This window comes from Manihot esculenta, chromosome 18, assembly GCF_001659605.2.
Source record: "Manihot esculenta cultivar AM560-2 chromosome 18, M.esculenta_v8, whole genome shotgun sequence".
In the NCBI taxonomy this organism is placed as follows: Eukaryota; Viridiplantae; Streptophyta; class Magnoliopsida; order Malpighiales; family Euphorbiaceae; genus Manihot; species Manihot esculenta.
The window spans coordinates 9,005,155-9,149,333 of record NC_035178.2 but is presented as its reverse complement, the minus strand read 5'-3'; the positions used below and the strand labels follow the sequence as shown (position 1 = coordinate 9,149,333).

The window sequence follows — 144,179 nt, the reverse complement described above, 5'->3', positions numbered from 1 at the left end:
GACCGGATCTAATTTTTACTGCTGACGTTCTATAGAGACCCATGATAGTTTTTCAGAAAAAAAATTTCGAGACGCACGATTTTCAAAAGTTTGATGATAACTGCAGAGCTGTCACAAAATTCGATATGAAAATTTTAGATTAATTTTATATTTTAATTATTTTTTTAGATATTTTAAGTATTTTCATAATTTTACATATTAAAATTTTATTTTTTTATTATAAATAGCATCTCTTAGCTATTAAAAACTCACATTTCAATTTGTGAGTAATTTCAATAAGATTTTTAGTTTTCTAACTTATTTTTTTTATTTCATTTTAGTCAAATGATATTAATTAAAATTCTTGACGGAGTCTAAATAACCATTTATCAACTATCTTCTAGATGCCAAATTCGTGGCGAGGATGATAATGTTGCTACCAGTTATTTTCTAACCCATAAAAAGTTAACATCTAAGCAGGCTCGGTGGCAAATTTTCTTCAAATAGTTTAATTTTATGATATAATACAAATTAGATTCTACTAGAACACCTTGATTTGAGTGTCATTGAGCCAAACGATCATCGTTATATATATAAAATTAAAAAGCTTAAGTAAGCCGTTATTTTCTTCAAATTAATCGTCCGTCACTCATTGTCTTTGGATTATAAGGACAATAATGTGAAAAGATTATTAAGAAAATCGATAATCAGACAATTTTTAGTTCATAATTGAAATGTGATATTTAGAAAATCATACATAAGGCAAAAAATTGCTTAAGCAAGCAAATATAAACGCCATGTAGGTCTCCATTAAACCTAAACATCCTTGTCTTACGAGGGTTGAATTTTATTATAATAATATTTCCATTTCTTTTTATAAATATATATATCATAAACGCCAGCGTGTCATAATTGATCCAGTCAGATACACATAGGACATGATTTGGTCCACGGTACTTGTCATCTCAATATATGCTATTATCATATTAAACCCATTTTAAAACTTTAATTAACTTGCAAGGAAATTACTGAAATTGGAAGTTGAATTTTATATAAAGATATAACCTTCTTTTCTAAAAAATAACTTATAAATAGAAAGTATTTTTAAATTATTTTCAAAATTAATTATTTTTTATTATTTTATTATAATATTAAAAAATAAGGTTATTAATAATAGATTGACTTATTAAAAATTCAGTGATGTTAATAAAAGTATCTTCCTTTAATTTAAAAAATATTTTTTTTATACTTTAAAAATTAAAAAAATAAATATTTTCTGCAAAAAAAACTTATGCTAAAAACAAAATTTAATATCCACCCATACAAAATAATATCCACCCATACAAAATCCATTATCCTTAAAGTATGATGATTTGAAATTCAGATAAAAATAGAATTTTTAGTATAAGTAAGTTTAACTTGAATGGTTAACGTGTTTTTTTTTTTATTTTTTTTTATTTTCTAGTGATGCATAATCACCCTTCTGGTGTCACCGGTCGCTATCATATAGAGTCACACGTATGAGCATATCTGTCTGTCACCATCGTCAGACAACCATTTAATTTCTTTCCGACATTCGTGCTGATAGAGTCGTGGTATAGCAGAGCCTGCTCTCCTATTCCTCATCACGTTAGATGAGCTGAGTTCCTTTCTAGTGAGTCCAGATTTCAATCAGTCTGACTTGCTCGATTGTGGATTAAGTTGCATGCTAATGGACGTGGTGAGCTCTCATAGATCTTGCATGCTAATGGACGTGGTGAGCTCTCATAGATCTCGAGTTCGACTCTCCTATAAGAGTTCGACCGTGATTTGGATATCAGTAATTTGATGGCCATCAAAATTTATAATTTTAAAATAAAACATTTATATATTTTTTATTTTATTTTATTAATCTTAGATTATTAATTTATATTATACTAAAAATTCAAGCATATAGAATTCCTACTCACATCTTTTCTTTTTTACTTTATTTTTATTTGGACTTCCACTTGGTTTTTGCTCTAATAATTCTTCCATGGCACTTAGCCAAATTATTCTAACATCCTTTTATTTATTTATTTATTTTCCTCTAAATTTGCAAATGACAAGTGAATAAGTGCAATTTCAAGAATCTTTTTCACAGCGCTGATTCCAAACCCTTTTTCTTTTCTTTTTCAAATTGTTGTCTTATTCATATACTTCACTTTCCCATCCATCTCTGATCACGATTGCTTTCTATCCAATGACTGTGACGATTCCTCTTTTTCTTTTATTTTACAGAATATTATTAACAGTTTTTTTCTACAAAATAATTTTTTAATTCAATTTTATAAAATATAAATACATTTTGAGTAATTTTAAATAAAAACGAACTAAATAAATTTAAAAAAATTTAAAAAAATTAATATTAATTTATCCATTTTATTTTCAAATTTAATAATCTTTATATATATTTGTAAAGAAAAAGAGATGAATTTATATTTATGAAAAATATATATAAATTGAAGAAGCCACTGATTATGCACATTCACTTAGATATTTAAATGAATAAACAAAGAGAAGAAATCCACTTTGACAAAGGTTGAGACAGAATTTAAAGATTCTTGCCATCAAGATAAGTACAACACTTTGTAACTCCTTACTTTAGTATAAGATTCAGGTTTAATTTCTCTTCTCTTCTCTTCTTTTCCTTTATGCCTTGAAATAACTATTTTCTAATTGAGAATACCCTTTAGATTGGCAACTATCTATCAGATTGTCAAGGATTTTTTTGGAAGAATTACTACGATTAAATAATACGAAGAAAAAGAAGAATAATTTAATTTTTTACTATATTTTTAACATCAGACGAAAAGACTAGTTTGTTAATAGAAAAAAATATAATGATATTTTAATAAATTTCTAAAAATACAGGGACCAGATCTTCCAAATAAAAATGAATTAATAAATTTTTTAAAATTTTTAAAAATTTAATAATAATTATTTTTTATAGGAAAATAAATAGATTTCAATTATTTTATATGAAAAAAAATCCTAAGAAATAATAAAAAAAGATATTATCTAAATTAAAGAGAGGGTGAAGGTTATCTTGAGAATAATCAATAGTACGTAAATTTGTAGTTTTGTGGATAAATTAGGTCTTATTTGACTTGCATGTTAAGAAATCCAGAATTTCTTTTTTCTGCGTACATAAAATAAAGAGAAGAGAATAAACAACAATTGGAATCAATTATGATTCGTTGTCTACTGATTGAAAGAAAATTCCATTATTATTTATTTTTTAATTTTTATTTCATTTCATTTGTTTTATAAAAATATTAATTTATATATTTTTTTTAATTACAAATTATTATTTATTTTAATCAAACGTTACAAATATCTCACCGTCAACATCTCTAAACTTCGACCTCTCTTCCTGTTAATATAACTTTGACAATTCGTCAGCAAATAATTGAATTTCTCATGCCCTCCGATTTTTGCTCGAAGAAGTTTTTTTTTTTTCTCATTGAAGTCCTCTATGCATTATTGAATTTTATCACTTGTCACATCCAATAGTTGAAATTTTGTCAGAACATCCTCTGCTTCATTATTTTGTTGAAATTTTTCATCAATTGTCTGAATTTGAATTGTCACCTTTGTATCTCAGCTTCATTGCGATATCCATCCATGATTCGGGTTTGTCCGAAAATTTCATAACAACATCATATACTATTCTGTCAATATTTCTTTGGTCGATTTGATCTTCTATTGATTTATAAAATCAATCTAGAAATTCAAGAAATTCAAGAAATTAATTAAATTCCTCTCTAGTAAATTTTTTGAGTTAGTTTAAAAGTAAAAACTTTTGTAATTTTGAGTTAAATTAAATTATACCAAAAAAATATTTAAATTCAAACAATAAAAAATAATTAAATTAAGTACATCTAAGAAATATTATTGAATTTGGCATTTAATCTAAAACAAAAGAAGTCCAAGTCGGCGGCGTGTCAATGGATGACCACGCGCCATGCCCCTTCCGGGGAGAGTAGACGCATAGGTCCAACACGCGGAAGGAAATTTTGACTTGGCGATTAGTGATTGAGATATGATGTTACCTTTGGGACCACTTTTTGACTTTCTAATTACTATGATTTATGATCCTAATTATTATGCATTTTAGTTAATTAATTTTAAAATAAATTAATTTAATTTAATTAATTTTTTAATTTAAATGGAATATTATCGGCTGAAATGTGATAATTTGAGATTTAAAAAATAGGGTTTATAAAGTAAGTTTAGTCTGATAGAAGGGTGTTCTTTCCTTTTTATTTTTTTCTCTTCCTGTCAGTGATGTGCAACGGCCTTATTTTTATTGGGCCACCTGTCTCTGTCATACTGATACGGACGTACGAGAGTATCATATTTCTATCCCATGCGTAACGTTCATTTAATTTTTCTCTGGCATGCATGCTAGGGGATCCACCAGGCGGATGGACTGGCCACATTCCTCCTTTTAGACTGGGCTGGAAGAGGAGATTAAGGCTGAGCTTAGAAGAGGTCTGATCGTTGGGCCGGAAAAGACAGACCGACCTGATTGAGAAATCTACATAGGGTTCGATCTTGAAACTAAGCGGACTGGATTTGACTCACACGGAAGACTTTAGAAGCCTTCACGTCATGAGCTGTCATCGTGGGCTTGATCTTAGTTCGGAGTAGTGAAATTCAGCGGTCATAAAAATATAATAATATGTGAGTGAGTGTTTGTGAAGACAAAAGATGTGATTGGATAATGTTTTGTGATGTATGAAGACAATTAAGAAACAATAATTGCAGAGTATGGGGGTAGCTGCCATAATAGAAACTCAAGTGGGAAATTGTTTGTTTGCTTGGAAGAACATGAAATGTTCCTAAAACAGCTCGAGGGAGAGAGTCGTAATGATTTTGATGGTTTCTAGCTTTTAATCGAGTCAACTTTGAATCTTACAATGCAACTTGTAAAAGCTATGTGCTTAACCTAACCTTCTCGTGCACGGTGTTTGTTTGTCTCCTTTCCTCACATGCCACATTTCTCTCTCTCCCTTTTTAAGGAAAGTGTAAATAAAATAGTGTAATTTCTCATTCACAGTTTAAAATTTATTATTTAATTTATGTTAAAATAAAAAAAATAATTTTTAAATTATATAAAAAATATTGTTATGATAAATAAAATATAATTATTAATTAATTTTAAAAAAATAAAAAATATTCTATAATTTTATTATTTTTTTATGTCAATATGATTTTTGTGTGTCCCTATTTGTTAAGATACCATAAAATATTAGATATGGTATATCATAATATGATTTTCTGTGTGTCGCTATTTTGTTAATAGTATGATATTATAAAATATTATTTTAATATAAATTAAATTATAAATTTTTTTCAAGTGAAAAATCGATAAAATTATAAGATATTTTTTATATTTTTTTTTAATATTATATCATAAGTTAATATTTTTTAATAATAAAAAAAGTTAAATAAAATTGATATAATATAATAATCGCTTAAAATAAGTCTCATTATAAAATAGGGCCGTATAGCAAGAGTCTTGTTAAGGCTATACACAGTTTCACTCATGTAGAAAGAAAAATATGGACCCTATAACACTAGATTTTTCATTAAAAATCGCTTTATGAATAGATCAAGTTTTCACATAAAAGTATTGTTAATATGTATAATTTAGCAGAATCCCGTTATACCTATAATCATGAAATTCTCTATTAATTAATTAGTGCCAATCAAAATTTTAAAAATAGTATAAAATCTAATGATCATAGAAATTCTTTAGTCTGAATTTACTGACTTGAGTGTTAGAGTGATTACTATACGCACAAACTATCTTATATTTTATTTTTGATAGAATTGATTAATTACAGCATAATTTTATTTTAAAAATTAATATTTAAAATTATAAAAATTAAATAATATATAATTAAAATTAAAGAACTATAAAGATTTAAGCAGTTAACTTTTTTTCATCGAAGGATTAAATAGTTGTAATTTTACAAAATAAAAGGATAAATTAATTGAATGATTTTAAAATTAAAATGAATTAGTTAATTTTTTAAAAAATTAAGCAATTTGATAATAATCCTGTCTTTATTTTTTTAAAATATATTAAAAGAAACTGTTTATATCAATTTATGAAATTCATAAAATAAAAAATGCTCCCATATATAGTTTGGCAATGGTAAAAAAACAATGTAGTTTTAATTTTGTTATAATTACACCTTATATATTTTTTATTAATTAAAATTTATTTTTAAAATTATTTTAATTATACATATTGTTATTTATAATATTAAAAAATTAATAAAATTATCACGTCACTTGTAATATTAACGCTATATAATCACACTACGTTAACGTTAATAAAGTTTAAAATTAATTACTAAAAAAATTTATACTTTACGTTTGTTACAATTAAACTCTATAATTTTATTTTTTTTTATCAATTTAATATTTGATCAAATATAATCTGACCAAATATAATCTGTTGTTACTTTTATAGTTGAAGACTTACAGAATTACTACGTTATTCTATTTTGCTATTAAATATATTTAAAAATTACTATTTATATTATTATTTATTTTAAAATTTTATAATAATAATTTATTTTATTTTATTTTAATTAAAATTATTAAAATTATTTTTTTAAATCTATTTAATATGTTTACTATTTAGCATTACTTTTAAAACTATAGTTAAGAAAATATTCTTATTAAATACATTAGTTATGAAATATTAAAAAATAATTTAAAATAATTTATTTTAAAAAAAAATTAAAAATAACAAAGTATTTTTTTAAAAATATTATTTTAACTCTCAGAATAATACTAATTCACCATATTTTTCTAAATTATACTAATATTTAGAATAAATTTTAAAAAAATTAATAATATATGGATTAAATATTTAATTATCTAATCTAACTTGATTAAATAATAAAAAAATATATAATTTATCTAAAATTATAAACTCAATTTTTATTCTTCTCCCTTCTAAAAAAAATATTAATAAAATAAATAATTATAAAAAAACTCTATACTTTTAGTTTTTTTATAATTTTATCCTAAACTTTTAAATTATTATTAATTTTATTTTAAAATTTATTGATGTGTCATGTATCATTAACGATGGTGAATGACGATCGATAAAATAAAATGTTTAAAATATTTATTTAATATGGTGAATGACGATGGATAAAATAATTCAAACAATAAAAAATTTATTTTAAAATATTTAATTATCTAATATTTATATTACTCACACAGAGATAAATCTTATACACTTATTTCATATAAATTAAGAAAATTTAGATAAAATAGTTAAGCAATGAATATTATTAGCATACCCTTTTCTCATATTGTTTAATTTATTAAATTATTTTTAGAATTAATAAATTTTATTTTTTTCACTAAATATTAAATAGACATGTATTATTAATAAATAAATTACTACCTAAAATAAAATAATCTGTTATATAAATAGAAATGTTGTTATATTATGTTATATTTCCCAATATAGCTTTTACTCATATTATTTAATAACTAAATTAATTTTTAAACTAATAAATACTTTAACAATAAATATTATATTATACTTCCTAATAAATCCTTTATTCATGTATTGTTTAATTACTAAATTATTTTTATAATTACTAAATTTTACTTTTTTTCATATTAAATAGTGTATTAAGAAACTAATAAATAATTAATTAATTAAAATAAAATCGAACCTTTAATAGGTGGAGTCCTGAAAGAAGAAATAGGTCCAAAACCCATTAGAGTCCACTACTCAAACTAATCCATTAACACATCATTCAATCTGCGATTAAGACAAACCGGACTGATCGAGAGACCGGATTCGCAAAAAAGGAGGGCCTAGCCAGAGATGATTAGTTTATTTAACGTGACAGGAAGTAAGAGAGCAAGTCCAACTATGCTGTGATCCTATCAGTACGAACACTAGAAAGAAATTAAATGGCCACTTTACGAAAATAAGCAGGTAAATACGCCCGTACGTACAGTTTTATGTGACAACGATCGATGGCACTATAACAAGACGACGGTATCAGCACAAACGCAGAAAAAGAATTAAATGACCGCCTGATGAGATAAGCAGATAGGTACATCCGCATGTACGGCTCTGTGTGATAACGACTATGACTGGTGGCACTGTAGAAAGATGACGATTATATATCACTAAAGAATAAAAAAAATGAAATGAAAAAGGGAAACGTGACCCTCCAAATTAAACTTTTCTATACTTTTCTATACATAAAGAAATCTTCTTTTTGGATCTCAGGACATAAGATATGAATAATGAGGAAAAAGTTGAACTTTAAATTATTATAAAATCATTCAAAAATATTCTGTACACAGAAGAACTAAGCAGACACTACAAGCCTGATATTCTCTAGCACCTTAAAATTCTAATACATAAAGAAAAACAATGATTTGCTACCAACAGAATTTAAATCTCACCCACCAGAAACCAAGAGAAAATGGCATCAGATGGGATAATTCATCCTTTGCACATGCCTCTGTTCTTTGCCTCAAAATGGCCATTACTGATACAATCATAAACTTCTAATTGTGTCAACTCGATCGATAACATCCAAAGCTTTAATCCGGTCTATGTCGAAGTCAATGACAGGAACTGATGATGGCCTTCTCAAAGGGAAACGGAAATGATCTTTTTTACCTTCAGTCATTGGTGAGTGGCTGCTACTCTTACTCAATCTGTGGTGTTTGCTTAATCTGGTTTTTGCAGTATCAAATTCCTGACTCTTGCTTATCCCAGGTGTCTTTTTTCTCTTGCTCACGTCTCGAAGCATCTCTTGATCTTCAACTGTCAGCGTGGGGGATGGCGAGCTTGGTTTGTGGGTTGATAACTGAATTGTCTTCTGATTAGGCGATCGAATTGGAGATTTAACTGGAGATCTGATTCCACCATTGCTTGCCTTTGCTTGGCTCACAAGATCGTGAAGCCAAACTACCAATTCAAGAATGTAAGCTTCAGTCTTCTCTTTATCTGCATGGTGTAAGGTCTCGATTCTGAGCAAGTCTGTCTGTCCGGTAGGTTTCCGATTAACTTCAGACCTGAAAAATTCAATTGGGAAAAGCTTTAACAGAGATATTTTAAGAGAAATAGGAAGGAAAGAGGGAAAAACACAGGAAAATTTTGAACTCACCCAGTATTTGCCCATTCTCCAACCCACCCAAATCCATGATGAGCTCTGGTTGTAATTCAATTAACAGCAAAACAAGCGTAAACAATCAGACATTGGGCTAAGCAAAGATGCATTATACAGTGAATTAGTAGTATGTCATGAAAAAACTGTTTTTATAACGATCACTATGACAAGGAAATTTAGTACAAGGTTGGTTATTTTACTTGGTTGTGTTAGCAGCAACCGGAATAAGCCACTGTAAAGTTTTCTCCATTTCAGCTTTGATTTGTGCAACCGTAAGCTGCAAGAATAACATTTGAAATGAACAATTCAATCAGTTCTTAATGAGTAATTATATCCTTTTTCTTTGGCTAGTAAACCCCTAAAAAATAAAAAATAAGTTTCAGGTAATAATAATACCTCTTCCTTCATGTGGAAGGACTGTAATTTGGAGCGCAAGGCAGATTTGATACTTGGTGGCAGCCCTTGGTACAAGGCATCCCTCGTATTTGGGGGGACAGAACTTGAACGGGACACCTGATCATTTTCAGACATTAGTTCCGAAAAAGCAGTAATGTGATGCAAGGCATGAACTCAATAATGACAGAATGATTTGATTGCAAATGCTCTTGCTTAAGAGAACTATGAAAATGAAATACTTGATGGGTAGGTAAACACCAAAACTAGAAGAAATCACTCACCAGAGTATCAATTTGAGTGATAATATTTGCATAATGCAATGCAAGACCAGCAGAGCCCAATTTTCTCTGACTGCTCAAAGAACCTTTTACTGGTCCATCACCATCTGCAAGTTATAAAGTGTAAGACATTAAGAACAATAATCAGTCATAACTTCAAAATAATAACACAAAAAGAAAGCCCATCATGTTAATTAATCCAATGAATATTTTGCACATAAACCTAAGGATTTGCCTCTTTATCTTTTCCAACCAAAATGGCATACAGGCAAATATAATGCACAAGTGACAAATGTCCATCTGCGGAGTTGGACAATGCTTAGAAATTAATGAGACTGTTAACAGACCCTGTGAATTCTAGTTGGTATGTTCACATTTGACGATATAAAAAAATTCATGGTTACTGGCTAGTTATTTAATCTGTGAAGATATACGATTGGTTTCAAAAATATCCTGTATATCTTCGATATCCTGCTCAACTCAGTTGAGCAGCTTTAATCCCAGTTATCTTCATAACCACAAATCATTTTATCCTGCTTTTCTCAACATCTCACCTTGGACAACCATCTATGATGTCGATTTAATTATTTGTTACAACATCACTTGCAATTTCATTTTGATGGCTAACAAGCAAACCAGGAACAAGGACCTATGATAAAGCATTCTCATTCTCCATTGCAAAACAAATATATGAGACCCACAAAAAACTACACTAAGGCTCACATCACATGGTGGATAAAAACACAGATCCAAAGTAGCAAGGGCACAAATGAAATGCTTACCAGCACTACCAAAAGCTTCATGGATCTCCAAATGCAAGAAATGGACAATATCTACCAGCTTTGCCATTACCTATCATACGACATTATCTTTCTGATTGTATATTGTAATAATGTGTACAATTATAAAGAACAAAGATTCTATAACTATCACTTAAGAAAGATGGAAGGAGCATAATCCATCCAACATCATCTGTAACAGCTGCACACTTATAGTTGTTGTAGGATCAGGAAACATAAAACCAACAAGCTTAAATATCATACATTAAGAACCATTACAGCCTACCCACCAAAAATATGCACCTGAAGCAATAGTGACTCATACCTCTTCCAAAATCTTGGACCAAAGTGATTTCTTCTTCAAACTTTTCACATGCTTCCTCTGAGACTTTAACTCTGCCCTCAAAATTGCAGGGCTGTCACCTACACATTAATCAGACATACATCCTCAATTTATTAAAAAAGAGGAAGAAGAAAGTTTCAAATTTTAACATCCTTAAAAAGGAAACATAATATAAACAGACATCCCATATCAGCACTTAAGACAGTCTTCAAACTTATGACTAGGCAGGACTTGATATTTTATGCATATTAGCACCGCCGGATAAGGTCAGAGTCAGGCCAGGCCAAGTACAGAAGTACGGAGGTTGCGTGCCAACCAAAAAAGGCACACCTAACCCCTATGGTTGCACCATGAACACTTTTGCATCAAGATTTTCATGCAGAAATGATTTGGAAAAAATTTAATTGCCATAGAGATTGGGACCACCCATACACAGTGCCAAATAGAAAAAAAAATTTTTGTTATGATGGCTTTGACAATTAGATTGATGTTTCATGATAGTCCACTCCTGACTGCTGATTGTATCCCTTGGCAACTAACCGGGCTTTGTACCATTCAGTTGTACCCTTAGAATTTTGCTTCATTCAATATGCCCACTTGTTTCCAATAATGTTCTGCTTAGAGTGTTGTGGCTGCATGGGACTAAAATCCATGCGTGGTTTGCAAGATTAGTCTCTTTAGTCATAGCATTACACCAACATGATTGAGGTTTGGCTTGAATGTAGGTAGAAGGTTTTGTTTGAAGAAAGCTTGGTGAGGTCAATTCTATTGTGGCAGGTGAGCTTAACTTTTGTGCATAGTAGTAGTACACAAATGCAGGGGATGGATACATGAGGGCTCAACAGGTTATGATAGGGATTAGGCAATAAGAAGTGAAGTTGACCCCAAGATTAGAACCAAGTATAGATAAGGAGGAATGATTGGATTAGGTGATAAGAAGGTTGGAGGAGACAAGGGAGAAGAGAAAGGAGATGAGAGGAGATTTTAGCGAGGAAGAGATGAGAGTAGTGGCAGGTTTGAATAGGAGTAGATTGGTGTGGTAAGGTTGTGGTAGGTAAAAATAAGGGGGGAAGGACAGAGAAGAGAGAATCTGGAATGAACTTGAATGTGTATGAATTGGAGGTGAAGTAGGAGAGTTCTTGGTTGGGTTGGCAAAGCTGATTGAGCCGCACAACACATCCAAAAACCTTTAAAGATTTCAAGTCAGGTCCTTTGCCCCATAAAAAAAAAAAAACGAAGAAAAGAAAAATGGCAAGGCATCTTTAAGCATGATAGTAGGAAATTAATTAAATAATTAATTACTGAGGTAGCAATATCAAAAGCATGTCTAAAATTTTAATAGAACATTTGCAATCAACAATGTGGCAACTTTTTTGCTCTACAGTGCCATTTTACTCATTTGTGAGCCTGTGTGGGCAAGTGATGAGATGAATAATCCCACATTTTAAAAAATATTCACACATCGGTATTTGCAACCCCCCCCCCCCCCAACACACACACACCAAGTTCAAATGAAGGGCCAAAATTTTAGAGTTAATTGTTTTTCCAACGTAAGATTGAAAACTGAAAGAGACATTACTATTATTCTTAGAGAATCGACCCATATATGCTGCGTAAAGTCATCAATAAAAATAACAAATTATTAATGGCCTAAAGAAGATCAAACTGGATCTAGACCCTAGATATCTGAGTGAACAACATCATACAGCTTACCACTTTTATGATCTACCAAAGCTTATGGTGTTCTAGCTGGCTTACTTGTATAACAAGACATTTAAAATTTAAAGTACAAGAAAAAAACAAAAAGGGCATGTTCACTTGTAGAAAACTAGACATATTTTATGAAAAAAAATTTCTGAGAAAATTGGAAAATAAAGTTTTATGTTCACATGTGCCGGTTTTCCAAATAGAGAATTGGAAAATCAGGATTTTCCATAAGTTAACTAAGATATAGAAAACAAGTTTAAATTGTTTTCCACTACTTTCCTAGTTTCCTTTATGACAAAGATTTTGTTTTGCAATGGTTTTCCACATGGAAAACAATGACATTTTATAACCAAAATTATAATATAAATTTTCATAAATAAAATAAAATAATTATTTATTAAATATTTTTACTATAATAAAAAATCATATTATTATAAAATGAATAAATAACACATGAAAAAAATTTGAAAGTGAAATAAGTTTTTAAATGTATATTATAATGATTTTGCTTAAATATGAAATATGTGAACTTTTTTTAAAATTTGTTTAAATCAACGAACTGTTTTTTATCATTGACAAAAAAACACATTCTCTGTATTTTGTATATTATTTTTCATGGAAAATGAAAATTGGAGTTTTCTTAGAAAATCAAGAACAAAAAACTATTCTCCACAAGTAAACAGGCCTAAAGTAATTGATGTGCATGAATTATTTTTGAAAGTTATCCTTTAAATGCCACCCATCTATATGCTTATAAGTGATGACCTTGTGTTATAGAGAATTTGGTTCTAGTTAAAATCATCACAGCCATTTCTTCAAAAAATAATAATAAAAAAAATAACTTTTGAGACTCCACATTACAAAGAGAAAATTGCCTCAGACTTTCATCAGGTCCCCATCTGACTAAAAAATCATGCCTAGTGAAACCGATGATGAAAAGAAAGAAGAAGAAAGCAGAAATTTTGAGAGAAAATACTTAATTATTCCCCTCAAGTCAATTGGGGTATATATAATACTTACAAGAGTACATATTGGGTAAGAAAATAAATTAATTTTCCAATTATAGCCTAATCATATCTCAATCATATCAAATAATCATATCCCTAATTATCACTACAAATCTAGACTATTTACAGAAAAAATCTCAACACTTACGATCCCCTGCTCAAAATCAAGTTAATATACCTGATGCTTTCACACACACACCCCAAAAAGTATCCTACACAAAGAAACGAGATAACTAGTAAAGCTAGACATGCAAGCTTGGATGAGAGAAATTATCCCTCAAAGGATGAGAAATTATCCCTTCACCCATCCAAGCACTTAAGAAATCTTTTTAACTATAAGATCTCAAAAGCTAGATAAGAACCCAAGTTATCCTATAGAGAAACCACTATAGAATGTGGACTATTATCCATTAAAGATGACAGGTGTTTTAGGAATGCACTGCAAACCTATTAAAAGAGTAACATGTCAATTGAAACTACGCCACCACTTACCCCTTTGAGGACCATTTGTGCTGTCATCTTCTTGAAGCTTACGCCGGTAATCTTGTTCAAATCTATCCAAGGCATGCATTTCATGATATAATTCCTACAACAAGAAAATGATATGGGAAAAATATTGTCATTATTGAGAAACATTACGGAAAATTGGATCTTTTTATCATGAAATATCATCAGGATTTGTATAATATAATTTTATAAGAATTACTCTGCTGTGAATCCTGCAATAGATGCAATTGAATTGCTAAAATACCCAGAATGCTTCATGCTTACAAAAACATAATAGGTTTTAGTAGTCATTTCATAGTACATTAATTATTGCACCATTTTCGTGATCAAAACTCACTACATACGAATATTTCTATAATCCACCACCCACAATGTTTAGGACCAAAAGTAAGAAGCACACATTTAAACATACGGGGAAAAAGTGAAAGACAAATTCTATATTACAGTTTTGACCACTAAAAAATGATCCATCCAGTCCTACCAGTTATGTTCATGTCGTTCAAAACCTTCAACTTTTGAATTGACAAAAATAAGTCTTAAGCACACATTTTTTTGAAATTAAGGGCTGAGGTGTGGATTAAAAAATAGGCAAGTAAACTGGGCTCTCCAACACCAAATTGGCCTAAGCTTTTTCTATTTGGCTTTGCCAACATTTACCTGTCTTTTAATTGTATTTATTATGCACTGCCGATGTGGGACTTGTTCCCATAAGCCATGTTCCAACACCCCCCTTATGTGAAACTGGGTTCAGCTTTGACTTCACAAGCTAATTTGTCACTAGACATGTACGGGTGACTCCACTAACCTGGGTGTATTTCCTGTTGGCTTTGCCAGATGGCCTTGATTAGTTCAATTCATGTGTCTAGTCACTACGGCTTAACCTACCATGCTTTCGGTCCTATATTTATAGTCATTAGGCCTTTTTGCTCTAAAACCATATCCAAAATGAGGCCAAGGAGCATGGATCAGTAAACATGTAGGTCTCCATGCTCAACTAAGCTTGAATGTGGGTTCTCCCTCACCAAAATGGCCTAGGCCTTTTTATTTGGTTTCATCAACCACTATACACCCTTCAAATTTCTTGTACACTAGCAGTGTGGGACTTGTTACCACAGGCCATATTCCAACACCTTTCAAAAATATCATTTACAAATGTTTCTCAACCCTTAATAATAGCCAAAAAAAAGCCATAAGCAACAAGCATGCCTTCCATACATCTCATTTACATGCTTTTTCTTAACCCCATCATCAGCCCTCAACCTGCAACAATTCATTTCCACTTGGAAGCTGATTGTAAAGGTGTATAAACAGAAGGTGCAAATGAATTAAAAGCCAACTGGAAATGATCTCGGGCGTGGAGCAATGTGTAACTGTGTATATAAATGCAAACAACTATGCTATTAGTCCCAGCAACTATTTCTTGCATTTTATGGAGGGAAATAACAGGACTGATTAGAGCTTTCGGGGAAGAAGGATTTTTCTCCACTGTAAACATTAGATCAAGAGATTTACAATTTCTGAAATTAATGCAAAATTAGTCTCAAACAGAGATGAATATCAAAAGGGAATCTATGTAGCTAATCCTAACTAACTAGTTTTGCTGTTGTAAATGTTAGGTCAATGTGACTTGACACTTCATTTTAATTTGAGCAAATAATCTAGAACTTCACATATTCACAAGGCATTAAATAAATATTTATAATTTTATATACACTTGATCCTATAATCATGCCAACTAAATAGGAATACTAATTTTCAATATATCAAAGAATCATTCAGATACAATTTATATATATATATATACATATATATATACATACATATAATTGTCTAATTAAATAGGAAACTTAAATTTATGTCCTATAGTTATGCTAGCTAAATAGGAAACATATAATTCTAGATTCTACACTGTTTCTACAAACTTACTTACTGAAAATAATAAAGATTTCAACTAGCCAAATTTGTAGCTTCTGACTAAGACTTGTTATAAAGCTTTTCAAAAAGTTGTATCATATCCATGTTACCAATGGCAGTGAGGTGTAGGCTAACCTGTCCTACTGTAAGGATGGGAGTTGGGACCATGAATTCAAAGTTTCAAACCACATTATGGTAGCAAAAAGATGTGCTGTCCAAAAGAAAATCAGATGCCTTTTGAACAAAGCTAAACAAATATACACACAATTCACCTCATACAGCAAGTAAAGCTGGCAACACATCAAAGAGGCTGCATGAACTGAACAAAGCATAGGTGCACAAACAGCAGAGACCCTAGAGGCCAGTATTCAATTGAAGGATGGTCAGTAGAAAGTTGTTCAATCACGTTTCACTTGAAATAAAGGAGGACCATGAGTACACATTAATCATATTTTACTTGATTCATTTGTAAACTCAAACATATTTGCATCCTACCAATGGTTGTCACTTGGTAAGAGTGGCCAAGAAATTTTAAACCTATATTTATCAACAACATTTTAGTTTCCACGAGCATTTTGGACACTGACAAACTAGCAATATTCTTTGCAATCTCAAGCCTAAATTATAGTTAAATCAAAGAATAATGCAAATGATGTTGACATCCTCATCATTCATCACTAAGGGCACAAAATCAAATCAAACAATTAAGCATCATTCCCCAACTCCAAAATACAAGAAATTTTTTGATGGAGGTGTGTGAGAGGATATGCACCACAAGTGTGTATAGATTGCACTCTCCTTGCCCCCAGTGAATATAGAATATAATCAAATTACATCACACAAAAGAAAAGGGGGAAAGAGAGTAAAGAGTGCCCTAGTGCCTGACACTTCTTGCACCAAGGTTCTAGAAACAGTCATGCATTTTTACTGATTCTGAGGCACAAACCCATGACCTCTGGCTACAGTTCACAATGGAAAAACTCAAGGCCAAAATAACTAAAATTAGTACAGGTATGGTTCATCAAAATCATTTCTGCCTTCCTCAGCATAAAGACAAAAGCACATTGTTAACTACTTCCCCAATTATACAAGAAACTACAATGAATGCTACAGTCTAGGCCTAAGGGCAGCTTCTCTCACAATAGCAACACCAAATACTCACAGCTGTATATTGAACAAAAGTCATCAATCCCTGCATCATCATATCAGCTTCTTCCTTCAATTGCTTTTCGGGTGTGAGTTCTGAACCCAGCCTAAGAAGTACAAATAATTAACAAAGGATAAAACATTAGAACCTTACTTGAAATTTGAGAAGAATAAGATACTGCACATGGATGCCATGAGAATTACTTTCCAAAGTAACGGTCCAAGTTGTGCCATTGAGGATCTTTGCAACGATTTCCAAAACGTACGACTTCTCCAGAAAAAACTTTCAATTCCTCTCTGCCAGATTAGATCAAAATTGCTTAATAATTCCTCCAAATGTTTCTGTTAATATTGCTACAGCAAATAAAACATAAGAGCAAATATTTTCAAATTAATATAGCTATTCCTGGATTGCATACCTCTTGTCAGCCGCTGCAATTCTCAAGAGTTCTTCCATATCCCTTGATATCAAATTTTGCACCCCTTCTGAAAGAAGCACAACCTCTTTTAAATGCTTAATATTTTCTTTTGAAAGGGATTGCATCAGATTGGCACCCTTAACGATGGTATTAGCAACTTCAAATGCCAAAATTGAAATTTTATTCCCTTTTGTTGTCACTCCAGAGGTAAAACCACTGCTGAGATTTAAATTTGTCATGCTACTGCCAAGTGTATCCAACACTTCCACTGCCTTCCCAAGCCCAGCAGTCCCAGCTCTGCCTAAAAGAGAGCTCACTTCTGAAACCTGTAGCACAAAAGTAGCAAATTGATTCAATCAGATTATATGAGAACATGCATCTTTGCATAACCTCAACTGCCAGGCTGCATGATAAAATGCAGTAATTACAGTTTACACCAGAACAGCAAATACCAACAGATTATGCTACCAACTCAAAGTCCATGAGGAGACAACATGGTGGCTGAATTAATTTCACTTATGGTCCCTCCACTTAGGTGTTTGTACCAATGACATTCCTTAACTTCAATTTGTATCATAAAAATCCCTGAACTTTAATTTGAGAATCACTAAAGTCCCTGTGACCGACTATTACCGGTTTACAGGTTAACTTATGTTTAAATTTCATTCACCATCCCCAAACTTAGTTGGATGTATTTCCCCTCAACTGTAATTTGAATAACAAAATTTCTAAAATTCAATCCAACTTATTTTTTATTAAAAAATTATAAAATATTCAAAATAAATTATGAGTTCTGATTATATAGTTTATAGTTAACTTAGAAGTTAAACCTTTATTTATTTATTTTCTGTTTATTTGAATTTATAGCTAGCTAAAAATTCTATAATTCAATTTTAGATTGATATCATTTTTTTTTTTAATTTTATTGATTTTATTTTAATGTAAAAATATTCTATTTCTTATTTTATTTTCATAACATTCGAACACTAGTTAATATGGTTGATTTTCTTTTTTTTTTCTTTATACAGGTCGAAGTGATATTTATATTTTATTTATATTTTTATTTATATTAGTAAAATAATGTATTTAGATCTTATATTATTTGCATATTTTGTATAAAAATTATTTACATATTAAATATTAGTACTAGAATTTTTGTGATACAAAGAGATACGCTTGTGGTACAATTATCTAAGTTAAGGAACTAAAAGTGAAATTTTGTTATATGTATACCGGTGACAGCAGGTCACAGTTTAAGTAATTTATAATATAAATTGAAGTTGAGCTATGTTATTGATATAACCACCAAACTTAAGGTATAATAGGTGAAATTAACTCCATGGTGAAACTTGTGGTTTCATCTTGGAGGTCTCACATTATAACTGCTACAATGTGACTCAAGAATTACAAAGTAATAGAACCTTCTCCATTTTTAGTTTATAGAGGGTGAGGAATTAGAATTACCACCACTAGTTAATATCTCATAGCCATTTAAAAAGTGTTGCCAAAGAAGTCAATATCCCAAAACCAAAGGGGACCTTAAGGTCAAAGTAATTTCAATTTAGGGATTTCAAATGATTATGAGTGTTTCTTCTTCTCCTTCTCCTTCTCCTTCTCCTTATTCTTCTTCTTCTTCTTCTTTCTTTTTTGGAGGGGTGGTGGTGTTAGTTCCCTCAATTTAATGTGTACTTCTGATAATTTAAGACAAGTCTAGTGTATTCTACGATTTCATCTAAGAGTCTCATGTGTTTATTTCTCAAGTTCAAACTACATCTGAAATTTTCCTGCTTAGAATCAAACAAATAATAGTAATAACAGTAATAATAACAACAATAAAAATTATAAGGCAGGTAAAAGTCTAGTTTATCTGTTAAATCCAACATTGCAACATTGGTATAGGATAGGAGTAATATGCCTCCTATAAAGCCTTGGAAGTTGGAACTCCTCCCCCCTTGAACTAGGTTTTATAGATGAATTAGACCTCTATGTTCTTACTTCTTAAGAGCCTCTCCATCCGATATTATGCCTCTCATACATCTTTCACGCTTCTAGGTGTGTAAATTTACACAATGGTTTGGAATAGAGGTAATATACCACTTATGAAGCCTTGGGCAGTCCTTTCCTCTTTAGCTAGCTTTTGGAGGTGAATTAGACCTAACTCATTTTCTTAAGAGTACCCATAAATATAATGCCTTTTAATTATTTTCTTAGAGTTTGAAAATAAAATATTGACTGTTTACTATTTAGTTCTGGTCGACAGATATGCATTTTCCTACACTGTTTTTTATTTTGTCTCCTCAACCCACATATACTTCTTACTCTTTTTTCCTTCCTCAAAGAAAGGATGTAGAATACCTAAGACACCATTGAATAAAGCCTAACTCATCAATGCATCCTTACATACTCTATTAGGATGTAGCATTCTCTGAGCTTCCCCATCAACCATCCATCAAATACAAGCCAAAAAACAATAACTACATTTATGTTGAGAACTCCAGCAGTAAATTAGCAACCTGAATGTTTTCAGCCACCGAGCATCTACCAAATATTAATTGTTACCTTGCATCTCCTGTGATTTTCTCTAAAACAATTCACACTTTTAAGTCATCAATTTATCGAACCCTAGGTCAGCACAAAACACCCACAGAACATGCTCTTCTTTCACCTCTATTCTTGTCATTGAAAAAGAGGTTTACATGTGAGCATCAATTTACCAACATGCATATCAGCAACATGAGAACCATTTTTGTCCAAATCACAAGTAAGCTCGTAGGATTTTACAAGTTCAATTCATGCAAATGAGTCAAAAAGTAAAAAAAATTGAATTCATATAAAATCGATAAAAAAAATCACCAGTTAAAACATTAAAACCAGTAGAAAGATGAGTTTATAAGCTCACGGTTTTAAAAGCCCAAAAGAAATAAAGAGCATTCAGCCCAAAAAAAAAAATGAAATGAAACTCGGGCTACACGATGGGTTTTAAAGCCAGAAAGAAATAAGAAAAATTTAGTGCAGTATTATATTAAAAATCAATTAATTCAAATAGAAGTAGAGAGCAATTATTTTTAAAATTTTATTTGAAATTTGAAACTTTATACTATGAAAGAAATATTTAATATTATAATTTTCGTTTTAAATATGCTTATATAATGACATAGGAAAAGACTATAGCTTTTGTATAAATTTTGTATTTGTGGTAATCAATTTGGCTTCTAATTACGACCATGAATCATGAGTCATTGGAAATGGCCCAGGTAGTTATTAATTTATTATAGTTCAGAAGCTCTTATTATGTTCGCTGTTACAAACAATGTATTTTAATGGGAAACAATTTTACATTTAAAAAAAATGGCATTTCAAGTTCATCACAAAATCTTAACAATGAGTTAATAGTCAGTTTAAACATAATACAGATTCATATCTCTGCAGTTTAAAATTTTTGTTCTCCATGGCAAAGAATCCCATGTAACTTTCTCAAACAAAAATTTAGGACTTGAGAAAAAAACATCAAAAAAGAAAATAAAGTGAAGGGACAAATAAAAAAGAAAAATTTAGAGAAGGGGAGAGATCCAGTTTGCTACTTCACCTATCAGATTTCAAATTTTGGACATTCATTTAGTAGTTTTTGAGGATGCCACATAATTTTTAGCACTTTACACGTTTTAAGTGATTTAACCTTTTAACATCTTCCATTCTAAAGGATTTGATATTAGGAACCTGAGGCAGAAGTTCAGCAACAAATTTATTGGAGACAATTCAAAACTAAAAGGAAACACCAAGTAACCCTCTTATAACACATCTCAAATAGTAGACGAACAGATTCTTGATTAAAATGTAACAAAGGAAGAATATAAGTTGAAAACAGATCATTAAGTAAAAAATAACCAGTATACGAGTACGATCAAATTAAGTGTAGACATACCTTCGCAACAGCAGCCTGCTTAGACTTGGTTGATCTAGATTTATTTGATAAAGCCCTTGATAAACGAGGAATACCATCATCAATATCATTTCCGTCCATCCCATATGGTGAAACCACATTTACCTCTGGAAATGAAAAGGGTTCTCTTACTTGCTTATTTTCAACATTTTCCCCAACTGGAGAAGGATTTATATTGCTATTTATTTTCAATTGGCGGGACTGATAAACGAAGCCAGAGCCATTAAAATGACCATTCATATGTGGAAAGCCTCCACCGGGAGCATTATCTACAGTCGAACTCCTCGAGCAAAGCCCCCCCATTGCAATGATCACTGCAAAGGATACACTTCAATTTTTGCTCAAAATCCCCATGCAATAACAAAGAAGTTTGTTTATCTCAAAGAATTATGAAAATCCTTGAATCAAAGCACTACCAGAAGCTCAAGAACCAGATGGTTAGTGTCAAACCAAAATCACCCTTTTCGAAAAAGCCACAGGATTCATCTATATCACTTCGAATCCAAAAATGTAGTCCCTTGCCACATTAAAATTACCATAATACCAATTTTGATCACCACCAGAGCTCCAATCCATTAACAACAAGTCCCCAATACTGCAAATCAATAAAACAGCCAGCACATAAATTGCCACCAGCATATCAAACAGAGTAAGAAGACCAAAATCGAATCAAACAAGAGTAGGTGTATCTAAAATTAGGGAGAGGCCAAGAAGACACACGTCAAAATTTGAGCAGAAAAAAAACAAATTCGGGAATAAAAAGCCAAATCACAACCAAATTAAATAAGAATAAGAAACTGATAAAAACAAGGAGAACCCGTAAACCATAGCCAACTGCAAAGATCAACCAATACTAGAGAAACACAGCAGGGACAAAATAAGCAAATTAGAACATGCTTGAAAACAAAAGAGTTAAAAATAGATGGGTAAAGCTTACCAGGCAGAGATAGAGATCTGTGAGAAGATAGAAGAGATTCGAGTTCCTGTTACTAGAGAAAAGATCAGAAAATGCATAAATAAAGAAGGAAGCTTTAAGGAAGGGGAAAAGGGCAGAGAAGTGAGAAGGCGCACAGGGAGAGTCTAAGCTCGGCACCCATTGCAAACAGCAGACAGACAGACACGGAGATAGAGAGAGAGAGAGAGTCAAAGTCCCAAAACAAGCAGACTACTTATTTTCTAGTATTCCTTAACCATGGTTTGCCGGTTTTAGAATTTCTCCATTGCCCACTCTCATCCTTGGCGCGTATTCTGTACACTTCATGTTTTAAAAAACAAACTTTAATTCAATAATCAATAAAAATAATAGGGAAAAATAAAAATAATATATATCAAATTATCAATAATGATAATTTTTAAATATCATAGAAAATATTAACCATATAATCAAAAAATAGTTATTGATTCATATTATTTTTAATTTTTTAGGGAGAAAATATAAAAAAAATATTATCTGATTTTATTTTAGGATTTATTTTAATTTGTGTTTTCACTTCAATATTTTTTAATAATATTTATAAATTATTTTTATTTATTAACACGTGTAATACCATAAACTACTATTTTAATATAAATTAAATTGTATATTTATAAATAGAAAATTAATTAAATCACAATATATTTTTATGTATGAAAAAAAAATTCAGCCTCCATATTTTTTTTAAAAAAAATTGCCTATTAAACATTTATTATTCAGTTGTGTTGTTGAGTTTGTAAATTTTTTCCTTTTTTGCTTATTTTATCTTTAACTAAGTTTGGACTCATAATATTATTATATTAACATAATCTCACTAATATTATTTATAAATTTTTTAACTTAAATCTATTTATTACTTATTTCATATAAAAATTACTAAATTTTTTATGGTGATTCTAAATGAAGTTAATGAACATGACAAGAAAGTTCAAATTATTGGTAGTTCTTGAATTTTATAGCAACTCATAAAGATGTTTTAATTCAATTTTGGTTTCTGTTAGGGCACAATTAATTAAACTCAAATATTAGAATTAGAGTGAGCAATATTCTATTTAAATCGAAAAAATTAATAATCGAATTAATTTAAAATTTTAGTTTGACTTTTTATTCATTTCGATTAAATTCGATTCAGTTTAATTTTTAATTTTAAAAATTTCAGTTATTTTGATTCGGTTCGATTTTATCAAAAAAATTTAAAAAAATTGAATCTAATCGATTTAGTAATAATAGTATATTATTTTTAATAATATAGAGGAATTAAATCATATTAATGTTAAAATATTTTAATTAAATTTTAAAATATTAAAAATACAGTGTGAAAAATAAAAGAAAATAACTTTAATTTAATACAAATTCTTACATCATTATAATGTATAATTTATTTATTAGGTAAATTATAGCTATACACAACTTAAATTTTTATTTAATTATTTTATTCAAGTTTAAATTTTATTATAGAAATAGAATCATACTAAAATAAAAATAAAAATTGATATTATAGTCGAACTGCAATTGAAAATACACTGAACCGAAAATCGTATGGAAATTTAGTTTTAATTCTGATTTCAAAAAATTGAAAAAGCCAACTTTTAATTTTGATTTCAGTTCCAGCAAAAATCATTCTAAAATTGGAATTGCACAGCGTAATAAATAGATGAAATCATTCCAAAATGGGAATTGTAAAATTACACATCACTGTTTCACTTGGATATTTTTATTTGAACTTAATCAATTTAAATTTACTTAAACTTTGATAAAAAGTTTTAGGAGCTGATTTAGACTTTTATTCGTTTTAGTATGAATATACTATAACCCATCTCAAAATTTTAAGTTTATTTATTATAAAATAAATTTAAATAACAATTAAATTAAACTCATTATATATGTTTAATTTAATTTCACTATAAATCTTTTTTAATTTTTTAATTATATCAAAATTAATATATAACTTTGTTAAATTTGAATATAATTGTTATACGTGAAATTCACTGTCTTTCCACATAAATAAAAAACCAGTGTGAAGCGAATGTAACTTCCAATAATTAAAATCCTCAATTGATTGAAAATAGGTGGTCACACGGCCAACTTAATAAACATCTCATTTAAATCATGAAATGGAACTATTATAAATTGTTGCTAATTAATCATCTTTCCTCACCCAATTAAGGGGAGAACAAATCATGCGTCAAATCTAACCTAAATTAATTAGCCACCTTCATTTGTTTTAGAGTAGAAAATAGGATTTCTAGAAATCAAATTCTCCCCATCAATCAACACATATCAAGAGAGCGAAGAAAAATAAAAAGCGTTGCAGAACCCACCGACTTTTTGGTGAAAATTGATCTGTGAAAGACAGATTCCAGGAAAGCAATTATTGGAAAGGCAGCCGCTTAAATTGAAAACAAATGGCATCACCTCAGGCAGTGGTTGCCGGCCACCATGGTAGTTGTGTTTTCTTTTTCTTTTTTTAATTTTTAATGATGCAAATTAGAACTACAATTACAAAAATGATAGTAGACCAAATCTCTAGCAGTCTTATTGACACTTGGTGTTTCCACTTTCCAACAAGAACAATCTCACAAATAATGCAAATGTGAACTCGACAATTCAACAGTTTCATTTGATGCAAAAATCAACCTTGAGCATCCCAAGGTTGCTTGATTTAGCACCCAATCTGGTAAAATGAGCAAGTTATAATGCAGTGATTAAATTCTGGTAATTTAGAGATAATTCGCTAAGGTACTGAAAAATGAAAGTGTCAAGTTAAACTACACAGCTTCCAGCTGAGGATTAAAGAGTACAAATTTGGTCATGTTTAATCAGAGCATGTAGCTGCTGCGGAGGGCAACAATCCCATTGACGCATCATCAATTTGCGTTTGTCCGGTCCTTGCTTCTGAGAAGTCAGCAAGCAGCTGTTGCATTTAATCCCCCAGCATTTTCAACCACACACGATAGTCACTGATCTAGCTGCGCCATAAAAGAGAGAAGAAGCGTCAGCTGAATTTCCATATGGTATTGTACAACAAACAAGGAACAACAGGAAAGAGGAAACATATGAAAACAAAAAATTCTTTTCTATTGTAAGGTTGAATAATGACTGATATGATACAAAGAATAACCCGTAAGAAACAGGCATTACTAGAAACAGATACCATTTTGAGGTCCTTCAAGTGTTGCCCTCAGAAATGAGATCCTCTAATTCATCAACGATAGCTTTATAGCAGAAAAAATATTGCTCCTGTAGACAGTGAATTAAGCCAAATAAGCTATAGAATATGGTAAAAAAATGATAGGGGCATCACACCAGTACTTCAAAAATAAGACTGAAAAATTTAGTGCGGTTGTTTCTCTATTCTGTAACATGAAAGAATGAAATAATGCCTCCTACCATCCCCATCAAAAACCAAAAAGAAAGTGGAAGAAGGAAAGGGGTGGTCTCAGGGGAGAGAGGGAATGAACCTGTGAAGATATACAGAGAAACTGCATTGGTGGAACAATATGATTTAGGTCTCAGACAAGTTATAACACAAAATGAATTTTAGTAACTTCAATATATTTGTTCTGATCTTTTTCCCCTTTTCTTTGCAAATTTGAGAAACAAAAAATTTTAGCTGCTGAGAAGGTCACTGTCAAGACTTGAATAGGTTATCTGATTAAATTTGTTAAAAGCATTTCTCATTGAATCCAGACAAACAATGCAAAAAGTCTTTCCAACTTTTACATTTTTTATTTTAATTTTTCCAGGACTTTGTTCAGGAGTCAATATAACACTGCTAGTGACTTGGTTACAAGGTAATTCTCCAAAAATCTGTCATCATGTCTTCAGCAATAAAGCCATACTTTCATTTTGCATTCATGTGTTTCATGGTATAAGGCACTCAAAGCATGCCAATAGGTCAGCATGTTGAAATTGGCATTCAAAACTTTTATAAACTCAATTAAATAAATGAATCAGTTAAAACAAAGTAAATGAATCAAGAAAACCAAAGTTTAAGAAGATATAAATACCTTAGTTTGAACCATCCCCACTCTCTGAGACCTAAAACTGGTTACAGTGTTAGCAAGATCTAAAGCAGACATGTCTCCAACAAGAATTCTCTGGATTGTGTTGTGAATTGCGCAGTAGGTTCCAGTTCTACCAATACCTGCGCTGAAGAAGAGAGACATTGTGTCAGATATATGTGGATCACTAATGTTACTCGCCATCAAAAAGAACAAAGAGACATCAAGTGAACCTGCAGTGGACAACTACTGGGCCAAGATTGGATGGCACTTGGTATAGTCTTTTGAAGATTTCACGCACAGCAAGTGTGTCCTTGGGAACTCCATGATCAGGCCATTCAGGGTACTGAACATGCAAAACAGACATGGGTGGCTCCTCTGACTGCAACCAAATTAACCGAGGAAAAAGATCCCACAAGTCAATATTTGGATTGATTAAGGTGATAACTCATTTGCTAGTTGCTACTTCTCAAGTGAAAAGCATGTTTTACTAATAAAAGCCACCATCCAGAACTAGAAATAAACCTGAAACATACAGGTGAAAATGCCCAGCTTGAGGGAAAATGAAGCCAGCATTTTTAAGGCATTTAATAATCAGTGTTAATACATGCGAATGCTGTTTGGCTTGAGGTCACAGATTCACAGATTCACATTATAATAACAGCAGTGGAAATTACAGGTCATTATTTTGTAGGACAATATAAATACAACAGGGGAAGCAAGTGCATTAAGAGAATTTCCAATATGCAAATGGAAATCTCAAGCTTGAATATGACCAAGGAAATAATAAAGCTAGCACATTTGAGGGCATGTAACTGCTAGTGTCAGTACAAAATTTCATCAGTCACAAGATTGCATTGCACAGTGACTGAATTGACATTATAGCGAAGATAAATATTTCTACATTTTTCTATCATTTTTTTCTTTTCATATGTATGCATTCAGGATTTGTTTTTCCAAAACAGGTAAATGGAGATCTAGAACCTATTGAATCCTAGAAAGCAGTTTTTTATTTTTCCATTCCAGTTTTCATTTTAGTTTTGTCCCTGTACTCTGTTACTCTTCTTACTCAATTAGGTTGTACATAGTATTGAGATTAACATAGTAGAGGTGAAATGTCATAGAAGTTATATGTAAGTCCACACATCAGCCAACCCAAGACAATGCTTCCATCATGTATCCATCTCCAGCACGTGAAAGGCCCCTCATATATGTCAAAGTCAAATCACTCTCCTTAGTCAATTTAGATTACATTTTATATAAGATAACAATACAATAACATTTAAATTATGCCACACATCAGCAACAATGAGAAAATATAAATCATACACATCTCCATCAAAACAAAGACCTTTCATGTTTGACAAAGGACCTCCCAATACAACCTTCAAAATAACTGACAGCACCTGGGTCATTATTTTATAGATGTCCTTAATTTTTTATATTTGTTAATGCACCTCTATAATTAAAGCCTTCAACATATATAGCAGAAACTGTGGCCTGTGCCACTATTTTATATATATTCCCAACAAACTGAGTGGCCTACAGTTTCTCCAAATATGGTATATGCACCCAGGTGAAGCAAAGGTGGCCAATGCAACATTTAGACCAATTTTAAGTTAGCATGACTTATGTTATTCCTTGCCTTCATCACATTGAGCACACAAGCACATCCGATCAAAACTTACAGAAAGAAGCCCATTCAATCAGAGTCCACCATTTCTTCCTGGAAAAGCCCAATTTTGATGGGTCAACCATGCAATTGAAGAACTCCTCAACTATCCAAAAGTACCTCCCATGGTGTTGCTACAAGAAAAATATTGACTAGTCGATGCAGTCAAGGAAGGTGACAGAGTGCACAAAATATCCCACACTTGTGTGCTATGGGAGCATTGGGGTATGCTACTGTACCCAGCAGAAAGGTTGTTCATCATTTCAAACCTATTACCTCTAATTCATAAATTGAGTAACTTTACCATTACACCAAAGCCGCCCTCCCAGCTTAGGAAATATGTTCATTATGGTCTTAGGAAGTTTACAGTTCTTTAGGAATTCTATCATTATTATATCTAGCAATTCTATTAGGTTTATTTTTATTTTCCTGATTTAAATTTGTTCCGAATTCTTAATAAGTATTGGTTTGGTATTTTATTGTTTTTAATTTCTTAATCCTAATAGAAGTAGATTGCTATTGTTACTTTCTAAATACCAATGCGACTTGCGTAGTTTTCTTTGAGTTTATTATCATGATTACTAATGAAAACTAATACATAATTTGTGAATTAGTTTTTAGTGAATTCTCTTTCTTCTAAAAGCAATATTTGTTATAATTTACAAATAAGAATATTAGTCCTTCCATCCTCCTCTAAACTGGAGACTAAAAAATTTATGGTCATTGGATGCCATCCAACCTACTAACTACAACTTCCCTTGTTGTCCACATTGTGTTTATCTTAAAACCATTAAATTGCTTTCAAAATGTAAACACCTGGGGTTCCACATTGCTGAAAACTGTTCTTTGATATTAAACACTATTCTTGTAGCAAATTTGATGCTCAACCACTTTCTAACTTCCACTAAAATATAGCTACAATCCCTAGCCATCATCACAACCAGTAAGGTAAAGAACACAAGTCCCTAAACAAAAATAAACATATTAAACAGAAAACAATAGAAATCCCTATCTGCATTATTTTTATATTGAAACATCATAGTATACATCACTCGATAGTTTCTCATTTCCTCTTGCCTAAAGAATTCACGTTACACCATCAACAATACTAAAGTTGATCAATGATAAAACTAACCTCTTTATAGCCCACCTCCAAGTTCCGCAACACTAATGAAGTATCAGTACTTCGAATCCATTTAGTAACTAGACATATATTTCCAAAATCTCTAGGACCATCTTCTGCTTGAAAATAATCTCCACATTTTATAGTCTGCATAAACAACTCAAATTGAGAAGTGATCCAAAATCATAACAAGATCTAAATTTAAACAACCTAGAATAGAAACACTTTAATTTATTAATACTTGGTTCCTTTGAACAAAAAATATAAAGTGGCCTTTTTAAGGTTACCTAATCTGTGCAGGATGTCTATTTTCTAAGCAAGGATTCTTAGTATTTAGCATTTATGAACAAATTTTGAAAAAGACAGCTAATCCAGCAAACAATATAAATACAAATAAAATAACAAATTTTCACTGAAAATAAGTAGAGATTGCAGCATAATTAGAATTGAAGCAACATGTCCTATATGAAGTTCTTTAACAGTGATTATATGTGACAAATCACATTCATGATTCAACTTAAGAAATTGAAGTACCTTGTAATTGTCAACTAGCCGAGTAAGCATCACAATAACAGGGCAATGATACTGGATTACCATCTCCCAGAAATCCTCATAGGTGTGTGGCAGTGGACCCTGCGTGGCTATAAACCGAGAAACGCTTTCAGATGAAGAAGTCTGCATGAAAGAAAAGTCTCTGAACGGTCACAAGCAGGAATGTGATTCGAGTACCTCATCCAGATTTCTGAGAGACAATGAACTAAATCATAGACTAAATAAATGCTAACCGTGATGAAGCTTGCATTTATATATCCCTTAGCAGATGGTCTATAGTCTTTGCATGGATTAAGAATAACCCTGTTCTGGTCAACTGAAATTGATAGCGTAAAGAACTGCAAATCATTAGTTTTCATCTTCAAGAGTGATATGACAAACATAGACTTGCAAGACAAACTCTGTGAACTAATTCTTACAAGGTACCACATCCATATAACGGTTTTTGCTTGTGTTGACACTGTCAAAAGCCACTTTGCAGCTTCTAGACATCTGAGATGGTGTTACCCTAGTAGCCTGAAATCAAAAAGGACCCGTCACCGAAACAACTTAGAAAGCAAGATTAAGTTCTTCATCTTTTAATGATTATCCCATGTATAGATATCCAATCAAGAACAGCACAAGCAGACTTCAACCCAAATTTTTTCAATGTAAACTGCATCTGCCTCCTATACTTCCACATATTAATGCTAGTGATATGGCTTTCTTATTTCTATTCATATAGCGTTCTTAGCGAAAAGAGCTTTTCTGAAACTTCATTTCCAGTTGCTAAGAAACAAAAAAAAAAAAAAAAAAATCGCCATAATCATAAGAACAAAGAATTGCACATTAAACTTCTTTCAAAAATAAAATGCGCACATTATACTTCTACTGGTACTATGTTTCTCAGCAAACAAGCCTAAGAAAACTCCAAAATTGTTCACATGAGCAATCATGAAATAAACCTTGATAGCTCAACCAATAGAAGGATAAAATTAGGAAAAGTCGATCGGAACCTGCAAACGAGCGAACTCTTGAATGATTTGATCGGGAGTACGGAGCTTCTCCGAAAATAATTGAAGAGCCTCAGAGCAATGCTTACGCTGATCGGGAGTGAGAGAGATTCTAGTCGGGGAATCGGAAGAGAATACGAAGGGTGGAGGGCGAGAGGATGACACGTCGGCCGGCGATGGATTGCTGGCGGAGGAAGCGGCCATGGCCGATCTCCGGTGGCGATGGCACCAAAAGCGGGAAGAAATGAAGTTTCCCAGTTGTGTGTGTGTGAGGTTTTACTGTGGATTTGTTGGTTTGGGCATGTTTCGCCTCGATTTTGTAGGGCAGCATTGTTGAGGAAAAATCATACAGTTAAGCGCTTAAGCTTCCGTTAACATGGAATAAGAAATCATTAAACGTTTTATCATTTTACTTGTTACTTTTTTTATAAAAAATAATTAAAAAAAGTGTATTAAGAATTACTAAGATATTCCGATCATATATAATTTTTATATAATATGAGAATATTTTTCTACGATCCAATTAATTTTCAAACAGATTTATAATGATAATTTTCGGATAATTATTACATTAAAAAATTTAATTATTAATTATAAATTGAATATTTTGTTTTTAATAAAAATAAAAAATTTTAGTTTTCATATGAAATTCGTTTATAGGTGAGATTCGCTCAGCTATATTGTTAAAATTTTTTCATTACAGTTGATTTGATTTATTTTTTTATTTAGTTATAATATATATTTAAAATTTATTAATTACATACTTTTATATTTTTAAATTAATATTTTACATTCATATAAAATCAAAACATAATAAATAAATACAAAAATATTTTAAGCAATAATTTACAATATTTTTAATACACTTAAAAGAATAATTATATTTTTAAATTTCATATATAGTATAAAAATAATCATATATCCAGTTTAATAATAAAAAAATTTTAAGATTAGCACTAATAATCTATTATCTATATATAAGGCTTTTCAGAGGGATAAGAGAATAAAAGTTTTTTTTTTTTTTTTAAATTATTTGAATACTTTTAATTTTTTATTGATCCACCTATATATTTTATATTTATTATTGGCAATTAATTGTTTTTATGAGTTTTTATTTTTTTATTTTATTTTTTTAATAATAAATAATTTAATTTATGAGTTTTTATTTATTAATAAAATTATTATTTTATTAAATTTACTTTTAATTAATTATAAATTATTATAAATATTAAAATTATAACATTTAAATGGTTATGAATATTAAAATTAAAAGATTAAATTATTATAAAAAATAAATTTAAAAAATTAAATTATTATAATTTAATAATAAATTAAAAAAATTATTTTATTAATTGAATGAAATATAAGAAATTAAATTATTTATTTTTAAAATAACAGAAATTAAATTGTGAGTTTATTAAAACTTTAGGTACTATATTGTAAATTCTTTGTAAATATTATTATAGCTATCCCGCTATCTGACGCCCAAACTAAAAATGCCCTAGATCCTTGATTTAAATTTACTGCACTTCAAAGGAAGCAGTAGCAAGTAGCAACCTCAACCCTCTGAAGAAATGCAGTTCCTCTTCCGTTATCACCCCAAAAACTGCCGTCTCCGCAGCCCCCACCATCGTGGGTTCGTAGACTTTGCTGCCATCAAACACCTACGCGACCGGGGCCTCGACCATGCAGTACAGAGAGAAAAGCATCTGAAGCCAATGCTGAACATCAAGAACCTCATAAAATCAGAGCCAGCGAAATCCCTCCCTCTCTCCGTCATTACTCAGCAAAAGGACTCCCTGGAAATCCCAACTCGCCCTATCGAATTCATCCGAAAATACCCTTCAATTTTCGAAGAATTTCTCCCTGGAGGAATAGGTGTCCATCCACATATCAAGCTTAAGCAAGAGGTACTTGATATTGATGCTGAAGAGCAGTTAGTTTACCAGAGTGAGAGTTATAGGCAGGATACTGCTGATAGACTCTTAAAATTGTTAATGATTTCGAGAATTAATAAAATACCATTGAAGATTTTGAATGATATAAAATGGGATTTGGGTTTACCTGAAGATTATCTGAAGAGTATAGTTCCTGAGTTTCCTGACTGTTTTCGAGTTATCGGCAATAAGAATTTGTCATCTGGGTTGGATTCAGATTTGGAATTGGAGCTAGTCTGTTGGAGTAATGAATTGGCTGTTTCATTCATAGAAAATAAGGCAGCGAAAGGGAAAATGGATTATAAAAAGGGGATGCCTTTTGCTTTCCCTATGCATTTTTCAAAAGGTTTTGAGATGGATAAGCAGTTGAAGAAATGGGTTGATGAGTGGCAAAAGTTGCCTTATATTTCTCCATATGAGAATGCAACACACCTTGGGCCTAGCACTGATGAATCTGACAAGTGGACGGTGGGTGTAATGCACGAGATTATTAGCCTTTTTGTTTCGAAGAAGGTGGAGAAGCACACTTTGTTGTGTCTGGGAGAGTGGTTGGGGATCCGGTCAAGGTTAAAGAGAGCATTGCTTCACCATCCAGGTATATTTTACTTGTCAGGTAAATTGGGAACTTATACCGTGGTTTTAAAGGAGGCCTACAAGAGGGGAATGTTAATGGAGAAGAATCCATTGATAAGTATTAGGAGTCAGTATGTTCATCTCATGAACATTGTAATTGAAGATCGAAAAGCAACTGATGTGCCTGGTGGAAGTAAACAAGAGAAGAAGCCAGTCCCTGATTCTAAGGAACAAAGAGAAAAAGATGATAGTCAGGGCGTCCTTGAGATGAATTCTGATTTTGAGAATGATGATGACTACAAATTTGTTGATGAGGAGGAGGAAGAAGAAGGTGAGAGTATGTCGCATGCTTGTAGAAACGCCCGAAGTAGTGGGTCAAGAACAAATAAGAAGAAAATTTTGAATGCAAGAGGGCCTTCTAGGAAAACTGGAAGGCAAAGGCTGGTTCAGAAACACCATGGCATGACTGAGGGCAAAGTGCAACCAAAAGATCCTAACAGAGATAGGTTGACTTCCTTTAAGAGCAAGAGGAAATTGTTGACAGAAAGGAGAACGGCTACCTAAATGAAGACTTTGTCTGCTGAATCCAAAAATGGGTAGGTTGGCTTTCTAACATGGTTTTTGTTGTCAGGATAATTTGCCATTCAATATGACTTTACATATTCCAGACATGGCAGATTTTTGTATTTGAGTTACTTGGTTATATCAAAATTTTCATTTCGCTTTGCATAAACACCTAGGCTAGTAAGCTATCAGTTTGTTTATTCCATATAACTACAAATAAACAGGTATTTTTTCCTTGGAAATAGTACAATTGTACATTGGAGACCATGTCAAATACACATGATAGCAGTATGAAGAAAGTAAGATGTTCATGCTTGGTTTCCTCTTCGTGCTAATGCTCTAGAGTAGACTTTCTTAGATACAGGGCCCGCAATAATAATGGCCAACATAAAGGTGGAAAGAAAAAAAAAATCTAAATTCTTTGTTACACAATCCTTGCATCTCCATGGATAATGGGAATAAAAATGGTTACTTGTGAGCAATTTCTTACCTTGAAATTAAGGATTCTATCTCAAAATAAAAATTGTGTTGATAAAAAGCAGTTCTATTGTTCTATCTGAACTTAAAATGTGTCACACTTAAATTGTGCGAGGAAGGGCAGCCTCTGTCTAGTGTCTTCTCATTTCGAAAATTGTTCAATTGCTTAAGGCTTGAAAAATAGATGATTTGATTTTCCATACATGGGTGTGAAAAATTATGGCTTTGATGTAGAACAGGTGGAACAACCAATGTATTAATGCTTTTATGATGCACATAACTTGAGAGTATGATGACCTTAGGTTTTGATGTACATAATAAAGGGCCTTTGGTTCAAAGGTTGATTAAGGATCAAATAAATGATTAAAAGAAAAAAAGTGATTATTTGGTTGAAATTCGATGTTCAGCTTGCTGGAACATCCTGAATGCAAACAAAAAAGGCTTTCTAAGCCTGAGGCAAGAAGCAAGGCGAGGGCCTTTTTAAAGCAAAATGCAAATATAAAAGCCTTCTTGAGTGAAATGCAAATTTAGAATGTATATTATATATTTTTTGAAGCAAAAAGCAAGTTTAGAATGTGTAGTCTAGAAGATGTTCAAACTTAGTTCATGAAGCAAATATACAAATAAAACTTAGTTCATGCTGCATCTCTGTGCAAAACAAAGGTAAAGCTGCATACATCAACCTCCCTAGAGCCCACAAGGGTGATGCTCCGTTCAAGTCTGCCTTCCTTAATGATTTTTCATTGACCACAATCTAGCATTTGGCTATTCCTTTAGCTTACCATTTGTACTGTGATTACTTTTGATCAAAATAATTGTTGTAATGTATGGAACAGTGTTTACAGCCCAAAAATAAAGCCTTGTGAGGAATGGCCTGGCCAAACTGGGATACCACCCCTTATTTCATACTGTGATTGCTTGTTATCAGAGCAATAAAATGCAACAGGTTAGGGATGAAAATGGTGTTGGAAGATAGATAAGATTTCTTATAAATGAAATCCTTACTCAGAATAAAGTACGAAAAATACAATTCAAAGTTAATTTGATTGCTAGAATTTTTTAATATTAACAATGTTAAAGTTAACAAGGACCTTTTTTCCAAGTTTTATTATATAGAATTTGATAGAAATATTGTTAAGATATAAATTTGTCATCTTCTTTTATTTTATTTTTTCCCTTCTTATTTCCTTCTTTTAGCGGTCTTTGCTTTATAATATATTTCCTTATGGAAGTAGAAAGTTTAAATGTGGTTAAGATAGAAGTTTGCTTATTTTTTCCCATCCCTTTTAATCCCAGCAGTTTCTCCCTTTTTTTTTAATAATTGAAGGCGGAGAATATTGTCTTTTAATAATTCTTTTTATCCTTTAGTAATTGATTTGAACTTTAAAACTCTGTAACCATATGAAAACAGGAAAAAGCAATTTTAATGTTGCACTAGTGATGGAGCTAAGGAAAGGGTCTTCAAAACTCCTCTTTCTCCTCCACTCACTAGTCACTGGCCCCCTAATTTTGACTCTGCCACTGCATTGTACCAAAGCTCTCCCTCCGCTTGAAATAAGGAAGAAAATGATTGTTGCATGAGCTCTAAGAACATCTCTGATTATCTGATAAGCAAAATGAACAAAGTTGGTGCAGTCCAAATCCTTGCAGATTTTAACTAAATGATCTTTTACAATAATAGTTGTTGTTTAGTGGAAACTAAGCCTCATCTTTCTTAATAGGTAATGTATTTTATTGTTGATTGATATATTGTGGCCTATAAATGATTAAGCATACCTAATTGCCTCTTATTTGATTTTAGATTATCAGAATGAGGAGCTCTTTCTATTGATTTGATGGAAAAGTGTTTATCTGTTAAGCATGCAGGTCTATGTCGGATTAATTGTCTTTACACAAAAATTCAATGACGGAGATGGTAAATTACATTGATCACAATTACTTATGACTATTAATACTTGTCGAACTCTTTGAGACACCAGAGTACAATGGCTTACAGTTAGCAAGTCTCAAGAATGCATTGTTGATTATCTTCAATCACAAGGTGCTGTGTTGATAATTTTAAATAATCTTTCACTATCCTTGTCTCTTTCCAATCTTAAGGAAATGCACCATGCTCTCATGACCTACTTTGCTCTGATTTGAAGCTGCTATTCAAATTCTCTTTTCTAAAAGGTGGGTTGTAGAAGTCTTTTATTGTTTTGATTTCTTATTCATCTCTCTGTTCTCTCTCTCTCTCTCTCTCTCTCTCTCTCTCTCGTTCATACATACACATGGACGTTATAATTTATATGATCAATATAAATTTTCAGATTGCTTTCATATTTGCCACTATATTTGTTGTGATTTGATGTGTTTTAGTTGCTAGGACATTGTTAATCAAGCATGCTATTTTAAACCTCTATATTTTCTTTATGCAAACATCTCGTTGCAATTCAGAACACCTACATTTCCCTTGATCTTTGCCCATTCTACCATAATATCTCTCTCTGTTTGCTATGCAGATTTGCCTGTTACTTTTACTTCCATTAAACATATTTTGAAACAAAAATGGAGAGTGGATAAGTGCCAAAATTAAGTGGGATGGTGTGATCTTGTCAGGCAGATAAGATGTTGCGGATTAAACTGGTTGAGTGAGAGTCATCTCAACCCTCAACGAGCGATTGGTTTTTGATTGATTTTGCTCATGAACAATCGGATATAAAATTTGCTGTTCTTAAGGTTTCAAGTCAAACAAATGGCAGGTAAGTTGATGTTAATGTGGCACTGAAACCTGGATAGATGTTAAAGTATGGTTTCTGGGAAGTCTTTTTTTACTGGAGATTAGAAAATAAAATTATGATTTATGCATAGTAGCTTATATACAGTTAGAAATGCCTATGGGGATTAGAATTTGGCGAGTAGACTATGATTCATGGCTTGATAGTTTGATAATCTAATATGCTTCATGGGTACCTGAGCAGTTGGCACTTGAAGGCTGTGGCCAAGTGGATATATGATTACCAGTTTGCATCTATGATATGCATCTATGATAATATTTTTTAGAGGAGTGGCAATGTTGAAAGATAATCTGTGCTATGACCACTGGCTACATATTGGGTATCTCTACTAAGTGACAATTGTCAGGAAAGATTAGTGGAATCATCGATAAAGATGATCCGATTTAGTGCGTTCTGATACAGTTGAAGATGCTGGATTCTCACACAGTCAAGCAGGGGCAAGAATTTCAAAACCTCTTTTTCTGTATTCTAGAAGATCTTTTATCAATGAGTAAGCTGGCCTGCATGAAAGAGCATCTATTATGAAGTAAGGATGCTTTCTTACTTGGAGCTTGAACATGAACTAGCACAATTCGACATTGAAAATGATAATGTTGTTCAAGAGTTGTTTCTTCAATGGTTGGCTTCTTATGGACTCTTAGGTTAGCTGAAGATACAGTTTATATTCCCATTGGTAATTTAAAGTTGTTGCTAATGCATCCGATTTGGTAGCTGTTAAATTCACCCTACATTAAGTGAATTTTTATGACTAATTGTTGTATTTTTGGACTAAATTTAGGGCAATTGTTGGGTAGAGCCATAGAGTCCTAGCAAAGATGCTGCATTTACCTTTCAGTGCTGTTTGTTTCAAGGTAAAAGAAAGAGAAAATATGTTCTTGCTTTACATCATGTGCAAATTACTTGAAGTTCATTGGTGCTTTGTGGGAATGTTTCTCTTTAAATCTTTGTTTGACAAAGTTGTATTATATATGCACAGAGATAGAGATAGAGATAGAGATAGAGATCCCTATTTTTTTGGTCGATAGGGTGAGCAGATCAAAGTGCTGTTTTTTATGTTTTGCCTTTTGGAGCCATGCCCATGTGATCCTTCCAAAATTTCTAAAGAAGGAACCAAATCAACCCCACAGACAGAATAGGCACAAAGACATCACTAAAAAGATGTTTTTATCAAATTCAACTTCTTTTGTTTGTCTTCTTAGACAGCTATCTCAATTGTCCGTACATATACGGTGGCCTAATCAAGTTGAGAACATATGCGATGTATATCAACATATTTGATCTTCTGCTTTCTTTCTTTAAATATTCTGAACACTGAATTTATTTATAAGATAGTTTGCACACTTATTCTATCAGTAATCAGAAAATATAAGTCGAATGTGCTTTCCATTAACTAGTAACCTTCTTTCTTCTTCCTCTTCGTGTTCTTTACCTTCGACACTATCGCTTGGACTCATTTCGATGCTGGTCAGCTTCCTAGATTTCCATGCCTCATGTTCCCAATCCGTTCGGACCAACACAACATAAAGAATAGATACAACACAAGCCACTTGCGCTGAAAGGAGTCCAAACCACAGCCCAACAAATCCAATATTGAGCCCAAAAGCCAAGCCCACTGCAACTGGGGTACCCACAAAGTAAAATGAACCCAAGTTGATACGAGCCCCAATCACAGGTCGAGCCGTGCCACGTAAGATCCCACAGCCAGTTGTTTGAGGACAGTTGCCTAGCTCACAAAGGCCTATTATGGGCAAAACTGATGCTACCAAACCTTTAACAAGACCATCTTTAGTGAACAAACTACCCCATCTCTCTTTAAGGATCACTGTCCATGAGACATTGATGATACCAATTACAAAGGCACATCCCAATGCAACCATAGCTGCTAACCTTGCTTTGTATGGCCTACCAGCTCCAAGCTCATTCCCCACCTGCAATGTCAAGAGGATATTAATTCTAAGCTTTGATTCAACAAAGCCAATATCTTTGAAAAGAGATTGTTGAATACAATACAAGTTATGTCCAATCACATTACATAAGTGATTTAGATTGAGTTTCTAAAGTGATGCAATCACTCAACCGATTGAAAAGCATGACTTTCAAGAGCCGGAAAGAGATATACCCGAGCAGAGACACAGCCAGCAAGAGCCATAGGAACAGTGTACATCATGCTAGTCGTCTGAATTAGTATCCCAGTGGCCGCCACGGCCAGTGTTGGATTTGGCAAGTAACCTGCCATTACAATCACTATCTCATACCACCACCACTCTAAGCAGATACCTAAACAACTAGGCACTGCCAACTTCAACAATGGCCCCACTCCATCACACACCCCTCCAATCCCACCCGTCCATTTCATCTCCCACCATCCACGTACCCACCACATATACCCCACCATCAAAACCACCATGTTCATGTTAGTTACTACTGATGCCATTGCCACCCCAGGGACCCCAAGCCCCATCATCACTACCAGCATGTAATTCAGTGGCACGTGGAATACAACAGCCATGAGTGAGCAGTACATAATGGGCTTTGTCACCTTCTGTGATCTTAGAAAAACTCGCAAAGGTTGTAGCAAAGTGTTTGTTAAAAGATCAGGGAGAGAGTATATACAATATGTTGACGCCATTGCTGTGATGTTTCGATCTTGACCCATTGAGTTCATGATTGTTTCGAGATTAAGCCATAAGAGGCTTATGGGTATGATTGCTATTAAAAGGATTAAGATCATGCGTTGGAGAGAGAGTGATAAGAGGTCCCAGTTCTGGCTGCCATAAGCTTGGCTGCATACTGGCTCTAGTCCAGAGGCTAAGCCCACTAGAACTGAGTAGCCAGTTATGTTGGTGAACCCAATGGACAGTGCACCACCGGCTAGCTCCAGACTGCCTAGCCTGCCCAAGAAAATGGATGAGACCACTGCTCTAAAAAACGCCATTAAATGAGCAGCCGTTATTGGCAAAGCCATTCCCCATAGCTCTTTTAGCTCTTCAAGAACCTGTTAAACCCAAAAAACAAACGTTTTTGTCACAATCACTAACAGAAACAACAAGCAAGGCATGAAGAAAAGCCAACGTCTGTCTGCTTCTGCGGCGGAGTTAATTACCTGAGAGGCAGAGGGTAGCTTCTGAGAAGGGAAATCTGAGTCTTTATCCGCCATTGTTGTCTTCTCTCGATTCTCTAAAGCGGTATACAAAGCTATGCAAGCAAATTAAAGGCTACAAAAATGAAAACCCAGAAAGCTAGCTACTTCTTTTAACCAACTTGAAGATTATATCAAGAAAAGAAAGATCCAAAGGCATATGAATAAACCCAAAATTATTATAAAAAAGAATTCTTTTAAATTACAAATATAATTCTTTAACTATTGAAATTAATAAAATATAATAACTAAATATTTAAATTTTATAAAATATAATATTTAACTTTTAAAATTTTAAAATATATATTTATATTTAACTCCTAAAAATTTAAATTATATATAATTTATATTCGCATATAATAATTAAATAGTTATATTTTTATAAAAATTAAATATTAAAATATTAATTGATTTTTTTATAAAAATTAAAAATTAAATTATATATAGAGAGAGAGAGAGATGGAGAGTAGGGAGGGAAAGTTGATATTGTTGCAGAGAACAGAGGCTTGCGTTCCTATTGAAAAGCGATGAGGTGTAAGACATGGAGGGAGGGAAAGTGTACAAATCGGTCTTGGACTGCCAAACGTGTCAATATATTCTCTTTTAACTTCTTTTTCAGAATAAACAAAACTAAATTCATCAACTTCATATAATTTACGTCTTCCATATACTTTAATTAATAAAAAATATTTTTATTAAAAAATTAAATTATTTTAATAAAAATAACTTATTTTTATATTTTAAAAATTTTATTAAAATTTCTGTATATAAATTATCAATATATTTTATTTTTTAAATTAAAATTAAATAATAAAAATAATTTATTTTATTAAAATAAAAAATTCAAAATTAAAACCAATTCTATTTTAATTTGATTTTTTATTTATAAAATAAATTATTTTATAAAATTATATCATTTAAAATTTATACATAAATAAGTTAAATTATTAAATAATTAAATTTAAAGATTTTTTATTCATAAAAATACTGTACACATATAAATATAATATTATTTTTATTTTATATTATATATAATATTATTTTATTTTTTATATTATTTATTAATAAAATATATATCAATAATATTTAAGATGCTTATTTATTTTTTATATTTTATTTTAATTTTTTTTAAAATTGAAATTGAATTAAGTATTTATAATTTTAATTTAATTAAAACTGAAATCAAAACGGCAAAAAATTTATAATTGTAATCACTATAAAATAATATTAAAATTAAATCAAAATCATAAAAAATTCAAAATCAGATTATATTGGTTTTAGTTTGATTTATAAATTAAATTGAACCGTGGATTTCGAACCGAAATCAATCCTTAGCCAAGTCTAGGCCAGTAAGTTCTGATAGAATTAAAGGGTAAATTGGTAATTTAGCCCTTTATTTTTTCAGAAAAAGGGCTCGTTTTGTAATTTTGTTAAACAAAGAACATGATACCCATTTGAATTTAATAGGATAAAAGATTCCTCGTAATAATAAAATATTATAGGTTAAAAAATCTAAACAAATTACTCATTTTGTAATAAAAATTTAAATAAATCCAATTTTTCATATAAAAAGTGTAATTTTGATTTTTCGGCCAAATAAAATTTTAAATTTTACATTTAAATTTTAAAAATTTTGAAATAATAAAATATTATTTGTTAACAATAAAATTTTTATTTTTATTTATTTTTTAATCTCTAAAAATTGATTATTATTTTATTTTTGAAATTTTTATTGTTGTTTGAATTAATTAAAAACATTTAATAATTTTAAATATTAACAATTAAAAAATATTTAATATATTAAATTATAATTTCTTTACATGTATTACTTCAAATTAAATTATGAGCAGTGACTATAAATATAGTTACATATGAAAAGTGTTTGATAAATCGATAGTTGATTTTTTATTAAAACTTATTATTTTCTAAATAAGTGTGTATTTATATAAAGTTGTTTTTAATGAAACAATTACGTTTATAATTATGAAATTTTTAATTAATTAATTGATAGAAATTTTTATTAATTAGTTGATACCAACTAAAATTTTAAGATATATTATAATTAATTATATTTTTTTACGATATAAAAAATTAATAATCACAGAAACAAATAAATATATTTTTACATAATTATTCTTGAATTTTAAATAATTTTTTATTTTTACTATTTTATATCATTTTTTTACTTAAGTATCCGTGCGAATCATTTTATATTTTTTTATATATTAATTAATCGCGACATAATTTTATTTCGATAGTATAACACATAAAATAAAAAATTCAAGATTTTATTTGAACTTTGAATAAAAAAATTTAGAGTTTATTTAGACTTTCTAACTGTAAAATTTTATATGTAAAAACAGATTCTTAAAAAAGAAAAGAGAAAAACTTTTCAAAGGTATCTTTAGGGTTAAAGTTTTGATTTGAATATGCTCCCAAATTGTGAGATTACAAAGCGCACACGAATTTGATGCAAATCATTTTTATAATTTTTTATTCAATAATTTTATATATTCTTGATTTAACCATCGTCAATATTCTCATTTCATAATTTACCAATAATCTAATTTATCCGATGCATGTATTTTGTTGATGAGAGCTTTTTTTGGCGTGCCATAATAATTGATTTTCTTTTTATTTATTTAATATATTATTATAATAAAAAAATAAATATTTCATTATTAATAAAAATATTTTATTTTATTTTATTAATTGATAATCTGAAATCTAGAAAAATAAGATTTTACAATAAAATTGGAAAAGATTTAAGCATAGAGGAGAGTACTTTTCCTTTTATATGTTTTCTTTTGTTTGCTACTGACGTGGTAATAGAATGTATATCATTAGACCACCTGTCCCTGCTACGTTGATATGGACGTACGAGGGAATCAGATCTCTGTCCCATGCGTAACGGTCTCTGATCCTCTCAGTGCGCGTGTAGATGGATTCACAAGGCAGATAAATGAATCTTTTTTCTGGTTTCAGGCTGGGCCAGAAGATAGAAATAAAGCTGGACTCAAAGGGGATCAACCCGAGGAGCAGTGAAGGCGAGGCCGGCCTGGTTGAGAAATTCAGAGGGGCTCGGTTTCAAGGCTCGAATGAGCCTAACCAGTTAGTGCAGAGGATGTGTGGATTTTTGAATGATGAGCCATTATCGTGGGCTTGACTTCTGACCGGATGGAAAAATTCAACAGTAATCATTAATAAAAATATTTTATTATTTATATGACGTGATATTTCAAAATCACTAAATAATTTCTGGTTAATTTGACACCTAATCTGGTTGAGTCGGTAGTTGGGATCACTTTACTTTAAATGCACCGTGTGCATCAAGTTAACGTCTCTTTCTCTCCCAACCCCTCTCCACATTTATACAATCCGATACTTCTCCTTTATGTACCAAATTGCCCTTGTTACACTTGCAAATTTCTCTAAAGAGTAAGGACAAAATTGTCATTTGGAAATTTCTAATTGGTCTTATATATAAATTAAAATATGACTTTGACCAACTTGTTTATCAAGCCCTCTCATTTGACCTATTCAAACATTAATAGCGTATGCAATGCAAATGCATCCTCCCTGTCGCCCTCCTTTCTCATCACCCTGCTATAGATGGAAATTCTATGGATTCGATTTAAAATCGAATAAAATTAAAATTTAAATATTTTTAAAAATTAAATTAATTTTAATTAAAAATTAAATTGAATTAAATTAATTTAATTTAATTAATTTTTATTTTTAATAAATTTTTTATTTTTTATATTTTATTTTTAATATTTTAAAATTTAATTAAAATATTTTAATTTTAATATAATTTAATTTTTTTATATTATTAAAAATAATATATTATTATTATTAATCGATTCGATTCGATTTTTTTATTAAAATTGAAGGGAATCGAAATAATTGAAATTTTTAAAATTAAAAATTAAAATAAATAAAAAATTAAATTAAAATTTTAAATTAATTTAATTTAATCGAAAAAGTCCTCTTCTTAAATTTTTAGGCAAAAATATTAAATTTGTCTATAAATTATATTAACACATCAGCATATTATATTATATTTTTAATATAAATTTATTTTTTAATTATTATTAAAAATTTAAATAAAATCAAATAAATGAAAATTAATATAACTCACATAAATGTAATTCATATTTTTAAATGTTAATAAAATTTTAATGATAATTTTTAAAAAATTTACAATTAAAATTTTAATATTTATATTTATTTTTATATAATTTAGGAGTAAACCCATTAATAAATTAACAAATAACAAGAGCTGGGATACAAAATTGAATCGAGGCTTGAGATACAGTCAGCCCCAAAACAATCAAAAAATAAATTTTTAAAAAATGTAATTTTCACAACATTACAAAAATCAATATACACAACAAACAAACACAATGCAATTAATCAAAATTACTATTTCCACATCATTCTCTTTTATCTTCTTCTTCCTTCAGAAGCCTGCAAATTTCAGCACAGCAATGATTCCAGGAACAGTTCATCTCTCGGTTCTTCTTTGGCTCTGGAAAAAGCATTGTCTGACGATGTTTGATTCGTGTAAGAACCCAGTTGATTGCCGAACCCTGAGAACGCAAAACTGTCGGAATTCTGAAACATCTCCAGTGAAAAGGGTGCTTCCCCTTCTGATGTTTTTGGTGGTAACTTAAGATGGCGAAGTGAGTTATGGTTCATTGCAGATGGCCTTATTGTCATAGGCATAGCTGCAGAGTTAGTCTCCGGCAGCGCCCTGTTCACAGAATTGCCGCTGCCGCGAGCTGCCGGGACATCATGGTTGTGCTTCCCTTCGTAGGTTGTGATCACTGCTCTGAAATCATGAGATGCTCTCTCTACATGTTTTCTTACAGGACAACTTGGATGTGTACACTTGTAGTAGCTCCTGCATGTAATAATTAGAACATAAATTAGAAAAACAACATTAGAAAACAAAAAAGATTGACAGAACACCAGCTGTTTGATAATTTAAAAACTTGAATCAAAAGTGGACAAGCTTTTATACCTAGGATTTGGATTTCCCTTGACTACTTTTTGCCCATATTTCCTCCATCTGTATCCATCATCAAGAATGTCAATGTCACTTGTTGTCTGAACCACAACTCGAGGTTCTCTCACTGTTCTGCTTCCACCTCCTGAAATCCCTTCATTGTTTTCTCCTTCTGCTTTCCTGAAACAAACCCAATAAAAATCTTTAGCTCGTCTTCAATAAACAAACTAGAATTCTTTCTTTTTAATCAGAAATTTACCATCTTTTGGCCTCTGGTTCATCTTCATCAAACTCATCGCTTCTAGATTTGCTCTTCTGGGAATCAAAATCATCGTCCCCTATGGATATTGAGGAGTTCTCAGGTGTTGCAACATCTAATTGTCCACTGCCATGGGTGACGAGTGATTGATCTTGCATCTCATTTGATGGAAGATTAGGAGCTATGATTGCGTGATTGGAAGCTGCTGCTGCTGATGATGATGAAGATGATCTTCTAGTAGATTGAGGCTTAGGATGGTTGTGGCTACCTTTGTAAACAATCTCAGTTATTTGTCCATCCAAAGATCTTTCAACTTTCTTCTTTGTAGGGCAATTGGGGTACGTGCACTTGTAATAACTTCTGGGATTTTCACTTCCTTTAACTTGCTTTTGTCCATATTTTCTCCAATTGTAACCATCTTCTGATCTTCTCTGTTCTCTAACTGACTGATATTGCTGTTGATGAGCACCGCCATAATCTGACTGCAACCCATCGTTGGTTTGAATCGCAGCAATCTCTGGGGAGAAGCTCTGCATACTTTTCCCTGCAGCAAAATCATCTTGCTTCACAGATTCTTGGAAACTCCATCCTTGTTGCTGTGCCTGAGAATATATAATCAAACAAATCTTTAAAAACCATTTTCAATACAAACAAAACAGACACAATTTGATTAGAGAAGATCAATAATTGCTCCTTACGGTTTGAATTCTAGTGTTTGAAGATTGAAACATTGCAGATGAGGCTGTGGGAGGCCTTGTCGGTGGCTGGAAAGAGAAATCAGAAAAGTTGGGGTCTTCTTGCTTGACATTTTGCTGGTTTCGACCAGAACTCGTGCTCCACTTGGCAGCCTGAGCTGGGAATGTCCCAGTAGTTGGAGATGGCAAAATCTGTACAAAAAAACAACAACAAGCAAACCCCATCAGCCAATAATTCAATCAATCTAACCAAACAATCTAAAAAGACATGTTTCTTTCCTAAAACAGCCAAACAGAGCACATAAGGAAACAAAACAGAGCACATGTACGGAAACACATAAAACTTACGTTGGAAGAGTTCAATAACACAGGAGAGTCCAGAAGTTCAGTGGGGCTTAAACCAGGAGGAATAGCAAAGTAAGAAGAAGGAGAAACAGAAGGAGGAGAGATGGGCAAAGAAGGAGGTGGAATAGATTTGAACTTAGGGACACCTGACCCAGTTCTCTCAGCAATTCGATCGGACAACCCACGCCGTTGATTCTCACTCTGGGTATTAAGAGCTTCATCACCGGCACCGGATGCAAGAAGATCAGAGAACGACGTGGACATGAAAGAGTAAGTGGAGAAACTGAAATTCGATGAATGATGAGAATTTGCAGACGTATCTAAGCTCCCAGAAGAAAAAGCCATGGCATAAATAAAAACAGCAAGAAGAAAAAGAAAGAAAGATGAGAACTTTCAGTATTTGAGAGAGAAAACAATGGAGAAAAATGGCTGAGGATGAAAGGTTAGGGTGTGGTTGAAGAAGGAGAAGAAGGGAAGTTGATCACGTATTGAGCAAGTAATTGGATTGAAGGGCTTCGAGGAAGCTCACAGGGAGAAGTTTGACTGTGGAAAATACTTAATTGGGTGGGGTATGTTTGGGCTGTATGTGTGGAAAAAATTTAAAATTTTTGGTCAAAACTTGTGGGTTTGACTGGATGGCGGCTGACACTGAGATATTATTCTTTTTTCAATATCTTTTTGTGGAGTAATGCTTTTGGGTTTCTGCCTTTTGGGCAGCTGCCATTTGTTAATTTCTGCTGTATTTGGAAGATGGTGGTGGTGGTCCTTTCCTTTTGCAGATAAGCTGAGCTGAGTGCTTAATGGGCAAGTTCTCTAATGAAGAACAGCGTTGAGCTTCTTCATCAAGATCCTTTACCCAGTAAGTAAAGTTACTAATTGCTTGTTGATTTTTTGGAAATCTAATGTGAAATGTGAAGTGAGTATTTGTATTTGTTTTTGTTCTTCCAAAATCTTGACAGTGATTATGAGGGAATTTGGCAACAATGATAACCATGACAGAAAACCTTTTGGCATTGTCTAGAATTTAATGAGGCTATTCCCAATCCCATTGCTTTGAATCTTGTGGAACCAGATGCAGATCCTGTTCTTCTGATGAATGGTATGGTGGGAAGATTTTGAGCCTTAACTGAGCTTCAATCTCCAGGTTCCCAGTGAAAATGGGGTGAATTAATAGGTATGGGAATTAGGTATTCATCCCAAGTGTTGATTTATCTCTTAGATTTCAGAGTTGTGATTTATTGACACTGATTTTTCTTTGTCAAATATATCTTATAAGGACAATATTTCTTCTCTACATATTCAAAACATAAAAAATAATTTTTTCTTTTAAAAATATAATGTTATTTTCTTTAAATTAATTTATTTTTTATTTTAACTAATAATATATATTTTATTGATTAATAGTAAAAGATTATTGCCTTTTTCAAATCTTTTTTTATAAAATATATATTTATATACAAATTATTTCTTACGAAATTAATAGATTCTTAGTTTTTGTTTAGCATTCAGGCTACAAGTCAAAAAAGTACTTTTTTAAATAAAAATTTATATTTAATTGTAAAATAATTTATAAATAAATAAATAAAACTTTAATTCTTAAATTTTAATGTAATTAATATCTTTATTTTTAAAATAAACACGAATTTTAATTCTCAGAGAAACATGAAATTACCACGTTGCCCTTAATTAACCTTACAATTCTTTTAAAAAAAATATCACACTTACATGCTTGCACTGTTCAACACTCAAACATTTCAACAAACAGGTTACATGCATCACTCTCAACCTGTATAGAACACACATCCTTCATCCTCATCCTCTTTGAATCTATAAAACATAGAGCATACCAGAAGAATCACGTCTTTCTTTTCCTTTGATTGTTATTTTCACCCAGATGAAAAACAAACACATTGCATGAAATTACCTCAACTAAATCAACTTCTATCTTTGCTAGAAAAAAAAATCAACTTCAACACAAACAAGGTTCAGAATGGTTTTACTTTTTCACCCAAAATACATTAAAAAATGAGTAAAAAAAAAAAATTGAAACCATGGTGGGTCATTGGTATGCAAGATCAGCTTAGCAGTGTCCCTGAAAAACCCAGTTTTCCGCCAAAACAAGGTTCAAGATGTTCTACCCATCCAAGATGCATTAAAAACAAAAAGAAGATAAAAAAAACCACAACTGAAATCATGGACAGCATCAATAGCCCACCCACATGTGAAGGCATAGAAGAATCAGCTTGGCAACAGTCCCATGAAGAAAAAACTTGAGATATGCCAAAACAAGGAAGAAATTGAATTAGGGTGAGCGTGTATAAGAGAAAGAGAACGAAGAGGAGAGAAATTAGGATGGGAAGTATTATTACACCAAATAGATTTTAAATATTTATTTGAAGAATAAGAAATATAAAGATATAATTTAATTTTAAATTTTAAAATAAGTTAATTAATAAATTATTCTTATTTATCTTTAAAATATATAAAATTATATGCCACGTGGTAATTTTTTAAACACTATTATTAGACATATTATTTAATTTTCTGAGTTATTTTCTAAGATTTTGAATTTTCGAATTACACAAGCACTGAGATAGCCGTTATTTAAATTTATAGCAATTAAAATTATTAATAAAATAAATTTATTTCAATTTCTCTTTGTAAACTCTCATATTCTAATTAAGTATTCACCTGTATTTTGTAAGTTTTTAATAAAAGTTATTAAATATATTTAATATTTCGTCTAATGTGTATTTTTATACTATATTACCAACTTAAAATTAATTCTAACTTATTTAATAAATTATTAAAAAATAATATATATTTTATAATAAATTACATTTTAATCTCTAAATTTTAGTATAATTATAAATCAATTTTTATATTTTTAAAATTAAACACTTAAATCCATAAGATCAGAGACCTTTCGGTCCATAAAATATGTTAATCAAATATTTAAATACCGTATAAAAAGTGAAATATCATTTTAATACCAGTAATATCTTTTTCTCTCTCTTTTTCAACTAATTTGACTTTCGATGGTGAAAGTCCTCTTCTTCTTCAATAGCAACAAAATTATTCCTTTAGAAATCACAATGTAGCCTGTCAAGATAATTCTCTAGAAATCGATATCTACTTTGATTTATGATCTTTTTATGAGATAAATCATTGATTTTATAGATAGAAATTATAATCTCTATGATATTTAGGTCATCATAGAGGTTCTTTTCCTTCTTCTCACAACACTCCTACCCCTCGACCCTCAATGAAGAAGACTGTTGCTCTTCATGAAAGAGACCGATAATGTTCCTCGCTACAAAGCACTTCTCTAGTGATAAAAATGGATCGATTCTTCTCTCAACAAAAATGGATCCATAGTAAAAATGGATCGGAAAAAATGGATTGGTTTTTTCCTTAATATGTTTTTACTCTCTTCGCTTATTTGTATATTTAATATATTTACTTTGTTAATTATTGATTTTGAGGTTACTAATTTAAAACTTTATTCTTATAATTTGAGGCATATGTTCTTTGATTGTTGAATGGATTTTAGTATTTGTTGGACCTAAGTATTCAAATCCTTATAAGTGTTTGTATTGAGTTTGTAAATCTCTTATTAAAATAAATGAAATCGTTTCAGTTTTAAGAATAAAAAGGGCCAAATTTAGAAATATATCACAAGAAAGGAATCGGAATGTAATTTTTTCTTTATGTATTGTTAATTTATGCATTGTCAATTTCAATTAATTAATTGTGATAGCTCAAGTTTTATTTTAATCCTAAAAATTTATAAATATGGCAAAGTTTTAAGTAATTATTTTTTAGGGATCAAAATGAAATTTTTTAAAAGGAGTGATTTTAAAATTTTTTTATCAAAATAAAAGATTTAAAATATAGGTTGCAAAAATTCAAACGGATTGAAAAATGGAGTTTCGTAACATAAGTTATGATTTTTCAAAGATTTAAAGAAATATTTTTGTGTTCCATAAAGTCAAATGTTCGGTTTTCGAAAGTGAAGAACAGATGCAAAAGTCTCATATGTTTGGCCGCCGAACATGGATTTCAGGCCGTTGAAAGTCTGTTTTCAACATGCCCCTAAAGTGAAACTTTCGGCTTTCGAAAGATAAGGGATAGAGGCAAAAGTCACATATGTTTGGCCTCTCAAATATGGACTTTAGGCCGCTGAAAGTTTGTTTTCAACATGTCCCTAAAGAGAAACTTTCGGTTTGAAAAGAGAAGGGACAGAGGCAAAAGTCTCAAATGTTCGGCCGCCGAACATGGACTTTAGGTCGCCCAAAGTCTGTTTTCAACATGCTCCTAAAGTGAAGGTTTTTTACCAATTTAGGGGTGGGAGGTTTTAAATTTATGAATTAAGAGTTAGTGGAAAGATATTTGTGGATTTAGGGTTGAAATGCCAGAAAAATATGTTTGGCGTCTGTTTAACCGGTGCCAGGGCCTAGCGCCACTATAAGTGGCGCCAGGGAATGATTTAATTTTTTTTTAATTATTAATATATTATAATAAAATATTTATATTATATTAATTTAAAAATATTATTTATATTATATTTTTTATAATTTTAATATAATAATATTTAATAGATTTTAGTATTAATATTTAAATAAACAATTATTGATATTATATAATTTTAGAATCATAAAATTGATATTATGTTCCAATTAGATATATAAAAATAATTCAATCATATCGTATATATTTATCTAATGATAAAATTTTTTATTAGTTTAATAAATTAGTACAATAATTCTGTAATTAAATAATACCAGTATTTTTTTTTACACATTGAATATTATTACATAACTTTATAAAATATTAAAATTAATTATAAATAATTATTATATTTTATAAAAATATTTTTAATATATAATAATATTATAAAAATTAATAGTAAAGCAACTGCACACAAAAATATTTAAAATTATAATATTATTCTGTTATTAAACCATACAAGATTGTTTCACTGAATTAATTACTTAATTTAATTATTTTTTCTTTTTAATAAAGGGAAAATTACTTTTTAGTCCCCGAGGTTTAACGTAATTAACACTTCTGTCCCTCTATTTTGACGACCCAACACTTAAGTCCCTCACTTTCTCTTCCATCCAAATTCGTAGTCCTTCCGTCAAATATAGCCGTTTGGGACACGTGAATTGACAAAATTAACCCTCTTCTTCTTCTTCTTCTTCTTCTTCTTCTTCTTCTTCTTCTTCTTCTTCTTCTTCCTACCCAGTAACTTTTTCTTCTTCTTCTTCTTCTTCTTCTTTTTCTTCTTTCTTCTTCTTCTTCTTCTCCTTCTTCCTACCCATCAACTTTTTCTTCTTCTTCTTCTTCTTCTTCTTTCTTCTTCTTCTTCTTCTTCTTCTTCTTCTTCTTCTTCTTCTTCTTCTTCCTACCCCAGCAACTTCTTCTTCTTCTTCTTCTTCCTACCCAGCAACTTTTTCTTCTTCTTCTTCTTCTTCTTCCTACCCAACAAATCTTTCTTCTTCTTCTTCTTCTTCTTCTTCTTCCTACCCAGCAACTTTTTCTTCTTCTTCCTACCTTCTTCTTCTTCTTCTTCTTTCTACCCAGCAACTTTTTCTTCTTCTTCCTACCCAGCAACTTCTTCTTCTTCTTCTTCTTCTTCTTCTTTTTCTTCTTCTTTTTCTTCTTCTTTTTCTTCTTCTTTTTCTGGAATTTTACATTGAAAGAAGGGTATTTTTGGAAAAAATCATCACATCTCACTTTTGACTCTTTGACCAAACGGTTTAAATGGACAGAAGGACTACGAATTTGGACGGAAGAGAAAGTGAGGGACTTAAGTGTTGGGTCGTCAAAATAGGGGGACAGAAGTGTTAATTACGTTAAACCTCGGGGACTAAAAAGTAATTTTCCCATTAATAAATTATAATCTATTCATATAAAATATTTAAAATTATTATATTATCTTACTATTAAATGTTATTAAAGAGAAGTAAATTAATTAATTAATCTAATCGCAGAATAAATTAATAAAATATATTATTTTTGATAAATTATAAACAATCAGGCAATTGTACACAACATTTAATCACAATATAATTTTATTATATAATTTTAAATAACAGTTCAATAAAAATAAATTTAATTTTTATAATTTTAAATATTTATATTAATTTATTTATTTATTATTTAAATCAGAGCATAATTTTATTTTATAATTCTAAATAGCAGCAAATAAAAAATAAATTTAATTTTTATAATTTTAAATATCCATATTAATTTATTATTAATTATTTAAATCACAACATAATTTAATTTTAAATATTCATATTAATTAATCAACTTATTTATCTATTTTTTTATTAATTATTTAATTTAATACTCTTATAAATATATTTAATAATAATAAATAAATTTATAACTAGTATTATTTAATTATAATATTATTATAATAATATATTATATTAATATAATATAAATATTTTATTATAATATATTAATAATTAAAGAAATAAAAAAATTAAATTAAAGTGGCGCCAAACCATAAATTGTTTTTTTAAAAAAAAAAATCATGGCGCCGGTTAAAGAAGCACCAAACATATTTTTCGGCTACCATATGGTACTCTAATCCTAAATTTATAAATTTAAAACCTTTCACCCCTAAATTGGTAAAAAGCCCCTATATCCTTCTTCAAAGCCAACCAATCAGTATTGTGGGCTTTTTGCCAATTTAGGATTGCAAAATTTTTAATTTGTGGATTTAAAGTTAAAAGAAAAATATTTATAGATTGGATTGGGATGTCAGGTGACACTTGAAAAGGTTGTTTGGCGCCTGTTTAACAGGCGCACTAGGTACCACTCTAAACGGCACCATTATTTATTTATTTATTTTTTAAATTATAGTCAGACGCCGTTTAAATTTCGTCAGACCGTGATTTAGTTTTTTTTTATTTTTTAATTATTAATATATTATAATAAAATATTTATATTATATTAATTTAAAAATATTATATTTTTATAATAATAATTTTTTTATAATTTTAATATTGTAATATTTAATAAATTTTATTATTAAATTTTAAATAAAAAATTACTGATATTATATAATTTCAAAGTTTAATTTTATTGTAATTAGATGTATAAAAATAATTATTGTAATTAGATGTATAAAAATAATTTATCATATAATATATAAATTGATAAATTTTTTTATTTTAATAAATTAATATATTAATATTGTGATTAAATAATATGAGTAATTTTATACGCATTTAATCACATGATAATATTATTTAATAACTCTCCAAAGTACTAAAATAAATTAAAAATATTTATTATATTTTATAAAAATATTTTTAATATATAAGAGTTTAATAATAAAAAACTGCACGTAAAAAATATTTACAATTATAATATTATTTTATACAAGATCACTTTATTAAATTTTTTATAGTATATATTTATTCAATAATAAAAATTTTTATTATTTTAATAAATTAATACAGTTATTTTGTAATTAAATAGTACCAATAATTTCGTATACAATGTTATTTTATAACTCTGCAAAGTATTAAAATCAATTATAAATAGTTATTATATTTTATAAAAATATTTTTAATATATAAAAATACTATAAAAGTTAATAATAAAGAAATACACATAAAAATATTTAAAATTATAATATTATTCTGCTATTAAATTTATACAAAATTATTTAATTGAATTAATTATTTTATTTATTTATTTTTTAATAAATTATAAATAATTTATATAAAATATTTAAAACTATTATATGATCTTGTTGTTAAATGTTATATGAGAATACTAAATTGTTTATAATTTATCAAAAAGAAATAAATTAATTAATTAATTTAATTATAAAATAAATTAATTAAATTTATTATTTTTATAAATTATAAGGAATCAAGTGATCACATATAATATTTAATCACAATATAATTTTATTCTATAATTATTCTATAATTTTAAATAAAAGTCCAATAAAAAATAAATTTAATTTTTATAATTTTAAATATTCATTTTAATTAGTTTATTTATTTGTTTATTTATTAATTATTTAAATCACTGCATAATATTATTTTATAATTCTAAATAACAGTGCAATAAAAAATAAATTTAATTTTTATAATTTTAAATATTTATATTAATTAATTTATTTATTTATTTATTTTTTATTAATTATTTAATTTAATACTTTTATATATATATATATATATATTTAAAAACAATAAATAAATTTATAATTAATATTATTTAATTATTAAATTAATATAATATAAATATTTTATTATAATATATTAATAATTAAATAATAATAAAAACTAATCTCGACCTCTCGTCACTAAGTGACGCCAGGCCACAATTTAAAAATAATAATAATAATAATGTGTGGCGCCGTTTAGAGTGGCGTCAATCTTTTCGAGTGCCATCTCGCACCCCAACCCCAAATTCATGAATATTTTTCTTTCAACCCCAAATTCACAAATTAAAAATCACCCAATCTTAAATTGACAAAAAGTCTTAAAATGAAACTTTCAGCTTCTGAAAGAGAAATGACAAAGGCAAAAATCCAAAATGTTCGGCTACTAAATATGGACTTTAGACTGCCGAAAATTTATTTTTAAGAAAGTTGTTCTTCACCTTTAATGGTTCGACTGTCGGACTTTAATCTTAGGCGCCGAACTTGAGTTTTTCTGAGCACGATATAACAGTTATTTCTGTAAACAAACGGCTCTATTTGCATTTAATACATCTCCAGTGGTCATATTTATGATAGAACTATAAATATAATGTGTTTTTAATTTGAAAATGTTACAACAACAGTTTAAGCATATAATTATTGAGATTAAAACTTTTTTCACTCTCTCTCTCTTAAAACCTTAAGTCACAGCATTAATTTATTAAAAACTTGTCTTTAGTTGTAATTTGTTTGAATTTTAAGATTGATTGAATTTATTGTAGTGAATGTGATTTTGAGCAAATGATTGCTTTTGTGAGAAAAAGAGAATTGTAAAGTATAAGAGTTTTGCTCTAAAATTATAAGAGGTTTTTAAAATTGTAGAATTAAACTCTCAAAGAGTGTGTTGAAGAGAGGACATAGATTTAAAATAGCTGAATCTCTATAAACCATTATATTGATTTTTCTCTTTCTTCCTTATTCCTTTCTGATTTATATTTTTTATAAATTCAATTCATCTGCTCTTACTTGCTTCATGGAAACCGTATTATTATTATTATTATTATTATTAGGGAAAATTACTTTGTAGTCCCTGAGGTTTAACATAATTAACACTTCTGTCCCTCTATTTTGGCGACCCAACACTTAAGTCCCTCACTTTCTTTTCTGTCCAACTTCGTAGTCCTTCCGTCCAAATTAGCCGTTTGGGACACGTGAATTGACAAAATTAACCTCCTTCTTCTTCTTCTTCCTCCTTTTTCTGCAACTTCTTCTTCTTCTTCTTCTTCTTTCTTCTTCTTCTTCTTCTTTCTTCTTCCTTCTTCTTCTTCTTCTTTCTTCTTCCTTCTTCTTCTTTCTTCTTCCTACTCTTTCTACAGCAACTTCTTCTTCTTCTTTTTCTTCTTCTTCTTCTTCTTCTTCTTCCTACTCTTTCTACAGCAACTTCTTCTTCTTCTTTCTTCTTCTTCTTCTTCTTCTTCTTCTTCTTCTTCTTCTTCTTTCTTCTTCTTTCTTCTTCTTCTTCTTCTTCTTCTTCTTCTTCTTCTTCTTCTTCTTCTTCTTCTTCTTTTTCTTCTTCTTCTGCAACTGGAGAGAGAAAGCATGAAAGAAAAAAAAAAAAAAAGGAATTTCACATTAAGAGAAGGGTATTTCTGGAAAAAATTATCACCTCTCACTTTTGACTCTTTGACCAAACGGTTTAAATGGACGGAAGGACTACGAATTTGGACGGAAGAGAAAGTGAGGGACTTAAGTGTTGGATCGCCAAAATAGAGGGACAGAAGTGTTAATTACGTTAAACCTCAGGGACTAAAAAGTAAATTTCCCTTATTATTATGGTTTAGATGAAATCTGAAACTTGAAATTGATTTTGCTTTTTAACATTATTGGAATAGTTTAGGTAAATCTAGAAGAGATCATGCATTCATGACTTCTTGAAAATTGAAAATCTAATCTCTCATTTTCTCCCATTGTTTAATTTCTCCATCATCTTAAATTACAAATAGTTTTATTTTTTAAAATTATAATAAATAAGAGTGAATGTAAATATTTCAAATTTCCAATTAATCAGACATTTCGAAAGTCAGCAGTTTGTGATGGGTTTTATTACTGCCTCGAAATAATATTTTTATTTCATATTTTTATCTCAATTTAAAATCAATTTATATCTTTTTAAAACATACATAATAATGAAATTTATATTCTTAATATAAAAATTATATTAGGGCCGCACTGGACTCGGCCCAAGCGTCTGGGACTGTGATTTGTTCTACTCGACTCTGTCCTGTCTTTGCTCCTGCCCAAACGGCCGAACCTCTTCCTTACGGTCAACCACCAGCTCAACAATTAAATGCTGGCTTCGCCAATATTAATAACGCCATCAATAACCTTCTTTTCTTTTTAATTCATTTGAAAAAATTAGAAAATAATTAATAAAAATACATGAAGAAAATTGATGAAATTAATATAGATATCTCGTCCTTTTTAAAGAACTTCAAGTTTTCTGCCATAAGTAAAATCTATAAATCTGTCAATATAGTATACTTTTTTTTCACTGCCTTATTTCTTCTCGGATAGTAGAGTTGATAGTAGGGGTGAGTATTTGGTCGGTTCGGTTCAAAACCGAATCGAACTGAATAAATCGAAAATTAAAATTTTAATTTTTATGAAAACCGAACCGAATCGATTTTGGTCAGAAATCGAATCGAACCGAACCGGTCTGATTCGGTTTGGTTCGGTTCGGTTTGATCATTTTGATTTTTAATAATTTTTTTTTATTTTTTACACTTTATTTTTAATATTTTAAAATTTAATTAAAATATTTTAATTTTAATATGATTTAATTTCTCTATATTATTGAAAAAACATATTATTATCATTAATCGGTTCGGTTCGGTTTTTTCGATTTTTTTCTGATTAAAACCGAACCAAACTGAAATAACTAAAATTTCTGAAATTAAAAACCGAACCGAACTGAAATGTATAAAAAACTGAACTAAATTTTTAAATCAGTTCGATTCGATCGGTTTTTTCGGTTTGAACCGAATATTGCTCACCCCTAGTTGATAGTGGAGTTGAGTACGGTTTTAATCGAAGAAAATAAAAATGAATCGATTTAATTCATTTTTTCAGGGTAAGAAAATTCGATTTACCTATTAATGGGTTGATTGGGTGCGAATATAAATTAGTTTTAAGTTAATAGACTGGAAATACAGGTAATTTATACAAAAGAAAATTGAGAGGTATGAAACAAATGAAGTTAACAAAAATATATTAATATGACTCTTTATATTAAAGAGATAGAAAATTCGAGCCAAATTATATATCCTAAATCATTCAGGATTTCGAGTTTAATTCTAAAATTAAGATGGATTTTATAAAAAATATTAATCCAATATAGATTCATTTACAATAGATAAAAAAGACACTCTTAAATATGTTTTATTTATGTCATTATATTATTTTATTTTATTTTAAATTATTCGTTATATATACTATTGATTTAAATATCGAAATAGTTATTCAAAACGTGCAAAGATTGATGATTTAAATATCATAATAGTTATTCAAAACGTGCAAAGATGATACATCTTATTCAAAAACCAACTTTCCGGACTAGTCACCCATAACCAAAAATTTAGAAATGTCCATTTAGACATGGTACGGTTTGAACGTCTAGAGATTAAATGTAAGAGGTTTGAGACATTCAGATATAAGAGGTTTTGAATAACATAGGATTCAGACAACATAAGTTTCAGACATTTAGATATGATCTCAAATAATAAGCATAAGACAACGAAAATATATTAATATGACTCCTTATCCTAAGGAGACAAAAAGATCAACATTTATTCATCCTTCTAAATAACTCCAAGTTATTGACTTAACAGCCTGAGCTATCCTCTCAGGTTTTCTTTGCGGGAATATCAGCTTGTAGGTTGAATTGTCTTGTGAGTAATTCTTGTGTTGCTTCAACGACTTTGTCAATTTGAACTGCACAGTCGCCTATATAAAAAATATCGTCTGAACTGTACAGTCGCCTATATAAAAATATCGTCATTTATTTCATATTATTTTATTCACATCGTATCGATCCATTAAAAAATAAAATGCTCCATAATAAAAATAAAGTACACTCTTGTTCTTCTTCCCGTTGTGCTTCGATAGCCATGATGGTGGTGGAGAAATCGTCCCAAGCTGAGTGTATGCCTCCGGTGCAGCAATGTAGATATCAGAAAAAGGGATTCAGAGAAGCTGAGGAACAGTTGAGGATGGAGAGGCTGGGGCGTTTTTGAAATTAGTGAGATTGAATTTGAAAACAAAAAAGTTTTCAAGTGAAAAAAACTGAGTTGTGTTCCATGAAAGAAAGATGTTGAAGCAGCAGAAGAACTACTTACAATACAATTCAACCTACATGCTGATATTCCCACAAAGAGAACCTGAGAGAGTAGCTCAGGCTGGCAGGTCAAGAACTTGGAGAAAGAAGAAGATGATTATATTTAATTTATATGTAAGAAGGTAGAAGGATGAATTAATTACGTCCACCAAACCATAAACATAATAATAATAATAATAAATAATAAAAGAAAATTGGTTACCACTTGTTATCATATGAAATTAATTTTATTGAAAATGAAAGTACTCAGATGAGTTATTATTTTTTTTTTTTTCTAAATTATAAAAATCTTAAAAAGATAATATTTGGCCGTATCTACAATAATATGTAGATATTTATTGTCTAAATTGAATTTATATAAATTTATATTATAAATATATGTAATTTTATTATTGGAATCAAAATAAATTCAAGAACTAAAAATTTTATATTGTTTTACACATGGAGGGAGACTTTACGATCGAATCACATTAAATTTTTATATTTATAATTAAAGGCGAGCAGTATTCGATTCAAGTTGAAAAAATTTTAGTTCTTTTTTATTCATTTCGGTTCGATTCGATTTTTAATTTTAAAATTTTCGGTTATTTCGATTCAGTTCGATTTTGATCAGAAAAAAATAAAAAAAATCAAATCGAACTGATTAATAATAATAATATATTATTTTCAATAATATAGTGAGATTAAATCGTTAAAATATTTTAATTAAATTTTAAAATATTAAAAATAAAGCGTAAAAATAGAAATTTATTAAAAATTTAAATCGATCAAATCAGATTAATTTAGTTACTGATCAAAACTAATTTAATTTAAGTTTTATAAATATTAAAATTTTTATTTTTATTTTATTTAATTTGACTCGATTTTGAACCGAATGTCACTCCATTCATAATTTTCTTTTACTCTTATTTATATCATGACGGTTGGGTGAGCATGTATTTATTATATGTATTTATAGAAATTTATAAAATATGAATAATCAAAATTTGGAGGAAATAAAGAAAATTATTTAATGAGTATTGCTTTTATGGTTTTTTAATTTACAAGCTATTTTCTAATAAAATTGTTTTGATAAGAAAATGTATCTAATGATTTAGTGTTATTTCTTTCACGAAAAATATTTTTTAAATTATTTTTTTAAAAAATAAAATTGGTTAATTTAAATCCCTCCATTTGGCATAGTTGATTTTATAAAAAAAAAAAATTTAAATAAAATTTTACAAAATTATATATGATTTTATTACTTTTAAAAATAAAAATTTTATAATTTAAAAGTTAAATGAATTTTAAACTTATAAATTAATTTTATTAAATAAATTATTATATTATTATTATTTAATTTAAACACAATACCTCTTAATTCTTAAGCAAAACAGTCGTTTTAAAATCGAAATTAAAATTAAAATTAATATTATTTTAAAAAATTTAAGCCTATTCAAACCATATAAATTATTTAAATCCATCTCAGGGATAATATCCTACATGTCCTACTTATGCAGCACAAAGACACGTGGATTTTTTTGTTCATATAATTTTTTTTTTTTTGAAATGGGTTCATATAATTCTTATTAAAGGTAATTTAATATATTAAAATAAATATAATTTCATAACGCAAAGATATTTTTAATGTTTTTAATTAATATATCTTTTTTTTAAAAAATAGTTTTTCTAAACAGTAAAACCTGGATAAGAAAGTGTTTTTTAGAAAAAACTACTATTTTTAATTTGTTAAAAAATAGTTTAATTAATAAAAATTGGTTTATTATTTTCATATTATTTATAACTAAATTATATTTAAAAATAATTTTAAATTATCTTTTAATATTTTTTAAATAATATTTTTAAAAAAGTGATGGGCTAACCGTTACACAATTATTGTGGACAGCAGCTGATTCTAAATTGCAACTGAACATTTAAGAGTTTCATAAAATATGTATAATAATTATTATTATTTATACTGTATATAAATGTAAAAAATAAGAGGAAAATGCTTCGAATTTATTTAAATATTATTGTTATGTATAATAATTTTATTATTTAAATTAAATAACGAATTTAAATTTTAGGATAAATATAAATATTAAAGATTAAAATTTAAAGACATATTATTATTTAAATATTATATAATTATAAAAATAAAATTATTAAATATTAAAATATATTTCTACTATCAATTGCTTGCTTAATCTGTATTACATCGGCAGATTACAATAATTTTAAATCATATATAATAGTTATCATAAAATTATTAAATAATTTGAATTCATTTTGAATAAAGTGAAAAGTGAATCCAAAAATTGTTTAGGTCAGTTTCGATCGGATTGATTCAATTAGTATCAGAGTCACCGTGAATCAATAAATGGACTATCCGTTTGAGACGAGATGGAGCCGTCCGAAGTATTAGCGAACCACACTACCTAAAGATTCAGTCCTAATTTAATTCGTTCCACATCGACGGATTACGGTAATTCCAAATCGTATATAATAGTTATCAGAAAACTACTAAATAACTTGAGTTAATCATTTTGAGTTAAGTGGAAGGTGAGACGAGATGGAGCCGCCCAAAATATTACCGAAACCATAATATCCAAGGGTCTGGTCCTTATTTAGTCGGTTGCGATGATGACGTTGCAAATTCAGCAGAAAGTAAAAATCAGCCTGTTTGTAGATTCCATCCCACATCGACAGTATACAGCAAATCAGAATTGTATATAATAACTATTATGAAATTTTTAAATAATTTGAATTAACTATTTTGGTAAAATATACGTGAAAAATAAATTTAAAAATTATTTAAATCAGTTTGGCCGGACTGTTTTAATATTATTATTCATATATTATATAATTATAAAAATGAAATTAAAAAATTGATAATAAATTTTAAATTTATTAATAGATGATATTAAAATATAAAATAATTGATAAAAATTCAAAGATTAAAATTTATTGTTAATTAAAATATTAGAAAATTTTGAATATATTTAAATTCAATCAATGATAGTATTAAAATATTAGATAATTTAGATAAATACATTTAAATATTAAAATAAATAAATTGATGTAATATTATAAACATTAATATTAAAATAAATTAGTTGAAATAATATAATTATGTTTAAAAATTAATAAATAGTATGAATTACTTTTTTATATAAATATAATAAATTTAGTATTTAATTAATATAATAATTAATTTTTAAATATTATTTTAACAGTGACCATAATTTGCACCAAAATTTTTATTATAATTTTTAATTTAAAAAAATAATAATTTTATAATCACAATTTTATTGCTATTATTAATTCATAAAATTATTATATTAAAAGGTTTTATATCATTGAATTAATTTAACTTAATTATTATTTATATTTTGTTACATACTATAAGGTTTTTTATGTAAAAATAATTAATAATTATTTATTATAATAATAAATAATTAATTTTATTAGTTATTCAAATAAATATATTATAACGTATTTACTTTGATAAAAAACTAATTAATTTTTTAATTATACTCATTTTAAAAATATTAAATTTTATTAAATATTAAAAGATATTTTAAATACTTATTTAAAAAAATAATTAATGAAAAATTATTTTAAAAATAAAATAAAATAAAATAGAGTTATAATATTCCATTCATATATTACTAAGTGCAAAAAAATAATTTTAAAATAATTAAAAATAATAAATAAAAATTATACAATGAAAAAAAATATTATATGATATATATAAGTTTTAATATGATTATTAATAAAATATAATATTTTTTAATGTATATCTGTATTTTTATTATATAAAATATAAATAAGCATTATAATTAATATAATTATTTTTATAATATTTATGTTCATTTATAGGTATAAATATTTTATTTATATATGATGAAATTTATTTTATTATGAAAATTATATAATTAATAAACATAATCTAAATAAAAAAATAAAATCTCACTGATTATTAACTAGAGAAAAAATTTTAAAATTAAAAATAATTAAAAAAATAATTAATAAAATTTTTATAACTATTTAACAGTCTTTTCAAAAATTTACGAAAGAGTTTTTAGAAGCTGAGCAGCCATCCAAAACACCTCTCGTAATTATAACGACAAAGGCGAGCAGGTAGGATTTATCACCCGACAACAACTAATGAAATTCCACGTGAATGTCACGTGAAGAGGGCCGCGTATTGTCTGAGTTGAAACTTCAAAATGAAAAGGAGAAAAATGGCAGAGCCCTACAGAGACCACGGACGTGGCCTAATCTTTATTCACAGACCAAGTCAAAATGACGAGGCAAAAAATGCTAGGGCCTACACCCAGCCTACCCAAGGACGTGGCCTAATTTTTATTCAGAGATTACCTCACGTTGAGTCTTTGTTGCCTGATTTATCAGGCTTCAAATTTTATTTTCATTTCTTCATCACATGGAAATCTCCAGCTGACACCCCTTTTTGCATTTAAAACACGAAATCCAATCCATGCTGTACCAAAATATCTTAATTTTTTTTATAAACCATTTCCCTGAATTCAATTCGCAACTACTTTTAAAATTCTTGTCAGACCAAACCCTAACAAATTTATTTAATATTCAAAACTGTAAAAGATTACAAAACTTTAGACAAGTTAAATCTCGTTTGCACTTTCAAGATTATCCATACCCAGAAGAAAAAAAGGGACGTTGGGGAATTTAAAGGCCATTACATAATTTGGAATGATTTTCGTCTGTTGATTAAGTTTAACTGATCAAATTCTATGTAGTAAACTGAAAAAAGCTCAATCTCACACAAATTTTTATACTACACTTTAACAAGAAGAACAAATTTTTTTACAAAGATTATATCATTATCATGATCATGATCATGTATTGTATTTCGTCGGCAAAAGTTCACCGCCGACAGGATTCTCAGGATAAATTGCAAATGTGACTACGTTTTTCAGCTGGGTTCAAGGCAATGGCGAAACTACAGTAGTCTGAAATGAGGAAAATGACGATGGAGCTGGAGCAGAAGCTGAAGCTGCAAAGGTTGAAAAAGCAGTGTCACTGCTGCTCGTGTTGATACTTGTGCCACAAGCTGAGCCAATAATTATCGCCTTCGGAGCTGGTGGTTTCTCAATATCTATGATCCCTTCCAGCATTTGCACCACTTTTCCCATCATCGGCCTCTGAGATGGCTGCTCTTGAATACACCAAAAGCTCACCTGAATCGCCCTTGTTAATTGCTCCATGTCCACGTCATGATCAACAAGCCTTTTGTCTACAATGGCATGCACATTGCCTTTCTCAAACTCTTCATAAGCCCACAGAGAGAATCGTCTCTGATTTGTTTCTGCAAAGACCTCAAAATTCCTTCTTCCACTCACCAACTCCAGCAAAACCATGCCGTAGCTGTAAACATCAGATTTCGAAGTGATCGGAAGATTTGCAAGCCACTCTGGTGCTAAATATCCTCTTGTCCCTCTTACACTTCTGAGAGTTCTGTACCTGTGATCTTTAGGATTTACAAGCTTTGCCAGGCCAAAATCTGATACCTTGGAATTGTAATTCTCGTCTAGTAAAATGTTTTCTGGCTTGATGTCGCAATGAACAATGCAATCTCGACATTCCTCATGAAGATATGTGATTCCTCTTGCAGTACCAAGGGCAATGTTGAATCTATTCTCCCAGTTCAGAAGCTTCCCCAGCTGCTCATCTGTGGTGAAAAGGAACTTGTCAAGTGATCCATTTTTCATGAACTCATAGACCAAAAGCCTATGGCGTCCCTCAGAGCAAAACCCAATTAGTCTCACTAAATTCAAATGGTGAGTGCTGCTTATTGTTGCAACCTCCATCCTGAACTGTTTCTCGCCCTGCTCGATTCCCTCGAGTCGCTTGACTGCAACTGCTGTTTTATTAGCCAGAATGCCTTTATAAACAGCTCCAAATCCTCCAGCTCCAAGCTTCTCCTTGAATCCTTTTGTTGCTCGATTCAAGTCCTTATGTGAAAACTGCACTGGTGCACCAGAGGCATACTCGAGAAGTGCATACTGAGCTGACAAGCTGCTAAATTTGGGACTATTTCTACAAAACCACCACCAAACACCACCCTCTACGGCAACCAAACCAGCAAAGGTAATCACAACAACAACAAGAACAAGCCATACATGCAGTCTACTTTTGCCATTTCCGACAACTTGCAAATTAGCTGGAGGGTTTGGTTTGACAGGTCCACAAACCTTGACATAGGAAGTACTAGGAAGTGATGGATTCTGATACCCACTAACAAAATCTGATATTTTCAAGTAACACAACCCACTTCCATCAGACAAAGATGTCGAAGCAGCACAAGAACTACTCACAAGACAATTCAGCCTGCAAGCTGATATTCCCACAAAGAAAACTTGAGAGGATAGCTCAGGCTGGTAAGTCAAGAACTCGGCATGAACCATCTCCAACATAGTTGTACTTCCAGGACAATTTTCAATCTCCACCTTTCTTTTACATCCTTTTCTACTATCATTCACGTCAACCGGCTCAAAATTCTCTGACGGGCATCCACAAATTGGATTTGAACTCGAATCATTGTAACTACAAATCCCCAAGTTCCCACAATATCCAAAAACTTGACACTGATCAGTCAAAGCTGCCCATCTTACAGTTGTTCTTCCACTTCCTAAAGCAGAACTATAAATCCTTAAATTTCCATCGCTGTCCAACTTCAGAAACCTTAATATGTCGTTACCTTCTGCATAATCGTCACTGTAAGCCACGATATGTGCACTCGTTAAAGTGAAATGGGAGATGGATAAAATCCCAATTGGCTGTAATCCCAAGACCGGCGAAGTCAACTTAGAATCTATGGATGAATTCAAACCTTGATTCCAGTAATTTATGCTATCGTTCCAACTCAGCATGAGATTTCCAGATTTAAGAAGCTGAAACGAGTAAACACCAGATTTAAGAACTTGGTTTACCGTGAAATTCTGATAGGGGACAATGGTATCTGTAGGATTCTGAAAACTAGACCAAACCGAAAAGCCAGTGCCATTTCTGAGTACTAAATTGCCGGAATCATCCAGCGAGGCAGAGGTCACACCGAGATGGCTAGTATTGGAGTCCCAGACGACAGCACCGGAGCCATTGACGAGTTGGAGAGTACCGTTAGAACTGAAGTGGAAGGCTCCACCAACATCAACGGAAACGGAAGGGCCACCAGCAGTCCAGATTGGCACACCACCGAAGTAGTTGATGCCTGCAACATAGCTGGAACCCACCTGGAGAAATCCCAGAAAAAAGGTGCTGTTGGGGGAACGCCATGTCTGGTTTGGATTAGAAGCGGATAGGGAGGAACCAAGCGTAATTAGAGCTGAGGAAATGATGAAATGAAAGGAGAGGAAAACTAAAAGAGGAAGAATTAGAGATGGGAATTCCATTGGTGAACTGAGTTGCAGGTTCAGGCACTGTTAAGTGATGGGTTTTCAAAAAAGCATTTGAGAATGATGATGAAGAAGAAGAAGAAGAAGAAGAATCTGGTGAAAGGGAAGACTTTGACTTCGGACAATTGCTGTTTCTTTGGTTTTCTGTTCTGTAATAATTTTGGTTTCTTTTGAAGCTTTTGAGCTTTTGCTTTACGAACGGAATAGAATCACAGTTCTTCTCGTCATCGTCCTTTTCTTCTTCTTCTTCTTCTTGAGTTGGAAAACGTACGTTGTCATCGTAATTAACTGTATGTCCATAGTGGTAATTTTATTTTTTTAATTAATTATTAAATATAAATCCAATTAAATCTTTATACTTTTATTTTAATACCAAATAAATTAATTCAAAATTTTTTTATATTGAGCCAATTAAACTCTTAAATCAATTAAACAATTATTTAATATAATATTATTTTTTAATAATAAAAATATTTTTATATGATAAAATTTTATTTTTATAATTCTAAAAATTATTTATTATATTTTAAAATTTTTTTATGATAATTAAAATATTAAATTTTAATATTTTAAATTATAAAAATAATATTTTATTATTAAAAAATAATATTATATTAAGTTAGAATTTATTTGATAAATATAAAAATTTAATTGATTCAAAATTTTAAATTGAACTTATTTGGTTCTTAAGTGAAAATACAGAAATTTAATTAGACTTATTTTTATTAATTATTTATCTATAAATAATTTAAAAATATATGAAATCATTTTTTTATTTATTATCAATTTTATGGAGGTGGAGAAAGACTAATCTTTTGTGGTATTTCTCTTAGCAATATCTTCACATTTGTTGATAAATATATTGTATAATTTAATAAATTAGTGTTTAAATTGGAAAATTTTCATTTTTGACGAATTAATCTAAATAATTTAAATATTTTGATTAAATTATAATTTAATTTTGATCTGATATTGCATTCTATCACTCTACTTTAATTTTTATTATTTTTTTATTTATATCTTTTATTTATTAAATAAAATAATCCAAATATTTTTATGAATCCATATCTATATTTCAATTTTTTTTAATTTATTAAATAAAATCATCTAAATCTTTTTAAATTTTATATTTATATTTCAATTTTTAAATATTAAATAGTTGCAAAAATAATTATTAAAATATCTAAAACATTAGTGGTCACATCTTAACTAAGATACTGATATATAAAAAAAATTAAATTTGTCAGCTTTTTTGTAATTTTAAGGATAATGAAAATGATAAAATCTAAGCGAATGAAAATAAAATCGTGATAAATCGTAATTATTTGATTTAATTATTCAAAATTGGAAGTTTAAAATATAAATTTAAAATAAAACGTTTAAATTATTTGGATTAATGGCCTCGTTTTACTACTCGTTATGTCCCATAATTTTTATTTAATTTTTTGTTCATTATTCTAAAATTATTGTTTATTTTTTTTAGATTATAATAATATATACATTCCCTATTTGTAACGGAAGCTGCCTGCTTGGTGGAATTGCGGCGCTGATCGTCGCATATCGAAATGTGAAGAAAATGGATTTATATATAATAGCTAGCACGAAAATTATTAAATAATTTGTATTAATCATTTTGGGCCAAGTGGAAAGTAAATTCAAAAATTATTTAGGCCAGTTCGGATCCAGCTGTTTCAATTGGTATCAAAGCCATCCTAGGTCAGAAAAATTATGCGGAGCTAGTGGGCCTCCGAGGAAAGGGTTATCCGTGAGAGACGAAGTGGAGTTGCCCGAGGTACTAGCGAATCACAATACCTAAGAATTTGGTCCTGGTTAGCGATTATAATGAATTCAGTTGGCGGAATTGCGGCGCTGTCCCACATAAGAAGATTTGAAGAAAATGGATTTATATATAATAGCTTTGAAGAAAATAAATTTATATATAATAGCTAGCACGAAAATTACTAAATAATTTAGATTAATCATTTTGGACCAAGTGGAAAGTGGGTTTAAAATTTATTTGGACCAGTTCGGGTCCGGTTGTTTCACTATTAAATTTTGTTTTATTTTTAAAATATTTTTATTATTTAATAAAACTTAAAATATTTAAAATAAATATAATTAAAAAGTTAATAAAAATTATAATTCTTAATATATATGAAAAAATAAAATGAAAAAAAAATTATGAGACTAAGATATATTTTCGTTTAAAGTTACTAAGCCACCGTAGATTCCATAGTGAAATACTAACGTGGCAATACCTTTTTACATTAATTTGCATTTATACGTTAGGTCTCTTCTTGGAAATTTATTTTCCAAAAATATATTTATCGAAAAATTACTTTTTTAAGAAAGAAAAAATTGGAGGAATCAAGTAAATTTATATTTAATGTGGGTCAACGGGAATATATATATAATTTTATAAGTTAAATTTACTTTTTTATCTTTATGAATATTTTTCTAAATTAATATTTAAAAATTATAAATTTTAAGAAAAATTTATTATTTTTTTATATACATAGTAATTAATTTATATTTATTATTATTTTTATATAATTAATGTTTTTATTTATATTAAATTAAAAAAATTATAGATATAAATTTACATAAAATTATTTAAATTATCAAATCAAACCAATAAATCAAATTGAATTATTCTCTCAATTTATATCGATCAATCAAATTAAATTATTTATTCAAATTAAATCAATTAGCTAAATCAAATCGATGAATGAAATCAAACCGATTCATTATATTAATTTATCCATAAATCAAAATTTGATCTATCTCATTTATGACATCTAACTTATCATTTATTTTATATACCACGTACTATTAACTCTATATATTTTACGATTAAATTACTTAAATTTTAATTTATGATTTATTTAATATATTACAGTTATAAATTAAATTATATATTAAATAATATAAATGATTAATTTATAATCAAATCACATATATTTTTTAAATTAAATTGACTCTATATATTATTATTATTGTATTTCAACATTTTTTTACTAATTTCAATTGTTATTCATATTTATTTATATGAATATTTGAAATTATAAAAATAGTTTTGGATTGCTCAAAAGAATTCTCATCAATTAATAATAAAATTATCTGGATTTATAGAGAAGAATAATATTCTAATATACGATTATTTTAATCTTAATTAAATTTAATTACATCTAATAGATATAAAATAATTTTAATTTTAATTCAGCTGAATTATGTTAAATCTCACGTCGATTTGAAATAAGGGTAATATACCGTTATAAGAATTTTAGATATTTATCTTTAATGAATTAATTTTTTAGTGAGTTAGAGCTTATATAAATTTAATAAATCTCAGATAAATTTATCTTAACTCAATTCATTTTTATAATTAATATATTATGAAATTAATTCAAATTGGCTCAAATATAATAAAAATAATATAAATTAAACTTATTCAATTGATTTGGACAGGGTAAATATACTAAGATTTAATTTTAATTTAATTTAATTAATTATTTTTATTATAAAAAATATAATGTAATATTATATTATATTACAAAATAATATATATATATACGTTTAAACAAGTAAAGTACAAATCCTTTAGAATTTAAAATAGCATATAATTATTGGGTGAATATTTAATCGATTCAATTTAAAATAAACTGAAATAAATAAATCGAAAATCAAAATTTTGATATTTATGAAAATTAAAATTGATTTTAGTTAAAAATCAAATCAATCCAATTCGATTTGATCAATTTGGATTTTTAATAAATTTTTTATTTTTTATATATTAATATCGTAAAATTTAATTAAAATATTTTAAAATTTATTATGATCTAATCTCTCTGTATTAGTAAAAATAATATATTATTATCATTAATCGATTATATTTAATTTTTTTAATATTTTTATTAAAATTAAATTGAATGAAAATAAATAAAAAATTAAATTAAAATTTTAAATTAATTTAATTCAATTAAAAATTTTCAATTTAAACATACCGTTCACTTCTAATCTAATCAATATCACCATATACATCTCTCAACAAGATCACAATCAACTAGTACGGGCTCTCAAAAATAACCGAAACTAACAACAATGCTATATGGAAATGATATATTATATAAATAAATATATATTTTTATTTTATAGTATTTTATATTATATATTTAAATATATTATATTGTGTAAAAAAAATTTAAATACATAGAAAAAACAAATTTTTTTAATTATTGATTGTGCCTTAAAAATAATATAATTTATTATTAATTAATTATTTTAAAAAAAATAAACATATATACTAATAAATTTAATCTGATAATAAATATATTTGAATAAATTTAAAAAATTTTAAATTTTACGCTCTGATCCCCGAAAACAATTGAAATGCATTTAATAGAGAAAAAAGTTTTGCTACTAAAATCATAAGGGTGAATATGTCATTTTATTTTGGTGAAACCTTTTTTATCCAGAATAAATACTGTCATGATTCTTTTAAAAGATATTTTATCCGTTTTATAATTTTTATTTATTTTTTTATTTATTTTAAAATTATTATTTATTTTATTTTTTATATTATAATAATATATAAATTAATTATTATTTTTCTATTTAATTTTATTTTATTTTTAAAAAATCTTTCAAATATTTTTAATATTTAATAATATAATATTTTTAAAATAAATATAACAGAAAAATTAATAAAAAAAATATATTTTTTAATATGTATGAAAAATAAAGTGGATAAAAATTATAAAATAAAAAGAATATAATATAATTTATTTGATGAGTATATTAAATTCTTGTAAAGTAAAATTGTATTAATAAAAAATAATAATAAATGAAATGAAATATAATATTAAATAATAAAATATTCTAATAATTTCAATAAAAACACTTGCCTGAAATATTCATAAATTATAAATGAAATAAAATTTTTTTAAAAATTGCTAAAATGAAATTGTAAAATAAAGAAAAGTTCAAATTTTATAATCCATAATATTAATCAAGAAATACCAGCTTAATATGGATGTTTAGAATAAAAAATAAACAAGCTTGTATGCTATTGAACAAATAAGAGAGGGACAACGAGCCTGTTTGGGTAAAGTGGAAAAGGAAAATAAAATTTTATTAAGAAATTCTACTTAATTGGGTTTCAACTCTCCAAGAAATTAGCACTCCAAGACTTAGCCTGCTGGAAAGTGCATCCTTGTAATCTTGTGAGGTCAAAGGTTCGACTCCCCACCCCTATTTCAAAAAAAAACTCTCCAAGAAATTAGTAAATGTGGCCAATTAAATAAGATTCATTTTTCACACATCAAAAAATAAAATTAAATGAAATTAATATTAACTATAATTGATAAAAATAAAAAAGTTTGACTTTTCATTTTTTATATTTTTAAAAAAGATATTAAGACTTTTTCTTAAGAGATATTTTATTGCTGAAAACAAAAATTCTTTCTTTTATTTTGTGTTTGCTTATCAGATCTCCCTATTTATTTTAGTAATATAATTAGAATTTATTTTTTCCAAAATTACATTAAAATTTTTTTGTTAATAGTATAATTATTGATAATGTCACTTTTTATTTTTGAAATGGAGAATGAAAATTGGAGAATAGAAATTGAGATTTCAAAATTTATTAAGATGTATTTATCACTAAACTAAATTTAGTGAATACAATGTCATACTTTTATTATTATAAAAATAGGTTTAAATATATTTTATAATTTAATTTTTACTTTTTAATAAATTTAATATTTATTTTTAGATATATAATATAACGAGTTATTTTTTTACAATGGGAATTCTAAATTTTTAATATGAGATGAATTTTAATATATATATGCATACATATTGATAATTGTCGGGCCTCGTTCCCTCTTGGTCTGAGTCAGGGTCCGCAAAAGCAGAACAGGAATGGAGCTCGGGATAGCCCCTAGGCAGGCCTGCTCAGCAACTCAGGCTTGGGCCTGGAACGCATGGTGGGCTAGATCGACTGCAAGCCCAAGCTCGGTAAGAAAGAAGTCAGCCCAGAGATAGGACATGAAGAGGAATAGTAAGCTCAGTCCTTTTGCAGCTCTATCCGTATGTACACTGGAAAAAATTAATACTAAGAGGAAGAAGACAATAGAGAGAAATGAAGAAGAAAAAAGATAGCATAAGGCATGAAAAGGAAATCATAGTCTTCATTTATTACATTGTCATCTACACTAACTATACTGTCGTCCCTTGGGAGTTCGGATCCAGCGCAATCATCACCCAGAGGTCCCTGAGTCCCTGCACCCTCTTCTCGAGGCCCAATTGGCAAGGAAGAAACACCTTTGGGCAAAGGGTTGTCATCCTCCCCATAACACACCTCCTCGCCGTCTGAGTCTACCTCAGGAGCTCGGAGCTGCGCTAACGGGGTAGAGGGGACATCCCTAGATAACTTCAAGTCTTATTGAACCCGGAGGCGAACATGCGGAAGGCCTTATCCCATAGTTCCTTCTTCATCTCATTAGAAGCCTTAAATTCAGCAAGTCGCACCTCAGAGGCCCGTTAGGTTATGGCTTTCAGCTCGGGGGAGTCCTTATAATCCTGTAAACGCCTCTCGCAGGCCTGATCAACCTCAACCTTCAGCTCAGCAGAGCCCTTGTACTCCCGCAAGCGCGCCTCGCATGCCAACCGGACCTTGTCTTCAGAAAGCTTAACGTCCTCAAGCAAGGCAGAGCACCTCCCTTCCAAAGCCTTAATCTCTTGGCAGAGTTGTTGTTGCTAGAGCTTTGATTCCTCTACCACCAGGGTTAGACTGTCACATTCCAAAACCTAGAGATAGAAATAGAGCAACCATTAGTTTTAAATTGTACCATTCCAAAGTTAGAGTAATTAGTTTCAGGGGAGGTGCTAGCTTGACCTCGAGCTAAATAGGGGAGGTGCTAGCTTATCCATAGCCGTTTGACACACAAATCATTTATAGATAGAGCACTAAAAGTTGAGTTTCGAGGTCCAACTTGCATTTCATATAGAGTTATACATCCAAAGACAATGTTAAAATAAGAACGACCAGTAATAGTATGTTTATATCTTTAAGCTGTAATGACAGAATTATAGAAAGCTCAAATGAGAAAACAGACATATCTTAAAATAAAGCATCTAATGTGATAAGCAGGTCGGAACCAAGTTGTTATCGGGAGGTGCTTAGGGGTTCCCCGACATGCTAGCTTGAGGTGCTTACTAAAACCGACATGCTTGCTTAAATGAAATGAACTTCTAAAGGTTAAAAGTGTAAGTTTAGTAGGTCAATCTATAAATATTGAAAGTTTAAAAACTAAATTGACACATGTAGAAAAGTTTAGTAGGTTAAAGTGTGAATATGAAAAGTTTAAAAGTAAAATTCCAAGTTTGGCCTCCACCTTTTTTTTACATTTTCACCTAAACCTACCATGTGTCACCTAGCCATACATGAAGAGATGACCAAGCTTGAAATTAAACTTTGTCTTCCATTTGGTCCATCGTTGTCGTACCTACACCAAAAAGAAAGAGAAAATTATTTTGCTTTCTTATCTTTCATCTCCACCATATTGCTCCAAAAAGACAAAGCCTTCATCCATGCAAAATCTGTTCCTAGGTGTAATAACCAGCAAAGAAACCATAGAGAAGGAAGGAAGAAGGAGAGAAGTTTAGGTGCTTAAGTGGTAAGTGATAGAAATTGAAAATTAGGTTAGGTAAACATATTCTTCCATATTTTCAATTAATTATATGTTGTTAAATGAATTAAAACTCATGTTTCTCTTATTCTTTGTAAAGAACAAACTCAAAAGGAGGAAGGTACATCAAAGAGGAAAGGCAAGGAAAAAGAGTAACTAAGGTGTACCTAAAGTTTTTGGATAGAATTATGCAAAAGGTTTGGTGATTATATGAACTTCTGTTTTTCCTTTGATTTTCTCATGAATATGTAAAATTAGGGATTGGTTTTATTTGCTGAAAATGATCTTTTGATTGTATGGATATGTACTATGAATGTTGAAACTGGGAGACAACTTGGGAGTCAAAAACATAAAAATGGCAGAATAGGTTCCAACAGGACAGTCTGTGTTGGAAGCCTCATAACTTATTGTATAATCATTGAAAGTAAACCTAACATATACCAAATGAAAGCTAAGACAAAAAGCTAAAACTTTCCTGAAGTGATCAAATTTAGAATCTGTAGTTAATTATATATAAATTGCTAGTGAACCTAAACTGGTCACAGGGGATTATGCATCCGGAATAGTCAGTATCACTTAGACCATAACTAATGATTTACTCAATGAAATGAACTAAGACCAGTGCCAAATGAACCTAAGAAGTATACCTAAAACTTTGTATAAGAAAGTTAAGCTTGAATCTGTATGCAAAAGTATGCATATGATATATTTTGTTAGATTAAAAATAGATACCAAAACTGTACTGGCTAGAACCTGATTGAGTAGTTTGCAAAGAAAAATGCATAACTTAAGTTAGGAAGGTTAGAATTAGATGCAATGTATCTTGTTAGAAAGCTAAGACATAAATACACAAAGTTTATGAAGAAAGGTGAGTCTAATTATGTTCACAAGATACTTAAAAATGTGATACAATATCAGGCAGAAACAAACCTAAATGTAAATGTTGACCTAAAAGGGATTGACATGCTAGCTTTGCGGCCAAATTACACACATGCTAGCTTGACATGCCTGCTTTACGCACGTACTAGCTTAATAGACTAAAACTTTACACACATATTTTTGGTGAAATAGTAAAATGTTTATGGCTGAATAATATGCTCATGAGTGAATATAGTCTATTACACACATATGTATGCTCTTAAGGACTCTTTTTATTGATGTGCTTGCTTATGAATATATAGTTCGACATATTTAATACCAATAAATATTTAACATGTAAATATGAATTTTTGACCCTAGTAAACCTCAGTGTGAGTCATAGATAGCATAAGGATATGGCATGTCATATACAGTTTAGCAGTACTGTGCCCTAATGGGCTACATGATATGATATTTTCGACACATTACGTGTCATACAGTTTCCCAGAATTTTAGCCATACAGGCACATCATTCGGCCCCCAGGCCATACAGTTTGGCACTTTGTGCTATATAGATACAGTTTTCCCTTATCTAGCTAGTTGATCCTACGAATAGTTTATAGGGGCTAAGATTTAATTATATGAGTTGTTAATGCTTTGCTAGCATGCACACAAGATGATTACCAAAATATGAATGACCTTACTGTTATAAACTTTCATGACCTGATTTGTCCACTTTTCACCCACTGATACATAAAATTTTTACTTGCTTTTTATAAAATGATTTCATTATATCTGTCATGAGTATTCCTATTATACTTGAATGAATATATATATTGCTATTCACCCACTGGACATAAACTCAGCGCATTGGACTTTCCATGCGTAGGTATTAGATAGAGGAAGCAACAGTTAGGAGGTTTGATTCTGCATCAGCACAGAGACATCATCATAACCAGTTATTCACAAGATTTGTACAGAGGTTGTTTATGTTGGCATGTACATTAGTAGTCTACCAAGAGTCTGTAAATGAACGTTGAAAATAGTACAAATATATACAAATGTGTTTACTATTTTAAGTTATTATGTTCTATTTATGGATTTAATAATGTGAAATGAGCAAACATTGAGATTGTATGACTATTTTTCATAGGGATAATTGGTAATAAACAGGGGAGACTCTTGCAGTTTCACCATTTCAAATTATTTGGTGAATTAACATGTAGTTAAACAAACCAAATAACAATTTATCATGTAAAAGCTAACTTAAGTCCATATATATAATTGCATATAGTATAGTATGTGGCATCCTTTACTGAGCTATTACATAGACAGGTAAGGGGTGTTACACAGACCTTTCAAGTCCTCGGTGCGCCTATTAAGTTCATGCTCGAGGACAACAATCCGGGCCAGGGCCTCGTCCCTCTGGGAGGTCATTGTCTCAAAACGAGCCTGGACGTCATCACGATATGCTTTAACTGTTTCCCACTTACGCCAGGCCTCGTCGCGCTGAATCACGGCCTCATCTCTCTCACGATGGGCATTCTCCAGGGAGGAAAGCTGCGCCAAAACTTCATCGCGTCGAGACTCTACAGCAGCTGCCCTCTCGTTAGCCCGCTTAACAGCATCTTGTGTCCAAGTTAATTCATCTTTGAGGTCCTTCAGGTGACCTTGAGCTGCGGCGAGCTGACCCCTAACATCACTTGTAGCAATGAGATTCTCCTCACGGCAGGCCTCCTCAATGTGGCGGTCCACAGAGCTCTGGAGTGATTGGTCACGAGCGTCAATCTCTATAAAGACGCCCATCACCTGGAATAAGGAAGAACAACATAGGAAATTAGAAAAGTAACTAAAATAGAAACAGTCCAAAGCAATGAAGATACTCACCATAAGGAGCATCTCTCGAAGGCTATCCCCTAACTCCTCCTGAGTCCGGGAGCAAAAAGCCACATGCTCCCGAGTAGAGCAGGCTAGGAGGCTGGTGAGAGTAAGCAAACGCGGGTCTGAAGCATCAGTGACTCCACCAAACATCCTCTCCCGCAGTAGTCCGGCAACAGTGCTCGCGGTGGATTGGGAAGTTATCTCCTAAGCATTCAGCACATCATTATTGGGAGCAGAAGATAACAGCTCCATAGGCGCCTTCTTCTTCTCGGCAGGAGGAATAATTGGGGCAGGCTCCTTAGAAGTACATGCCTTCTTCGGGGCTAGAGCAGCTGCAGGAACTTTGGAGGGAAGAGCGCGCTTACCAGCAGCCTCCTTAAGAGCGATGCCACCGCTGGCCGAGGTCTTTCCTGGGTGAGAAGTAGAAAGGGTTTTGGCCTTTGCCCCATCCTTAGAGATGCCCTGGTCAGCCGGGACGACCTCAGCCCCATCCTCGGAAGCAATCTTGACAGCTGGCAGGACCCTAGTGCTTTCCTGAGGAACGCCTCCAGTAGTAGAAGCGACCTCATCCTTTCTCTGCGATACGTCCTCAGCCGATTCCTCAATCACAGCTTCCTCTTGGGACGTCAGAGCTGAGGCCGGATTAGACTTTGAAGCCGTGGGAGACTTGGAGGAGGAATGAGATCGGCTACGACCTGAGGCCTTGAAAGCCCCCGGATGGTGACTTTTAGAGCCCAGCACCAAAGAGCGAGAGGAGGTCGGATCAGGAGGAATGGTCCGACCTACTGACCGGGGAGAGATGATCTCGGCGACCTCCCGCGTTGTATAAGCAACTGACAATCCAGCTCGGAAGGAGTCTAGAGCAGCCCTCATGCTCTCCCGAGACAAGACGAAGTTCTTTGGGGGCTTGATCTTCTCCATGGGGAGTTTGGAAGCTACAAAGAGACAAAAAATCGAACGAGTTAGCAGCATACCCAATAAAAAATAAAAATAAAGGAAAACAGCACATCAACGAAGTAAATACCAGCATCCTTACAGTCCTGGAGACTAGACACAAACATGCACTTCTCAACATCATACTTCTTTTCAATAGAAGTCAGTCTGAGAAGGCCGATCTACTCAGAGAGGGTCAGCTGAGGAAGGTCATTACAACCCGAGGGAACCTCCCTCTAGGGGAGATCCACTTGCCAGGACAGCCCTGGACCTCCCTTCAGCTCGGCCACGGCGAAACCCTCTGCCCAGCCATTGATGGAATCCTTGTGCCCCGAGAAGATAGACAATCCTCCTCGGGGAGCAAAATAATAAAAGCATTTACTGGAACGAACCAGACGAAAAAAGGTGAAAAACAGACGAGCTGTGGGGGTGAAGCCCCAGCTCAGACAGACAGACTCAAATGAGCACATAAAAAGAATCGAGTTTGGGGCAAGCATACGGGGAGTTATCCCGAAATACCGGAAAACCTCGACAAAGAACGGAGAGAAGGGAAAAGTTAACATAAACTCACGCTGCTTAACGAAGAAAACTAGACTGCGGTCCCTCTGAGGATCAATGAGGCCAGAGGGAGGAGGATCGGGAAGAACGATCCTCTCATTACGATGAGGAGCCCTAATTCGGAATAGAGGAGTATCCAAATACTCTAAAGAAAAGAGAGAAGCGAGGGAAGAAGTGGTGACACTAGACTCTAGGTTCAGTACATCGGGAAGTTTAGGGCCTTCCATGGCAGAACAGAGTATGTACCTTGAAGGTGATTTCACAGGAGAACAGGAGAAAACGAAGTGCACAGAGAGAAAACAGAGAACAAGGGTTCTGTAAAATCTGAGGTTTTTGAATTTCGAAAACGATAAAGTGAAGAAGAGACGCTTTGATAGGAGTCGTTCTCGGGCTGCGCGGTCATAATGGGTTCTCGAAGTTTACCCCCTCATCAATCATGTAATAACTGCTGAGGAGGTAAAAGGATAATTGATAACCGTCGGGCCTCATTCCCCCTTGGGCTAAGTCAGGGCATGCGAAAGCAGAACAGGCCCGTAGCTCGGGACAGCCCCTAGGCAGGCCTGCTCAACAACTCAGGCTTGGGCCTAGAACGCATGGTGGGTCGGGTCAACCGCGAGCCCAAGCCCGGTAAGAAAGAAGCCAGTCTGGAGATGGGACATGAAGAGGAATAGTAGACCCAGTTCTTTTGCAGCCCTATCCATATGTGCACTGAGAAAAATTAAATGGCCGCCTGACATAGATAAGGGGACTGACACTACTGTACATACAGACCTGTCCGACAGAGACATGGGCCACTGTAGCAGAAAGGTCATTAGATGTCACTAGCAAGCAAAGAGGGAGGAATAAAAGGAAAGTGATATCCTCCTCCTTGATCAAGCTTACTCAACTATTGTAAATCTTATTTTCTCTAGATCTCAGAATATCACATATTTTTCACAAATTGGTTTAATAATGATTTTATTATTTTAATAAAATTTAATATTTGATTGATAAAATTAAAAAGCTAATAGAAAAAAATTGTTATTTAGTAAAAATAACTATTATTTATTAATTTTTTGAAAAAGGAAAATCAATAAAAATTATAAACTAAATAGAGTATTTTGAAAAAAATTTCATATTATAAATAATACTCCATTCCATTCGTTTCATAATGGATTAAAATAAATTATTTTTAAAATTTTAACTAATTAAGCCTCGTTATTTTACTAAAAATAATTTATATAAAAAATATTTTTTAATAATTTTTTAAAGAAAATTATTTTTCAATAATTAATTACAATATTAAAAAATAAATGATATTAATAAAATTTGTGTACAGAATGTTTAGTATTTATAACATTATTAAAGTTTATAAAATAACATTATTTAGGATTTTTGTTTGTTAATTTAAAATTTTTCATGCTGAACTGATTTTTACGTTAATTTTTCATGAGAATATAAATAAGAGGTATAATTATAAAAAAATATTAATATATAATATTTTTATAAAAAAAAAAAATTAAGGGTAGTGCAAAGTTTAAAATTGTATCAATATTTTCTCAAAGTAAAATTTAATAGTTATAAAAAAATTAAATAATTGAATATCATAAATCATAATAAATGTAGTATAAAATTTATTATTGTTATGGATTAACTATATTTTAAAGGACAATTAATTGAAAAAAGGCCGAACTCCTATATTAGTTTATATTTTAATTTAAATATTTAAATTTTAAATGAATTGATCTAATATTTATATTTAGTATAATTTTGATTATTTTAAAAAATTAAAATTTTAAAATATAATATTTATTATTTTTAAATATAAATTAATTTCATGTATAAAAATAATATTAATATATACTTAATTATAATTAATTGATATATTTAATTTTAAAAATAATGATAATCTAACGGTGTTTACGATTATAATATATATATATATATTATTTTAAATTATATAATATTTCTGATATAAAATATTTATAATTATTATTGTAAAATAAAATTTATTATTAATAAATATATAAATTGCATAATTTAAAAATTAAATTACTTATCTTTAATTTTAATTTTAAAAAATTGATTAAGATTACACTTAAATTTATTGAATTAATTTATTCAAAATTTAAATATTTATATTTTTATTCAAAATTTAAATATTTAAATTAAAATATAAAATAACACAAATATTTTTTCAGTTAATTTGCCTATTTTAAATTTATGTGAAAAAGTTAAAGTATGTCCTTATGGAATAAAAGTGGTATAACTTCAAATTTATAAAGGCAAAGAATTAATAAATATTATATTAATTTTTTTTTTTAAGGTATACAGATGAATGAAATAAATGAGGTGAGCTGGGAAGTGAGGTGGAATTTTGAGCTACGTGTATTGCTGCCTCATCGCAAATCAAATAAACTGAGGATTATTATTGCTTTGACCAACTCTTCTCATAATTAATAATTTCTATTATCCAACTTTCAAATAATAATAATAATAATTATTGTTATTATTTCCATATCCAACAAAAATATCTATTTTAATTATTTTCTCTCACCCTAGATATTTTCCCACCACCCTCAAAATTATTTTCTCATTTTATTATTAGCATAAAATTCAATTTCTCCTTAAAATTTAACTAAATTTCTAATTAATTCAATTTACATTTAGTTATGCCTTAGTTTACATAGTTTTTTATTAAAAAATATATTTTTTAATTTTTTTAAAAGAACAGATAATTTTAGATAAATCAATTTATTGAATTATTTATATACATATATAAAAAATAATTTATCCAATACTAGTTAACCTATAAAAAGGTTAAAAAGGTCAAAATGAAAAACTTCTCTTTTTATACTTACGTGGATGGACGAGAGTTAGGACTGTGCAATCGGTCGGTTCGATTTCGAATTGAATCGAACTGAAAAAATTAAAAATTAAATTATAAAAATATTAAAAATCGATTATAAAAATATAATCGAATCGAATCGATAAAAATCGGTTCGATTCGGTTAGGTTCGATTCAAATCAAAATTTATAATTTTTTTTAATTTTCTGCTTTTAATTTCAATAAAATAATTTAATAAATATTTCATATAAATTTATTAATAAATATTATTTGAATACATAATAATAATAATACTTAAAAAATCTATAAAAATTCATATAAAATTTAAAAATATATATAAAATCAGTATTTCTATGTATAAAATCGATTTTTTGATTATTTAATACGTTTAAACCGAACCGAATTGAAAATCGAATAAATTAAAAAGTACTAACCGAACCGAATCTTCCAATTAACCGAACCATTAAACCAAAATTGATAAGTTCAAATCGATTTTTCGATTCAAACCGATTTATGCTCTCCCCTAAGAATCACATCTGCACTTTCCAGCAATCAATAAGCATTAATTTTCTTTTCTTCCTTTTTTGATACTAGAGGAATTATCCTTTCAAAAAATTTTTTAGATAAAACTCATTTATTGTATTGTCAATAAATTAAAATTCTTTAATTAATATTATAGATATATAATTATACAGCTTACTTTTTAATTTAACTGCAGGAAAGAACTGCAAAATTAAATATAAAATTATTATCTTAACGCTGTATAATTTAAAATTATTATAAAAAATTTATTGAGTCATTTTATCGAACATATTGAAGACAAAAGATAGGAAGAAAAAATATATAATTTTGACTAACTACTTAGTTGAAACTCAAGCTACATAAGCTATCATGTTTCATGCTTAAAAAGTATGAAAGCAAGATTTTCAAAACAAAAACTTGTCAGTTTTACTTGTGATTCATTCAGCTTAATTTTATAAATTATCTCTCTATGTTTTTTCTATATTTAATTTTTATATAGCTGAATTTAAAAAAAATTAATATTAATTAATAATTTGACACCCTTTTATTTTAAATAAAATTAAGCGTTCGATACTCATAAATAAAATAAATATTTGATAAATATAATTCATAGATTTAATTTTAATGACCGCTGAATTTCACTACCCTAATAAGAGGCCGAGCCCATAGTGACAAGACCGGCCCAGGATCCGCGAAATCCCGCGAATGAGAAGACCCAGCCCATTCGTTCTTGAGGTCGGACTTTTCTCAGGATCCAGCCTTCTCTTTCCGAACTCGGCCTGAAAGCTTAACAAAGTGAGGATCACTGATTTAGCCCCGAACTACTCGGTTAACCCGCGTGTTAGAAGAGAGAATTAAATAATCGTTAAGCATGAAGCAGATATCTGATATCTTCGTACGACCGTATTTGTATGGCAGAGATAGGTGGTCCAATAGCAGTGAGGCCATTACACATCAACAGACCAAGAAAAAGAATAAAAGGAGAGGAGCCCTCGGACCAAATTTACAAACTCCTGTCAAAACCCTGAATCTCAAATCATCAAATTTCATCGTAAACACATTTAAATAAATTTTAAAAATTTTAAATTCTATTCTTTCGATTTTCATTTAAAAAAAAATTGCAAGCTTAGTCCTTAAGGATGTTATTCAATTTTCGGTGATAAGAGACAAAACCTTCTTCCACGATTCTAAAGAAAAATGAATTGAAAAGGAAAGGAATAATAGACGGATGAATGAAATAAATGAAATGAGATGGGAAGAGAGGTTGTATTACGTGCTACGTGCATCGCTCCTGATCACCGTTCTCCTTAATTAATACAACTTTCTATATCCAACCAATAAATTCTGCATCACTTTTTCTTTTTATATAATTCCTTCCTATTAGGTTGGAATTTGAGATTTATGGGTCACGAAAATAATTTTAATATAAATAAATTAAAATTTATTATTAAAAATAATATTATATTATATCAGTACTCAATTGACTCTTATAAAAATAAATCCGTGGTCGTTTTAATATCTCTTATATGAGGCTCCTTCTAGGCTAACGTGGATGTATGAGAATCAGATTAGCACTCTCCAAGAGCAATTAATGAGGATTAATTAAAAACTTTAATTTATTGATGAGTCATGACAATAGATTTACATTTGATTAATTTTGAAGATAAAAATTATATTTAATATAATATAATAATGTAATTAAAGACAAGTAATTACTCAACCGTTATAAAAAATAATTTTTTCATAATTTATTATTTTAACTTTCAAATATTAATATTTTAATTAATATTATCTTCAAAATTATTATCAAATAAAATAAAAAATAATCTTAGACAGTACAAAATAATCATAGTATAAAAATATTCAACTAATATGTACGAATTATATATAAAAAAATAATAAAATTTATCGATAAAATTATCAAATTATTTAATTTTAATTCTATATTTATTTTTTTAATATCACATGTATCCAATAAATCTATTTAAATTTATATTATTTTTAATAAAATCTCTCATTAGCTGTTTATTTCTTCTAAATAAAATTTAAACTATTTTTTTAGTATTTAATTCAAATCATAAGTTATTATTTCAACAAAATTTAATTTTTCTTATTTTATATTAAAAATATGTGTAATAATTAGAAAGTTAATAATAGAAAAAAGTATTAACTAAAATAATTATTATTTTTTAATTTTTATCAAAAAATATGGTGGACAAAAATAGTGAGATGGAAGGAATGTATGGGTTTTTTTTTAACAAGGAATTAAATTAGATTTATTAATATAAAATGCCTAATTTAGAGTAACTTAAATATTATGATATATTTAATTTAACTAATTTAAATTTAGTAGCAAATTAATTGAATTAATTCAGAATGTGAGATTCAATTGAATTATAATGAAAATATATTTATCTCCGCTATGTGTGATTTAATAAATTATTTTAATATTAATTTAAGTGAAAGAATTGAATTAATTAAAAATTTAAATTTAATTAAATTAAAATTAAAATGTCTTATATTTAATTAAGTGAATTAATTAAATTAATTAAAAATGTGAATTTAAATTGAATTAAGATTGCACTCACATACTTATAGTAAATGTATCTGAATAAATTTGAAAAATATTAAATTTTATATTCCTCTAATTTTCAATTCTATTTAAAAGAAAAATTAAATTAAAATCAAAATTTCTTATGTTCTTTGCAAGATTCAATATTTATATATAGAAAATATTAAATTTATATACGAAAATCTTAATAAAATTTATAAAATGCAGTACATAATTTTTTTTAAAAAAAATTATTCGTAATATTATCTTACTAAAATATATATTCGTTGGCACTAATAAAAGAAATATGGATTAAATTTCACAAAATTAAAAAATAAAATTATTTTAATAAAATAATTTAAATTTAATATAATTTTAAAATCCGTTTGGTATTATTTGTACAACAGCGGTTTGAGAATACTCTTTTTAAATATGATAATTAAAAAATTAAAAATGTTTAATTTAAAATTATAATTAGCATAATTTGATTAAAAATATTAAAATAACAAAATAAATTATTTTAAAATGTTTTTTACAATAATATTAAATTAATTTTTTTATAAAAAAAATTCTCACTTTCTATCATAATATCAAATATACACTTTTTCTTTTTTTTTTTTTAATTTTTAAAAATAGATGGATCTAGCATAATATCATAATATCAAATGTTTAATTCTTTTAAAAATACATGATTGGTAATCCTTGTGGGACCCATCTATACGCGCAGCTCAGCTCGTGTACTTGACGCTCCTCTTTTGTGCTTACACAGAATCTGATCCCTTCCTCGTCTTCACTCAGGTATATAAATACAACAACTGAATCTACTCTCTCACGGATCCTCTCCTATGTGAACTCCTAGGATTCTCAAAATAGTAACTGGCATTACCAAGTTCACAGCATTTAAGGTTTGTTTCTTGAATCTCAATCATATTTCTGTCTCTTCCATAGTTATATAATCGTCTTGTTAGATCTCGTCTTTGTTTGTTATCTGTGTGTATCTGTATGGGTTGCTGTTTTGGGCTTTTCACAATCACAAGTGATCAACTTTTTGAATTCTCCAGTTTTGTTTGACTGGTGGAATCAATTTCTTTCAATTTCCCCAAAACGGGAATTGAATTGGTTGTGATTTGTTAATGGGTTCTCTTGTTTTTTATTAAAGATTTCAACACAATATCTTAATTTTGCTTGGGTCTTTAGAGTTTAGCAGTTTCTGGACAGTCTTGAATTGGGACTTGGGTTAATGGGTTTATAAGATCGCATTGTGTGATGTCTGTTACTGTTTTCTTGTCTGGTTCTGCTGATTGCTGAACCATTGATATCTCAAATGTGGGCAGTAGTCATTTGAAAACCTAGATAAATTGTAAAATGTAGGAGAAATCCTTTGGCTCCAAAGGAATGTGATTTAGACATCTGAGCCTGCTTATGTTACCGGAAAATAATTTCTGGTCTATTCTTCAAGAACGAATGTAATTTTCAGTTTTTATTACTTTATTTTATTTTTATGAATGGTGGTTTTTTCCCTCACCATAAAGATTATATGTCATGTACTCTTCGGTTTTCATGTCGCCTCCAAGTTTGCGAAAGCTGTAAACTTGTCGAACCTCAAGCGTGATGAATCATATTTCCCATGGAAATTTTGGTCATATTCAGTATAGTGTAATTTATCAGTAAATCAAGGAGGTTAGCTTTTGAACTGATAATTATCATGGTAGTTTGAATTGTTTTTGGTCTGTGCCAAACTAGGGCATTTCTCGTGTCAATTGGTTGGTTTCCTTGTACTTTCTTGAAAGACCACTCGAAATGGTTTTCCATGCTCTGCTTATGTAAATATCCTTCTGGCTATGGAAATCTATTTGAAAGATCAAGATGTAGAGAATGTATCACTTTGAAGTCCTGTTTGATTTTATTTTCATTAGACTTTATATATTACAATCACAAAGAAGGATTATGTGCTAATGGATAATGGGTTAAGAGAATACATTTTCAAAGTTCTCAACTAGGGAAAAGAAAATACTAGATACGTGTGATAGCTTTCAATAAAATAATCAACCATCCATAGTGTTCAATTTGATGAGAATGTTCAATAATGTTGATTCTGAAATGAAGCATAAGAGAAATTTGAATTTAAAGATGAGCGATGATCCATGGAGTTGACTCAAACTAGGATTTGAATATATGAAGTTGATGTGAATTTATGGCAGTATTACTGTAGTTCTCTGTTTCCAAGTTCTGAACAGATTCCATCTGCTGCCATATGGTAGACGTAACAGAATGGTGTGAGTTTATTGAGTGGACAGATGGAAAGTTCAACTTGGGTAGATCGATGAACCTTGATTCATTGAACAGTCATTTGAATTGAGAGAGAGGACTACTTCATTAATAATTTTGATTAGCTGCTGAAGTATGTAACATCTACTACAGAGATCAGTTACGTCAGTAGCTGTCTCTAACTCGGGAACTCACGCTGCTTAATGAAGAGAATGGAGAATGGAGAGAAGGGAAAAGTTAATCCAAACTCACGCTGCTTAATGAAGAAAACTAGACTGCGGTCCCTCTAAGGATCAATGAGGCCAGAGGGAGGAGGATCGGGAAGAACGATCCTCTCATTACGATGAGGTGCCCTAATTCGGAATAGAGGAGTATCCAAATACTCTCGAGAAAAGAGAGAAGCGAGGGAAGAAGTGGTGACACTAGACTCTAGGTTCAGTACATTGGGAAGTTTAGGGCCTTCCATGGCAGAACAAAGTATGTATCTTGAAGATGATTTCGCAGGAGAACAGGAGAAAACGAAGTGCATAGAGAGCAAACAGAGAAGAAGGGTTCCGTAAAATCTGAGGTTTTTGAATTTCAAAAACGGTAAAGTGAAGAAGAGACGCTTTGATAGGAGTCGTTCTCGGGCCGCGCGGTCATAATGGGTTCTCGGGGTTTACCCTCTCATCAATCATGTAATAACTGCTGAGGAGGTAAAGGGACAATTGATAACCGTCGGGCCTCATTCCCCCTTGGGCTGAGTCAGGGCCTGCGAAAGCAGAACAGGCCTGGAGTTTGGGACAACCTCTAGGCAGGCCTGCTCAGCAACTCAGGCTTGGGCCTGGAACGCATGGCGGGCCGGATCGACCACGATCCCAAGCCCGGTAAGAAAGAAGCTAGTCCAGAGATGGAACATGAAGAGGAACAGTAGGCCCAGTCCTTTTGCAGCCCTATCCGTATGTGCACTGGAGAAAATTAAATGGCCGCCTGACATAGATAAGAGGGCTAACACTACTATACATACAGACCTGCCCGACAGAGACAGGGATCATTGTAGCAGAAAAGTCATTAGGCGTCACTAGCAAGCAAGGAGGGGGGAATAAAAGGAAAGTAATATCCTCGTCTTGGATCAAACTTACTCAACTATTGGAAACCGTATTTTTTCTAAATCTCAAAACATCACATATTTTTCACAAACTGGTTTAATAATGATTTTATTATTTTAATAAAATTTAATATTTTAATTGATAAAATTAAAAAGCTAATAGAAAAAAATTGTTATTTAGTGATAATAACTATTATTTATTAATTTTTTGAAAAAGGAAAATCAATAAAAATTATAAACTAAATAGAGTATTTTGAAAAAAATTCATATTATAAATAATACTCCATTCCATTCGTTTCATAATGGATTAAAATAAATTATTTTTAAAATGTTAACTAATTAAGCCTCGTTATTTTACTAAAAATAATTTATATAAAAAATATTTTTTAATAATTTTTTAAATAAAATTATTTTTCAATAATTAATTACAATATTAAAAAATAAATGATATTAATAAAATTTGTGTACAGAATGTTTAGTATTTATAACATTATTAAAGTTTATAAAATAACATTATTTAGGATTTTTGTTTGTTAATTTAAATTTTTTCATGCTGAACTGATTTTTACGTTAATTTTTCATGAGAATATAAATAAGAGGTATAATTATAAAAAAAATAATATATAATATTTTTATAAAAAAAAAAATTAAGGGTAGTGCAAAGTTGAAAATTGTATCAATATTTTCTCAAAGTAAAATTTAATAGTTATAAAAAAATTAAATAATTGAATATCATAAATCATAATAAATGTAGTATAAAATTTATTATTGTTATGGATTAACTATATTTTAAAGGATAATTAATTGAAAAAAGGCCGAACTCCTATATTATTTTATATTTTAATTTAAATATTTAAATTTTAAATGAATTGATCTAATATTTATATTTAGTATAATTTTGATTATTTTAAAATATTAAAATTTTAAAATATAATATTTATTATTTTTAAATATAAATTAATTTCATGTATAAAAATAATATTAATATATACTTAATTATAATTAATTGATATATTTAATTTTAAAAATAATGATAATCTAACGGTGTTTACGATTATAATATATATATATATTATTTTAAATTATATAATATTTCTGATATAGAATATTTATAATTATTATTGTAAAATAAAATTTATTATTAATAAATATATAAATTGCATAATTTAAAAATTAAATTACTTATCTTTAATTTTAATTTTAAAAAATTGATTAAAATTACACTTAAATTTATTGAATCAATTTATTCAAAGTTAAATATTTATATTTTTATTCAAAATTTAAATATTTAAATTAAAATATAAAATAACACAAATATTTTTTCAGTTAATTTGCCTATTTTAAATTTATGTGAAAAAGTTAAAGTATGTCCTTATGGAATAAAAGTGGTATAACTTCAAATTCATAAAGGCATAGAATTAATAAATATTATATTAAATTTTTGTTTTTTTAAAAAAAAAGGTATACAGATGAATGAAATAAATGAGGTGAGCTGGGAAGTGAGGTGGAATTTTGAGCTACGTGTATTGCTGCCTCATCGCAAATCAAATAAACTGAGGATTATTATTGCTTTGACCAACTCTTCTCATAATTAATAATTTCTATTATCCAACTTTCAAACAATAATAATAATTATTATTATTATTATTTCCATATCCAACAAAAATATCTATTTTAATTATTTTTCTCACCCTAGATATTTTCCCACTAACCTCAAAATTATTTTCTCATTTTATTATTAGCATAAAATTCAATTTCTCCTTAAAATTTAACTAAATTTCTAATTAATTCAATTTACATTTAGTTATGCCTTAGTTTACATAGTTTTTTATTAAAAAATATATTTTTTAATTTTTTTAAAAGAACAGATAATTTTAGATAAATCAATTTATTGAATTATTTATATACATATATAAAAAAAATAATTTATCCAATACTAGTTAACCTATAAAAAGGTTAAAAAGGTCAAAATGAAAAACTTCTCTTTTTATACTTACGTGGATGGACGAGAGTTAGGACTGTGCAATCGGTCGGTTCGATTTCGAATTGAATCGAACTGAAAAAATTGAAAATTGAATTATAAAAATATTAAAAATCGATTATAAAAATATAATCGAAACGAATCGAATCGATAAAAATCGGTTCGGTTCGGTTTGATTCGATTCAAATCGAAATCTATAACTTTTTTTAATTTTCTGCTTTTAATTTCAATAAAATAATTTAATAAATATTTCATATAAATTTATCAATAAATATTATTTGAATACATAATAATAATAATACTTAAAAAATCTATAAAAATTCATATAAAATTTAAAAATATATATAAAATCAGTATTTCTATGTATAAAATCGATTTTTCGATTTTTCGATTATTTAACACGTTTAAACCGAACCGAACTGAAAATCGAATAAATTAAAAAGTACTAACCGAACCGAACCTTCCAATTAACCGAACCATTAAACCAAAATTGATCAATTCAAATCGATTTTTCGATTCAAACCGATATATGCTCTCCCCTAAGAATCACATCTGCACTTTCCAGCAATCAATAAGCATTAATTTTCTTTTCTTCCTTTTTTGATACTAGAGGAATTATCCTTTCAAAAAATTTTTTAGATAAAACTCATTTATTGTATTGTCAATAAATTAAAATTCTTTAATTAATATTATAGATATATAATTATACAGCTTACTTTTTAATTTAACTGCAGGAAAGAACTGCAAAATTAAATATAAAATTATTATCTTAACGCTGTATAATTTAAAATTATTATAAAAAATTTATTGAGTCATTTTATCGAACATATTGAAGACAAAAGATAGGAAGAAAAAATATATAATTTTGACTAACTACTTAGTTGAAACTCAAGCTACATAAGCTATCATGTTTCATGCTTAAAAAGTATGAAAGCAAGATTTTCAAAACAAAAACTTTTCAGTTTTACTTGTGATTCATTCAGCTTAATTTTATAAATTATCTCTCTATGTTTTTTCTATATTTAATTTTTATGTAGCTGAATTTTAAAAAAATTAATATTAATTAATAATTTGACACCCTTTTATTTTAAATAAAATTAAGCGTTCGATACTCATAAATAAAATAAATATTTGATAAATATAATTCATAGATTTAATTTTAATGACCGCTGAATTTCACTACCCTAATAAGAGGCCGAGCCCATAGTGACAAGACCGGTCCAGGATCCGCGAAATCCCGCGAATGAGAAGACCCAGCCCATTCGTTCTTGAGGTCGGACTTTTCTCAGGATCTAGCCTTCTCTTTCCGAACTCGGCCTGAAAGCTTAACAAAGTGAGGATCACTGACCTAGCCCCGAACTACTCGGTTAACCCGCGTGTTAGAAGAGAGAATTAAATAATCGTTAAGTATGAAGCAGATATCTGATATTTTCGTACGACCGTATTTATATGACAGAGACAGGTGGTCCAATAGCAGTGATGCCATTACACATCAACAGACCAAGAAAAAAAATAAAAGGAGAGGAGCCCTCGAACCAAACTTACAAACCCCGGTCAAAACCCTGGATCTCAAATCATTAAATTTCATAGTAAATACATTTAAATAAATTTTAAAAATCTTAAATTCTATACTTTTCGATTTTCATTTTAAAAAAAAATTGCAAGCTTAGTCCTTAATGATGTTATTCAATTTTCGGTGATAAGAGACAAAACCTTCTTCCACGATTCTAAAGAAAAATGAATTGAAAAGGAAAGGCATAATAGACGGATGAATGAAATAAATGAAATGAGATGGGAAGAGAGGTTGTATTACGTGCTACGTGCATCGCTCCTGATCACCGTTCTCCTTAATTAATACAACTTTCTATATCCAACCAATAAATTCTGCATCACTTTTTCTTTTTATATAATTCCTTCCTATTAGGTTGGAATTTGAGATTTATGGGTCACGAAAATAATTTTAATATAAATAAATTAAAATTTATTATTAAAAATAATATTATATTAGATCAGTACTCAATTGACTCTTATAAAAATAAATCCGTGGTCGTTTTAATGTCTCTTATATGAGGCTCCTTCTAGGCTAACGTGGATGTATGAGAATCAGATTAGCACTCTCCAAGAGTAATTAATGAGGATTAATTAAAAACTTTAATTTATTGATGGGTCATGACAATAGATTTACATTTGATTAATTTTGAAGATAAAAATTATATTTAATATAATATAATAATGTAATTAAAGACAAGTAATTACTCAACCGTTATAAAAAATAATTTTTTCATAATTTATTATTTTAACTTTCAAATATTAATATTTTAATTAATATTATCTTCAAAATTATTATCAAATAAAATAAAAAATAATCTTAGACAGTACAAAATAATCATAGTATAAAAATATTCAACTAATATGTACGAATTATATATAAAAAAATAATAAAATTTATCGATAAAATTATCAAATTATTTAATTTTAATTCTATACTTGTTGCAATTCATTTTCTTTATAAAAATATAGGATATTTATTTTTTTAATATCACATGTATCCAATAAATCTATTTAAATTTATATTATTTTTAATAAAATCTCTCATTAGCTGTTTATTTCTTCTAAATAAAATTTAAACTATTTTTTTAGTATTTAATTCAAATCATAAGTTATTATTTCAACAAAATTTAATTTTTCTTATTTTATATTAAAAATATGTGTAATAATTAGAAAGTTAATAATAGAAAAAAGTATTAACTAAAATAATTATTATTTTTTAATTTTTATCAAAAAATATGGTGGACAAAAATAGTGAGATGGAAGGAATGTATGGGTTTTTTTTTAACAAGGAATTAAATTAGATTTATTAATATAAAATGCCTAATTTAGAGTAACTTAAATATTATGATATATTTAATTTAATTAATTTAAATTTAGTAGCAAATTAATTTAATTAATTAAGAATGTGAGATTCAAATTGAACTATAATGAAAATATATTTATCTCCGCTATGTGTGATTTAATAAATTATTTTAATATTAATTTAAGTGAAAGAATTGAATTAATTAAAAAATTAAATTTAATTAAATTAAAATTAAAATGTCTTATATTTAATTAAGTGAATTAATTAAATTAATTAAAAATGTGAATTTAAATTAAATTAAAATTGCACTCACATACTTATAGTAAATGTATCTGAATAAATTTAAAAAATATTAAATTTTATATTCCTCTAATTTTCAATTCTATTTAAAAGAAAAATTAAATTAAAATCAAAATTTCTTATGTTCTTTGCAAGATTCAATATTTATATATAGAAAATATTAAATTTATATACGAAAATCTTAATAAAATTTATAAAATGCAGTACATAATATTTTTTTTTAAAAAAAATTATTCGTAATATTATATTACTAAAATATATATTCGTTGGCACTAATAAAAGAAATATGGATTAAATTTCACAAAATTAAAAAATAAAATTATTTTAATAAAATAATTTAAATTTAATATAATTTTAAAATCCGTTTGGTATTATTTGTACAACAGCGGTTTGAGAATACTCTTTTTAAATATGATAATTAAAAAATTAAAAATGTTTAATTTAAAATTATAATTAGCATAGTTTGATTAAAAATATTAAAATAACAAAATAAATTATTTTAAAATGTTTTTTACAATAATATTAAATTAATTTTTTTTTAAAAAAAATTCTCACTTTCTATCATAATATCAAATATACACTTTTTCTTTTTTTCTTTTTTTTAAAAATTTTTAAAAATAGATGGATCTAGCATAATATCATAATATCAAATGTTTAATTCTTTTAAAAATACATGATTGGTAATCCTTGTGGGACCCATCTATACGCGCAGCTCAGCTCGTGTACTTGACGCTCCTCTTTTGTGCTTACACAGAATCTGATCCCTTCCTCGTCTTCACTCAGATATATAAATACAACAACTGAATCTACTCTCTCACGGATCCTCTCCTATGTGAACTCCTAGGATTCTCAAAATAGTAACTGGCATTACCAAGTTCACAGCATTTAAGGTTTGTTTCTTGAATCTCAATCATATTTCTGTCTGTTCCATAGTTATATAATCGTCTTGTTAGATCTCGTCTTTGTTTGTTATCTGTGTGTATCTGTTTGGGTTGCTGTTTTGGGCTTTTCACAATCACAAGTGATCAACTTTTTGAATTCTCCAGTTTTGTTTGACTGGTGGAATCAATTTCTTTCAATTTCCCCAAAACGGGAATTGAATTGGTTGTGATTTGTTAATGGGTTCTCTTGTTTTTTATTAAAGATTTCAACACAATATCTTAATTTTGCTTGGGTCTTTAGAGTTTAGCAGTTTCTGGACAGTCTTGAATTGGGACTTGGGTTAATGGGTTTATAAGATCGCATTGTGTTATGTCTGTTACTGTTTTCTTGTCTGGTTCTGCTGATTGCTGAACCATTGATATCTCAAATGTGGGCAGTAGTCATTTGAAAACCTAGATAAATTGTAAAATGTAGGAGAAATCCTTTGGCTCCAAAGGAATGTGATTTAGACATCTGAGCCTGCTTATGTTACCGGAAAATAATTTCTGGTCTATTCTTCAAGAACGAATGTAATTTTCAGTTTTTATTACTTTATTTTATTTTTATGAATGGTGGTTTTTTCCCTCACCATAAAGATTATATGTCATGTACTCTTCGGTTTTCATGTCGCCTCCAAGTTTGCCAAAGCTGTAAACTTGTCGAACCTCAAGCGTGATGAATCATATTTCCCATGGAAATTTTGGTCATATTCAGTATAGTGTAATTTATCAGTAAATCAAGGAGGTTAGCTTTTGAACTGATAATTATCATGGTAGTTTGAATTGTTTTTGGTCTGTGCCAAACTAGGGCATTTCTCGTGTCAATTGGTTGGTTTCCTTGTACTTTCTTGAAAGACCACTCGAAATGGTTTTCCATGCTCTGCTTATGTAAATATCCTTCTGGCTATGGAAATCTATTTGAAAGATCAAGATGTAGAGAATGTATCACTTTGAAGTCCTGTTTGATTTTAGTTTCATTAGACTTTATATATTACAATCACAAAGAAGGATTATGTGCTAATGGATAATGGATTAAGAGAATACATTTTCAAAGTTCTCAACTAGGGAAAAGAAAATACTAGATACGTGTGATAGCTTTCAATAAAATAATCATCCATCCATAGACTTCAATTTGATGAGAATGTTCAATAATGTTGATTCTGAAATGAAGCATAAGAGATAGTTGAATTTAAAGATGAACGATGATCCATGGAGTTGAATGAAACTAGGATTTGAATATGAAGTTGATGTGAATTTATGGCAGTATTACTGTAGTTCTTTGTTTCCAAGTTCTGAAGAGATTCCTTCTGCTGCCATATGGTAGACGTAACAGAATGGTGTGAGTTTATTGCATGGACAGATGGAAAGTTCAACTTGGGTAGATCGATGAACCTTGATTCATTGAACAATCATTTGAATTGAGAGTGAGGACTACTTCATTAATAATTTTGATTAGCTGCTGAAGTATGCAACATCTACTACAGAGATCAGTTACGTCAGTAGCTGTCTCTAACTCCGGAACTCAAGAAGTAATTGGGATAACTTCCCAGTTTTCCAGAGATTACTGGGAATATTTATTGTCTTGATGCAAGAATGATGAATCCCATTTTTTGTGCCAACTTGTCCCTGTTCTGAGTGCTTGTTCCCCAATTATGTAACTGAATATTATTGAGCTTTACCATCTGTATAGAAATATTTGTTGCTTCTTCCCCAATTATCTAACTGAATATTATTGAGCTTTACCATCTGCCAGAAATATTTGTCGCATAAAAGTTGATATTCCTGTCTTGGTGTGCATTTTCATCATTCATTTGACAATTGAAAATGTAAATGGGTGAATGCTATCGAGGCACAGAAGAATCGAAATGAGATTCTACAACTCTATAGCATATCTGGATTTTTCCTTGCTGTGGGGTGAATTATTCTTGAGCCCTCTTGAATTTTATATTCTAAGGCTCTGTTGATGTCAAACTGAAGCCAAAAATTATTAGAATTTGACCTTACCCTGTTTTGGCAGACAGATATATAGCAACTCTTTGGTCTCAAACTTTTGCCTTGGTACATATTTATAGAGGATAGACTAGAAAACGTTACAGCACGTACTTCTTTTTTGTAGCAACAAGTACACATTCTTGCAATCGTGTCTGCTCTCACTGCTCCAAAACTTTCTGGTCCCTTTTTTTGCATTTACAAAGAATCTATGGATGGGACCTGAAATAATATCGAGAGGAACCCAAGACTTGGACAAAATGCTTTTTTAATATCATTTTCGGTTTTTCTTTTGTATATATATATGCGGAGGGCAGAAAGAGGTGTTCCATACAATAAAGGAACTGGTGTAATCAGGAGAGCACTTTGATTCTTGAGGAGTGATTTGCATTTTTCGTGCAAGAATATGGCAATTTACTTGTGCTTGTACCATTTTCATAAATATTTCCTTTTGAAACACTGCACATTTTGAAACAGAATGTTGATATTTTCTTTTGTTTGATCTTAGCATGTAACTTGCAGCCGAACAGATCTCGATATCTGAATATAGTTGAGGAGCAAATATGAGCCTAGCATGTCTTGTATGCCATAGCGTAGAAAGTCCATCGCACTCTTTTAGAAGCTATTCAGTTTCGAGTTCTGACAATGAAGGAAGGTGTTCCGCCATTGCAAACTGCTTAACCAGGAAGTTACCTCTACCTCCTCCGAGATCGACCATTGCATCAACATCCAAAGTGACCCCACAACCATCCGATACAAGTCATGAAATGACAGGACCACCAAGACTGGTCCGGAGCCATGCTGTAAGACGGGATCTAGTGAGAGATTGGAATTTTGAAGGGTTAGGGATGGAGAGTTAGCTGCTTTAAAAAAATTGCAGTGTCAATTACTAGTGTGATAGTATTAGAGCTTTACTAGCTGTTTTCTCTAGATTTTTTCTGTTGCAGGCAGAATTGAACTCGATTTTCCAGATGAACAACTGGAAGATTTGTGACCGTTGTCGGAAAATCCACTGTGAAACGTTGTTCATATTTCTTCTCTTGCCATTCCCAATCATCTTTCATGGCAAAGTTCAATTTTCGGATCAATGTAGCTTGATTTTGGGTAGACTCTGTGTTGTAACAGTAGCAGGCTTGTACAGTTTTTGCAAATCCCACTTCTAGCGGCTGTGACTTTCTAAGAAATTTGTATACTATTAGCAAAACAGTGCTTCCTGTCATTGTTCCCCCCAAAAAAAATAAAAAATTAAAAAAATATGTTTTTATTAATATATATGAAAAATAAAATTAAATAAAAATTATAAAATGGAAATACCATATTTTTATTAATTATATATTTTAAATATAAATATTTAATTTAATGGTTCAAAAACTTACTTTCATATTAAATGTATATTAACTATAAAACTATTTAAATGCGGGTTCCGTTACTAATCCGAATATATATATATATATATGTATATATAAAACTACGGCGCCGTATCATCTTGCAAATTTCTAAACGACGTAGCTTCCACTAAGACATAGTTGAATAAATCACTTCAAAGCCAGTTGAGCAAATCAGAAGCATAAGCCATTCAGGCCGGAAATGCCTCCACCGATGACCGCCGCCGTCACCGTCTCCACCGCCACTAGAAAAACCACGCCTTCATGCTCAATTCCTTCTCTTTTTCTCATCTTTATTCTCGTTTCCGTTCTGTCCCTCTCTCTTTTCTTGCTATTCTCCGACACAAGTCCCTCTTTTCAAAATCCTCAAAGCACCATCCAAGCCTCATCAAATACCCTCAAAGTCTATTTAGCAGACCTCCCTAGATCCCTCAACTATGGCCTCCTAGACCAGTACTGGTCCTCCTCTGTACCCGACTCCCGCATTAGCTCCGACCCAGATCACCCCCTGATTCAGAAGCGCAAAAGCTCTAAATTTCCACCTTATCCTGAGAACCCATTGATCAAGCAGTACAGTGCCGAGTATTGGATCACGGGCGACCTGATGACGCCGGAGAATTTAAGGACTCAATCTTTTGCGAAAAGGGTACTTGATGTTAATCAGGCGGATGTGGTTTTTGTACCATTTTTCGCGACATTGAGTGCGGAAATGGAGCTTGGGAGAGGGAAGGGTACGTTTAGGAAGAAGGATGGGAATGAGGATTATAAAAGGCAGAAGGATGTGATTGAGTTCGTGAAGAGTTCTGAAGCCTGGAAGCGGTCGGGTGGTAGAGATCATGTTTTTGTTCTCACTGGTAATTTTTTCGTCGATTTGTTAAAATGGGTTTCCTTTCTTGGATTATTTTTAGCTTTGATTTGATCAGCTGTGGATTTTTTTTCTCAATCGGATCTCTGCTGCTTATCTAGTTGAAGGTTGCAACTAAATGTATTTAAGCTTTTAGATATTTGACAGTTGTGGCTATGGGTATTGTAATCAATGTATTTAAACTAATTTTGCCTGCTTCTTTATTATGTTTGTTGTCCATAATTTAGTTAGCTTGGTGTTTAGTTTTGGATGTGATTCATATCTGCACTTAACAGTGAGCTTGGAAGGATCCCTTGGTGAGTGCTATTGTCAATTAAAACGATCAAATGATCTGATGGGCTTTCATAATTCAAAGTGTCTTTGGTGTTATATAATTTTGTTTCTGGTTTCTCTTTATTGTTTGTTCTTATCTTTTATATGATTAGAGTTATAAATAAACTGAGCTTGTTTATTTGGAGATTTGGCAATTACATCTGGAGAAGTGGCTGCAATATCAAATGTTTTGCTTTACAAAATTTAACCTCATATTTTGTTTTTTTTTTTTTTTTTTATCTGATGGTATTTTTGGACCTTTGCTGTTCTGTATGAATTTATTTGCAAACAGTTTCATACAGTGATGCTTTTATTTCACCTGCTGATGAAGCAAGAAATTTGCTCTCTGCATACTTTATCAGCTTATGATTTAGTCTCTGGATTGTCAGGTTATCTTAAAACTTGAAGCATTCTTTGGCAGACCCTGTTGCAATGTGGCATGTAAGATCTGAGATAGCGCCAGCAATTCTCCTGGTTGTGGATTTTGGTGGATGGTATAGGCTTGACTCGAAATCATCCAATGGTAACTCATCAGATAGGATACAACACACTCAAGTTTCATTGCTGAAAGATGTAATTGTTCCATACACCCATTTGCTTCCGAGATTGGACTTATCAGAGAACAAAAAACGCCATACACTTCTTTATTTTAAAGGAGCCAAACATAGGCACCGGGTCAGTATCTATTTCCTAGATCCTTTTGGATGTTAACAGCAGGGTTTTATATCCTGTTCAAGTTCCATAATCTGATATAGTTGGAAACCTAGATTAGTCCTAACGGCATTTCGAGTCACGGTTTATTAATTGCTGCTGCTATTTCAATTATAGCTGATTTAACTCCCTAATTTAGTATGAACTTCATTATTTTTATGTTTTACTCTTATCTTTTTATGCTTTGGCATAATTATGACTTGGTGTTACTAATTGACAAAAGGAGCTTTGTTTCTAAGACCAGAAGTAGACCTTATAGGGGAATAGCTTTCATCTCAGTTATTATTCAATCCACAGTTTGATCTTTTCTCTATCAACAGGGAGGTATTGTTCGAGAAAAATTGTGGGACTTGTTGTTTAATGAGCCTGGGGTTATTATGGAAGAAGGCTTCCCCAATGCCAGCGGGAGAGAGCAATCAATTAGAGGGATGAGAACATCAGAATTCTGTTTGCATCCATCTGGAGACACCCCCACTTCTTGTCGACTGTTTGATGCCATCCAAAGTCTCTGTATACCTGTTATTGTCAGTGACAACATTGAACTCCCATTTGAGGGGATGGTGGATTACTCAGAGTTCTCAGTTTTTGTGGCAGTTGATGATGCCTTAAAACCAAGTTGGCTTGTGGATCATCTTAAAAGAATTTCTGAAAAGCAGAGGAATGAATTTCGCCAAAAAATGGCCAAGGTTCAGCCAATTTTTGTGTATGATAATGGCCATCCTGGCAGTGTTGGACCAGTTCCTCCTGATGGTGCAGTGAATCATATATGGAAAAAGGTCCACCAAAAATTGCCCATGATTAAGGAAGCCATTGTTAGAGAGAAGAGAAAACCAGCAGGTGTATCAATTCCCTTGCGGTGCCATTGTACCTGAATCAGTAACATAATCTCTCCATTATTTTCCCCTTGTGTTGCAGTAGTTTAGGATAGAAGTATTTGTTGTTTTTTATTCTTTTTGAATGGAGAATGTGTTGTTTAGAAAGCCATCAATTTCAAATTACTTCTCTGTTTTATGCACGCCTTCTCTTTGTATTTTCCAGCAATGCTCAGGGATTATCAGTAGTAAAAGCTCGAAATTTTGCACTCATTACAGCTTCTTTTCCCTTTCTCTAATTTTTCAGAATGGAAGTGCCCAAGTATTTTACTCGATTATTTTGGTTCTAAAAACATGCAAATAACAGAGATTACAAACAGAAAATATGTATTCATGTGTCATGTTACAGAAATAGGCATGATCAGTTTCGTTGAGCCATCTACAGGTGGAGTATGCATTATCTTCTTGCAACTGTGCGCCAGGTAAACACAACGTACTAGAGTACGAAGCATTTCTCTGCAGCAACAAAGGCTATCCAAAATCCACTTCCTCCTCTTGGAGGGGGAAAGAAAATTCAGAAACCCAATAACTAGAGGAACAGTGTAGATCCTGGCATTGCTGAATAGTAGCATCTCAATCTCATATATCATCAGTATATAACCAAGCAAAACCCATAAATGCAATCAAGGAAAAAGATGCCTGGAAGAGTGCAGTCCATTCCAGTCCATAATCAGAAGGCACATGCTGTTTCCTCTTGCCTCCATTGAAGTCCAGATCCCTCTTGTCTCTGTTGGAAGTCGGCATATCTCCGAAGGTTGGCACCTATAAAACAATCTACCAGTTGATATTTGGAATATCCCCGTGAATGCAAAACAGACGCAGGAGGCAGCCAGGAGAGCCCAGAAAATTCCCATCAGCATGCGGTACAAGGAAGTGCATGCGTTGGCCGTACGGTGAAGGCAAGGATTGTAGCAATTAGCAAAGGAACATTGAGCCTAGCAGTGCCACTTAGGAAAGATTCATGAGGATCATTATTTTTGAGAATTGAGATAGTAATAATCACTGCCAGCCTTGCAGTTGTCTTGTTTGCTGGAGAAATTTGCTGTGAAAGAGGATATTGACATGGGAAGAAAAGCAAGGAATTAAACTCCCACTAACCTTTTTTGCCTAAGCAAGTTGCAACTTCTGACATTAGCTCTGAATTGGAGAAATGTGTATGCTTTTTCCCACTTAAATTCTCAAGATGTCTCTTTTGCATGTAAGCCAAAGAACTGAAGTTTTGAAGAATAGAAGGGATATTTTATCAGAGAAGAAAGTCTGAAATGCTCAACGCTTTGGATCCTAAACGGGTTACTTCCATTTGTATAAACGGGTGAAGAAGCGGCGTGGTATAAACGAAAATTATTATCTATTTGGAGAGGGAAAATTTTTTCTTCTTAGCATATATTTGTTTCTGCCTGTAAGGTACAAAACTGAAGAGATCAAGGAGGCTATTATCCATAGCTGCATGCTCTTATGAAGATTTAACTAATTAGAAAAACCATTTAATCTTCCTTGCTTTTGAGACTTTGCTTGAGAACCATTCTCTCCGATGCCACAAAGTCGACAACGATCGGAGGATTCCCTCGAGCACCAGTTATCTGGGACGCTCAAGAAATGTGTAGACATAAACTTTCTGAACCTTTTCTTGTATTCCTTTGGAGAAATGACAGTAGGCAACACATTCTTAGGAACAAGGGAAGACTTGACCCATGTTTCCAGTTGCTTGTCCCAGGTATACTCTGTAAGATAATCAATTATTCCACATACAAGTTCTTGTCGCCAGGTATCTACCCCAACGAGTAAAGAATAATCCATTACGTTGATCGACTGCGAAGAAAAACAAGAAATCTATCAGACAAAACATACCAGCAATAACATAGTTTTCAGATTATCAGCAAAACCAGCACAGCAAAATTGTAAAAACCTGAAGGGGAAATTAAGGGTTAACAAAGCAGAGGACAGTAAGTAGAAGTGAAACTTGCAAGAAAAGCTGTGTTAATGGTCTGAAAACAAAGTTCAACACATAATCTGGTAGTTAAAAGATTTTAAGAATATGCCAACTTGAAAGGATTTTGTCATGTTGTCACTGGTCTTAGCCAATTTGTAGAAAAAATTAAGGTGACACTCACATTAAGGAATGCCGTATCGTTCCAAACAGCACGTTCCAGCAGATGCTTTGCTTTGTTACTAACATATAGCGGGGAGGAATTCATATCGTCGACGAAGTTTTGATCTAATAGAACATCTCCTGAACCATCACCAGCTAAATTGTATCGAGCATGTAGAGCGCCTTTAAGATCATATTGACGAATAATATTTCGACCAAAGGAAAGATTCTCCATAACCATTAGATCATGCCTCATCTCCTTCCCAGTTTTTGCCTGTCTAATGATCACCTGCAGAATTATATCAAAGCATTAGCTTTTCCAAAAACAAAGCAACAAGGATATCGGAGTTCAAAATCAAAACGACAAACCTGATAAATCCCAAGCACCTTAGCTAGACAAGTTTGGTTCCCCAACTCAAATGACTCGTTCATGTACTTGAAATAATGAGGAGCAAACTTAATGAATGACTCAAATTCTGTCTTCTTGATTTCCTTTATAATGAACCTGTCATCAAGTGTTTTAAAGAAAAGGGATTTGCTCTTTCCACCTTTAGCATCCCAGTTCCTACAACGGCTAAGAGAAGCAATATAATCTACCTCAGATACGCAGCACAAACTCCGAAGATTACGGAACAATTTTGCATATAAACAAATTACTGAATATTTACACTTTCCAAAAGATTCTGTAAACCCAAGAGAGACTTCAGGGCTAATGTTCTCAGGAAGAATGAGAGACTCCAACAAATTGAACCCATCAAAGCTTGAGAAGCGTGACTCTTCTGGAGAAACACTTGATGTAGAATGTAATGAATCGGAATCAGGAGATCCATTTGAAGACCAATATGAGGAAATTTTGGTGGAAATTCCAGTCAAAATTTGTAACCTATCAGTTGAATCAGCAGATGCGCTGCCTTCCTTACAACTATTGTCACTAAAAAACTCTGATGTAACAGGTATATCTTTCATAACTGCTAGAGCACAAGCAATTATACTAGAGAGTTCACCATCATAGTCTCTTACAATATAATTATCAGTTCCAAGAGGGATATGCAGCCTCGATTCTTCCTCATTGATTAGTTGATGGGCAGCAGATAAGCGTTCCTGTATATAGCTACTGCTTGACTGAAATTTGGGCATGAAACCTCTCTCAAGGTCCTCCATGTATATCTGACGTATATCTGAAAATGGCATCCAGAACCATTCAATAGAGTTTTCTAGTCTGGAAAAAACTGAATGCAGAGAGTTCCTCTGTCTAGATGCATCTGAATCAACAAAACTCTTAGGTTTCACAAATAACGCAGGGCTGGGTGATCTGTTCATGCTTAAACCATCCACATTCAACACTTCAACATCTTCAGCAAAAGGAGATGATCTATCCAGATGATCTTGTACTCTAGATTGTTGAAGAGCACCATCAACTGCAATTTCTTCTACTGAACAATCATTTGCGTCAAATGGGTTACCCACAATATCTTTCAAATAGACATTACTACTTTCCGAAACAGTTTCAGTCCCTTCATTTCTTCCATTAGTGGTGCCATTCATATTTGATTTCACTTGGTTGTTTGCTGGTTTCTCAATAATACCAGTGCAGCCCAAAGAACGATCAGGTAAGAGCAGTGAATTCAGCCGCCTTTCCCAAATGCATGATTCAAGAAGAAGTTCCCATAATAAATGGTTTAAGCAAAGAAACTTATAATTAGCCTTGTCTGTATTCCCACCATTGTCAATGCTTGCCTTTTTTTTCCCCATGTCATGCAGAGAAAAAGAAAAAAGGTAACTTAGAGGTGACCGGAAAATGAAATGTTCTGATTGGATCTGATTTTTTAAGACAAAAATACATCAAATCCAACATATAGTCAAACGATTCTAAGAAAATTGTCACTTAAATTAAGAATAAAAAGAATTCCTCAATCACTAAAAAATTAGTGCCTACTCCTAGAAAACGTTGCAAATTCAGTTATACCTCAAGGGAAACAGACTACCTAGAGTATCAGTTTTTGCTGCTCTGCTTATTTATAAGGCACTCAAAAATTTCAGACAGAAAGGACAATTTATGATATATCTAGGTAAACAAAACAAACATGTAATGAAAAAGAACTAACCTCAAACTCGGAACTTTCCTGCTTCAACATGTCTTCAATATCAGAATATTCTTCTAATGGCCTTTGAAGGTTCAGATTAGAGCCTTCAAACTGAGATTTGAATTCCTTCAAAATGTCCTCAATCCCACTGAAAAGTGATTTCCCTTTCAAATGCACCTTCAGAAAATGAAAGAAATTTATCAATTCCACTTCAATATAATTTCAAATTGGGGAAAGTTGAATGTATCTTACAGCCAACTAAAGGATCAATTAAGCATCATAAAAAAATTTATGATGCATGTATAATCAAAGCCACATACATTGTCAAATTCTCGCTTGAGCCCATCATATACAATTGAATGGCTGAACTCTAGCTTCTTAGGTGGCAGAGACACAGTGTAAGTTGCAACTGGTGAGTATTTGAACATTGCTGCCAGTGTGCCTAATCTGCAAAATGATGTAGCATCATAAACTAGAAGACAAAAATAGAAGATAAAATTTCATTGTTGATATAACAGGGTCATGTGTAGAACAGAAAGGCTCAGGCCAATTAGCCCAATCTACTTTTTGCATCTCAAATCCGACGAAGTTCTCCTTTTTTTTCTTAATGTGCTCCAAAATTCTCTTGAAAGAACCAATATATGCATCCCAGTATCATGTGCAGCCTTGCTAATCTGTGTATCAGGGACATTGGCAAAAGCCACCTCATGACTAGTGGGGCCAAAACCCCCCTAGTTTCTGTTATCTTTCAGAAATTATAAATACCAAAAACCTAAAAACACCCTCATATTTAAATTGAATCCACTGCTCTCTTTTTTTCTCTGATTTTACATCTGAAGATGAAGGGCAGAAATCCGTGATATTGAAGTCCAATTCTTAAAACGTAAATCTAATTCCTTTGTTTCCACTTGGCATGAAATACAAAACAGAAAGGAATTGGCCTTATAATCCTACCCAAAGAAGTAGAGGAAGTCCCTCTCCAGAGAATGGCCACAGCAAGACCATCTACCAAATGAAGAGTGCTGAGAAAAGGTCAGCTCCAAGAATTTTCCAAAAGACAGAAAACGTGCAGCATTGGAAATTAAGACTCTTTTTGTACATTTTCGGTCCCCGTTCTGATGTTTACATTTAACACAGCGACTCCACATCCAAAGTTTTCCTTCTGCTTCCCCAGGCAAAGGATTCAGAAGCCATTTAACTTGTATTGTAAGCTGCTTATTATGATGTGCATAATAGTACAAGTGAGCTTCTGGCAATTCCCCGCAAGTGGTGCACTGGCGTCTCTGCAGAAAAAGCAGCAGTTTTCAATGATTCAACCAAAATCTGTCAAACATGATTTCATGCAACTGAAGATTCTTTCTGTCAATGAACTAAAAGCATACATCACTATTCTAAAAAGGCCACAAGGTCAACTTTCAAAAACACTAGAAAGTAAGAAACTGTTTGATCCCAAAAGTATTTAGATAAGACCCCAAAAGTTTTTGAGCACTCTAGGACCACACATCAAGTGATAACTGATAAGTAGAAAAATATATAACTCCCTCATAAAATGGAGACTTGAACACCCTGGTTTGAGTAAATTATCCCAATGAATGAATATGCTACTGCCTAATAAATGGAGACATGAAAAACCTGATTGAGCAAATTATTCCGAAGAAACTTTCCAAGAGGAACATCAAAATTCCTGTAGAACATGATATGAGAAAAATGGCTTTGCTCACATATAGTCCCACTTAAGGCATTCTGGCTTGACACCAAAACCAAAATGCTCTGAGAATCCAACACCGCATCGACTCCATCCTTATTCTGAACTTGAACTTTATTATCAACGTCATTTCCTCTGTCAACAGGTTTAGAGCAACTCAAAGACTGAGATTGTCCACCATCGAGTAAGTTATCTTCATTAGAAGCCTCCAATGTTTCCAAAACTGGAACCTGTTCTGTGTTTTTTTCATTAGCTTCTTGTCCATTGAAACCAAAGTAATCAACCATGGACTGATATGGAAGACTGGAGGCAAGAGGTAAACCATCTCCTATAACTTTCTTAAGAGAAGCTGAAAGAGAAGAGAACCCTGAAAAAATGACAGGATTGTATGGTAAATAAGACATAGAATTGTCTTCTAATCCCATGTTTAAATTGTGGGACCCTTCTTCATTGAGTCTATTAGAAATGGGAACTTCAACAGTACCAGTTTCAGCACTAGACTCCTCAATGGAAGGAATGCTAGAATCTTCAGTTCCTAAAACAGATAAGTTGTGATCCCTTGCCCCATGTAACATAACTGTTGAGAACATCATTTTCCTATCAACAAGAAATGAAGTCTCAAGAATCAAATGATACGCCACGATAACTGCAATCTGTACCACATATTTTATCCTCTTTAATTCATCACTATGACTTCCTTTCAACAAAATCTGCAAGATTACATTATACAGGAAGTTAAGGATGCACCTAGTAACAAAAAAAAAAAAAATCCCACTTAACAATCAGAACACTGATCATATTAATGTAAATATTAAGCACAAAATCAAAGAGGTACCCATGGCAATAATTACTCAACTCAACTAGGTATCACTTCCAACTAGTCGAGATCAGCTATATAAATCTTTTTTTTCCTTCATTATTCAGGCAAAACTTTCAGTTTTTTTGTGAGCTTTTGTTATACTAAAACATGAAGAAATAAATGGCTTAATAATTTTCCTTTTAAGAACAAAGATGAGCTTGTTTCTAGGTCCATGAAGTCAATACTACTTAAAATAGATTCAATAGTTATGATGTGCTCTCAAGCCCTTGTCAAGATGTAAAGTACAAAAGAGTACCAAATGTCCTGGCTGCAACATAATGAAATCTGATGACATATGTTGCTAGCAAATAATGCAAGTTACTTGTCCTATTTTCAAGAGTCATATGCTTAGTAGTTAACCCATGATATAGATAATGCAAGTTAGTTTTTGCTTTGTCTTAGTGTGGTTGGACGGTGATCCTCCATGTTACTTAATGGTTCCTTATTTTTAAGAGATGATTATGTCTCCATCTTGTATTTAAGTGCAACAATTCAATAAAAGAATGAAAAGAAAAATTGTCAAAATTTTTGAGTATTTATGTTCCATTGTAACCATAGATCGTAAAAAAAAAAATTCATCCCCAAAAAATTTTAGCAATAGACCCATAACTTGATCCATTTTTAAAGATTCTAACATTTTGGTATCAGAGTTAGGGGTTTTGGGTGACTCAATCCAACAACAACTTGATCGAATTCTTGACTTGTTCTTGAAAAAGCAAGCTGTCAACAAGGCTCGCCAAGAAGAACCAAGTGCTAAGTTGGAATCTGTTACCCATGACATTACCAACTCTAACCCAACATCCATGACCGAGTCATGCGGAACCCATGATCAACTCATGATTAAAAACTCTGTCACATGACTTGACAATGAGTGAGGCAAAGATATCTTCCAGAGGTTACTCTACTACACTCCAATTAACCAATGTGATTAGAAGCAAAGATTATGGAGCGAAGGTTACTCTAACTAACCAATGAGATTAGAAACATAGATAATTGAATGATTTCAGTTTCGAAAATGCCACAAGAAATTTTTAATAAGTTAATTAAATATAGAAAAAATCCTTATTAGAATGCCACAAGGTTGAATCTTGATAAGTTGCTAAATAATGAAGAAGAACCAAAATATTATTCAAAACATCATCTTTATTCATTGTCCGATAGTCGTTGCCACCTTAAATGGTATTTTTATAGCCTCCAAACCCTAATTCTAGTGCAAGAAGGTGTATTACAATATCGAAAAGGTATCTAGTCAAATAATAAAACTAACTTGGGAAGAGTTCAAGCACCAATACAATCTCCGTTTTGAGCCACCAATCATAGTAACAAATTGGATGAGCTAGCAAAATTAAAGCAGACAATAATAATTGCTGAGTACCAAACCCAATTTGAGGTTATTGTCTCTCGAGCTGGATGCCTCACCAGGATTAAAAAAAATACAGCTTGAATAGATTGCTGTGGAGGTAGAACTTCACTAACCAACAGACCTAGTCACCGCCATCAGCATGTCAAGACTCTATGAATGGAAAAATTGATCCATATATGCTGTAAGTCCTTCAACCAATCATTCATCTCAACAAACAATGAAAGCAAAAGGCACTCAAATAATTAAGTCCTTGAACCGCGATGAGATGGAGGAATGATGACGAAAAGGACTTTGTTTTAACTGTGATGAACCCTTTGTTCGAGGACATCATTGTAAGAAATCATTCCTGTTGGATTTAGCAGATGACAATCCGGGAGATGTCGCAATGGATCAACTATTGGCTGAATAGTAACTAGAAATTTTCTAAGTTTGTGCTTGAGGGCAAGCACATAGTGGAGAAGGGAATAATGTTAGCAAATAATGCAAGTCAATTGTCTTATTTTTAAGAGTCACGTTCTTAGTGGTTAAACCATATTCTTAGTAGTTAACCAATAATGTAGATAGTGCAACTTAGTTTTTATTTTTCGTTAGTGGTAGGAGTGAGATCCTCTGTGATGCTTAATGGTTCTCTGTTTTTAAGAGATGATTATATCTTCCTCTTGTATTTAAGTGCAATAATTAAATAAAAGAATTATGAGAAAAATTGCCAAAGTTTTGAGTACTTCACTCAAGAGATTTTCAGTTCTCTCTAAAAAACCGGTTCCATTGCAACCATAGGTCACAAAAAGAAAATTTCATCCCAGAAAATTCAAGCAATAGATGCATAACTGGATTCATTTCTAAGGATCCTAACATTTCTAACAATTAAGCCAACATATAAATATTCACTAGCCCATGTCAAAATGGTAAGGGGCAAGATTCCAGTCGTCAAGAAACTTTACAAAGAGGGCATGCATGTATGCATGAATATGTTCATCTTCGTATCCAGGCAAGTGCTTGTGGATGCCCATGTGTAATATGTGCACAAAATGGGAACACTCTGCTGCCTAGTATTGCAGAAAGAAAACAAGAAGATGCAAACAGAATTTTCCACTCACTGTGCTACCCAGGCGTGTAGGACAGCCCTCAATGAACATCAATGTCTTACTCGATTTCTTTCCCCGTTCACCTAACCCAGCATGATCCTCCAGGAATTTTTCAATATGAAAGGAGTCGCATTGCTTTAATGTTTGCCCCACCAATGTATCAGATGATAAAATTGGTGAGCCAGTACAGCGAGCAACTCTTTCCAAGCGATGGAGCTTCATATCATATACCAATGTGATACCTTTTGCAAGGATGGACTCTTGGACATCACGAGAGACGGACTTTTCTACTAAAACCACATTTGGATGGCACATTTCTATCATATCCATAAGCGATTTCAGATTATCCTTTTCCTGTTTTCAGAAGCAAGTGATCAGCACTAGCAGTATACTTCCATGATAAAAAGAAGTCTGCAGGATGCTCATCAACTAATTACCTGATCCATTGAATTAAATGATGATAACTCACTTGAAGACTGACCAAGCTCGCCCTGGATCAGCAACAACCTTGGATTTTTGTAATTAGTTGGCATGTGCTTGTGAGCAGCACGCTTTTTGAAGACTAAGCCCTTGACTACTTGACTGCAGAAAGTAGGAAACCGAAGATATATATATAAAAGCATCAATCTCTATCAAGTAGTATCAACTGATAGAAGTGTATTCCTTATCTGAGATTCGTGTTAAAATTTGTCCTCTTATTTCTTTGAGTTATATACAATGTAATCTAAGCCAAATTTCATTGCCTAATATGTTTTCCTTTCAGTACAATTTTAGATTGCAAAAGTTGTAGATGATGGATAAAAGAATATTATCGGATCATTGAACAGATTTCCAAAAATGAAAAGCTGCATTGAAGGTTTTTTCTTTTTCCATTGAAAAGAAAAGAGGCATGTTCATTTTCCTCAATTAACAGACTGTGCCGAAAGGCAAAAGGAGTATGTGCTTCATTAACAGGAGTGAAACTCATCATAGGGTGATGGTGCAATAAAGAAACAAAATCAATGCCTTTTAATATAACAAAGAGATATCACCTTTCATTATTTGAGCCTGTTGCAATGCATTTCACTTTGACATAGCCATCTACATCCATTCCTTTCCCATCAACAGCATCAGGCTTAAAAAATGAAGCAGCTTCCCAAGATAAAACGCTAACTATATCCACCCAACTTTCACAATCATTCAACATATTGGCAACACTTGCAGTTTTAAGCAGTTGACTCACAATGACCTTAAATTTCCCATTTGCAACCTCCTCCATAGCTTTTTGTTTTTCTTGTTTGAACGTGTAGCTCCTATTGCCTTCATCCCTGCAGCAACTAAAAGAACTAGGCTTGCACCATTTCATGCCATCACCAAATTCATCATCATCATCGTCATTGCAAGCCACGCTATCCTCCAAGTCATCTTCTGGGTCCTCTGCTTCAGGAGGCTCCCAAATTTGGGCATTGATTTCATCATCACCAGAACAAGAAGTAACATTTCCTTCATTTAAGGATTCAACAGGATTCTGAGTAGAATTATGTTTCGCTTCTTGTTCATTGGCAGTTTGCATTGTTTCTATGTGTCTGACAATGTCCCTGGTAGCCTTGCTATTTTCTGTCACCGTATACAATCGATGTACTCCATTTACTGGAGCTTCCGGATTTGATTTCTGTCACCTGCTTGGTAGAAGCAAAGAGATCAATTTAATTATGAACATGTCAATCCGTATTTCTCAGGCATAAGATATTTCCAGGACACATAATCATAATCAAAATTTAGAAACAAACAGATGAACAATGTTTCCTCATCGTTAGTTATATCAGATAGAGATGTAGTCATAAAACTTTCCATTTGTCACAAACCATTTCATTAAAAGAACTCATACCGAGGAAACCAACAGTTCAACCTGTCAGATATTACTGAGACTTAAAACTAAAAGAAAGAATAAAATTCCAGTCTAAGGTGTTTCTTTGGTTAGATTCTCCCCCACTCAAACGATTAAAAAGAGTCTTTATCTACCAAGATCAATAAAACAAAAAGTATAGGATGAAAGTTATCTGAAACAATAATAATTTGCTAAAAGTGTTCTAATTATGAGCCCAGAATATTCATCACTAATGTGAAGTCGAATACCCCACTTTGCAAAAATCTAGATCAATTAAGCAATTCAAGGACAGAGAAAAAAATACCCAAATATTGAATTATCAAACACCCAAGAAGAACTCAACAAGAAGTCCGAAGCATTCCAGTAAGTTTTGAACAAACCCACAAGACTTAAATAGCCAACACTGGTCTACTAGTTATAGAAAGCTCACCAAATCAATCTTAGAAACTCCAAAATGGCAAGTAGATAAACATTCGTAATGCTCATTATGATTATCCATCAGAGAGCCGAGATTTCATACACAAAACTTACCATCTTTATAAGCTTAAACAAGTCAAAACAAAAAGAATAGACCCCAAAACATCAAGAATTAAGCAAGTAAAAAATATGACTTACTGTAAAAGCTATCCAAAGGAACAAAGATTTGTTTTTTTTTTTTTAATTGGGTTATGCCAATTGCTACCTACCCATCAATTTTCAATCTTTGTTAAGCAAAACTAAAAAATACTGCTCTCTTTCAAATTTTTTTACTCCATATAAAGCAAAGAATTTCAATTTTTTTGAAGTCTCAGAAGCAGTCAGTAAGAGGGAAGAGTGGAGAAAGGCAATAAATGGAGAAGAAAAGTTTTAAAGTGGGCTCCATTACATAGGTCCATACTATGAATCACTATTCAAAAAGATTGGATTTTTATTTTTTTTTATTGGGTATTTGAAAGGGTATATTCATACTGCCCAAATACGGCTGGATTAGTACTCTTCTTTGTGCGTTCTTGTTGATTTATGATGAAATCTGTGAAAAAAATTATGTTTATGTTGTTATATGATATGGTAATGTCGGTTGAAACTTGAAGAGGCAAAAGTCTTATATGATGGGACTCAATTAATCTCCTGCATCTCAGATCACTGTAATTTCACCACTCACATAAATCCACCTGTCAAATTAAATTTCTGAAATTTTTTCATGCCATGTGTAACGACTTGAGTGGGTAGATGAGCTATCATTGGACGTGAACATACAATGATCGGTCCGAAGTGAAACTACATGTCCAAGCGACGTGGCAAGGAAGACGGAAGTTCTGTCATTCCGTATCGAGTTTAATTACATAAATACCCTTGTTCCGTGAAGTGAAGGAACACCTTCGAGTATGAGATTTGGCCATCGATGATTGGACATAGAGTAGAGATCATTGACTTTTTGGGTCCGTGCATTATACGTGAAGCAATAATGGGTCTCAATGGTAATTTTAACTTGAATTTTAAATTTCCAAAAAGAAAATGCTGATATTTTCGAAATTTCAAATTTAAAAAGTGAAATTTTTAATTAATTAATTAACTATTAAAAAAATCTATATTTATAGATTAAGTTTTCTTTTTACATTACACGGCGGTAAATGCAATAAAATTTATAAAATTAAGATTAATTTTAAAGAGTTAGCTATAAGTAAAATAGACAGTAAAATATTTCTTAAACAAAATTTAAGTAGCCAAATATCTCAAAAATTCAAAAAGTTTACTACAATTGTCAGCAGTTTTATTATTTTTTAAATGGATAAATTTAAAAAAAAATTACTTAATTAAGAATGTAAAAATCAAATAACTACAATAGTAGGCACAACGAAAAAATATTAAACTGCAAATAAAATTTATGAGTTAATGACATAAATAATAGATCGTAAATCTCAAATTAAAATTAATTCAAAAATTTTAAGTACGCAGGAGTGGAAAAATTGAATTTTTTAAATAATATCAATATTATATTTTAGAGTATAAAAAAAAGTAATCAAATTTTATTTTGAAATTGACACGGAGAGTTTGTTAATAAAAAAATAGCAAAAATTTTATGTTGTTTAAACTCTACTAATGATATGAGATAAAATAGTCAAAGGATTTATTAGGATAAATTCAAAAACTCTCTTATTTTGTGTCTTTCATATATGCCACAAAATAAAAAATAAAAGTTATATGATAGTATCACAATCCGATTAAATTTTAAAATATTTAAATTTAAAAATATTTAAATTAAAAATATTTTTAATTTAAATTTTATTTAAAAATGAAAGGAAATAAAAATAATTTACTTCATTAATTTATTTTTACAAATAACTTTCAATAAAACATTGAAATCATCAACATCTTTTGGGTTTTCATAATTAGGAAAACCATACAAAATTTAATGCATCCATAGATGTAAGGAAACATTAAATTGGTTACTAAAATGATTAAATAACTAGTTGAAATTATTTTAATAATAATATCAATAACAATTAGATTAATGAATATCGTTATATGTGAAAAATAAATATTAATATTAACATATAGTAATGATAATTAATCTCAATATAAATTGTGATGTAAGCTTTAGGGGGAATAGTTCAAATTGAAAAAATCGATCGAACTGAATTAATTTGAAAATTCAATTCGGTTTGATTTTTAATTTTAAAATTTTCACTTATTTCGATATTTTTTATTAGAAAAAAATTAAAAAAATTCAACTGAATCGATTAGTGATAATAATATGTTATTTTCAATAATATTAAGAAATTAAATTATATTAAAATTAAAATGTTTTAATTAAATTTTTAAATACTACAAATAAAGTGTAAAAAATAAAAAAATTTATTAAAAATTGAAATCAATCAAATCCAATCAAATCAAATCAGATCGATTCGATTTGATTTCTGACTAAAATCAATTTGATTCAGTTTTCATAAATACTAAAATTTCGATTATTAATTTATTTAGTTCGATTTGATTTTGAATCAAACCAACTGAGTGCCACATAAGCTTAAATTTTTCAATTTGATTTATTTACGTCCTTTAACCCTTGATTTTCTTGGCATGATATGGTGGTTGTGTAACTATTCTTTTAGTTCGGCTGCCTATTGCATCGTGGCACAGATGGCTAACAATGGTTCAATTGTGGCTATTCTAGCATCTTCCATAGGTTGGGCTTAGTGGTTTTGCTAGCTTCTTAATTTGAGTGGTGAGTTGGGTCTTCAACTGTTTTGTCTTGTTTTGTATTTGATAGATTGTACTCTGAAGCCTGGTAGCTGTTAAATGCAGTTTCATTTGCATGGTATTTAAAAAAAAAAAAAAACTATTTACACGAATCCCAAAAGAAAGTTTTATGCTTATAAAAATTAATTTAATTAAAAAAATTATTAAATAAAATTTAGAATGAAATTACTATTAAATTTTTAAAAAATTGACAAGTACTTTTTTTAACTAATAAATATATTTTAAATATAAATTATTTTCTACAAATAAACAGAGGTTAAATTACTCGATTAGACTAAATTTAAAACATCCAATACATTAGGCCAAAAAAGATTGGTGCTAAGACAGAAGGGAAAAACCCTAATTTCTCTAATGAAAATGAGTTAAAAATTATATTTTAAAACCCTTGATAAATTGGCAAAAACTCATTCTACTATTTACAAACTTCCCCTTTTATAAAATTTTCAATCTTCTTTTCATATGCACATAAATAATTTTATGGCATATAATAAGAGCTAAAATTAATAGTACATTGCCTAATTAATCCATGCCCATTAATCACCTAACAAACTAATTCTAAAAATACACTTCATAAATTAAAAAAAAAACCATTAATAATTAGTGTCAAGCTGAAGGGACATGGTAGTATTTCCCTTTACACATGCACCTGTAAACAATAGGGCAAGACTCTCCAATGGAGCACTTGAAGCTCACCATCACCCTCTTGCAAGGAAAGCAAGGTCCACAGGCGTGAGAACAATCCGGCAAGCTCGATCCGGTCGGATATAGTTCCGACCCTTGCTCTTCTCTTTCTCCTTGCTGTATTTTTCAAAATTACAAATGGTTAGATTTTTAGTAGAGATAAAAATCACCATTAAATATATAAAATTCACCCGCTAAATCACTAAAAAATTGTAACATTAATTTTTTTTTTTAAATGGGATTGAAAATTAGAGATTGAGAGAATATAACCGATCTTTTAGATTTACTCAGATACACTTACCATTAGATTAAATATGTGAACGAATAACATTAAAAATTTTAATAGCGATTTTTATATTTAATATTAAAATTTTGATATTTACCCATAAATTTTAGTGTAATTTAATGACAATTTTTTTCAATTAAACTTTATCGTAAAAAAAATAATTTATTTTAGTGCCATTATATCTCATCTCATTAATTAAATACATTCCTACTAAGAAACTAAATCAACAAACCTTAGAATATTCATGACCATGATCGACGTTATCATCGCCATTTAGTGCAATTTGTTGGCGTAGACCGACTGAAATATCTGAAAAGCGAATCGAAATATTTAACTACACTGAGATTGAAGTTAATTACTAAAAAAATTTCGAACAAAAAGGTATGAAAGCCTTTACCAACAATGAGTGCCATGAAAATGAGCAGAAGAAGGAAACATTTGTGGGGTACAAAAGAGAGCTTCATGTCTCTTAAAATTGAAGAAACTAGAAGAAAAATACCATTAAAAAGGAGAAAAAGTAAGAAAGAGAGAAGAGAGGAGGACTTCTAACTAGATAGCAAGCTAGGGTTATAATGGAAGATGGAGAAGGGAAATGAGCAATGAGTTTTAAATGTAGAAGAAGGTACACCTGAAACACTTCACATGATCCACGGCTACCCTTTGAATAGGTTTCCATTTTCACATGCATGAAACATAAGTTAATAAATAAAAACCCTAAAAGCTTTAAATGAACATATAATAATAAATTCTTCAAGTATATACTCATGAGGCTACTCACTCTACCTCTGCCATTAATTTTCTTCTCACTATGACACCATAGCTAACTTATGAATTGCTAGAGTTAGTATGAGTATGATTCTCATAGCAATGTTAGTAAGATCCTAAAATATGTGTAGTGAACATAGACGGGTAATTTCTATATCTGGGTCTTTTGTTTTTCAACTTTAAAAGTTATTACATTTCGGTCTTTCATGTTAAAAATCTACTTTTATTTTTAAAATATTACTTAATATTAGGGGTGAGTAATATTTGGTTTAAATTAAAAAAATCGATCGAATCGAAATAATTTGAAAATTCGGTTTGGTTTTTTATTCATTTCGGTTCAGTTCGATTTTTAATTTAAAAAATTTAAATTATTTTTTAATGGCAAAAATAGACAGAAGGACTATTTCGTTGACGGAGAGAAAATATAAGGACGTTTTAATAGGTTTCTAAAAAGACAGGGACTGACTTGTTAATAATGGTAATACTCAGGGACTAAATCGTAAATTACCCTTAAAAATAATTTGTAATTAATAAAGTACATAGTTGTTTATAATTAAAAATGGAATTATGGATGTTGAAAAGTCTGGAAGGAAATAATAAATGCTGAGCGTTTGAAATCAGGGGGAGAGAAACATAATGGGGGAGGAGTTCACGTGTAAGACAGGCATAGAAGAAGGAAGTTTTCATTGGTGAGATGTGAAAAGGTTGCAATAATGATGAACGTGAAGGTGAGGAGTTCAGACTTGGGTTTAAATGAACTTTCTTACTGGGTGACTTTTAACTCCGAAGTCTTAAAACCTACACCATGAATTCACATTAAGTTGACTTGGATCTCATCTGGTGGCAGCACCTCCATCTTTCATGAATTGCCTCTTTTTCTTTGAAATCTCTAATCAACAAGAAAACTAGAATAAGGTTGTTTCATAAAACCTCTTTCATTCTACTGTAGCTGTTGAGGTTGTATCAACCGACACAAGTTTAATGAACAAAGAAGAAAGGTATGTAACCATCTTCAAATTGAGATCTAGAATAAAAAAACCGAGGAAGCCTCACCGCTGCCTCACCGCTACCATATTAGCTAATCCGACCTAACATCTTTCATTGAATATTAAATTATTACAATGCGCTTGTTAAAATCTTTCATTGAATATATTGTCGAATTTATTTTAGAATTTGAATTTAAAATTAATATTTATAATTTTTAATTTTAAATTGAATTAATGACATCTGATAGTAAGTGGATCTCCGTAAATTTGAGAGATATCAGGTTCTACTTTCCTAATTCTATCGATCCTCATTTTATAAAAAAGTTTGAATTAATAGCAAAAAAATTATGTATTTTTAATTTTATTACAATTATACTATTTTTTATCAATTAAAACTTAATTTTTTAAAATTGCTCTAATTATATCACTGTTACTAATTGTCCTGTTAAAAATTAATAATTAAGAAAATTACTGATATCAGTAAATTTTAAAGTAAAATTAATAATAGTTTAAAAGTTTAGAGTAGAATTACAACAAAACTAAAAATATAAATTTTTTTGTAATTATCTATTTTATTGATATCATTTTTAGATGACGAAGGAATGAAAATTGAATTTATAATTTTAAATAAATTTCATATTTTTTAACCGCTCTAATTCATATATTATTAATTTTTTTAAAATTTATTCAAATATTAACAAAATTTAAAAAAAATATGAATTAGCATTATATTTAAGAGCTAAAAGAATAATTTAAAAAATATCATAAAAAATTATTTTATTATTTTTAATATTTTTAAACTGAATCATATTAAATATTATTTTAAATTATTTTTTAATATTTCATAACTAATATATTTAATAAAGTTATTTTCTTAACAAATAGTTTTAAAAATAATACTTATTTTCTTAACAAATAGTTTTAAAAATAATACTAAATAGTACACGTATTAGATAAATTAAAAAAAAATCAATTGATGATGATTTTAGTTAAATTAAAATCAAAATAAATTATTATTATAAAAAATTAAATAATAATATAAATAGTAACTTTTAAATATATTTAATAATAAAAAAAGAATAATTTAAAAAAATTTTAAGTTTTCAATCATACAAATAATGGTATGTACATTTGCTTACATATTAAAATCATACCATGGATCCGATAGTGTCATGTCTAGGAATTTAACCCACGAAATTCAAATTCGATTAATATTATTAATATTTAATTTTTTTTTAAATTTAATTATTATTATTTAAATAATATTTAATTTATTTAATTTTATATTTTTAATTAATAATTTATATAAAAATTATTAATAATTTTTATTTAAAAATTAATATTTCTAAAAATATTTAAAAAATACTATTATAAAAATATATTTTATATTAAATTAATTATTTATATAAATAAATTTGAATAATTTATACCTATGCAAAACCTAATCTCAGCCCAAATTAACTCATTATGTAAATAATTTTTAAATCTAAATCCGATTACATTATCTAAATTCTTTTTTTTAATAATTAATTCGGATTATACTCAAATATCTGATTATATAATAAATTTCATAAATTAGTATTTAATTTACTTTAGTAAAAATTTGATTATCAATTTAAAATAATTTAATTTAGAAATTTTTACTAAATTAACGGAAATAATTCCTTCATCATACAACAAGCAATGTATCACCATATAGATATTATTAAATAAATTATTTCCGTTAATTTAGGAATTATTGTTTAGAAATTATTTCCTAATTATTATCAGCGACTTTATTGATCATAATGGAATTATTCCCTTTTTATCCTTAAACTTTGGCAATGTTCAATTTTGCTCCGTATTAATTTTGTAGCCCAATTTTTTAAATATTTTAATTTAGAATCAAATTAGCTATTTTTTAATAAAAAAATTAAACAATATTTTTTAAGTCTTTAATTAATATTACTTTTATATTCTAATATTAAAAAGATAAAAATTATAAAATTATAATAACAATTAGAAAAATTAAATTGCTTGCTTTCAAAAAAAAGAAAAATTAAATTGCTAATATATTAAAATATTTATATAATTAAAATATAACTTTTATTTATTTATAACTTTTTTTTCAAAATATAAATTATTATTTTATATTCTAATATTAAAATATTTATAATACTAAAAATAAAGTTATATAACGGAAAATGAGTGAAAATAATGTTATATTTAATCGAATTAAATATTTAAATTAATTTAATTTGATAATTTTTTAGATTTTAATCCAATCACGTAATTTTTATTTTAAAATTTTTAAATATTTTATTAATTAAAAAAAATTACGATCTAATAGATTAAATTTTTTCATACAGACAGAAATATTATTTTTTTCTAAATTTGATATTATCTGATAAAATAATAAATATTTAAATATTATTAATTAAAAGTATTGTATAATTTATAAGAAATCCTTAATTAAATTCAATCAATTATAAATCAGAAGAATTTTTAAAACATAAATAAGTTTGATATCTATGAATAACAAGAAACTTTTCTTCATTCTATAAATAGAAGTTCAAACGCCTTGAACCTAAAAGCTGTCTCTTTTTCTTATATAATATTGACTGCTATGGATGCAACAACCGACCTGTCCGACCAACGGCCGCTGAGGAAAAGCAGAGGCCGACGAAAGATTGAGATCAAGAAAGTGGAGAAAGAAAATAGGCGATGTGTTACGTTTTCCAAACGTAAGAGTGGGATGTTCAAGAAAGCCACCGAATTATCTACCTTATGTGGGGCGGAAGTAGCTGTGATTCTTTTCTCAGAACACGGGAAAGCGTTTTCTTGTGGCAACCCTAATATGGACAAGGTTCTTGATCGGTATCTTGCTGAAACAGAAGAGGGTGAATACAACTCTTGCGTGTTGGAAAGCGGCAGCAATGGCGATATTGTAACTCAGACTTTGCAAAAACAAGAATACGAGAAATCTCTTAGACGGTTGGAAGAGATGAAAAGAGCTTTAAAGATGGTCGAAAAAAAGAGCAATAACGTGAAGAAGGGTGAGTTCTGGTGGGATTTACCGATGGATAACATGGAGAAGGAAGAGCTTGAAGGTTATAAAGAGTCTCTGGAAGAGTTGAAAAAGAATGTAATGGCGAGGATTGAGGTGATGGCTGCACATCATGCTGCGGGTGAGTCGAGTATTATTAACCAGTTTATTGATCATAATGGAGTTTGGAGTAGTTCTACTGCTTCTTATGATGCTGGTTTCAACAATGGCTTCCTTTAATTCTTGGAGTGGAGGCTTCTACAATGGCTTCATGTAAGGAGTAATTCTGCTTTAACTTGCTTTAGGTCTCTTCTTAGTTAGGGTTTGGATAATGTATTAGAATTCCTATTTGCCTTTTTGACTAAGAAATCTAATCGTTTATATTAACTTGTGATTTTATCAAACATTTAAGCTTAAAACTACTTATTAAAAAAAAATTAGTCAAGGTTAAAATTTAATTTAGCAACAATGATATTTGAGTTCTTAATTTGGGTTAGCCAAAGAAAATAGCGGCTATGCTGCTGGAGGAATCCCGTCTGAAGATGTAGCAAAGATGGTTGTAAAAAGTCCGCAGTTAGTTGCATTGCGAGTACCACAGCTATTAGTTGCATTGCGAATGAGAACACCAGTGAATAATTAAAATTTTTTCTTTTCAATTGTGTGTACTTTAACACAGATGATAAATAATTGAAATTTTTTCAAAATATTAATTATTCAAACCATCATATTCCTTAATCTGAAGGCAGGTGATTGGAATTAATTTCATATAACAACCATTTCCTTGCAACAATGGGAAAAATTTGTTCATTTGATCTAGTACATTCATGTAGAAATCAACTGTGTAGAGCAAAAGAATGTTAGACTTTACATGCACTTAATTTACTTTTTTAGTTTACTATAGATCAGGTATTAGCAAGAAGTCTCCAGAGGTGGCAAAACACAATGTCAAGGGTAAGTTTCAACAATCAAAACATATTTATTAGTCTCAACGAGGGGCTAATTCTGCTTTGGCAGCAGATACTCGTGTAGTATTTGAAATTCTCTATTTAATTTTGATTAGAGGCTTTAATCGCTTATTTGTAGATGCTCGTGCCTGATTGCTTACCTTCTTTATGTATTATAAATATTATTAATGTTATTAGTAGTTACCGGCGGTTGAAACGAAAAAACCAATTGAATTAAATTAATTTATAAATTTAATTTAATTTTTTTTGTCCCTCCTAGATATATTATAACTATTATTACTATTATTAGTGATGAGTTTCAAACTAAAAAAATTGATTGAATTGAATTAATTTAAATTTTTAATTTGGTTTTTCATTCTTTTTTCTCCGTTCTGTTTTTATTTTTAAATATTTTAATTATTTTGATTTGGTTTAATTTTGATCAGTAAAAAATAATAAAATCAAATCAAATTGACTAATAAAAATAGTATATTATTTTTTATAGTATAGGAAGATTAAACCATTATTAAATTTAAATATTTTAATTAAATTTTAGAACACTTAAAATAAGGTATAAAAAATAAAAACTTTATTAAAAATCTAATCAAATCGAATTGAACTGAATCAAATTGGTTTGATTCAAATTAATTTTTTCTAAAATCAATTTGAATTTTATAAATACTAAAATTTTAATTTTTAATTTTTAATTTATTCGATTAAATTCAATTTTGAACCGAATCAAACCAATAATCAGCCCTCGTTGTTATTATGAACCTGCAATCTCATGTGCCTAATATTTCATTTGAACTTATGCATTAATTAGCAGGGTAATAGAGTTAGCATATGACAATCAATTTTATTTGAAAAAGTTAATTCTTCGGCGTCAATTTCTGTTTTGTAGCTTTTGCTCCGTTTTTAGACAGTTATGCAAAATATTAATATATTAATAGCTGGATCCATAGACATTTTGTTGTTTTTCAAAACTAAGCAGTGTAGAGTAAGTCTTATCGTAGTTATCTCCCAATCCCATGAGAAATTGCATCAGTTAGTTTGTCTTTCTTGCTAATCTCTGCAATCGTCTTAGCGGCTCCACATTTCCATCCTTCTCAAGTGCAAATAGGTACAGGTCTTAGACAACCTAACTCATCCCATAATCATTTTAACTTTGTGAAGTACACTATGAGTGACATGTTACCTTGAGTGAATGCAATAATCTCACATTACTCCAAATTATTCCACAGATCTTTGGCGGATGGCCTATGGATAAACAATTTAAAAAGATCTTTAGAAATTGAGTTCAGTAATAAAAAATCACCAAACCGTTTACACATTTCTCTATTTTTTATACATTATTGTATTTCGAGAGATTTTGATACTTTTTCAAAAATGAATTCATCCTTAATACTCAACACTATTTTCATCGATCAACCTCAAATTAAATAGTTTAAGCCATTGAGCGAAATGCTCATTAGAATCAATCCTGAATTATTGAAATAAAGCTACAAAAATACTGTTGGTATCGGTTTCTTGATTTGTTGCCATAGGCTTCAATGCCATCAATCAAGTGAATCAGTGGTTATTGAAGAAATAGTCCTCTAGGGTTTAAACATGTTTTTGTTGCTATGATACTATAAAAAATGGTAAGAAAGGAAAATAATTCATGCTTTATTGTTTGCCTTTCATTATTTATATACATAAAGCTGAACTTATTTATCTCTTTACATGTGAACCTATCCAACTCAGTATGACCGACTACAATTCCTGCCATATAACTTCCTATCCTCTACATTTTTTCTTGATGGAAGGGCAAGGTTGCACCTACCATGTTGGTACTACCATAAATTACCTGCAAGCCCTGGTATCACAATTGCTTCTTCGAACCAACAGAACTCTACACAATCATCTATATTATTATTGATATATAACTTTTGATATTCTGAGCTCCAGAAAAAATAAGGTTTACAGTGCTTGATAAACTTGTCTCTTTTTTTGGAAAATCCCCTCTCTTTCATTCTTTTTCTCTTGACTTGCTAATGACACTTAACGGCTTTTCTGCTACAGTGACACACATCCCTCTTGGATAGATTCATACATACAGTGGTGCCAGTCCCCTTATCTATGTCAGGCGACCATTTAATTCTCTTCGGTGTGCGTGCGAAAAGAGCGGCAAAAGGACTGGGCCGGAGCCTTTTTCATCATCGGACTGACTTCCTTCTTTCCAAATTTGGGCTCATATACAACTCGGCCTACCATGTATCCCAAGGCTCGAGCCCAAATCACCGAGCAGGTCTGTCTGTAGACATTTCGAATTCTGAATCTAATGCACTTTTGTGGACCCTCACTTGGCTCATAGGAGGTGAGAGACTCAACGGTTATCAATTTTAAATCGTCAAAATATTAGATTTTACAGTGTGATAACATAATTCAATCCAATATCAAATGCATTATATAATAATTGCAAAATCAAATTTGATTAATATTTAAACTCATTTCGTTTCAATAATTTACATAATATTATTTAAAACATTAATTTTATTTTAAAATGTTAATAATTAAATAAAATATTTAAATTTTATTTTTTTTCCTATAAAATATGTGTAAAAAGTATAAATATTATTATAAAAATAAATAAAATATATTTAATTACTTATTTATATAAACAGATTCAAATAACATATACTTAATTATAAAATTTAAATTTATTTTAAAACCGATCTATATTATTAAAATGCAACTTCTTAAAATTTAATTTAATCAGATATTTATAATAATCCAACCAACGAATACCTGAGTTAATATCTTTCTTAGTCGACGTTTGGTTCAATTACAATTTTTAAATTTAATTAAATTTAATTAAATTTTATATTTTATACGTTTAGTTTGAATAAAAATTAAAATTCAATTTTAAAAATTTAATTCTATAAAATTAGTTATAACTAAAATTAATTTCTATTAAATTTAATGGAATTAAAATGAATTTTATAAAATTTATACAATATCTTTTAGACTAAAATGCCATTCTTAAATATTTTTTTCTCAATAATTTATCCCTTCTATTCTATTAGTTATAGAGAGAAAGTTTTCTATTTATCCATTATTATATTATATAGACAATTATATAATATATTTTTTTATTTTTTTATTTTATAATATTTAAGTTTATTTTTTCTTATTAATAAGACTTTTTATTTTATCGTATAAACCTCTAAATCATAAAAAAATATTTTAAATTTATTAATATATTTTTAATAAATTTATATTTTTATTAGTTGTTATAAATTTATTAAATATTAAATTTTTTGGTAGAGTAAAATTTTTTATTTTACTTAAAAAAATAGTAATGTGTAATTTAATTGAATTTATTTTAAATTATATCCTATCAAATAATGAAATTCATTTTAAATGTGCAATTATAAATAAATTAATGAATTGACTTCAAAAAAAAAATAAATTAATGAATATTAACGTAATTAATTAATTTGGGATGGAAACCTTCGATCACAAGGAATCAGCAAAACCATTGCTTACTCGTTTGTAATTACGCGTCCAAAGTGTAGCAGTTATCTTTATTTTATTTTATTTTATTTTATTTTTTTAATACAAATAATTAAACGTCCTTTCTTTCTTCGTCCATCTTCCATTCCCCCCCCTACTTTTCAATCCAAAGACTCCAAGATTTATCCTTTTTTTCTTCTTCTCCTCCTCTTTGTATATAACACAAGCAAACCCATTTCCTCTGATTTCCTTCTTATTTTATATCTTGGTTTTGTAGCTTAGGAGGTCTAATTAGCTTTTCTTATCTGATCTTGAGCATCCAGTCATGTCGGTGCTCGATTCCTTATTCAACAAGGGCTTTAAAGCTGCCAAATGGTAATTTGCTCGCCTCTTCTGCTTATTATCTTTTGTTTTTCTTTAAAATCTGTTTTTGGGTCTTCTGTTTAATTGATTATTATGATTATGGTTTTCTAGGGGTTGTTCATGAATTTTTAGTATTTGGGTTCTGTTTTGTTTCTGAGAAGAACAATTCGCATTATGTGTAATGTTCGAATTCTTTGACAATCTGCTACTTTTTTCTCAGCAATTTAATGAAAAGTCAGGCATTGGTCTACATACTACTTCATCTTTGTTATTTAGCAGGAAACAGAATTCTTTGACAAATTTGGTGTGCTGTTTAGCATGCAGTGTTTAATTCTTTTTGTTGAATGCTATCATTGTTAATTTTTTGGGTTGGAGATTTCAAGATTTGTTTTTATCTCGTTCTCTTTTCTTGCTTGTAAACAGTAAAACCCTACTCAAGTTGACTATCCCGCGAATAAAGTTGCTGAGGAATAGGAGAGAGATTCAGATAAAGCAAATGCGGCGAGACATTGCTAAGCTTCTTGAGACTGGCCAAGAAGCCACAGCTCGCATTCGGGTATTACTGACTTTTTCATTAAAACCATTGTTAGATAAACTGTTCTTGCTGCAAATGTGAAAAGCATGCTTGATTAGAAAGGCTTTTGTTGTAGCCTTATAGGGAAAGAATAAAGTGTATATGGCCTCATTGATTTTGTTACCCTTATTTCAGGTAGAGCATATAATAAGAGAAGAGAACATGATGGCTGCTCAGGAAATCCTTGAGCTATTCTGTGAACTTATATCTGTGCGGCTTCCAATCATTGAATCTCAAAGGTTATTCCTCAACTTTATTGTCATAGCATGTACTTTCTTGCAATTGGTGTTATTCCATCATATATATACATTTGTCTTAGTTGTGATGCTTTCTTAGATTAGTGGACGTCAAGGCTTAATTGGGATTGGTTAGGGTGCACAGTAAATTTAGGTTGCATTAATGTGGCTAGATTTATCTTGAAAGAATGGGACCCCATATTGGTGGATATTTGTAAGATAAAAGGGCAATTGGAGAACTGATCCCTTAAAAAGGGCAATTGATACTCAACAATCACTTCACTTTAGAAACAAGTTTAACTCATTAAATAAACAGAAGGTTTTGATTACTATGATATTCAATTTAGAAAACTCCCAATTTTGTAGTATATTTTTTTTTGTTCTCTAAATGGAAGAAAATTGATGCTTGCGGATGAGGAAACTTAAAATTGCATCTGAATTCTTAGAGTGGTGTATAAATTGCACATTATGACCATGAAATCAATGTTATAGAGAGGATTATGGATTGTGCATTATTTCATCAAGGAATAGGCTTGCTTGAAAACTCATTTCCCCTAGACGAGTTAATGAATCTCTATTCCAATCTAGTTTGTTCCCATTATATGGATCATTTTTCTCTATTTAGCTCAATTTAGTGTTCCATCTCCCTATGCAAGAGAAATAAAAATTATGGATAATGAAAGCGGAAAACTAACTGTTGTAAATACTACATCATGCATATCCACTTGAGGAAATGGGATTGAAGGAGTGCATATATATTAGTAGTATCTGCTTGTGTTGTTTGATAGAAGTACCATGGTCACTCAACATTGTATCATGTGAAAGCTTGCACTTAATATGTCCCAGGCTCCTGTATTGTTACTTAATTTGTTTAACTCATCAGCATTTAATATTTATAAACCGATATACATTAGAACCTCCATAACAACTCAAAGTTAAGAACTTCACTCTCTTTTAGAGATTTGACTGTTTGAAATGTCAAATTCACTTCAGGGAATGTCCTTTAGACTTGAAAGAAGCTATATCTAGTGTCTGCTTTGCTGCACCAAGATGCGCCGATCTGCCAGAATTGCTGCAGGTTCAAATGCTATTTGCTTCCAAATATGGAAAGGAATTTGTAGCCGGTGCAACTGAGCTTATGCCAGAATGTGGTGTAAATCGCCAGGTTTTGTGATCTATTACATTTTATTGCGAGTCAAATCATAATAAAAAATGACATATTTATGTTTCTTTTCTTGTGACAATTTTTCCTGTAAATTAAAATGCTGCAGTTGATAGAACTCTTATCTGTTCGTGCTCCTTCACCTGAAATAAAATTGAAGCTTCTGAAGGAAATTGCTGAAGAGCATGAATTAGATTGGGATCCAGCTGCTTCTGAAACTGAGCTTTTAAAACCACATGAAGATTTATTGGTAAGTGATAATGTCTTGTTGCCTTGATTTTGGTTTTTATTCTCTGGCTTACATGTGCCCTTATGTTGTCAGAATGGTCCAACACAATTTGTTAGTGGGTCTAAGTTGCCCCTTCCAGAAGAGAAACATGATGAAGCATTGAACCCTGTTACTGATAATGCCCTTAACAAAGAGCCCGACTCTGATTCAGACTTTGAAGAAATAGATTTTCCTGAAGTTCCTAAAGTGTCTTTACGGCCAAGTGCCAGTGCTGCCTCAGTCCCAGAAATGCAACCTATACCTGCTACTGCCCTGCATAGCATTGATCATGAATCATCATTTCAATCCAAAAATCCTGAAAACCTAGTGCAGGGACATGATTTAAAAGATAAGGATGTAACTGAGGAAAAACCAGTGGTTGCCAAAGACAATATGCCCAATATTATTTTAGGTGCCAAGGAAGAAAAACAATTTTTGCCATTCATTTCTCCCCCATCTGTAGCTTCTATCCCCCTTCCAACAACTCCAACAACAAAGATTAACTTGCCTCCTACCTCAAGGACCAAAAGTGAGGCCAATGTAGATCTGCAGGATGTTTTGGCTGCTGCTCAAGCTGCTGCAGAAACTGCTGAGCGTGCAGCAGCAGCAGCTCGTTCAGCAGCTACTCTTGCACAGGCCAGGATTAGTCAGCTTACCAAGCAAAATAGTGAGAAGTTCCCTGAGGATGGTGATGATAATCCATTTCACGCAGATATTCCTAATCACTCAGCTACTACAGAAAAGCCACTTTTTCATCATCAACTCTCTTTTGATGATCCCAATGGTGTATCAAGCTATCAGGATTCACATCAGTGTCATGAAGACTGCCAGCCGTCAGAATTACATGATCTTATTTCCTTGGACAAACTCAAAGTGGAACACAATTCTTCTAGTGATCACGTTCATGAACAAGGTTCTGCTCATCACCAACCACAGAGATTGCCTTCAATGGATGACGAGTCATACTTTTCATACCCTAATTTGTTTTCATCTCAGAATCCAAATGTTGGAAGCAATTCTCAATCAGACAGATAATTCCTGTTCGACCCTTGAGCATTTGAGTTGCTGGCTCTTCAAGCATGTATTTTCAGGTCCCTGCCAATGAGTGGATTCAGCATTACGGCACTTGTACTGTACGGTGTTGATCCTCCATTATTTTATTTACAAAGTAACGAGGTGCTTAGTTCTTATATAGTCCAAGTGTAATACAGTTATGGCTGCCAAAGTTCATCAAGGCTTTGAACAAGGAAACTTATACAATAGCTGAGAAGCAATCTGAATGGTTTGTTGTGTGATTTGTTGATGAGGTTTAGCATTTCTGTACAAAGCAGCTTTAATTTGCTAATAAATTTCCTCTCTTTGAAAATTTTCGATGTTTGCAGTCTTGGTGAGTTGTAAATTTCTAAGAATGTATAGCTAGTAGAATGCAATTAATCTTCAATTCAGTTCTTAATTGATTTGGAAGATTCTTTGATTTTCGAACAGGTAATCCGGAATCTAAGCAAGAGGCATTAGAATGCAATAGATTGTTATGTGGAGGTAACAGTGTAACTTCGCTTTAAGGTTTAAACTGGGATCCAATGCAATAATTTTAGGGTGATATTCTTCTGGGAGTGCCAATACTTCTGGGGATTGCCAGGTTTGATGAACTTGGTAATGAATGTCAGAAGTAATGAATTTGATTATGGTGACCACCGATCTGGCTTAAGGATGGTAATCGAATTTAAAACGAATTTAGATAATTGAGGATAAATTTTAAGGATTAGTATCTATTTAACAGTAAATTCTTTAAATTCAACGTTAACTATGTCGTTGGTGAGGTATTAGATTATGGTAAGGAACATTATGAAATTGCACAAAAGAGTTGAGCAAACTTTATAACATTACAAAAAATTTATAGCCATTCTTGAACACGAAAAAATTTTAAATATATTTGAAATATATTTTTTATTATTTTTATCATTGTGAGAATCAAATTATTGAGCCAATGTTAGACGTAGCTTTTATGCTGGGTAAAATTATTGTTAAAATTATTAATTTATATTAACTTTTTATTCGTTTAAATAAATTAATTATTGATAATAATGATTGTTAAAATGACAATAAAGAAAAAGGGTATTGTAATAACAGCATTTCTATATAAATTGAAGTGCGTGGATGAACTAGCAGTAAGCAAAAGATTAAAACCGCCCCAGCCACATCCATGCAAAAATTCAGACTCATCCTTCCCGTGGCAGAAGAAGATAGACAAATTTTCTTCCAACAAATCTGACTCGTATGCACAAATGTAATGAATACAATGCAGAAATGAACTTACAGGAGACTTAAGATTGATATGTTCATCAAATAAAGAAGGCGACCGAAAAAAAAAAAAGCAAAAAAAGAAGAGAGAATTTAAAAAATAAGTAGCTGTGGCATGGTCACCTTGGACCAGATAACTCTACTGCATGTAGATTTTCTGTTGAGTCTACAATCCAGTCTGAATTAGGATGAGGGGCTAACTCCACCTCTTGCCGGAGAACTTCAACCTTTTGCCACTCATCCCATCTCTCTGCCAAGCCGTCTCCTTCGAGCATTCTAACCACTTCTGACATTTTAGGCCGCTCCATTGGGGAGCCTTGCGTACAGAGAAGGGCTACCTGGATTAATTGCTCGACCTCAGCTTCTACGTATTTGTTTTGGAGATCTGGATCGACCAGCATTTCTAACTTTTTCTCTTTAAGGAGTCCTTTCACCTGAGATATAACAATCATATGAGAAGTGTTTGAACATTTCGTGATATTAACACTTCATTTAGCATGATTTATTTTATAAGAAAAGAATTCAAATAAATTCTAACAAAATTATGCATGATATCATTTTCTTTGAACAAGAAAGTTTTGTAAGTTCTAAAAAAAATGGAATTCTTTTATTCCAAACAAGAAAATTGATAGAAAAGAATTGAATTGAACGGACTTGAATTCTTGTAAAAGGTGTGATTCCAAACAAAGGGTTTTAAGCATAGCGGCAGAAAAATTCATCTAGACATTATATAGCACCATCCAGTTTCGACCTAAAAGCTACAAAAGCCTATAATGTTGCAACAACCAAGGAATACATACCCAATCAAGCAACATGACATCGTCATCATTTGCCAGCCGAGCAAGGTCAAAAGCTCTCTGTCCAGTAATTAGCTCGAGAAGCATGATCCCGTACCCAAAAACATCAGTCTTTTCAGATGATTTTCCAGTAGAGAGGTACTCTGGAGCTATATGCCCTATTGTACCACGGACAGCAGTAGTTACGTGAGTATCCTTGTAGTCCATCAACTTAGCCAACCCGAAATCCCCAACAACAGCTTCAAAATCCTCATCCAATAAAATATTTGCAGCTTTAACATCACGATGAATGATCTTTGGGTCACAATGATCATGCAAATAAGATAGACCCCTAGCAGATCCTAATGCAATTCGCTTTCGTGTTGGCCAATCAAGAGGAGGTTGAGATGGTGGGCGTTCTACAAGCATCATTGTTATATTAATGAGAATGCAAGAGAGTTCAACATTAAAAATAATCGCAATTAGCAATCATATCATCAAAACAAGATGTGGATTGCAGTTAAAAATATCATTCAACGTGTAAAACAAGAGCAAGCCTACCTCTTAAACATGATGCAACACTTCCATTTGCCATGTAGGGATAAACAAGCAGTCGTTCGGTTGGTGTCATGCAAAACCCGCGTAATCTAAGGAGATTTCGATGCACAGCCATGCTTATCATCTCTACTTCTGTTTGAAACTGCAACTCGCCTCCAGGTGTACGCTCTTCTTTCAGTCTCTTGACAGCTACCAATGAACCATCTGCTAAACGTCCTTTGTAAACCTTACCAAATCCTCCCCTACCGAGAATGTTTTTGTTGCTGAAGCTATCTGTTGCAACTTGTAACTCTCGCAGTGAAAACCTTTTAAGCTGTCCCAGATGAACTTCAGGATCCTCTTCAGCTGCAAGAATACAATACACATGATTACCAAATCGTCATAAAGATTAAACTGTTCAGTTTTCAGTTTACACACTAACCTGGCACATCAAAGAAGAACTCTTGAGGTTTCCTACGACGCCAACAAGCAAATGCAAGTGCAGGGGCAGCAAATAGTAATGCTGCACCAGCAGCTACTCCTCCAGCAATCGCTCCTGTTGCACCATTCCCACCTGAACTTCAATGTAACAGGAAAAGTTAAAATCAGGTGACAAGTTATTAAGTTATAAACTTGCACAGTCAAAGGAAAACTACAGAATAAAAAATAGAAAAAGGACAATAAAATATATTTCAATAAGCTGCAGATATGAAATGACTTTTTAGAATTCCAATATAAACAATGTCAAGAGTACCCTATGTCACTTCTCTATGCTAAAGCAAATAAATTTTACTGATCTTGTCAGTCACGAAACAAGTTTTTTTTTTTTTTAACCCAAGTTCTGGCTTACTAAGAGTTAAGATCCAATATTCAAGTTCACATTTGTATATGGTAGCACATTAAACAGAAAAGATGGTCCGAATCAAATACCAAAAACAAGGATCAACCGCACTTCAGGGCAAAGATATACCAATGTAAGCTAGCAAGAATACAAAATACTTCATATGCAACTGAAAGTTGCAAATACGAATAAAACATATTACCTGGTGAGGAAATTGGGGTCGGTGGAACAAATGGAGGAGGAGGTGAAAATGGAGGTGAACCTGGGCATGGATGCCCGGTAACTGGCCCACACAAATCCAAGTTATTAGCAAAACTGCAAAGCAAATAAACCTTTTAGAATAATTCACAAAATTTGTCAGGTAAAAGCCTGTAACATCGTTTATTAGCAAACCACCTGATAGGTGTGAACATTGAGAAGGAACCATTATCCGGAACAACGCCAGAAAGACGATTATTCGATAGATCCCTGCAAATAAACAATGATTAGACATATTAATCTGCATCAATATTGTGCTTCTATGTATGTGTGCGCATGCAAATCTCATGTGAGAAATTTCTACATGACATACCCAAATGAGTTAGGCACTTACAACACTTGAAGTGATGAAATATTAGTCAATGGCATGGGAATGGGACCCGACAAGCTGTTGTTGTTAAGCCGGCTATCCTTGCACAAACATGGGTAAGAAACAAAAGAAAATTGATATAAAAAATCAATCAAGAGATGTTATTGCAATTACCGATTAAGTTTTAAGAAGGAAATATACATAGGGAAAGCATAACTTGCCCCTTTGATTCAAGGCATATTCATGTCACGTGTTGGTTTGGGCATGTTTGAGTATAGATCCACATCCAATTCATGCATAACGATAACATGCAATGATTACAAATTTCAAATTCATGAACTATTCAAGAAAACATCAGTTGCTCCTACTTGCACTCATTGCATAATTAGTATATTGGGAAGTACACAAAGCACTATATGATAACAAATATTGAAGAATTTGATAAGAATTTCTTTGAAACCTACAACTGAAGTTAATATGATATCAATTCGAAAATTTACAATTAAAAATAGATGCTATATATTTCCTGCAAAGCAAGTATACTTACAGAAATCGCAGTTTAGACAGCTTGCCCAAACTTGCTGGGATGGGACCACTAAAACTATTCAAGTAAAGGTCCAAGCTCACCAAGCTAGTCAAGTTACCAAGATCACCAGGAATTGGTCCACTTATATTATTACTGTAGAGCTCCCTGTCATAATAATGTGCTTCATTATTCATTTAAAAAAGGTTCAAGATGAATAAGATGCGTCAACTATTAATTAACAAGATTTAATGCAATAATAACAAATGGTCATGCAATGTTCAGGAAATGCATAATTAGATGAAGCAAATCCTTTTGTCTGTTGAAATAGAGAAAACTAGAAGGAACCTCACAGTGATGAAACTATGTTTTACAAAAAGCTTATTTGGTACCTGAATGCATTATGAGGTCAATCTTTGGGCACTTCACTGTTATTGTAAGGGGAAGAAATATTGAATACGACAATAGGATAATGTAATCTAGATCTAAGATATTTTTACTAAAGCCATTATCTATAGCAACCAGAAAAGGTTATGCATCCAATTTCACTCACGACAGCTACCATTGCGCACATCTTAAGTTCAGCATACCAGAAAATAACATTCTCATTGATAACATTTTTACCCCACAAACTCTTCAGCTATAGGTGGTGCTTTTGCATGGTGGAAGCCACTGAAAATTCAAGAGAGCAAGAGAATGAAATGGACTAGTCCATATGTAGCACATGATGAAATACTTGCAGCAACAAGGGCGTGCGCCTCTAGATTATCAACATATTTTATTCCAGCATAAAGAATGTTATCAATCCGGGTTCGGCTGGTTTCAATCCAATTTTGTTTCTGGGTTACATTTGGTCTGGTTCTGAATCGGAGTATAGAAAGATCTATTAGCTGGTTTCGATGTGCATTATATATTTAATGATCTTACAAGGCATTAGCCCTTGCCCATCACATCATCGACATTATCCTCTTAACCTATGAACCTCAGTCTAACTAATCTTCATCTACATATCAAACTACATATTTAAGATAGCAACAACAAAAATTTCACTTAGCATTTCACCAGAAGGAGAATTTTTCAGAATCAATGTCATTGAAGAATTTTACTGAATTGATCCTTCTTACCAAATTACTTTCATTACAACTAGTAACAGTACATATGCACTCATAAAAAATAACTAGAAAACTAGTATTTCACACCAGTTCTTTACCAATCTGACCAAAAAAAAAAGGGTAGATAACTTAGAAAGCAGATATAATGACTTACAAGTATTGCAAGTTTTTAAGAAGACCAAGTTGTGGAACAAGCTGACCAGACAAAGCAGCATTTCCAAGATCACTGAGAGGGGAAAAAGGAAGAAAAGGAAAAGAAAAAAAAGAGAAGGAATAAGAAATATCATATAAATGGCAGAACAATACAATTTAAGGAATGTACGTGTTAAGTGCAAATGCAGGATGTCCAAGTTCTCACTTACACTCTTATAACACTATTATCATTGTTGCAGGTGACATGAAACCATGTGCAAGGATTGACAAGGGTAGGATCCCAACTCTGCAGAACATTGTTAGGATCAATCAAGTTGCTTCTCAGGCTGTGCAAAGCATCACCTGTTCCATTGAAACACTTAGATATTTGACAGTCACAGTAACCAACAAGATACCACTTAACAAGTAGGACAGATAAGAATGAACCAACAAGGAACAAATACAGTAGAATGCGCTGCACCCAAAAGCATTATATTAGACTCATGATAGGTTCCTGCAATACTAATTCTCAATGCCACTGATTTTGACATGACTGTGTACATCATGTTTCCCTATTAAATGAAATCAATGGTTCAGGCAAGCTATCTTTAGAAATGAATGGTAAGAAGAAAAGAAAAGAAAAGACAAGATTCTTTGAATATAATAGGATGAAGTTTAAGGCTTTCTCCAGCATACAGGAACGGTTTAAAAGAATTTGGCATGTAAGATACAATTTACAACTTCCGGTGTTCTACATCCCAAAAATGTAATGGATTATGTTTCCTCTAAAACCCATATTTGGCATGTAAGATACAATTTACAACTTCCGGTGTTCTACATCCCAAAAATGTAATGGATTATGTTTCCTCTAAAACCCATGGAAAATATTACGAGCATTCACTAAGGCATTATTGAGAGATAAAAGAAATAAAATAAATAGTTTCTTGAGAGATACTCTAATTAATCTGCAAAAGCCATTTCCAGTGAAGTCCCAGTTTCAAGTCATAAATAAAACGAACGACCAATAATTCTTTGCTGAACTAAAAGAGCATCATCAAAGTCACCACATAACATTATTAAAAACAGAGTAAGAAGAGCAATAAAAGCTAGCAAATAATGAAGAATTCAATGAGATCACCGATAACCATTATCAAATGAGTACCTGTACTGAACTACAACTAGCCATTATTCATTACCCTAAATAAATAATAAGAAAAAAAGGAACCAATTTCCACAAATCAACAAAGCAAGCAAAAACCAAGATCAAACTCGAACACTTTTGAAAAAGGAAAAGAAACCCAAAAAAATATAGTACTGAGAAAAGGCAACAAACCTTCCATATTACCCAAAGCCAGCCATAACGGATGCAGCAGAAAGATCAGCCACACAAAAATTAATGCCTCAAACTTTCTCTCCATCACCACTCCACAAAAACACACACACACCTCGAAACTTTAACCTCTCAATCTCCTCAGATCCAAACAACAGCACACTAAAACCCAGCTCATCATCACCCAACCAGAGAAACAGAAGAAGAAGAAGAAAACTCAACAAAAACCCTAACTTTCTAAGATATCCAGAGTAACCCAACCATTATCTCCTAAATTAGCTCCTTACAATCACATCCCAAAAGCAACCAGGCGCTGATCTCTCCTCCTCTCTCATTAGCAGGCTCCAAAAAGGGGGAGAAAGAAAGAAAAGGAGTAAAACAACATAGGAAGAAGTTCAAAACATTTTTTCACCGCTACCCTTTTAGCCAGAAAACTCAAAAAGATGTAAACTTTCCCTTTTAGCTTCACTTCAAGTGGAGTGTGTGTATGTGTATCTGCGTTCTCTCTCTTCAAAGCCGGGAGAGAGATGGACAGAGTTTTTTTTTTTTTTTTCCTTATTTTTTAGCCATTTAATTTAATTAATAAGAGAGAGAAATAGTGCCCTGACGGGCTGACCGCTGCCCGAACGCAGTCAAAAGAAACGCATTCGCTCTATACCGTGGATAGTGACGTGACCCGTCATAACACCGTTTTTAGGTCAAACGTGGGGTCCTTTGCCACGTCAGATTCCCTCCATGTTTTTTACTACCTCACGTTTCTCTTTAAAATTTTGAGTTGAGAAAATTAAGTGTTTAAGAAAATTAAAAATTATTCAATCCAACTATTTTAATTTATTAATAATATTTAAAAAGTAAAATTTATTCATTTTATGAATAAATTATTAATAAAATAATGTGATTTACACAGACTACATTAGAAAATAGTAAATAAAATTTATTATTATTAACTATATGATTTATATTTTTGAATTTATATAAATAAATTCATTTTTTTAAAAAGAAATTATAAATTCTCATCTAATCACGCTAATTTTATATAATTTTATGTGAATTAATAATAATTAATTTAATAACAAAAGATAAAGAATATATAATTATAATTTTACACTTTTCCGTTTGCAAGGGGCATCACGGAACGGTCTTATTTCAACTACGGCGTTCGTACAAATAGAACGGCGTAGGCGGATTTTGTGATGGTGACAGCTTTCCATTTTAGCTTTACATACATTTAATTATTAAATCTCTTTTTCCCTTTCCACTACAAATAAGTGTTTTTTTTTAAATATTATTTTAATTAAAAGACGTAAAATATAAAATTTATTAAATTTATTTAAATATATTTATTATCAGACGATTAAAATTTTTTTATTATAATAAAAAATTAAATTAAATAATTAAAATTTAATTGCTCTAATAATTAGATTTAGTTTCGATTATTGTATTCTATTTGGTATCAGAATTTTATAAATATTTAATTTAATTGATTTTTTTTAAAAAAGAAAAATAAAGATATTTTGTTGAATTGGGTTTTTTGTAAGAAATGCACTAAAAATAAAAATTAAAAAAATATGATGAAGGTGGTTGGAGGGTTATATAGAAAACCCCAAAAAATCACCATCTCCAAAACACTGGTGGGAAGGGCCCCACTAAGAAAAGCTCACAACCTTTTTGTTAATGGAAGAAAATGGTCTAATGCACGTGCACTTCCAGATCATTGCACGTGTTCACGTATTTGGCTTTGGGTCCTCCGTTTGGACAATTTGCACTAAACAAACAAAAAGGAAAATAAATTGAAAAATAAAAAATAAGTTGTGTGTTCCTTTCACACCATACAAATCAATTGCAATTGGACAGAAACTTGAGGGAATTGTAATCTATGCTACTATATGGAAGACATTAGATGATATAGCCTTAATTATTATTTTTTATAATTAAGTAATTTTTCTAATTATTTAATTATTCATTGATTTCTACATGGGCTTAACTGGAGTAGGCCCATTCAGATATAGCAGCCTAGCCCAACATCACTTCATTGCAATTAATTTATTTTATAATCATTATTTTTACTAAAATAAATTATATTATTTTTGTAATATCCGGCTAGACTCCGGTATCGAAATTCCTACCATCCGGTGGAATCTCGGATGTCGGAAACCTCTAGAAGGGTAAAATCATGTTTTTATAAAATGTTTTCAAATGTTTTAAGGTTTTAAGTAAGAAAGAAATTGAGTTTTGAATGAAAATAACCATCGAGGAAAATCCATGTTCGGCCGCCGAACTTGGTGGAGTTTTGGAGTCACCTTTGGCTTCCGAAGGTGGTCTGGCCAGCCACTTATAAAAGGCCCCATGTCCGAAAATGGGCGAGTTTTCTCCTCCATTTTCGGGCAAAGGTGAGTTCATGCCCTTCCATGGTTGATTTTGAGGTTTTCCTTCAAATCCTATAAGTTTCTAACAAGTTTTAACTTGGTTTTGAAATTTTTGAGCAAAGATCGAAGTTTGGAAGCTTGGAGACCTCTGGAACCCATTTTCCCCAAATCTCCAAGTTGGGTCACGTTTTCTCTCGATCTTCAAGAGGTAAGCGTCGATCCTCACCTTCTTCGATGATTTAAACAAGTTTTATGAAAGTTTATGGGGTAGAAATGCATGTTTGAGCTAGTTGTCTAATGTTAGGGTTCATGTGAGTTTTGTTGAAAATATGTGTAATGTATGTTGTATGAGTTGCTATATGTGTTGTTGTTGGGGTTTAGGAGAGTGTGAGACCCCTATATGCTTGTTTGCATGAGTATGCATGTTGTATAATAGTTAAATGCATGTCTGGAAGTTTTAGGAGGCAAAATGTGCATGTGGAGGCTGAGTTCTGCCACTTTGGAAGAACTCAGGTTCGGCCGCCGAACCTGCATGTGGAGGCAAGCTTTTGGCTGCCGAACCCTGCCCCCGAAAGTTAGACTTTCGGCTCTGGAGGGGAGTTTCGGCCGCCGAAGGTGCCGCCGAACATGCATGAGTTTCGTCTCTGGAAGGGACTTTCGGCCGCCGAAGGTGCCGCCGAAAGTGGCTGAGTTTCGGCTCTAGAGGGACTTTCGGCTGCCGAACCTGCCGCCGAAAGTGTCCTGTCCAGCCTTCCTTTGCATGAATTCTATGATTGTTTTATGATGTTTTAGGGGGTTTTTGGAGAATTGTTTAGAGTCATGTTAGTCTATGTTTGGTTCCTCATTTGAGTCCACCTGTGTAGGTTCGGACCCGAGGAACCAAGGACCCCAGCAGTGAGATAGCTGCTTCAGAGTCTTTTCAGAGCTAGCCTGAGGTGAGTAGAATGACTCTTTATATTGCAAAATAAATAAATAAATTTTGAGTATGTTCATGCATCACGAATGCCATGAGATATATTAGGTTGTTTGCATTAGAATTCACGAATATGTTGCATTGCATAATATGATGTGGATGATCCATTAGCCCTCGTATGAGATGATACGATATGACGATGATACGGTATGGAAGTCTAGGAAGACCCATTCTACGTCCCTGGCACATTGGAATGTTATGATATGTTATGTAAGGGAAAGACCAGGACCCATTCTACGTTCTGGCACTATTGGATATGTAGAGGGCTATTGGTGACAAGTTCATCCTTAATGTGATTTGTTTGTGATGTGATGCATTTCATGAAAGCATGAGTTTTAATATAATGTTTTACTATTCTGCTCACTGGGCTCTAGTAGCTCACTCCATTCCCTTAACCCCCAGGTTTGCAGGTACGGGATAGATCAGGAAGTCAGCAAGAGTAAAAAAGTCATGTTTTTATGTAATAGTTAGATGTTGACATATATTGTAAAATGTTATAATGTGATGTAATGTAAAGAACTGTATTGAGGATAGAATTGTGCTTGACCCTAGTGTATGTTAATCCTTTTTGGTACATGATCTTTTTAATGATGTATATATAAACCAAGCTTAATGTATGATATGTTACCCCATTAGAGCATTTGATAAGGGCTCCAGTGTGGGGTTCTATGATTATGAGTTTGTGTATGCACATGTTAAACTTGGTAAATGAAAGAAAAAGTTTAAAGTTTCTAAGTATATGTATGATCATGTATGGGATTTAACAGGTATATAGGAAGTATGTTAGACTTGCTACGGGTCCCGACGGCCTTAAGTCGATTTGAATCCTAACGCCGGTAGCGGTCCGGTTTCCGAGTCGTTACAATTTTTATAAATAAAAATTATCATTATATATTATTTATTTATATATTAATTAGTTAATAATTTAAAAATATTATTTATTTATTTAAATAATAACCAACTAAATATTTTAGTCGGTTATTATTTAAATTTATATTATTGATATTCAAATATCAATGTTATTACTACAAATTTTTAAATTAATTAATATATTAATTAAATAAATCTAATTAATTATAAATAATGTGTTAGAAAGGCGAGATTAATGTATAAATTTAAAAAAAAAAGTTATTGAAGTTTTGAATATAAAATAAAAAATATAAAAAGTTAAAGGACTAGAATGAAATTTGTTTAAAAGATGGAAACTCTCTTCTAGCTTTGTCACGTGGCAGTACTTTCTCCACTAAACAAAAAAAAAAAAGCGAAAAGTATCTAGAGTAACCCATTCCCATCTCCATTCTCCATTACTCTTCACCTTCTTCACATCAAATTCCATTTTTCTCCCTCACAAATAAATATTCACTTCACTCAAACTCTTTCCTAAATAAATATTCAAGAAAAATAGTAGAAAATAAATAGAAATTTCAAAAGTTCAAGAAAGAAAGAATAGTGATTAAATGTAAAAATTTTAAAAGTATGTTATTGAAAATTTTAATTTCTAGGTGTTTATTATCATGTTTACAAGAATTATTAAGGGAGAAGTTGGATTTATATGATTTATTTTCTTGTGATTTATGAAAGTCAAGTTGAAAAGCATTTTAAAATTTTAAAAGGAAAAGGAAAGGAGCTTAGGAAGGAAAAAAAAGAGAAAAAACTGTAGAAATTTTGAAAAAGAGCATTTGTGCTCAATTTTTCTTAAATCACCTCAATTTTTCAATTATGTTTAATTTGAATTTTTGTTATATTAGAGAAATTGAATCGTACTTGAATTATAGTAAATGTTTAAAGTTAGAATAAATGAATAAAATAATAAAATCGAAATTTTAGTATCAATATGTAATTTAGCCAAAATTCAAAATAAGGACTAAAATAAAATTTTATCATTTCTATATATTAAATTTGAAATTTTAGATAAGATTTAATTATGAAAAATATAGAGGCATTAAATTGAAATTTTAAGGGCTAAAATGAAATTTATTAAAATAAAATATATTTGAGAAATTGAATATATTTTATTTAATATTAAATGTTATAGAAAAATATTAAAGTGAAACTTGGATTAAAAAATATATATAATAAATTGGAAGGGTAAAAGAGAGATAGAGTCAAAATTTTAAGGAGAAATTGGAAATTATGAGATTAAGTTAAAGTATTGAAAATATATTAAATAATTAGCCTTATAAATAAAAATAATAGAAAAAAAAAATTTGAGTTAAATGAAAAATCTTAGTAAAGTTATAGATCATTAATTTGTAAATTGTGCTATTAGACTAAAGTAATTAAGTTGTAAATTGAATGAGATGTGGAGTGAAAATTTGAATAAAATTTTGAATTAAATGAGAAATAAATAAGATTATAAGGATTGAATTTAAATTTAAAATTTAAAGAAATTCAATTTATTGTATTAAATGTGGTATGTTAATTTAAGAAATCTATATGGGAAAATGATGTTTAATGTAAATATTAAGAATTAAAGATAAATTGACTAAAATTATAAAAATGTAAAAGTAAATTTGTGAAATTAAAATAATTTATAAATTTAAATGTAAAATAGTTTATAAAATGATTAGTTTTATAGTTATTAAATAAGTTCAATAATAATAATAATTTAAGAGAAAAAAATATAAATAAAAAAATTAATAAAAATAATAAAAATTTTAAAGGAGTAAATAGTAGAGATGTAAATTTAAAGTATATTAATGGATTTCTATATTAAATAAATTATTTATTAGAAATTTAATAAATTTAAAATGATTAAAGTAATAAACATGTAAACAACTATAATTATAAGATTATAGATAAATGTAAGAGTTTTAAACCGTAATAGTAGTTGAATTAGTAAAATTTACCTAAAACTTATATTAATGTATATTTTATACTTTACAGATTTTTAAGAAAATTAAAGAAATAAAAGTTGTATTTGTATAGCAAAATGAAATGTATATAGTTGTGATGACCGTCGGGTTTCACGAGTCTCAGGAGGAGGATAAACTCATAAAGGCAGTACTGATCTAAAGTTCATGAAGCTTTTCTGGCAGACCAGTTCAATATTTTCAGTCCTGACTCATACTCGCGGAGCGGACTGGATCACTCATAAGTCTAAGTCCATTAGGAAAAAGTTCAGCCCGATGACGTGACATAAGAAAGGATAGTAGCTCAGTCACCTTGCAGTCTTGTCCGCACGCGCACCAGAGGAAATTAAATGGTTGCCTGACGTGGAGAGGGCGTCTAACGCTCCGTAAGTACAGACCTGCATTGTAATACCCGGCTCGAGTCCGGCATCGGAATTCCTGTAGTCCGGTGGAATCTCGGGTGTCGGAACCCTCGAGAAGGGTAATATATATGTTTTCTAATGTATTTTGACTTGTTTTCAGGTGTTAAGGATAAAGGAAAATGAGTTTTTGACAGAAAAGAGTTAAGGGAGAAAATGGCAAGTTCGGCCGCCGAAGGTGACTTTCGGCCGCCGAACCTTTCATGGTTTCGGATTCACGTTTGGCCGCCGAAGGTGGTCTGGCCAGCCACCTATAAAAGGGCGCCAAGTCGGTGGAAGGATGATATTTTGCTTCCATCTTCAGCCAGAGGTGAGTCCAACACTCTCCCTAGTTGACTTTCATGATCTTGCTCAAATCTTGTAAGGTTTTGAAGAGTTTTCATGTGTTTTTGAAGGTGTTGAGAGAAAATGTATGATCATGTATGGGATTTCACATGTACACAGACAGTATAGCAGGCTTACTACGGGTCCCGGCGACCTTAAGTCGATCTGGATCCTAGTGCCGGTAGCAGTTCGGTTTCCCTGCTGTTACATGCATGACCGAGACAAGTAATACTGTAGCAGAGAGACTGTTAGCCGTCACTAGCAAACAAAATGGAAGGAATAAAAGGAGTGAAATACCATCCTCTCTAACCAAGTTTATACAATTACTGTAAACCTATTTTTTCGATCTCGGAACATCAAGTTAGAATATTTAAAGATAATCGCATTTAAATAATTTAAAGATTTCAAAGATATACAGATGATGAATGCGGTAGAAATTTATATTTATATAAAATAACATGATTTACATAAGATTATATAATATGCGTTATGAAATAAATAATCATATTGAAAAGTATACGAGTTACAGTATTTCATTTAGTTGAATATGAAATATATGTTATTGATAAATATAACCATGTTAATAAGAAAATAATAAATAATGGTAATTTTTGACTGTAATAAATTTAGTAGGAGTCGTAGTTAATATAAGAGTATGACATGCCATATACAGATTATATGTATTTTGATACTCGATATAGGAGTATCTTATAATATAGACTCTCGAATCCTACCACGTTGACTTTCTAGTCCTATAGTTTTAGCATTTGGTGTCTTACGATTTCTTTTATCTCCCGTTATATTCTGTTAGAATTTAGAGGGTAAGAATTAAAAGATTTATAGTAATTAAAAAATAATAGAATTATTATAAAAAAAATATAAATAGTTAAAGAAGCACATATCTGAAAAAAATTAATACATGATACAACAAATTTCTCAATATAAAATAAAATTTATTTATTAAATTAAAAAAATATTTTTAATATTATTGATTTTACATTTAAATAGTTGGAGTAATCATGTTTATAAATTTAAAGTAAATATTTTATATAGTTTAGTATTTTAAAAAAATATAAAAATATTTAAAATTTAAAGAAATTGGAAAAGAAAAAGAAGAGAAATATTGTTTGATTATTAATTTATTTATAAATTTAGAACGCTATATTTTATAAAGTAGAAATTATAACAAAGTATAAATTAAGTAATGTATCTTTAAGTATGTGAAATAGATTGGAATGTAAATTATATGTTGAAATGAAATATGATTATATAATAAAATATGTATTATTAATTTAATTTAAGATAATATTAAGACTATTTTACATCGATAGTAAATTTAAATTATTGTTATAGAAAAATAATAATTTAGAAAAAAACATTTGAAAAATTCTTAAATTAAATTATTGTTATAGTTTCAGAGTACCGACCTAATTAGAGTTATATTATTAATTATTTTTTGATATATTTTATAAATTTTATGTAAAATTGATTTTAAAAAGTATAGCATATATATAAAGTATTGAATTAGATGTATTTGGATATTTTTATTTTAGTATAAATATATGATTATTGGTATAAAATTTTTATATTAAAATTAACGAGAGAATACGTGAAATATTTAATTTGAGTTAAAAATTATGTTTGCTATTAAAAAAAGTTTGAAAGTTAAGATTAAAGTTTAAAAGTGTGATTATACCATTTATAGGTATAATTAAGCTAATATTATAGAAAAGACTCCCCAAATTTTCAGTAAAAATAATAAAAAAAATAACTATAAATTACATAATATTAATTAAAAAAATAAAAATTATCATATAACATTTCCAACTTGACTAATTAAATATTCAGATAGAGTGTTACAATCATTTTTTCTCACTTTTAATTATTTTAATACTATACATACTATTATCAAGTTCTAATTGCACTCTTTCACAATTTTATTTTTATTTTTTTACAAAATAGGCTTGTTATATTATTCTTGGAATATCAATATA

At 30.3% G+C, this 144,179-nt stretch overlaps 13 protein-coding genes and 1 long non-coding RNA gene across 22 annotated transcripts; 6 read left to right on the top strand and 8 right to left on the bottom strand.

The window, feature by feature from the left end:
* Positions 1-8,302: 8,302 nt before the first annotated feature.
* LOC110606468 (protein PSK SIMULATOR 1) lies at positions 8,303-22,760 on the bottom strand. Of its 3 annotated transcripts, XM_021745272.2 has the most exons (14): positions 22,550-22,759; positions 22,029-22,207; positions 21,595-21,926; positions 17,673-17,998; positions 17,458-17,550; positions 17,270-17,360; positions 14,179-14,272; positions 10,955-11,052; positions 10,633-10,702; positions 9,854-9,957; positions 9,573-9,689; positions 9,377-9,453; positions 9,174-9,218; positions 8,303-9,081 (listed from the first exon to the last, which is right to left on the bottom strand). In XM_021745272.2, exons 3-14 carry the CDS (start codon positions 21,913-21,915, stop codon positions 8,559-8,561), a joined length of 1,959 nt encoding a protein of 652 aa, XP_021600964.1. In that variant the 5' UTR covers positions 21,916-21,926; positions 22,029-22,207; positions 22,550-22,759; the 3' UTR covers positions 8,303-8,558. The 3 variants fall into 3 exon arrangements, with proteins under 3 accessions (XP_021600964.1, XP_043809127.1, XP_021600963.1); XM_043953192.1 differs by lacking the exon at positions 22,029-22,207 and having other exon boundaries at positions 22,550-22,760; XM_021745271.2 differs by having other exon boundaries at positions 21,595-22,207.
* Positions 22,761-25,099: 2,339 nt separating this feature from the next.
* LOC110607157 (protein-tyrosine-phosphatase PTP1) lies at positions 25,100-31,304 on the bottom strand. The gene is made up of 9 exons (XM_021746240.1): positions 30,932-31,304; positions 30,356-30,452; positions 30,170-30,252; positions 29,919-30,059; positions 29,397-29,531; positions 26,823-26,971; positions 26,596-26,737; positions 25,740-25,825; positions 25,100-25,554 (listed from the first exon to the last, which is right to left on the bottom strand). The coding sequence occupies exons 1-8, from the start codon at positions 31,130-31,132 to the stop codon at positions 25,754-25,756; spliced, it is 1,020 nt and encodes a 339-aa protein (XP_021601932.1). The 5' UTR covers positions 31,133-31,304; the 3' UTR covers positions 25,100-25,554; positions 25,740-25,753.
* A 1,110-nt stretch (positions 31,305-32,414) lies between these two features.
* On the top strand, positions 32,415-38,139 carry LOC110605804 (protein WHAT'S THIS FACTOR 9, mitochondrial). The gene is made up of 2 exons (XM_021744443.2): positions 32,415-36,651; positions 36,981-38,139. Exon 1 carries the CDS (start codon positions 32,503-32,505, stop codon positions 34,000-34,002), a length of 1,500 nt encoding a protein of 499 aa, XP_021600135.1. The 5' UTR covers positions 32,415-32,502; the 3' UTR covers positions 34,003-36,651; positions 36,981-38,139.
* Positions 38,140-38,393: 254 nt separating this feature from the next.
* On the bottom strand, positions 38,394-40,509 carry LOC110606431 (protein DETOXIFICATION 54). The gene is made up of 3 exons (XM_021745231.2): positions 40,360-40,509; positions 39,376-40,251; positions 38,394-39,184 (listed from the first exon to the last, which is right to left on the bottom strand). The coding sequence occupies exons 1-3, from the start codon at positions 40,411-40,413 to the stop codon at positions 38,606-38,608; spliced, it is 1,509 nt and encodes a 502-aa protein (XP_021600923.1). The 5' UTR covers positions 40,414-40,509; the 3' UTR covers positions 38,394-38,605.
* A 4,174-nt stretch (positions 40,510-44,683) lies between these two features.
* LOC110606609 (WRKY transcription factor WRKY24) lies at positions 44,684-47,195 on the bottom strand. The gene is made up of 5 exons (XM_021745495.2): positions 46,709-47,195; positions 46,364-46,552; positions 45,666-46,267; positions 45,422-45,586; positions 44,684-45,301 (listed from the first exon to the last, which is right to left on the bottom strand). The coding sequence occupies exons 1-5, from the start codon at positions 47,048-47,050 to the stop codon at positions 44,875-44,877; spliced, it is 1,725 nt and encodes a 574-aa protein (XP_021601187.1). The 5' UTR covers positions 47,051-47,195; the 3' UTR covers positions 44,684-44,874.
* Positions 47,196-47,351: 156 nt separating this feature from the next.
* Positions 47,352-47,997, top strand: LOC110606610. The gene is made up of 2 exons (XR_002486537.2): positions 47,352-47,564; positions 47,665-47,997. It is a non-coding gene; the product is annotated as an uncharacterized LOC110606610 (long non-coding RNA).
* Positions 47,998-64,033: 16,036 nt separating this feature from the next.
* Positions 64,034-66,950, bottom strand: LOC110606007 (G-type lectin S-receptor-like serine/threonine-protein kinase At1g34300). Its single transcript, XM_021744716.2, has one exon. The coding sequence runs from the start codon at positions 66,687-66,689 to the stop codon at positions 64,224-64,226; it is 2,466 nt and encodes an 821-aa protein (XP_021600408.1). The 5' UTR covers positions 66,690-66,950; the 3' UTR covers positions 64,034-64,223.
* Positions 66,951-93,759: 26,809 nt separating this feature from the next.
* Positions 93,760-97,019, top strand: LOC110605961. Its single transcript, XM_043952849.1, has 2 exons — positions 93,760-93,893; positions 96,435-97,019. Exon 2 carries the CDS (start codon positions 96,476-96,478, stop codon positions 96,770-96,772), a length of 297 nt encoding a protein of 98 aa, XP_043808784.1. The 5' UTR covers positions 93,760-93,893; positions 96,435-96,475; the 3' UTR covers positions 96,773-97,019.
* Positions 97,020-97,424: 405 nt separating this feature from the next.
* On the top strand, positions 97,425-100,270 carry LOC110606034 (probable arabinosyltransferase ARAD1). The gene is made up of 3 exons (XM_021744760.2): positions 97,425-98,151; positions 98,896-99,149; positions 99,506-100,270. The coding sequence occupies exons 1-3, from the start codon at positions 97,500-97,502 to the stop codon at positions 100,055-100,057; spliced, it is 1,458 nt and encodes a 485-aa protein (XP_021600452.1). The 5' UTR covers positions 97,425-97,499; the 3' UTR covers positions 100,058-100,270.
* A 42-nt stretch (positions 100,271-100,312) lies between these two features.
* On the bottom strand, positions 100,313-111,934 carry LOC110606033 (putative 1-phosphatidylinositol-3-phosphate 5-kinase FAB1D). Of its 5 annotated transcripts, XM_021744758.2 has the most exons (12): positions 111,725-111,922; positions 110,274-110,900; positions 109,680-109,824; positions 109,255-109,596; positions 106,420-106,645; positions 105,863-106,302; positions 105,185-105,513; positions 104,551-104,677; positions 104,252-104,407; positions 102,516-103,883; positions 102,169-102,435; positions 100,313-101,866 (listed from the first exon to the last, which is right to left on the bottom strand). In XM_021744758.2, the coding sequence occupies exons 2-12, from the start codon at positions 110,792-110,794 to the stop codon at positions 101,525-101,527; spliced, it is 4,263 nt and encodes a 1,420-aa protein (XP_021600450.1). In that variant the 5' UTR covers positions 110,795-110,900; positions 111,725-111,922; the 3' UTR covers positions 100,313-101,524. The 5 variants fall into 5 exon arrangements, with proteins under 5 accessions (XP_021600450.1, XP_021600448.1, XP_021600445.1 ...); XM_021744756.2 differs by having other exon boundaries at positions 105,863-106,645; positions 111,796-111,934; XM_021744753.2 differs by having other exon boundaries at positions 105,863-106,645; positions 111,725-111,923.
* Positions 111,935-114,739: 2,805 nt separating this feature from the next.
* LOC110605806 (protein EPIDERMAL PATTERNING FACTOR 2) lies at positions 114,740-115,886 on the bottom strand. The gene is made up of 3 exons (XM_021744444.2): positions 115,711-115,886; positions 115,546-115,622; positions 114,740-115,144 (listed from the first exon to the last, which is right to left on the bottom strand). Exons 1-3 carry the CDS (start codon positions 115,775-115,777, stop codon positions 114,950-114,952), a joined length of 339 nt encoding a protein of 112 aa, XP_021600136.1. The 5' UTR covers positions 115,778-115,886; the 3' UTR covers positions 114,740-114,949.
* A 3,599-nt stretch (positions 115,887-119,485) lies between these two features.
* Positions 119,486-120,677, top strand: LOC110605776 (agamous-like MADS-box protein AGL62). Its single transcript, XM_021744408.2, has one exon. It carries the CDS (start codon positions 119,670-119,672, stop codon positions 120,327-120,329), a length of 660 nt encoding a protein of 219 aa, XP_021600100.1. The 5' UTR covers positions 119,486-119,669; the 3' UTR covers positions 120,330-120,677.
* Positions 120,678-124,665: 3,988 nt separating this feature from the next.
* On the top strand, positions 124,666-128,497 carry LOC110606730. Of its 2 annotated transcripts, none has more exons than XM_021745688.2 (6): positions 124,666-124,903; positions 125,315-125,447; positions 125,601-125,704; positions 126,695-126,866; positions 126,973-127,113; positions 127,186-128,497. In XM_021745688.2, exons 1-6 carry the CDS (start codon positions 124,854-124,856, stop codon positions 128,164-128,166), a joined length of 1,581 nt encoding a protein of 526 aa, XP_021601380.1. In that variant the 5' UTR covers positions 124,666-124,853; the 3' UTR covers positions 128,167-128,497. The 2 variants fall into 2 exon arrangements, with proteins under 2 accessions (XP_021601380.1, XP_043809494.1); XM_043953559.1 differs by lacking the exon at positions 124,666-124,903 and adding an exon at positions 124,953-125,195.
* A 752-nt stretch (positions 128,498-129,249) lies between these two features.
* Positions 129,250-135,807, bottom strand: LOC110606818 (somatic embryogenesis receptor kinase 2). 2 transcript variants are annotated; one of them, XM_021745805.2, is made up of 11 exons: positions 135,255-135,807; positions 134,152-134,284; positions 133,944-134,015; positions 132,702-132,845; positions 132,179-132,250; positions 131,983-132,054; positions 131,789-131,901; positions 131,188-131,319; positions 130,770-131,111; positions 130,233-130,627; positions 129,250-129,866 (listed from the first exon to the last, which is right to left on the bottom strand). In XM_021745805.2, the coding sequence occupies exons 1-11, from the start codon at positions 135,337-135,339 to the stop codon at positions 129,552-129,554; spliced, it is 1,875 nt and encodes a 624-aa protein (XP_021601497.1). In that variant the 5' UTR covers positions 135,340-135,807; the 3' UTR covers positions 129,250-129,551. The 2 variants fall into 2 exon arrangements, with proteins under 2 accessions (XP_021601497.1, XP_043809478.1); XM_043953543.1 differs by lacking the exon at positions 132,702-132,845.
* Positions 135,808-144,179: the final 8,372 nt, after the last annotated feature.

Excerpts from the sequence above, each read along its gene's own strand:
- LOC110606468 (XM_043953192.1), bottom strand. The coding sequence starts at position 21,915 with ATGGGGGGGCTTTGCTCGAGGAGTTCGACTGTAGATAATGCTCCCGGT. Across the intron at positions 9,958-10,632 it reads TGAAGCTTTTGGTAGTGCTG|ATGGTGATGGACCAGTAAAA; the intron begins GTAAGCATTTCA and ends TATAACTTGCAG. Across the intron at positions 9,690-9,853 it reads TCACTCAAATTGATACTCTG|GTGTCCCGTTCAAGTTCTGT; the intron begins GTGAGTGATTTC and ends GAAAATGATCAG.
- LOC110607157 (XM_021746240.1), bottom strand. The coding sequence starts at position 31,132 with ATGGCCGCTTCCTCCGCCAGCAATCCATCGCCGGCCGACGTGTCATCC. Across the intron at positions 30,453-30,931 it reads AAGAGTTCGCTCGTTTGCAG|GCTACTAGGGTAACACCATC; the intron begins GTTCCGATCGAC and ends TTTTGATTTCAG. Across the intron at positions 30,060-30,169 it reads TAAATGCAAGCTTCATCACG|ACTTCTTCATCTGAAAGCGT; the intron begins GTTAGCATTTAT and ends TCTTTCATGCAG.
- LOC110605804 (XM_021744443.2), top strand. The coding sequence starts at position 32,503 with ATGCAGTTCCTCTTCCGTTATCACCCCAAAAACTGCCGTCTCCGCAGC.
- LOC110606431 (XM_021745231.2), bottom strand. The coding sequence starts at position 40,413 with ATGGCGGATAAAGACTCAGATTTCCCTTCTCAGAAGCTACCCTCTGCC. Across the intron at positions 40,252-40,359 it reads AGCTACCCTCTGCCTCTCAG|GTTCTTGAAGAGCTAAAAGA; the intron begins GTAATTAACTCC and ends TGGGTTTAACAG. Across the intron at positions 39,185-39,375 it reads CTGGCTGTGTCTCTGCTCGG|GTGGGGAATGAGCTTGGAGC; the intron begins GTATATCTCTTT and ends TTGACATTGCAG.
- LOC110606609 (XM_021745495.2), bottom strand. The coding sequence starts at position 47,050 with ATGGCTTTTTCTTCTGGGAGCTTAGATACGTCTGCAAATTCTCATCAT. Across the intron at positions 45,587-45,665 it reads GAACCAGAGGCCAAAAGATG|GAAAGCAGAAGGAGAAAACA; the intron begins GTAAATTTCTGA and ends GGTTTGTTTCAG. Across the intron at positions 45,302-45,421 it reads AAGGGAAATCCAAATCCTAG|GAGCTACTACAAGTGTACAC; the intron begins GTATAAAAGCTT and ends TATTACATGCAG.
- LOC110606007 (XM_021744716.2), bottom strand. The coding sequence starts at position 66,689 with ATGGAATTCCCATCTCTAATTCTTCCTCTTTTAGTTTTCCTCTCCTTT.
- LOC110605961 (XM_043952849.1), top strand. The coding sequence starts at position 96,476 with ATGAGCCTAGCATGTCTTGTATGCCATAGCGTAGAAAGTCCATCGCAC.
- LOC110606034 (XM_021744760.2), top strand. The coding sequence starts at position 97,500 with ATGCCTCCACCGATGACCGCCGCCGTCACCGTCTCCACCGCCACTAGA. Across the intron at positions 98,152-98,895 it reads TCATGTTTTTGTTCTCACTG|ACCCTGTTGCAATGTGGCAT; the intron begins GTAATTTTTTCG and ends ATTCTTTGGCAG. Across the intron at positions 99,150-99,505 it reads GAGCCAAACATAGGCACCGG|GGAGGTATTGTTCGAGAAAA; the intron begins GTCAGTATCTAT and ends CTCTATCAACAG.
- LOC110606033 (XM_021744756.2), bottom strand. The coding sequence starts at position 110,794 with ATGCAAACTGCCAATGAACAAGAAGCGAAACATAATTCTACTCAGAAT. Across the intron at positions 109,597-109,679 it reads CATTTAATTCAATGGATCAG|GAAAAGGATAATCTGAAATC; the intron begins GTAATTAGTTGA and ends TTCTGAAAACAG. Across the intron at positions 103,884-104,251 it reads AGGAAAGTTCCGAGTTTGAG|GCAAGCATTGACAATGGTGG; the intron begins GTTAGTTCTTTT and ends GGGAAAAAAAAG.
- LOC110605806 (XM_021744444.2), bottom strand. The coding sequence starts at position 115,777 with ATGAAGCTCTCTTTTGTACCCCACAAATGTTTCCTTCTTCTGCTCATT. Across the intron at positions 115,623-115,710 it reads TTTCATGGCACTCATTGTTG|ATATTTCAGTCGGTCTACGC; the intron begins GTAAAGGCTTTC and ends TTCGCTTTTCAG. Across the intron at positions 115,145-115,545 it reads ATGGTCATGAATATTCTAAG|CAAGGAGAAAGAGAAGAGCA; the intron begins GTTTGTTGATTT and ends TGAAAAATACAG.
- LOC110605776 (XM_021744408.2), top strand. The coding sequence starts at position 119,670 with ATGGATGCAACAACCGACCTGTCCGACCAACGGCCGCTGAGGAAAAGC.
- LOC110606730 (XM_021745688.2), top strand. The coding sequence starts at position 124,854 with ATGTCGGTGCTCGATTCCTTATTCAACAAGGGCTTTAAAGCTGCCAAA. Across the intron at positions 125,448-125,600 it reads AAGCCACAGCTCGCATTCGG|GTAGAGCATATAATAAGAGA; the intron begins GTATTACTGACT and ends CCCTTATTTCAG. Across the intron at positions 125,705-126,694 it reads CCAATCATTGAATCTCAAAG|GGAATGTCCTTTAGACTTGA; the intron begins GTTATTCCTCAA and ends AATTCACTTCAG.
- LOC110606818 (XM_021745805.2), bottom strand. The coding sequence starts at position 135,339 with ATGGAGAGAAAGTTTGAGGCATTAATTTTTGTGTGGCTGATCTTTCTG. Across the intron at positions 132,055-132,178 it reads ATTTCATCACTTCAAGTGTT|GGATCTATCGAATAATCGTC; the intron begins GTAAGTGCCTAA and ends GTTTATTTGCAG. Across the intron at positions 131,320-131,788 it reads GACCCCAATTTCCTCACCAG|GTGGGAATGGTGCAACAGGA; the intron begins GTAATATGTTTT and ends ATTGAAGTTCAG.